This window comes from Chamaea fasciata, unplaced genomic scaffold (genome assembly GCF_029207755.1).
Source record: "Chamaea fasciata isolate MVZ Bird 193981 ecotype frontalis unplaced genomic scaffold, bChaFas1.0.hap1 SCAF_3, whole genome shotgun sequence".
NCBI lineage: Eukaryota > Metazoa > Chordata > Aves > Passeriformes > Sylviidae > Chamaea > Chamaea fasciata.
The window spans coordinates 92812230-92956408 of NW_027094088.1; positions in this window are offsets into that span (position 1 = coordinate 92812230).

The window sequence follows — 144179 nt, forward strand, 5'->3', positions numbered from 1 at the left end:
ATTTATGCAGGTTTAAGGAGATCAGGTTTATATGTCCAGAAAAATTCAATTTTCTAGATTTTTTCCAAATATTTTTGCCTTGATTCCTCAGCACGGACTGCTTCTTGTTGTCTTTGACCTATTGTTCTCTACTTCATCCTCAATTCTATTGCCATCAAATATATTTTATGAAAGAAGCGAGATAAAAGTCTCATCAGTTTGTGTTTCTTCTACAGTACTAATACTTCCAACACCCTTGTCACTGAGCACTGTGCTCTGTAGCAATTTAGTTACACATTACAGAATTATAATTTTTTATGTATTTCATTCACTCCTCAAGTTAACAATGAAGTAGGGTAATGCTATTTCTGGCTTGTGCTTATAACTCAATAAATTGCTTACACTGCTTACATCATGTCAGTGCCAGTTCTTCTATGCCTTCATATGGTAATTCTATTTTTCTTGTGATACATTTTTACAGCAGTTACTTCAACTTTAAAATGATGAGATAGTTCCAGTTCCTAGTGCTGCAAACTACAGAGGAGGTTTAATAAAAGGGGTTTGTATATGGGTTTGCCTACCTTCTCTGGGTACTTTCTTCGATACAGGTTAGGCTTGAATTTGTTTTAGTCCCCTGATAATCCATTTTGCCTTCCCAATAATTTGTATGCTTTTCTGAAGGTACCTGACTGAAAAGGTTTCTGGCAGAGAAATTCAATCACAACCTTGGAATAACTTGAATTAAAGATCACACTTATAAATAGTATGACTACTCTGAGGCTGGAAGACTGGGCTAATTTGGGGAAGAATGCCTTTTCCATTTCTTGCTAATAAACACTTAAGAACTTACATGTAACCTTATCTTTTACCTGCTTAAAAGATTATGGGATATACAAAATTTTTGTGAATCATGTTCAAAATATTTTTGGGGCAATACATACATGTTCTGACTGTCATACAGTAGGACTGTTGCAGTTCTGGAGGAAAACTGGGAGTGTACAAACATTTGTAAGGATCTTAATGTCAGAGTACATATTTTTTGTTAATTTTATCCATTAAATGTTGACTTTTTTTTCTTTGTCATAATGTCTTGTTATAGCTGGCATTAATAAATCAGATGACCAGAGGAAAAAAAAAACCAAAAAACAAACCGAAACCAAAATAAGCCAACAAATAAACTGAAGCAGCTACTTAGGGCAACAACCAGCTTTGTAGCCATGTAAAAAATGTCAAGATGTTCAATATGTTCTTATGCCATTTACTAAAGTGGCTCATCACCATCTCTCTGCTGGGAGAAGGGTCTAAGGATTTGGCTCCTGTAACCCCTGGACCAGAGATAATGCTTTGTAGTTTGTGGGTCAAGAGAACCCTTCACCTGATCTCATCTCTAGGTTACCCCAAAATTTAATCTCACAATGTTTTATACTAGTGGGTCTTTCTGTTGGTGTTACCCAATCTAAGGAGCTTTGCAACCCACAGTCTCCTCAGGGAATTCCTTTGCTTCTTGCAACATCCTAGTAGCCAAATTCTTCTGTCCAAATCTATGAATATTTCTTTCAGACTATACCACAAGAAAAGACAACAATTGCTGTTTGATGTTGAAAGAAATTGCTAAAAATATGTCATTAAATGCAGGGAAAAAAAGGGAAGCATCACTGTTTGAAGGACTGAAGAGCAGCAATCAATAGGACCATACTGACACAATTATTTTGTTTTCAGGACATGATTTTTTTACCCAGTTAGTAACACAGGCATTAGTAAAGTAACCTCATATACTGTCCTGCTGTAAGCACAACAAGATGATCTGACAGTTTTGATTTGAACCTAGGCAAAGATGACCTTAGGGAGCTTGGCAACCCAAATCTATGCAGGGAGAACCTTGGAAAAACTCTTGGGAATTGTGAAGGGCTCAGAGTCATTGTAATGTAGAGAATATACAGATACTGGCATCCAGCCAGTCAAACAAGCCTCATTTTGATACAAGTTTTAAAATGTAAGCAAATGTCCCTTACAATTAAAATAATGATATATGAGGAATATTAATTATTCAGGAGTAGTAACTGATAAGGAGTATACATGTAATTTAGCAGAAGAGATTTGTTTAACTATAAAATCAATAGAAGCGTGTGTAAGACAGTTCAAAGATTTTAGCATTCCTTTTTGATTTGCCCTCTCTCCTTTTACTCCAGTTTTCTCTGGTGATTTTCAGTGATGCCACTGGGATATAAATGTAAAGAAAATTAATTTGTGAGCATTCAGTTTCAACCATTTTTTAAATAGTACATCCTGCTTGCTTTTATCTGGCAAATACATGCCAAATCTTATATTTGGATGGGGTGTGTGCCTTTTTTTTTTTCTTGATGTTCCTTATCTTCTCACAGGTCTGGGCTGCAAGGCCTTTATCCTAACAAATGCAAAGTTTGCAGGCATAAAAACCATGGTTTTAAGCCTTGAGCATGACATAATTTCTTTTAGATTTGCCAGGAATACAAACTTCTAATTCAAATCTGTTTGCAGTTTTCATTCCAGGGAATTCTTTGAGAACTTCAGGGAGATGAACAAAAACACATGTTTAGATAAGGATCAAAAGCTACCCTGAAGGTTAAGATAAACTTTAAGAGGTTCTAATTCTGTCACAGTTCCTGCTTTTTGGTAGCTTTTCTTAGTGCAATTTTCTGTTGCTATTTCTAAACTTTAAACCTGGAAATTCTTATTTATAAGAACTATGCATGTTGAAGTGTCTTCCAATTACTGTTGAATGTTGTTGAAGTAGCTGAGACGTTCTCTCTCTTCAAGTCTCTTTAGCAAATATGAAGAGAAGGTCAAGCAGGGGACAAAACAGATCTGGTCCTCAATAAAAATTGTTCACAGAACTCTGCTTTCTGAACAAAAATGTCCATCACAGGTTAATCAGTTCTGTAACAGAAAAAAGCACTTTGAAAAAATCACTAGCTAATTAAGTAGTTTTGTCCAGTTATTTTCAGCTACAAAGGAAACTGAAAAAGCTCATAGTACATAGTTATTCAGTAAACTTTTTAGTAGCAATACTTAATTCAGTCCTTTCCACTGTCTCCCTTTCACAATTTTCTTTAGAATTCCTTAGTATAGCAACTTCTTCCTAAAAATCTAGTTGAATTTTTATTAAATAGAGAAATGTATATAAAGAGTGATTTCTGGGATATTTTTCAGCTGCGACGGGGGAGCCTTGACTAGTATTCCCAGATTAAACAGTCAGATATGCATTATTCCTGTAGCACAGACTTTCCTGAGCAGCTCTTTGTTATGAGACAAAACACATAGACACAGAGATTTTGCTGAAAAAACTCTGAATTTTTCTTTGCCTTCTGGTACTGCATTTGTTTTACCTTTTCTCTTGGTTGTGAAAAATATCATCACTATAATGTTTTTCGCTGCTCAAAAGCTTTTCTCAATTCTCTCCTAAGGCAGTTGATGTAATCCTGTTGATCTTTGGCAAGGACACTCACATTTATGTTTGCAATGGTAAAAAAAGCAAATGCCTTAGCCTACAAAAAACAAAATGCAATGACCATCACATTACTGGAAAGTTGTCACTGCAACAATATTTCCAGTGATTGTTCATTCATATTCTAAGTATTTTCACTGTTACCTCAAAAAAAGTGTTTTTTAAAAGACATAGTAAAGAAAGCCTAAGAATATTGAAGATGTGACTGACCCAAAACAGCTGTCAAAAAAAGTAGATGCAGAAATCTAAACTAGTCGCAAGTGGGTTTTATGCAAGTGAGTATCTCTCTATTCTGTGGCTTTTGGTGCTTATTATAAAACATCATGAAGTGTCCAAAGGAAAGAGGTTGCTCCAGAGGTGATAAAGAAAGCACTGTAGACTATCCTAGAATAGCTGTCTAGCTAGGAATAACTGTGATTTTGTCAGATAAGTCTCAGACTTATGTTACTCATTAGCTGAATATCAAGAATTCTTTTATATTCTTTTATATTCCTGATATAACAATGTGAATGGGAATTCTGAGTCCACACAATACAGCAGACTGGATATTTTGGTGTTTCAGAAGATAATGATTTCACTTCAAGTGAATGAACTGTCTGAACTCAGACTGTTATATTGCTTTTAAATATAAAAATATTGTGCAATTTTATTAAATATTTTCAGATTTGCTTTTTACACAATGACAACTTGATAAACCCTTCTTTTTTTACCTTCTATCTTCTAGAACTAGACTGATCATGATTTTAAGTGTTCAAGAAAGTACAGACTATTTCTAAGGAAAATAGGATCCTTTAAGAAACATATCTGCATTCTACAAATTAATCACATTGGCCTTTAATTCAAATTCTTAAATATTAATAAAACTACAGTGTGTTTATCACTCAAGAATTTTTCTAAAAATTCCATTGTATAAAATTCTTGTATTTATGTGGATATCTATATGTGCCACTTAATATTTAAAGACAGAATTATGTAAAGAACTAGACTGGCTGTGTCCACTAGTATTTTTGAATACTTGGAGCATGTCAACCAATGGATTGAAAATCATTTTAAATTGAGTTGGATTTTCAACCAAATTCCACACTTTTTAAAAAGGCTATTAAAAATAATAACTTCAGAACTATCCTGTAAATAGAAACTAGACCTTTTAAAATGTAATAGATGTACTGTATAAAATGCGTGTATTAAAATTTGTGTGTGTAAAATTATACAGTGGAATGTAAAACCCCAGATTCCTGGAAGCAGTAGGAGGGCATCTCCAAACATTCCAGTCTTTTTTTAGCTTGAAGGTGTTACCTCAACATCTGCAGAAGAGATAACGGGGAAACGGCCCATTAATCACAGGCTGACCACATCTTCACCGTTAATCAGAAGATCTGATACCGATCTGGGTGGAGATCAGCAGAAGCCTCCCAACAGAAGATTCAGAGACTCTTCTTTCAGACTTTCATTCAATTCCTCAGGAAGCCCTTTCAAACATCCCTCACGGGGTGTGGGACATTTCAATGATTGTATTATTTGCATGATGTCATGTTCTTTGGGCGAATCCACGTTCTTTGTAATAGTCTTGCTTTCGCCTCAGGGCAGAAAAATGGTATAAAACACCTACCCTGAGACCCCAATTTTGTGGACAGTACTCCGGAGAAGCACCCTTTGCTGCTCCCGGATTGTCCACCCAACATTCGATCGATGTTGTCCTGATTTATCATGGCGTTTTCCGAAATTGATTTTTGAAATTGTTAAATAAATCTTTGGATTTTTGAATTGGCTCTGATCATTTATAACAAAAACAAGGGACAGAAAATAGGTGGCCAGCTTTTTATATTTTCTATTGCCAGAGAGAGAAAGAGAGAGAGTAAAAATGGTCTAGTAAGTGGAGTACTCATAATTAAACAGTAAGTACTCATATATGGTTTTACAGCTAAGATGTATTTTCTCTTAATTTTTTAATTATACATGGATCTTAATTTTCCCAATAACACAAAATTTTGCTTTGTTTTGCAGCAGAATTTAAAATACAATTTTTTCACTAAGCACTTTTTACATTTTTTACTTTTTTTATATTTCTAAAAGATTACTTACTATTGTTCTGTGGCTTTCACTTTACTCTTAGAATTTTTTTGGAGTAATTCAATAGTGTCTGACATAGTCTGACATTTTATTTCAAATGACGCTCTGTCTGTTGCACTAAGCATTGTTAGGATGATATAAACATTATCCAGGAAGACTGAGGAGGAAAGAAATGATGAAGAAAGCAAGACAGTAAAGCTACAGCAGTTGAAAGGTTTTCAAGGACTGATATTAACAGCACTTAGTTTTGGTTTATTGTTGGAGTATTTTTCTGTAAAATATCTTTCTTCATAAGCAAAAGTGAAGATAGGTGAGAAATGAGACTTTACCTATATAGTCCCTAAACTCCATGTCATTCAAGAAGCATATTTTCTCTTACTGCCTTTTTCTTGTCTTGGACTATCTTCATCTTGGGAGCTCAACAGACTGTGAACTGCACTGCCTCTAGAGCTGTGACTAGCTTTTCTCTCAGCAACCCATAGAAGGATTGATTGTATCCTTGTGTTTGGGGTTTCAATCTATTCTTCTACATTTTTTAAATTTTTTTTAATTAAATCACTTCTTCGGAGGTATCCTAAAGAATGTAGATGTGTTTTCCATGTTTTATGCTGTCCTTGCTCAAAGTTCCCTTAATATGATTACCCTGTCCTCTCTTCCAAGATCTCAGGTGGTCATAATTGTAATATTCAGACTTTAGGGATTTCTTACAGATTTTTCAGTAAAGAACTATTTGAGAGCACATAGAAATGGTACTGATGCCCCTGTAGTGATGTGACTTATTTTAGCTTTCATCCTCCCAGCAATGTTTGAGTCTTTGTAGAAATGTCTGTTATTTCTAGCTCCTCTATGTGCAGAGCTGTGAATATTTCTGCTCTGCATGTCTCATCTCATTTTAAATGCATTCCCCAACAGTACAAGAGGAGATGTTTGAAGGATGTATTTATGAAAACAGCATTTAGAGTTTAAAAAAACTATTTACTTTCATATATATTTTCACTCTTGGAGTTTACATGATTTTTAAAATCAGGAGAAATAGAAAAAAAGATATCTCACAAATAAAACATAAGAAAATACAGGAGGAGAGAAAGGAAATTGTTAATAATCATTTGGAGGTCAAGTGGCTGAATAAAAACTAATCCTTTTTCAGTGCCTGCTCCCTAAGTTCCCTTGAAATTGTTCAAATTATCAAGAGTTTAGAAATTTCAGAGCTCTCCTAAAGCAAAAAAGTTTTACCTTCTCTAAAGATCTCTCCTTACCTGTTTTGTACAAAACCTACTCTGCCTTGTGAGACTTTTCTCATTTACTTTAATAGATTTTGAGCATTCATGCTCATTGCCTATATATCTCCTACAGAGCACCCCAGAGATGATCATCATTTCTTAAAGATGAGATTCTGCCACCTGTTATCACTTAGAGGAGATGAGCTTTGGGAATCTTTAGATGAGACCTATCCATGCTTTTAAACTGAGTATATCCACTAATACCTGATGTTAATATGAAGTTTATTTTTTAGTATTGGAAAAAATTACTTAGCCTGTTGCCAGGAGTACTGGGAAAGTAAAAAATCCTAAACCAAGAGAACCCCAATAGCTCACAGCCTTAAAGCCCTAAAAGCCCTTCAGGTATTTTCACATCTAAATTGTTACTGCCCTTTAAGAAAGGGTCAGATATTACTGGAGCTTTCCATTGTCTGATACTTTATATGGACCAGATCTGAAGCTGTCATCTCTCCCCTGTTAAAGTTAACAGACAGTAGTACAAACAGGTTTCAACAGCTCTGCAGAATGCTTGCAAGTGGGCCAATTTAAGAATTTTCCAGAAACACAATTATCGTAAGTAGTACCAGTATATTTCTGGATAAGAAGAGGTTTTTAAGATGAGCTTTCTGTGAAGAAAAAAAAGAGGAAAAAAGGAAAAAAAAAAAAAAAACACACAAAAAAACCCCAAAACCCAAACCAAACAAAACAAAAAACCCCGAAACAAAACAACAACAAACAAACCCCAACAAACATACAAATTAAAAAACCCAAACCATTAAACTCTTTAAGCTTTGGGTAACCAGGAAATAAATTAAAAGCTAGGTCATTTGGTTATAGTGACATCAGAATGAAAAAGAATTCCTACAAATATGCTTGGAAATGTGAAATAGCTAAATGGAAGAACAATCTCTGAGCTAAAGCTTGTGTGGGTACAGACAACTAAAGTAATTTATTTCTATCTTTTGGCAAAAATGCTCTGTCAATCTCAGTAAGATCTTAAAAATTATATTTGAAGATAGTGTTTTCATCACAATTTTTCTTTAGTGTATCATTTTAGTGACTGAAATAAATTAGAAAGTTATTTGTATATTCTTCTTGAATATATAATATATATTTGCACCTTCAAATGTAAATGCCGAATCAAGTTTTATGTGACTTGACGCCTGCCTTCTTTATGTCTGTTCTTCAGGGCAGCACAAAGTCTTTCTAAGAAATAGAATCCCTCAGGTAGATTTAACTGAAAATTATCAAGTTTTTCTTTCTTAGATAAATCAGATATTTATTAAGTGAGAATAAATTAAAATATTTGCATCAATTTAAATACCTGTGTTCCACTAACAGACAGATCTGAATTACTAATGATTCACCAAGGGGAAATTTATTATTAGCGATAAGAGGATCACTTTTCAATAATCATTTAAATTATTCAGACAAACAATACTCTGAGCATTTTAATATACAACATGGATTTGCAAAAGCATTTATCTAAACTGTTTTTTTCAAGTGAATATAAAATATCGTAAGCAACAAGCAGAAAAGCATTATAAGATGCACATATAAATAAAAGTATAATCAAACACAAAGCTAGATTCATAAACTTATGATTTTACACAAGAGGAATTTTTCTTTTCAGAAAATTCATCTTCAACATCTGATGGAAATAAACATGCATTTTTCCACATTTTGCAGTCACCTCATTATAATGAATAGTAAGTGCAGAGACTTTATATCATAAAACTTTTTATTATCACACTTCAATAGGACTTATTTTCCCTCATTAAACCTGGTTTCAAAGCAGATGAAAGAGTATGATAGCTATAAAAACTAAAAAAACCCCAAACTTAATATGCCTATCAGGTGAAAAATATTACTTGGGGAATGTCATGCATAAATACAGACGTTTCTAGAAGAAGGCAAAATTATATTTTCATTCTGTGAAAAAGTGTCAAATATTCAGATGTAATCATTCTCCATAGCAAATTGGGGGCTTATAATGAATCTGAAGCTGAGTTTAAAATAAAAAGCTACATTCTAGTCACAACTGAATAAGTGCAAATGTAAAATTTTTTCACATTGATGTTAAGAGGGCATCCATTTTCTCCCTTCTCCCCTGAAGTTTTGAGTTTTAAAACCTCAGAAGAAATAATTTAAGTTTTATAAGAATGTTGTGATATGTAAAGTAAAAGCAGAACAAATCCTTTTTGTGCTTCAACTAGAACTGAAAAGAAAACAAAATATCCAGACAGAAGAAAATGTGTACTCTTCTATTGTGTCATGACCAGAGCCATGATAAGTCTAGAGCAAATTAATCATAGTTATATAGTTGTGTATCTCTATATATTTGATTGGAATTAATTCTGGTTTTACTTTTTTCTTATTTGCTTGATGACTTACAAGATCTTCTTTGCTAGATGACTTAAAAGATCTTCTGCAGTGAAAATTACATTTGCTGCGCTACACACCAGGAGTTACAACAAGGTTTTATTAACAAGGGTGACCCCATTGTAGGTCATACAGAGAAAGATCAAACGATTGAGCAGTTTGCACAATTAATTCTGAGCAGAAGAAATAGGACCTAGATAAGCTGATTACTAACCTAAGCCACTATCAAACATGCAAATGTTCCTTTTCAGCCTATGTTCCTGTGAAATTAGACTTTTGAGATGGTAAATGTTTGTAAGTACACCATCAGCCTTTTCCTCTGTGTCCTCTCCTCCTCAGATCATCCTGCCTTTGAATATCATTGCAGTCAGAAGACCAAGTGGGTCAAAAGCAGGAGATGCATGATGCTCCCACTGGGCTTTAGTTCCACATCCCATCACCCCAGCCCACAGGCTGTTGAAAGCCCCAGTGTCCTTTCTGCTCCTCCTTTCCCTCACTAGGAAGGAAAGACTTTGTCACAATTTTAGAGATACCAAGGACGAGTACCTTGAGTTACCTAAACAGATTTCCCCCAAATGTTGTCTGCTCTGGCCTACCACTTGAAGTTAGACCAAAGAACAGGCTGAAACTCGTTTTATTTGGAAAAGTTGGTGAAATAGAGCTGTGCACAGGTTTGGATTCCTTAGGGGGTCTGCGTAAGGAGTCTGAAAACCAGCTGTTCAGTAGAAGTAGAAACTAAAAATTGTAGAGACTTAACACACTTTTGCTAACATTTAATTTGCAGTATATTATAAGGATCACTTTCTTTAATTGGAAGCTTAACAAAAGACTTTGTAAAAACTTGCTGCTGCCAAATAACATCCAGATTGCTGGTCAAGTAAGTGGAACTCTGGAAAATTATGAGATGACTTTAGAGCATTCTTTAGATTCTTCATGTGCTTGTGTTCATAAATTCTGGGCTACTGATGATCACAAATACTGCAGTTCAATTGAACTACATTATTTTATTTTCATAAAGAAGGATGGATTGGCTACAAGCCAAAGGATAATTCACACAGCTAAAACTATTGAAAAGGATATAAATGCTTTGAATAATCTCCAAAAACAAGACAGTGGAAAATAAGGTTAAAATCTTTTACACTCAGTGGATTACAGTGAAATTACAGTGTCTAATGGGATGGTATTTTTAATGTATGATATTTTTATCTTATATTTTCAATTTTAATCTGTGTTGATATCCTATTGTTTTAGAATATGATTCTTAATTTGTATAAGAAATACTCTATAGATCTTTAGTAATGGTAATGTCATCCTTTCCCTGGAGGATATGCTGTAAGGGAGAGCATGTTTTCCAGGGCTCATGGCTTTCTTAAGAGTGTCTGGTTTGTTTTTGAGTTCTTAGCAGATATGTTTTCTCTAAGTTTCAAAATATCACCTTCTCTCTGACTTCAGGACACTTAGGGAGAATCATCCCTTTCAAATAAATAAATATTTCTGCTGTGCATATCTATCATAAGCTTCTTCCTCTTTTTTCTTTTTTTTTTTTTTGTATAAAATGGAAGTAAATATGAAAGAATAAGAAACTATCTAAGTTGTTTAGAAGTATTTTGATGTATCCAGTCCTTGTTGCTGTTGTTATTGTAGCGTTTAATGCAAATATTTGTTAAATGGACTGGAAAACAACTTTTCCTACAATTTTGACGATTGAACTTCTTCTGATATCAGTCTCATTAATAACTAGACATGTATATAAAATTAGAATCAGTTTTCCCTGTTTTCTTAAGCTTGTACTTTTTGACTGAAGTTGTTAGCTAGAACAGATTCCCATTTGGTAGATAAATAAGTAATAAAATTTGTGTATCTGAGTCATTTGTGTTTATTGACAGTGAATTGATATTCTTTCCTTCGGTACTCTAACATCCCTCTCTCTCTGCTATTGGCAGTTTGCTCTTCCCTCCAGGATTCCATTTCATGTATTCCGTCAGCTGGTCGATATAAAGCTACAGTTGATTCAGAGGAATACATTCACTTTTAGGATCTGATGGATTGACCCTGGTGAGTGAAACTCCCAATCTCTCTTTAGCTCACTTCCCTCTTACTGATGATGGAGAGAAAAATATAAGAAAGTTGAAATTCATGGATCAAGCCAATAAAAAATTCATAGTAAAAGCAAAAGCTGTGCTCGCAGGCAAAGCAGAAAGAGAAATTATTTCAGTTCTGCCCATCAGCAGGCAGAAATACAACCACTGGAAAGTGGGGCTTTCAAATGCATAGCAGTTGCTTGGTAAGATAAATGTCATAACTGTGAACATCCCCCCTTCAATCTTCTTTCCCTGAGATTTTATTGCTGAGTGCAGAATCATATGATATTGTACATCCCTTTTGTCAGTTTGGGCCAGCTGTCATGACTTTGTTCACTTCCAGTCTCTCAGCTTCCTCCACTTTACTGCCTTTGGGAGCCAGAGGGTGGGAGGGAAGAGAAGGTCTTGATAACTGTGCAAGCACTGCTCATCAGTAGCCAAAATATTGCTGTGTGTTATCAGCCCTGGTTTAGCCACACTTTGAAAGCACAGCATCATAGAGGCTAACCTGAAGAAATTTAACTCAAAACTTTATCCCATCCAAACTCAGGACATAGAAATGCAATGAGCAATTCATACTGAAAACATTGAGGCTGTCTAATGAAATAGGTTAGAGGTTGAGTTACAAGTGACTTTCTAACTGAAGACACTGGTTTGGATTTTTATCTCATGTTCTATCATATCTGGTTTTCCTAATATTCATAGAAATTTCAAATCTTCAGACATTTTGTCCCTTGTCTGAAATTACTGAAGGGACAAAGTAGTTACTAGATAGAGAACATAAGAATGAAGTCAAGTCAGACCAATAGGGCAAGTCTCGCTTTCTATGATGCCAGGCAGCCATTCTATATCTTATACCTTCCTCAGGATTATACTACATAACCAATTAAAAGGACTGTGAAAACAAGAAATAAATTACTAAAAAATTAAGCTTTGTGATAGTACAAAATCAAAAAATATGAGCGGTATACAGCAGAGTTCTACAGACATTCCAATGTTCTACTTTTCTGCTTCTATTAGAACACCAGAGACTTGCCCAATGTTGTCCATCTCCACACTCTCTTACATCATGCTATGTGAGCTAATACTCAAGTTCTTTCTCACTTCTGAAACAGCAGGACTGTTCTATTGCTTAGGAATGCAGCACAATAGCTGTAGAAAGAATCTTCTGGATTCTTCAGCCCTATTCTTCTGATATTTCAAGCACAACATAATAAAAGAAACAACTCTTTGCTCAAATTGTGGCTATGATAAATTAAATCATATAAAACATTGTCTGGAGTTTCCTGTTTCTTTCTACAGACTAAAAGACAGTTAAGATTTCAAGATTTAGTTGCTCAGGCATATCGATACTTAAAATTAGGTAAAACTAATATATCTTAGATGCTGAGTGTGGAAGGGCCCAAAAAACAATTACACCATAAAGCAACACCACCACTACTCCAATGCCTCAATACCTTAAATAAATACAAAATGTCTATAGTAGAAAACCACAAAATCCTACATCTCCAATGAGCTACAGAAAGGGGAAAGATCAAGGCTAAACTAGGTCAATTCAAGTATTTATGAAGATAATTCATAATAGTTTTACTTAAACTATTACTTAAACCTAATCTTCCTCAACAATCAAGAATAAACAAAGGATACCTTACCAGTCATTGACTATCCAATCTTGGAAAAAAAAGCATAGTGACTGCAGGTTAGAGAATCAATTTAATCCACAGTGTAAACAGGTAGCTGTAGACTACAGACAGTGAACTCTACTGAATGCAATAAAATACATATGACATGAAAAAAATCCTCAGAAACAACAACAAAAAATCCCAACAACATTCCATTGGATTTTCAAACTGCACAGGGGCTATAAACTACAGTTTTACAAAGCATTCTTGTCTGTGGGAATTCTTATACAATGCTTCTACAGGCTTAAAAAAACGCACTTTTAAGCAATTTTGATTCTGTGTCTTATCCAGAGATTCAGGTGATCATTTCAGAAGTTCACTTGCCAAATGATCTGAAACCTTATATAATACACAGTCTAAACTTATTCATAGCCATTTATCATGTACTAATATTCTTCTTAAACTGAAAGGATTTTTCTTTCCTTGATATATCCTCTCTCACTGTAGTTATTAAAAGTCATTATATCCCCTCTTAACCTTCCTCGGTTAGGCTAGGCAAACAAAGCTCTTCTTAATCTTTTTTTATGTAAGGTAAATATTCCATTACTTTATTCATATCTCTTCTCTAAATCTGATCCAATTTAAATTAATCACTCTTGAGAGAAATGATTAGAGATGTACACAATGTTCCAGATGAGGCCTTGCTGATACCTCGTGTAGTGTTATTTACATTCCACTTTCACTTAGAAGAATGCTTCATTCTATGCATTTTACAACAGCAGCAGCCTTGTTTCAAGGCTACATCATTCTAGCAATTCATACTCAACTCCAACAAATATCACTAGATATTTTACCCATTTCCTCACACCAGATTGACAACGTTCCTTTTGTAGCAAGCTTTTATTATTAATTCTTGAAAATATATGTTTGAACTTTGTGGTGTTAAATTGCATTACATTTGTGTGATTCCTTTCCTTGGAATGGACAGATCCTCTTGATGCCAACTCAAAACCTTGTAGTTTGTTTCTCAACTGTATAACTAGTTTTCATTTCAATGTCATTGTCCTAGGGTTAGTCTGATAAAAAAATACATTTTATCTGTTCAGTTTGAACACTGATGCTTGAGAGGTGTGTGTGCTGATTTTCCTTCAGCCTGTCTTGCTATTTGAGTGTAGCTAGGGATAGTGTCCTTTCTACAAACTTTTCACACCCTGTGTTAATCACTGCAATCACAATGTTGAGTACTAATTTTCCTTCAATAAATCTTATGAAAGGTTTTTCTTAAGTCTGAGGAGAGTAGTTTTACTTTATAAGCCTCTCTAGGAAGCCAGTCATCTAAAAAGATGTTGTTAGTCTGACACAATCTATATGAGATAAAATCATGTTGTACTGTAAGTTCAATTTACCTCTATGACCCAAATTAGTTCTTGTTCAGAATCTGCTCTAATGCTTTGCATAGCATTATCATCAAATAATCTCCTTGGATCATGAGCTTTCCCCAGTGTTTTTTATCTTTATACTACATTTGTTCTCCAAAGTTACTACCAGCAGATTTACAGCGTACTTTTAAATGGCTTCTGCTAGATTTGCAAAACCGTATCCCAATTAATTCAGTAGACTTGAACACATTATCAAAGCCTAAACTTTTCACACTTAGAAATAAAAATTTTGCTTCAAACTTCCACACTAGAATTTGTGTCACGGTCTTCACATTTGAAGCAGATAATAAATCTTGTCATAACAATGTTGCTCAAATTAAAATAAAAAATCAACGAAACAAAAAAAACCAACAAAAGCAAAACTAACAACAAAAAGCCAAAACCCAAACAACACAAACCCAAAACAAAGTCCATCCACTATAGTATTAATTAAAAATTGTGGCCATTTCTAGATTTTCTTTGTAGGTTTCTAATTCCAAGTATTGAGAAGCCTCCTTATTTCTCCTTGTTTCTCCTCTTTTCCTATGAAAAGAATAATGGATAAAGATTAGTATGTAAAGAAACGGTTTATATTTTTTTCTGATACTAGGGTCAGGCCTTTAAAATATTTACTCTTAGTGTCTTCAAACTCTGAAATATTTTCATCCTCCTAATGAATCCCTTTTTCCTATTCTTTTTTCTCTGTTCTTCTTAATGAATCCCTTTTACACTGCTTTTTAATCTCTTATTAATCTTTTTAATCTTCTTATTAAATCCCTCTTCACACGATTATTCCTACTGAAAAGCCCTTTTTTGCAAGTATTTAGTTTTCCTCTTTGAATATATGCTCTGATCGTGTTGACACATTTTACTTAAAAGAAGAGTTCTTCCAGATCCAGTGAAAATATTCATTCTGAGGACAGGGTGACACTGGAAAAGGTTTCCCAGTGAAATTGTGGATATTCATTCCCTTGCAGAGTTCAAGGCTGGGTTGGATAGGGTCTGCACAACCTGGTCTAGTGGAAGGTGTCCCTCCCCATAGAAGGGGTCTGGAACCAGATGATCTCTAAGGTCCCTTCCAACCCAAACCATTCTCTGAATTCAAATCTTTAATTTTGCCAACTAAGCAGCCTAATTAATTTATTTCCTAATAATGTAAAACCTTGACTTTTTAAAATCCCAAGGATTATTTGTAGATTTATTTTTTTCTCTCTTGTAGATTGGCTGCAATTGAGCTCCCTCCACTTCACACAAGAAAGCCACCACTATCCTGACATTCTGTGAACTCACTCTAGTTCATTCAAATCCTCATCCTTCCACTAATGGAAGTCCAAAAATGGATGCAATAGTCCAGGTGTGATCAAACAAATGAAACCATTCAATGTGATTAATGAATTTAACTTTGCTAAGTATTAATTTTTGTACCCAAATAAAATATCCTTATTTGTTTTTCTTGAAGGTATTGTTGAGTCTTCAAATAGTGACAAACACAGAGTTATAATTTTTTTTATAACTATACTTTTCATATACTTTTGATTTGTGGTTCTTCCATTTTCAAAGGGGGGAAAAAATTAAAACAACTTCCTAATAACTATACACAGGAAATCAAACTCTTCAATGAAAAATCAGGCATGGCTAAAAACCCCCACACCAAAAACAGTGAAGATGACACCAAATAGGAAAACAAATTTTTCTGAAGCTTTTCATAAGGGTGTATACTGATGCATCCAAAATTTTAGCATTCATTTGGCAGAAAAATCAGTTTGGTCTCTGTAATAAATATTTGCTTCAAAAATAAAAATTTTGGTGACCTTATGCAGAATATTGAAAAACTATTTTTCTCTTTGTAAACTGAGAATAGAAGTTCAAATGAATTTGAATTATTTTGAGGAAGAATGATGCAGTATTTGGAAAACAGATATTATGCACAGGACTTGAATCAGATGTAAGACAAAATTCCATATATAAAATTAGCTTCTCAAAAATTCAAGAAAAGAATGGATTAATCTCTTTTCATTGTACACAATTCAGACTTAGTTGTTTGGAATCACAAGCAGCAAATTTTATGTGAATGCAACTGTACTTCATTGGGGTGGTATCTCTATTGATTTGGCACTTGCTTGCAGATTAAGACTATTCTGTGCACATTGATTTGTTTAGAAATAGGTAGGATATTTAAAATGAACAATAAACTATAGATTTTTATTTAATATCTAGCCTGGAGGTTATTGCTATTTTTTTGAATTGTAGAATATAATTGGTTTGCATAACCACCTAGGATACCTGGAAAAAACCTCCAAAATATGTGGTCCTTCCTCAGTTAAAAAATAAACTGTTTATAGGGAGAATTTGTATCAAATGGAAGGGCTACCACTGCAAAAATTCAGAAAAGCATAAAACTTGTAATTCAGCAATATAGATATAATAGGTTAAATACCCAGTCTATCATTTTTAGGACAGTCCATTGCCTCTGTTTCCAGAGATCTTAGCATTGCCATCCTTGAAAAAATGTTTTTGAACCTTATTATACCTTTCCCTTCTGTTTATGATCCAGTTTACATTCCAAAGTCAAAAAAAAATTCCTAGAATAACAAGTGGATGCCCATCACCTTTTTTCCTTTCACACTACCATAAGCCTCCATTTACTACCAAGATTCTTTATGCAACACTATTTTCGTGTAAAGGAAACATGGTTAACATTCATGGTTTTCCTGGATCAATAAGCTTGCTCTTGATTTTGATGACCATTGCCATCCCTGGTCTCTCCAGTTCCACTGTGTTTTGTGTTGTAATGTGTCATGTAAAACCTTCATTACAGTTCATTCACTTTTTTGGTGATAGTCTAAATTTTCAGTGGCAAACTTCCACAAGTTCCATCAAACAGTTCAGATCTGAAATTTTACTTTGATCATTTAATGCCGTACACATGACAAGAACATATTATTTCTGAAATATAAGCATACATTTTTACCCAGAATTGTTTGCATATAATCTGGCTACACAAGCAGAGAGTTTTCTGAACAGGCCACTCAGGGGACATTAATTATATCTTTAGTTGTTCATAGTTGCACAATTATTTTATAATCTCAAATTCTGCATAAACTTTAAAAAGAATGACTGAAAAAGCTCCAAAGCCCTAAACTGTGCAATTTCTGTAATACCAGTAGCTGCTCATAATGTTTTTTCTACCAGTTTGTTAGGACAGAATAGGAGATTTTTCTTACCTTAGTCCCCAAACCGTTTTGGAAAGTCCCTTCAATGCCATTATAAAACACAAAGGAATTTTAAGTGACTTTATGTTTCAGGTAGTATTCATAGAATCACAATCATGTATATGTATATGTATATGTATATGTATATGTATATGTATATGTATATGTATATGTATATGTATATATGTATATATGTATACGTATATGTGTATATGTGTATATATATGTGTATATGTATATATGTATATGTATATATGTATACGTATATGTGTATATGTATATATATGTGTGTATATGTATATATGTATATGTATAAACATGTACATGTACATATGCATATACATATACATAAAATATATATTGATCTGCTTTCTTTTCCAGTTAAAACCACCATTTAAAAGCAGTGTAATTTTCTGAGATGTAGAATATGATTTAATTAAAGTATTTTAAACACTCAGTATTCGAGAAAGGCTTTTGTTTTGCATGATGACTTTTCTCATTTTACCTTAGCTGCTAAGAGTGTTTTGAAAGAAATCTTCTTGTTTGAAAGTCTTTCAGATGGCAATAAAGATGGTAATAAATTCTTTTTTGTGAAAATTTTAAAATGTTATAGTAGAAAAGGTCTGGAAAGGTCATCTGGTTCCTGCCCTGAGGCAGAATCAGTTATATCTGATGGTTAACTGAGAAGGTCAAGAGTAGATTTTACTGCTGTCCTTGTTGAAGTCAGATCTTCCCTTCACTCAGGATTGAACAAGCCAAATTACACAAAAGGCTAGGGAAGAAAACAGCTTTCACAACAGGCAGTCTTGGCTGCTCCTTTAAGACCCTGCAAACTTGCAGAGAGGGTTGGGTGATTTAAGAGATTGCTTTTAGCTGTTCTTTCCCTGTGGCTCACAGCAGCACTGTGGTTAAGATAGTCTTCATTTGCTAAACTGACTTTCTTTATCAAAAGACAATAGCAAAAAAGGCAGAGATAAAGAAAATTAAGGTAGAAAAAGAATGTGGGTAAATATATTTGTAACATTATGCAAGCAATTTTTATACTATAGATTATGTCCAAGATCTTGCCAAAGACAGTGAAGACAGAAATATAGTATAAGTAGTGTACCTTTGCTTTCATTCAGAATGCTTGATGCTAAAGATCAAACAACTGAGATGGCTTAGTGAAATGAGATTGAAAAGACAGGTTTGTTGCCAGGTTTCCCCACGAAGACACTTCTAATACTTCATAAAAGAGGAATAGATGAAAAACCTCAGCTGTTCAGTATTTTATTGAAAGTGCATTCTGGGGAAATCATTTTAACATATTACTTTAGGTGCATTGATTTTGGTTCCCTCATTCTCTCATTTATGATACTTTTTCTTCACTTAGCCCTATTTTATTTGATGAGTTTTTAAATTATTCTTATTGACATTAATTCAGTCTTTTCCTTTGACTCTTATAATTTTTTTTTTTCAAAATGCAAAACTAAGTTTCTGTTACTGTGGGTTTTGTAAATTTCATATGTAACATACCTATGTGAAAAGGATAGTCACCTCTTTTGACCAGCTGGTTGTATGCATCGTGTTTGATGCATCTCAGGACAGAGTTTACCCTCTTGGCTGCCAGGGCACGCTACTGGTTCATACTGTTCCTGATGTTATCCAGCATCCCCAGATTCCTTTCTGTAGGGCTGGTCTCCAGCCAGTCCTCTCCCTGTGTATACTTGTGCCTGCATAATTACAACCCAGGTCCAGGGTCGAGCATTTGGACTTGTTAAATTTCATCCCATTTATCATAGCCCAAAACCCCAGTCTATCTAGACCTCTTAGCAAGGCATCATATCCCTTCAGAGAGTCAACAATGCTCCCAGTTTGGTATCATCAGCAGATTTACTAACAGTGCATTCAACTACTGCATCTAGATCATTGATAAATATATTAAACAGAATTGGTCACAGAGCAGATCCCTGAGGAACATCACTGGTGACTAGTCAAAAGTCAGATGTAACTCCATTCTCTATAACACTTTGAGCTCTGCCATTTGGCCAGTTCCTCACCCACTACACTATGTACCTGCTCATTTCATGGTTGGTCAACTTGTCCTGAAGGATATAGTAAGGAACAATATCTAAACCTTACTAAAATTCAGAAAAATTATATCCACTTCCTTCACTTTACCACTAGGCAGATAACCTTATTGTAGGACAGCAAATTACTTATACAGGATTTTCCCTTAGTGAGCACATGTTGACTGTGCCTGATGTTTGCATTGTTCTTTAAATGCCTTTCAATAGCAGTTCTCAAAGCCAAGTCAAATTACAAGAAAAATTTGGTGGAAGGAAAAATGCAGCTAGAAAAACATTTGAATGTAAATGGGTAGCACTTGAAAAAGAAAGACAATTACAGGATTCAGGAGTACAGTTCATCTAAACATTCATTTAGGTTCATTGTGAGATAAATGCAGCAACTAAAAGTTCAAATCAAATGGTCTAAAGGGAAATAACTATCAGTCATTTTTTGTAAACAAAAAATGTTGACAATCATAAGAATCCCATTACCTCTTTAAATACAATAGGTATAAAATATTTTACTCCTGGTAGTAGTAAATGTTATAGTAGTAGCATGTTAGTAGTAGTAGCATGTTATTTCTATCCTTTTCCATGCCCTCTTAAAACAGGAAAAAACATAGAAAAAACAGTGCATGCACTGTGATGATGTCAGAGCTATGGAAAAATCTCAGATGTGATGGAGGTGAAATCTTAGCCTGCTTAGAACAACACTAGAAATATTTTTTGTCATTTTTACTCATTTTAAATGGTAACATAATTGCATGTCTTCCTTTCTCAAGTTACAGATCTGAGATTCTACCCACCCAGAGTCCCACAGCATGACACACATTAGGTGGGTGTTTTGCACTTCTCCATCGTGTAGTCTAATGCAAGAATTTCTCATTAGTGTATGATCAGAGGTATAAGGCAATACCCTGATTTTGCACAAAAAAACCCCCAAAAAATCCTCCCACAAGTTGAAAATCATTCACTAAGTCAGTGAAAAAGATAAAAAGATTCACTAATGATTTTTAAATTAGTTGTCTCAAAAAAAATAATCATAAAATCCCTAAGAAAACTCTGGCCCACTGGTGCTAGCAGAAGGCAGAAAACTCTGACAGCACTCAGAAAAGGTAAAGAAGGATGACTAGGTAGAAGCTGACTTATTTGACTTAAGTCCTGAGGGAAACACAGGAAAATTCTTAGAGGATTAGATTATTTAAAAAATTGAAAGATGGGTGCAATTTGAATGGTATTTTTTATGGTTCTTGTAAAACACAACTGATTGTAATATATAAGAAGGTTAAAAATTTGTAACTGAAAAGATACAATACACTAAAACTTTTGAAGTACACTCAGTATTATATCTACATTTTATTCTGATTAAGAATTAATGTAAATATTAATTAATAATATTTTCAAAGAGTTTGAAAATCTGTTAGTGGACAGTTCACATAATACCCTACCAGTACATAAGGCCTTACTAATACTGATATTGTACCTGATAATGTTCAGTGGTTGTGTCAATTATCTAGACATCAGAGCACTATCGGATGATGTTTTCAGACAAAGTAAATTTTATTGGAAAGCTAAATATTAGCAAAGGACAGTCAAAAGACATCCTGCATCAGAAAGATCAGAAAAACTTTCTGACTGCCCAGTGGCTCAAAAATGCACCATGGGGATACAATTAACCTTTCAAATTCTCAGTGAATTAGCACATTTTAAATATAGAAAGAAGTTGACAGAATTAAACAGAATTCATATGCTTTACACAGACATCATTCCCAAACTCTTATGTATAGAAGAAAATGTCTTTGAAAATATAGCAAAATTAAAATTATATTTCCAAGGAAAAGTGAGTGATGATCCATGGCAAAACATTAGCAGTGATCACATAGTTTAAGTAACCTTTGTAATTAAAAGTCATCTAGCACAGTCACTGGATCAGGGAAACAGATATATAGCAAGTAAGACTATTGAGGTGATTTCCTCTTCACAAGTTGTAATGAAACTGATCCTGGAACAGACATGCAAAACCAGTGCCTGAATTTCTGGCCTTCATTTATTATAGCTGAAATATCAGACAATGTTTAGAAAACACTGAAGCCACAGCACTACTGTAATACTATAAGGTATGAGAAAAAGCCTCTCCTAAGTATACTGATGATGCTTATAATATGTTTATACATATCCACATAAATACTGCAAGTTTTCATGTTGCCTTGTTGCATGACTGCTGATCCTAGTGGGCTGCCATTGATGCCCAGAGAGGCTGATCTGGAAGAGACTAGATAGAGTTAAAGGAATAAAGAAGCTATTTATTAAAAGACCTTAAAAGGATACACCTTGGGTAGTACAAGAACCAGGGTGGAGCTCTGCCCAAGATGGACCCAAAATAGATGCAAGATGGCTGCTGCATGAGTTATTTTCCAAGAGAAAGGAGTGTTGCAGACAGTCACAGGCAATCCAATATTAGCATCCTTACCACATGATGTTACACATGAGGAGACAACAGTCCAGCTGGAAGGCATTAGAGCACATGCAAAAGTAGAGTCAAGTCACAATATCACTTCAAACTAATTGTATCTAAATTACTAAATATCATGTTAACAAAATTGGATATATATGAAGTAAAAAAGAAAGGATGAAGTATTACCATATTATCAGGGATAAAACTGCAATGTATAGCACTATTTTGAATGATAAAACACAAAATTACCATTTGACACTTTATAATTTATTTGGTAATGCTGAGCAACAGAAAAAATATTCAGATAATGGATTAACTAAAAGATAGCATCTTCTACCTAGTATGCTATCGGATTATTTATAAATGAATAAAATAAATCTTATTCTTGAAGTCGTATCTATTGATAACATAAAAATGTCTTATTGCATGCTTTTGGAAATAATGATGTTGTGGCAACTTAAAAAAGAAAATATTTGTCCATGTTAATTACAGTTAAAAGACATTCATAACATAAAGCCATAGGAGAACAGGGGTCAGCCATTCTGCAACATCAGATAGAGTCTTTCAAGTAACCTCTGCTACGTTGATATATTTGTCCTTTACATGAGATCAAACAGCCTCATACTTTTAAACTATTGTCTTTATCCCAGAATTTTAGGTGAGCAAGGGCTCTCTCTTTGAAATGCCAGCTGCCTCAGTATGAAAATGAGTCTATGGCCTAGAGAATTAAGAGTTTAAAATGATGAGGCTAAGGTGCTTTCCTATAGTGCTGCATTCAGGTGCTCAGCTCTACCAGGTAGGCAAAATGTTTTGTCATATTCTGTACACGCTGAGCAGACACAAAGGAAACAACTCAAAGAATGGTGCTACATAAAGTCCTTTAAGCCTTTTCTCAGAAAGCAGTTCCCACTTCTTCAGTGTTGGCTGTCACATACCAGCTGGAAAACAAAGTGTCTGGTTTGTCAGAGTGGGGAATATGGAACTTCTTTTTCTTTACTAACCTGAGTACTCATATAATAAGAAGTCTGTGGAACAATAGTGTGTCAGTAGTTAAAAGTTTAGCCACAGTACTTGAGCAGACTCAGAATATATATTCCTGAGTGTATATATATATATATATGTATATATATATATATATATATATATGTATGTATATATATATATATATATATATATACACACACATTAGCTGAGAATGGAAGCTGCATTTGTTATGGAATACAGACATCATTAAAATTCATACTTTAAAAGTATTCATTCAGACCAGGTCAGAAACTCAACCTTTATCACTAGGAATATTTCAGGTATACAGAGAGTGCTTCTATCAATCTAAGCAGCTGAAAGAGCTAAGGGAAGAGTGTAATAATAAGGCCAAGAGTATAACAGACCATCCCACAATGCTTTTATCCCAGGGTAGGTTCTTTAGCCTGTTGGAGACGTGCTGAACTACAACCGGGCTCAAAGCACATCATGAGCAGAAAACATGTAGCCCATGAAATGTGATACCTGTTCCTAGTCCCACTGTCTCTTATGTCATAATATGCCATAATATAGTACCATCAAGATCTTCCTAACCATTAACAAACATGTCTTGCCTCACAAAGGAAAAAGCTATTTGCATGCTACAAGAAACAAAAATCTCACTAACCATTAGTTTTCTTGCCCAAATATGAGCTAGTCCTCTCACTCAAGACATAATTGCTTGAGTTGCAGGAGCAATCTGATTGTGAAGTACACACTGTTTACAGAAGGTAGAACAAATGAAGAGTGAAGATTAATAATGAATGAATGAAGATGAATAATAAGAAGGAAAAAGAGAAAAAGGAAAACAAAAAGAGAGAATTAAAATACCATGGTTTTCCCAACAATAAGGTAATTCCAATTTGTCGTTCAGAATTTGATGGTGATATAAGGTGCCAACTCAGACATTACTGTTCTGGAGTGGAAGGAATTAACACAGAGCTGATGGACACACTCTTCAGGCTGGATGGAAGCACAGAGCAAACAAAAGGCAAATTAACTGTACTTTCTATTAAATCTCATAGAGGACAGGAGTAAACATCATTTTTATCATCATGTGTATTGAGAAAAAGGAATACAAATTTACAGTGAGATGAACGTAGTTCCAGTAATTATACCCTCTTATTTTCTGGAGATTTTTTTTTCCCAAAGTGTCCTGTAGGAAGAATTTCTGGTTTAAATACTGAATTCTACAATGGAAATAAAGTGTTTTAAGATCGTGTCTGTTGTACTGATTTCCATTACAATTTGTAGTACAATTTAGGCTGTATCTTATTTAAAGGAGTTAATATAGTTTAACAGGTTCATAGTTCTGACAGAATTAAAAATTAAAAATATATTGAAAATGACTTTTGCAAATCATTTACACTTTTTTGAGGACTCCTTATCTGCATTTTGACTGTTATGTAATCTATGCCTCTTGGCATGGAAATTGAAAGACTTTTTCATTTTTGGATAAAGCATTTTCCATGCAAAAAATAATTGGTTGATTTATAAAGGGACAGGGGAAGAGAAAGATACTGCAGGTTAAATAATTTGAAAAACAAGCTAAATTAATAAATCAAAAGAAAAAAATGCTTACAAATTTCAAAGAAAGAAAAAAATCAAAGGCAATGTAATTTCCCTAATTTCCCAGCAAATCATTGTTTCACATATAAAATAACATTTGCAAAGAACTGCTGACTTGATGATAGTCACAGTGGATTAAAATCTGTAGTTTATGCAGTACAGGACATACTGGATTTCATAAGTATCTCTCTCTAACCAAAAATCTGTGTGTAGAAAGATAGATTGTAAACTGAACATATTAATACTTCCAGACAGAACAATAGACATGTGGCCATGGTTATTGTATCAGACAATGCCAGATCACCTTTATTATTTACTTTGTGAAATGGGATTTTAAGAAAATCCCTTTTTCAAACATTGTAATGTGGAAATGTGTGCTGTAAAATGCAAGTCCAAAAGTTTCAAAGACCGTGAATATGCGCATGAACAAATCTAGGGGTGTTGGAGAGGAAAATTTTTCAAATTTACAATTTGTCAAATTTAGACTACATAAAACTGCAAGTCTTGTGCTTTTACAGTTGAAATACTGAATTAGGTCTTTGTATTAAAAATGATCAAATAACAACAGCATTTTTATTAAGGAAGTGCTAATTTATCACGCAAGGCTAAAAAAGCTCTCTAGAGACAGCAGTTAGAGACAGATAATCCAATATGGCAAAGGAAGAATTTCTGTAATTTCTGTAATTTATTTCTGTAATTTCTGTAATTTCTGTAATAGGATATTTCCTAGTTTCCTTGTTGCAAGTTTTGAGATTCTGTACCAGTAGAGAAGACAGAGGGAAAGACTTCCACAAGTTTAAAATAAACATAACAGCTTCTTTTCTGTTTGGAGAGGGATTTACAATCTGTATAAAACCAGCTAACATGACCCTGATTCAGAAAAGTATTCTCAATACTTTTCTTTATAATCTCAAGCTTTGTGGTACCCAAGGCAGGAATACATCACAGCTATGTGACAACTAAATGAACCACATATTTTTGGACTACTGAAAGTTTTGTTTCTATGGGTTTTGGGGGGTTTTTTTGTGTTTTTTTTTTTTTTTTTTGTTTGTTTGTTTGTTTTTTGAGGGGGTAGTTATTTGTAAAAGCACATAATTTATTTCTTAAATGGTATTTCTAGGAAGTACTAAATTCACATGAAGAAAATGGGGGGAAAGTGAGCAAAAATTGAATAAGGGGGGGGGGAATAAAGCAAATAGTAGAAAATATTGTTTATAAGAACTAACATTTTGGAAGGGAGGCAAGAACCAAAATATATCGTTCATGATCAAAATACATAAAACACCCTGCATGTGGTGAAAACAGAGAGGATAACAAGAAAACATAAAGATGTCTAAAGATCCTACTTGAATGGGATTAGGAAAAATCCCATTCCATATTGCTTCTCTTGGTTAAGGATGTTGGGCTGATAAAAGTTCTTACTTAAAAGCTAGCAGTTGCATCATGACCTTTGCAGTGTTCCCTATCACCTTTCCTAGAGAAGAGAAAGCACCTTTCATGCTTTTTTGTTTGCCATTCACTGTATTTTGCTTCTATAATTTAGCCATTACATGTAAAGTATTGTCTTTTACTCTGCTATTGAGCTGAAGGAATTACAGTTTTAAAGAGCTATATTTGAGATTGGCAAGTAAGTGGTAGGTATGTGTATTTTTTTGTGTTCTTCTACTCTAACCTTCTCAGATGACAGTGATGGATAGCAGGGTGCTGGCACACAATAAAATTGAATGAAACACTGAAGCCTTGCAATCTCTACAACTAGATTTTATCAGAGTAAAAAAAAAAAATTAGAGCATGATCTACAAATACTGAAAATTGAAATATTTTCCATTAGACTTGCAAAGAAATATTTACAAATAAATCTAGAACTATTCTGCTCTCTGTTGCAGAGAGAGTCTCTAGAATGATTGAACCTGCTCAGGTCAGACTCCCTGAAGCCTGCTGTTACCTTTCTGCTCCCTTTGCTCCATGCCCATGGGACCCTGACTGAATACATAATCTCAGCAAACAACCATGAGCCTTGCCCCTCTGGCAGAAGACCCCATCTGATTCACAATTCAGCTGCCACAGATATATAAACAAGATAGCCATCTGCTCTGATACCCAACCACATTCTCTTAAAAAATACATGCAATCCATTGTCTTTTCAATAAGTGTGAACATGTGAATTACACCAATTTTCACAGCAGGCAAAACTGATTCTTCTCTCTGTTGCTTATAGAACTTGACATATTCCTACTAAACTAGAGAAAACTTGTAGTTGGTGTCCTGTGATTGTCTAGAATGACAATTATATCACAAACTGTAAGGCACCTGATATTAGGCTAATCCTTAGAATGCATGGAGTCAGAATTATTGCTAATAGCAAAGAACTGGCTATGTTCATTTATGATGCACTTTCTGCAGTTCTTGAATTCCCAAGCTGGTTAATTCTGGTTACAGAGCTTATTGCATGGTACTTTTGGTGGCAATAATCAGGCCCTTATAATCAGCAGCTTCAAAATGCATACATTTTCTCATTTTTTTTCTTTTTAAGTCTTGTGTATTTCCAAAAGACAAATATATGTTTCATATGTGAGCTGATTTTAAGTTAAATCTATTTTCAACACTTCACAAAGCAGTTTAAGAAGATGAAAATCTACAGAATTTAACTAAAGGACCATGTTAAACCTGCAGTTAAAACAATAACTTCTATTTCCCAGGGCATTTGCAAGTGTCACAGGTATACTAAATTCTGTAATTTGCAGAAGCTAAGGCCACTACTTCCACTTAAAGTAAAAATGACCATAAGCAATATATGAAAAGAGCATCTATAGTACTACGAAACTTTTCAGGAGTCTTAAATATAACTATGTATATATGAATATTTTTTTCCAGAACATTATTTTTGATGATCCTGTAGTTATATAGGTGTCGTTTATATTTAAAAATAGAGTGTAATACAAAATATGAGGCATTATCTTCTGCTGTATAGTCTCTGGAAGACTATTAGAGTTTAGAAGACTCATGATTTGTGAAAAAATATTTAGCATTAATAGGACTGAACATGTATACAACTGAGTTGGGAACTGCTATTAAAAAAAACAATCTTTGCAAATGTCCTTAGACCTTAAAACCTTGATGGCTTTCCCCCAACAGACTCCATTTGTCATCTAAGTTCTTTTTTCCAGAAAAGGTACATTGGACTAGTGCTTTCAAATTTCAGCATCAATCCAAGTTCTCCTTTATCTGCCACAGCTGCCACCTTTGCCAGTCCAAAATCTGTTCTAAGATAAAGAAAGCTTGTTTCTTTAATCATAACTACTTTGGAAACTTTAAAATTTGGTAAGTGCTACAAATAGTTATACAGACAGACAGACAAACCCCAAGACAGGCAGAAAAATTTGTACTCTTTGCTTTCAGCACTTGTCAGACTATCAAATAGCAAAATCATAGAATTAGAGAATGGTTTGGGTTGAAAGGGTTTCACTAGACCAGGTTGCCTGAAGCCCCATCCAATCTGCTCTTGAACACCTCCAGGGAAATGATACCCCAGGCAACCTATTCTAGTACTTTACCACCCCCACAGTAGCATCTAATCTACACCTCTTTCCCTTTGAAGCCATTTCCCTTTGTCCTGTCACTACATAGCCTTGTGAAAAGTTTTTCTCCATCTTTCTCATAGGCTCCCTTCAGTTACTGGAAGGCTGCAATGAGGTCACCCCAAAGCCTTCTCTATTCCAGGCTGAAAAATCCCAGTTCTTCCAGCCTTTCCTCATATGAGAAGTACTTCACCCCTCTGATCAACTCGGTGGCCTCCTCTAGACTCACTCCAACAGGTCCATGTCCTTCCTATTCTGGGGACCCCAGAGCCAGATGTCGTGTGCAAGGTGGGATCTCACCAGAAGGGAGTAGAGAGGCAGAATCACTTCCCTTGCACTTCTGGCTATGCCTCTTTGGATGCAGCCCAGGATACCATTGGTTTTCTGGGCCATGAGAACACATTCCTGAGGCATGTTCAGCATCTCATCCACAAGCACACCCAGGTCCTTCTTGTCAGGGCTTGGCAGAGACTGGATTGATATAATTCATGGCTTAAACACCTTCATGAAGGACTTTTGCCTATTATAGCGGAACTGTATAACAAAAGGTGCATGGAATACCACCATGCACTGACTGAGGCCCTGCACTGCACGTTGGAAATAAAATAAAGTGACTCAGGTCTGGGCTGGAGAAAAAGAATACTATCACAGGATTAAGCCCAAGCCTTCAGGGTGGAGACCACAGTCCCAGGGCTATTGGCTGTCAGGCTGCCACAGACCCTCCCACCAAAGGGTGGGGGTAGGAGGGGTGTTGGGTGCTGGTGACAAAGCCTCTGCTCCGAGGCAGCTAATGCCAACCCTCCACTGTGCAGACCAGCTCAGCTGGGGGGCCCTCCATCCCAGGAAAAGCTGCATCTACATGAAGAATAGCAGAGGGGGTGTCATGGCCCATGAAAAGTACCCCAGAAGGGTCCCCAGACCCAGCACCAGAGCACTGCAGCATGACACAACAGATCCAGAGTCTCGCAAGGAACAGTGTAACACTTGCCCATCCCAAGGAAGGCACCTGGGCATTCCCACTTTGCCCAAACATATATTAATCCATTGGATTCTATAATTTTTGGTGGCTCAGGGCTATGGGGAGCCCTCCTCACCAAGAAGACCAGATGAATCGGAGCACCGAGATGTCATTGGTACCCTCAGAAAGGTGATATGCTTCTACTTAACCCTGGTCACACTCCCTGTCCCATCCTCCTCACCTCTTTTTCTATTTCTTCCTTCCTTTCTTCTTTCCTCTTAGCCTTTCTTACTATTAAATAAAATATTTTTTTTTTTTGGCACCAACATCTAACCTCGTTTTGTTTTAATTAAGTTTTAGGGTATATTTTAAACTTTTCTGGGTTTGATCCATTTTGTTCAGAGAGACTTTGTTTTCTTTGCTCTTAAGAATGGATCATAACAGGGCTGCTCTTGATCTGTTCATTCCCCTATCCTTGACTGATACTGGGAGTACCCCAACCCATGGTGATGACCATGGTAAAGCAGCTATCCCCCTGAAGCTCATGCAGGTCCACAGTGAAGCAGAGATCCACCTGCAACCCATTGCAACCACACTGGAGCAGGCGGAAGCTTGAAAGAAGGCATGACCTGTGGGAAGCTGGCACTGGAGCAGACTCATGGCAAGACCTGTGGACATGCCTTAGGATGTGGACATGGTTTGGTGATAGACTTTGCAGTTCTGCATTAACAGTTGGACTCAATGATCTTAAAGGTGTTTTCCAATCTAAATGATTCTATGATTCTCTACAGGAGAAGCAGAGCCATACCATCTGTTCCACTTTTCTAAATACAGTAGCTCAAGGGAACTGTACAGCTGCTCATTTATCAAATTTTACAAGTACCTGTAAAGAAAAATGTTTTGTTTGGATGAAATCCATTTCCAGCTCTCAATTTTTTTTTTTTTTTTCTCCAATAGCATTGACTAGTGTAAATAGCTGATCTCAGCAAGTCACACTCAAGCCATTGAGACTTTAGGGACTTATTAGTGAAAGTAGAATTAATAAACTAACAAATTCCTAGTGTGTACACTCAAGCCAAGAACAGTACTAGGTATCCCCATGACATATTTATTTTTCAGCTGGAAAATATACTCAGCAACTCCCCAGCCTGCAAAAAATACTTACAATTTTCTTTTTTGATAGAAGCAGTATTCCCTCATTTTGTCTCATCATCTCTCTCTCAGACTGCAAAGTGCATGAGGATAATGAATGACATTATTTGCACTGCAATGATTTGACTCAAGTAATGGAAGCACCGATCTTCTGAAGAAAGCTGACAGCAGTGAATCTCAGATGTTGCTGGGAAAACAAACAGGCAATTACTGGCATTTGACAGCTGAACTTCCCAGCTGAACAGGAAATATGAAAGAAGACTCCCTGAATCAGTCTCCAAATGATTTCTTTAGAAACCCCAAACCACCACAAAAACAACAAAACCCAACACAACAAAAATGTATATTGAACATTTACATTTATAGTGTAGGAGGGAAAATATAGATATCAAAAGAAGAAAATCAAATTTGATACATTTGTAAATATAGTTTGCACTGGGAACTCACAATGAGGGGGTCCCCAGAACAAAGATATCAACCTGATGGAGTGAGTCCAGAGGAGGTCACCAATTGGATGAGAGGGATGGAGCACCTCTGCTATGAGGGAAGGGAGAGAAAATTAGAATTGTTAAGCCTGGAAATGAAAAGTCCTTGGGGTGACCTAATTGCAGCCTTCCAGTACCTGAAGGGATAAGGTACAGGAACAACAGGGCAAGATTTTTACCAGGGCGTGTAGTGACAGGACAAGAGGGAATGGCTCTAAACTAAAAGAGAATAGGTTTAGATTGGATATTAGGAAAAAGTAAGGGTGGTGAGGTACTAAAACATTTTGCCTGAGGAAGCTGTGGATGTCCCATCCATGTCCCATCCTGGTTCAAGACCAGGTTCAATGGGGCTCTGAGAAACATGGTCTAGTGGAAGGTGTCCTTCTCCACAGCAGGGGGTTGGAAGTGGACTTCCAGGTCCCTACCAACCCAAACCATTCTATGATTTTATACTCCCATGAGCTACAGGCAAACCTGTGCTCCCATGCCTGGAGCAAGTCCTCCCTCCTTCTTCACTGACCTTGGTGCACAGCTGTTCCTTTCACATATTCTCATTCCTCTCCCTGTCCGCAATTACTTCTCAGCAATAGCGCTTTTGTTGTTTTGTGGGGTTTTTTTGGCTTCTAAAATACATTATCACAGAGGTGCTACTACTGCCTCTTCTGTGCTCAGCCTTCACCACCAGCAGGTCTATCTTGGACCCAGGTGCCATTGGCTTTGTTGGACATAAGGGAAGATTACAGCAGCTTCTCAGAGAAGCCAGCCTTGTACCCACCACCCCCCTGCTATTACCCAGACATTGCCGTGAAAACCCAATATAGCTTATTCCCAGGAGTTATCCTTGCATTTTGAGCAATACAGGAGGTTAGCACAAGGTATATTTCTGATGTGTCAGGCAGTAAATTTCAAGAGCTGTCCTTGATCCTGGAGTAAATTAGGATATAGTGCTAGCACATAGGAGACTTTACACATTGGTTGTTCTATTCAGAGCATTCTTACTGACACGTCCTTATCTCTGTTTTCTTCCTTTAGCTTCAAGAACTAAAAGCTATTGGGAAAATGTAAATATCTTGAGGAAAGTGGGTCAGTGGGATCACTTGACTGTGGAATCCTGAATCTCATAAAAAACTTGGCAATCTAAAGACTCATATGAAGAAAAAAAGTTGGCCATTTAGAAGAAATGTTTCTGGCCTCTCAAATTTCTTTTGGGGATTTAAATGAGGGTATTATGTTATGCCTGTTTAATTGGATCTTTCCAAATACACAGTGCTCTATAATGGAACCCAGATATATATTTCCTTATAATGTTAAATGAAAAAAAAAGGAAGTGTTGATCCCACAAAAGGGTAATGGTTTTTCAGACATCAAATGACAGTTCATAGTGATGATTTTATATTGGTTAAAAATACCACATAAAATGCAGATTTAAATGTAAACACTGAAATGTATACAGAAAATTAAACAAAGTCCCTGTTATCTCTCTTGCTGTCACTTTTCTTAGCAGACAATCATAACCGTTCTCCTATCATTTTTAAAGCTGAAAAATCCACTGCAGTGTCATTTCCATTTTATAAAAATATTTTTTCTGTTCCTATTAGTATTTAGGGATAAATTTATATGGTAGACTCCAGAGCTATTTTGGGTCCTGATAGCAGTATATCTGTGAAAAGCCAGACTAGCAAATAGAACACATGGCAGAAAATTTATTTGTTGTTCTACACAGACATAATCCAAACTTCACTCTTCTCTCTGAAATAGAAGCCAGCTGAAAACCCAAAGAAAATTTTGTGAGAAAAAATTCTAACAGCAATGAAGCCTCCACACTGATGAATTTTTTATAGATTTTAGTATGTAGCTATGATTTTTAAGTTTGTGCAGAAGTGAAGCCAAATTCCTCCCCCAAGAATTTCAGATTCCTTGATAGGAATTTTTTCTTCCCCTTTTAAGTTTCAATTTTGTACGAAGGTCCAAAATGAGCAGTCGTAGTACATGGGATATGGTAATTATAACTTTCTAGATTTTGCTTTTTTCTGGTTCTAATGTGTATATGTGCATTTGTTAAACATGAACACAGTTTGTGGGATTTTAAATAGTAGACCTGAACTGCACAGTTCAAATACTTCTCTGTGCTCTGTATGGCAGGTTGTAACTTTGTGTTTGTACAGTAAAAATTCAAATAAGTTTTAATACTCATGAAGGGTTACAAAACACTTAACTAATTAATATATTAAACTGCTAGTATTTTCAGTATCAATGTTATGTAAATAAAAGACCTAAAAAATATTTTCACTAGTACGTGGAAAAAATATTACCTCCATTTCATCTGTGTTCAGCTCAGTGGATAAAAATGATCCATATTCCGTTTATAAAGTTAAGCTTATTTGAGCTGTCAGGTGAAAAGAGAGAGAATGAGGAAAGTAAGAGAATGCTGAATTGTCCACATATTGAATGTGGGCATTTTGTTTAGGAAAAAAATATAACAGAAAGGGAATAGTTGAAAATGGGAAAAGAACTCCTGAATAGCAGGTGATAAAGCAGAAAGAACAGAATCTGGTGTACCACAAGTACAGCTAATCTCATCAATGATTTGTATACTACCCTGGCTGCAAAAGTTTGTAATACTGAAGATTTCTTCCATAAGAACTAGACATGAAATATGTCTCTTTGATTCAAAACCGAAAGAAAACTGAAGAAACACTGCTTTTTCCTTTATTCAAAATCCAGTGTATTTTTTTAATTTGGGTCATGCCCCAGTTTTCAGCTGAATGCCGTGACTCTACAAGAATTCTAAAAGCACAGGGAAAAACTGAGATATTGCTACATGTGCCTTGCTTCTTATTTATTAATATTTTAGTACTGAGGGATTGCATACTTTATATTTCAGAGCACTGTCAAGAGCAGAACAAATTATTTGTAAAATAATTAATTAAATAGTTTATTTGATGAATCCAATCTTATTCTTTCCATGTAGAAAACACACACATGGTCTTAATTTGCCCAAATATTGCTTTACTTAAAATAAATGCAAAGATTTTTCAAATATTTTTCTTTATTTCCTAGTTCTGAGATATTTCCTGCATTTCTCTGAAAATGTGTGAGAGGGATACTTGAGATTTCTATGGTTTTATTTCCACACACTGGCTAATTTTTCTTCCCATCTCTAATCCAATAACATAATCAAATTATACTTCTGAAGAAATCAGGAAACAGACATAAGAGACTGAAAATAGCTATGTAACAACCAGAACAACATTTCTTCTAATAATGTGAAGTTTAAGTTATATGTGGAACACGAGGGAGATCAATGATGTTACTGCAATGCCACTGTCAATCAATTACATTTAAAAGGTAACTGGGATTGGGAGAAGTTTCCAATAAGTGGGAGAGAGAAAATATCAGACATATTTTCAAGAAGGACAGAAGATCTGTGTAACTGTGGGCTACTCAACCATACCTCAGTCCTTGTGTAGATGATGGAGCAATTATTCGTCAAAAATATTTCTAGACACATAAAGGACAAGAAAGTGATTAGGAGTAATTAGCATGGAAGGGAAATCGTTTAACCAATATGACAGCCTTCTACAATGATGTGGCTAGTGGTAGGTGATGGAAGAGCAGTGGATGTGTTTACCTCAACTTTAATAATGCTTTGGACACATTATCCCATAACATCCTCACAGACAAACTGACAAAGTACAGATTAGGTGAGCACACTGTGAGGTGAATCAAATGAGCTACCAGACCCAGAAGGTTTTCAGTGGTACAGAATTCAGTTGGTGGCAAGTAAAAACTAGTAAGTTTTGCTCCTGAGGCCAGTAGTCTATAACATTTTCATCATGAACCTGTACTCTAGGAGAGAGTGCATCTTCAGCAAGTTGACAGATGATACAAAACTGTGGAGTGACTGATACACCAGACAGGTGTGTTGCCACTCTGGGAGACCTCAACAGACTGGAGGATCAAGCCAATATGGATCTCATAAAGTTCAACAAGGAAAAATGTGAAGACCTGCATCTGAGGACGAGTAAACCCAAGTATCTCTGCCCACAGGGAACCAACTGGCTAGCAAGCTATACCTCAGAGAATAACCTTTGGAGTCCTCATGGGCAGCAAGGTGTATCACCCAGCAGCGCATCCTGGTGGCAGAGAAGGCCTGTGGCATACTGGTCTGCATTAGGAAGAGCATCACCATGGCCAGCAAGTGAAGTAAGTCAATGTTGTACTCAGTTCTGGACCCAATGGTCTCAAGACATTTTTGTAACCTCAGCTACCCTTGTATTCTGTGATTACAGATATCTGCTGTGTGTGTGCTTTGGCTGTATAGAGCTGATTGGGAGTTTGTATTCATTATTTCTATAAAACCTGCAAAATATTTTGATAAGCTTTCTTTTGCTCTCTCATTGGAAGTTTTGAGCTGCAAGATCTTGAATGAAAAAAAATACAAGGCCTTCCACAAAATTGACTGAAGGAATAAATGCTCACAAAATCAACCAATCAAAAGCAATTCACTATGAAAATATTCTCCAAAATTTTCACACTCTGTGCACCCACACAGAAAACAGCAAAGTGCGTTACTTGGTTTAATTCTGAAGATTTTACAGGGAAAAAACCACAAACCACATATATTACCACCTTTTGCATCTCACAGCTGAAAAAACACCTGCCAGCTAACATTTCATTGGCATTATAAATTTTAAAAAGGAATAAAAATTTCATTATGCATCAATTTTCTCTGTAATTTAATGCTTTAAGGAATGTTTTTCTCACCTTCTAATCTTATGTCCCCCATCCAAATATTTTAATGACATTACTGTGGAATATGGCTTCTGTAAAAAGTAAAAAACCAAAATTAAAACCAAACCAATCAACAAATAACAAAATGACCTTAAGTACTCATAAGAAGAGGATGGAAAAGAATAACTCTTGCAATTCACAGTGTAAACTTCTTGGGACAGGAAAAGTCTCTGCAGTCTTTCTTTCTCATTTTTTCTCATTTTCCCATGCAGTGATCTGGAGAAAGGAGACCCCTATTATTCTGTATCCTTCTCTGTCTTCTCCAAGAGTTGCTATGGTTACAAACTATTCAAGCAGACTGGCATTTCTGTGCACACAATCGCTGTGCTTTGCAAAAAAGAACTGAGGTCTCCCATACGTTCTATTCCTCTGTAGTCGTTTGAAAGCAAAACAAATGAGAGGCTCCAAGTCAGAGATACAATTTAATAGGAAGAAAGGAAAGAAAGTAAAATAAAATAGATGCAATAATACAAAAGACCACTGACAGAGTCAGAATACAACCGGAGCCTAGTGATGGAAGCAGTCCAGATGAGGTGGTCTTCCTGACGCAGTGATCCTGTAGAAAGGTCTGGTAGCTCGGGTCCTCTGGGAATCCACTGGATAAGGGCCCCTCTGGTGTCCAGAGTCTCAGTTTATATCTAGGCTGGAATGCTTGGTTCCTCCCTCTGGGCGGAGCATCTCACAATGGGATGGTGAGTCATGTGATAAGGCCTGATGGGCCCATTAACAGGAGGTAGTCCAGGAGGGGGTTATCTGTGAAGCAAAGGTGCTGAAGGGCCCATTAACAGAAGATAAGCCAGAGTGGGGGAGGCAGGGAGCACTGCCTCACCTGGTTTCAACAGTTCATGAAGATGGTGATAGAATATACTTCAACCCAGGACATCCTCTCATCTTCCGTACCGCCTACCCTCTACTTCTTTCAGAACTTTACCCTTTGAAAACTCTTAGAGAGGTTTGTTTAATTAGGGATGTGGAACATTTTCCAGTACCAGGTTAACAATAATGACATTTCTCTCATGTCTAAATGAGAGGATTTTGTAACTGCAAATATGTGCACATAATTACATATGAATATCAGTCCTCTGGAGTTCAAAAGACTTACATAAGGAAAGTTATGTGTGAATTTTTATTTGTCATTTACATTATATTCTCATCTCCAGTAAAGATCACTAAAAGATGATTCTCAGAGTGTATCTAGGGAATTGTTTAATGTGGAAATTCTAGGCTTCGTTTTAGTACCATACTAATTCTTAGAAGATAAATGCAAATCTGTTTACGCATTTAAAAATGTATTTGTTCATATAAAAGAAAAGGACTAGCATTATATTTTTAATATATGTATATATTTTTTAATATTTTTTGCTTCAACAAACAAAATCCACTTTTAATGCAATCAAACACTTTAAACTACAACAGTCAAAACTGGAAAATCATTGTGAAATATATAACTGGTTTCAGTATCTCTTTAGGCCTAAAAACCTATGTGCACACCACTGGTTAAAGTTACAAATTCCTGTGCAATTTATTTGCAGTAAGTGCAAGATTTAAAATAGTTTCTATGCCTCAATGGCTTCCAATGTTTTTTAAATAATTATGATCTGAATCTCATAGTTCATGCCATTTGGATACTGCTGAGCTGGGCAATCTTTATAAAAAGTCATTGCAATACCATGTCTTATGCCATGGTTGATTTTGGAATTAATTTATAATTTTTGCTGCTTCAGATTTTCTTTTTCTCAGTGGCATTTTCCATCTTTTCAGAGCAGCAGCTTCACAGCTTCTGTCATTGATAATCTGTTACCACTTCTGATCAGTTGTGGGAGATGCATTACTTTGACACAACTCCTGTGATTCATTTGATTGAGTTTTTCATTACCCACCTTTAGAGGGAACTTATTTGAACAGTTCTACAATAACTTTTATATCTTTCAATACTTTTCTGGTATCAATATAACCTTCTTCCACATTAAAAAAAGTCATCTGTAGACTACACGAGCAATTGCATGTTACATCTACCCTCAGTGGACATTGCTATCCCATGGAAAGCAAACAAAAACTACATATTGATTTCTTTTACTTATCTATAATTGTTCTTTCCTACTATGTCATTCTGAGCTTTGGGTCTTACAGTCATCATGCAATAAAAGAAGGTTTATTTTTCTCCCCAAGCTGTTACTGAAGAAATGAGGGATTTTCAAAAGAGAAGTTTAATGAAACTTTCCAGACCAAATTTTCTGTTGAGTAAATTTTACTGGTGTTTCTCAAGTTGGAGATGTTCCCAATTACTTGTTGATTTTTTGCCTTGTTTTCAGAAAATCTTTTGTGTATTACTGTGCAACAAAAAGCACAGAAGAGATAAGAATTTTGGTCAGAACTAGATAATTGTGAGTCAATGAAAAACACATGAATGCATCCATATGGTATCAGTAAGAGGGATTTTTCTGATTTTTTTTCTGTCAAGAGTATGGTATCTCTGTATGTGTGTATGCGTCTTATATACATTTAAGAACAGAAAGAATCCCCATCTGTTCAAGGTCTAATTTAGAGGAGGCATTTGAAGATTGAAATGCAAAATCTTGTCGACAGAATCAGATCCTTGTTTCATAAGCCACTTTTCTTTTACCTTTCCTGGAAATATGAGTTCAAGAATCTGATAACTGTCTAACATCTGTTGACTAAAAATTCAATTTAGGCAACAAGGCTGCTGATATGTGAAAATCTGAGAATTAATGAGACAACAAAAATTTGACAAGTCCCTTTAGACACTTACATTGGTTTGGGAAATAAAAGATGTTCTTTTGCATGGAAAAAGGTCTTAATAGTTCTTTTTAAAACAAGAAGGACTAAATATTTGAAAAGTGCTATCAGCCAGAAGAGGAAGTTATAGACAGCTAGACCCATACATGCATATCTTAAAGTTTTTATATTCATGTGTTTTAGTTTAGGACAATTCTGTGTGACAGACTCCAAAATGAGTTACGTCCCCTTTAGTTTTAACCAATCTCTTTTCACCAATAAGGAGAGACAAATGTGAGATTATATCAGTGAAAAGATTACAGTTACTAAAAAGAAAAGCAGTAACAACCAAGGTAACAGCAATAAGCACTACATACAAAGGTGCTGACTCACATCTTCCCCCCCCCCCCCCAAAGAAAACAAAATGGCAGAGAAGCCCCTCCTCTGAAGATGGTGGAGAAGCCCCTCTATTCGATTATACATTTTTCTGACCCAGAGATGGGGCAACTGAGAGGCATTTTAATTTTTTTTTCCATTTTCAGTCTTGTGTGAACGGTGAGACAGTACAGGTGTTATAATTCATGCCATCACAATCAGAAGCCAAACTATTTCCTAATTACAATACATTATAAGCGTTTCTTGGCCTATCAGTTTTTGTTACACAGTATTGTTAATGCCTTAAAGCCAATCATCTAAAATTACCCCTCGTGTGTCCTACTAGAATGCATCTTTCATAGTTCTATTTCTCCAAAGTATCTAGTCTTATTTGCAAGGCCATCATCTGAAACTTGTTTCTAGTCTCATTCTCTCTCAACGTCTGTCCTATTCCATGGCATTTCTAAGTCAGCATTATTTATCTCAAAGCTTGCATACAGATGTATCCTATGTGGAGCCTTCTGTCAGGCTTTGAGAATTCTCTACAAATCCATTGCCCACACCCCTCCTCCTAAGATGGTGGAGAAGCCCCTCCTCCCAAGATTGCAGCCACCATAGCAGACCACATGTATCAGAAGATAAAGCAAATAAGATGGAGAAGCCATGTTCTCCAATGCTCAGGGATGAAAAAAGAGAGCTTTTTCCTTACACTGCTTCAGCTTTTTGCGCTGCAACTCAAAGACATTCCCCAGGCAACCCTCTTTGGAGCCTGGAGAGAAACAAAAGAGAGCTCTGTGTGTCCATTTCCAGTTTAAAAGGGACCCCACACTCCCTCCTTTCTCTGAACATGGTGTAAAACACACAAACTCTGTTTTTAGGGTTGCTGAGTCTTCAGGTGACAGTAAAGCAGACTGTGTGGATTAATGGAGTAATATGAAATACACAGGTTCAGGTTTGGGGTTTTTTGAGGGGTGATGGGGAACACCTAGGACACCATGAACTTCAGATTTTCTATGTCATGTGAATTTCTGAGTTGTTCTAGGGCATCTCAAAGTTTCCCATTACTAAGCAGTTGAAATCTTGCCTAAAACAGAATAAAAAATGGTTGGAAAGGTATTTTGGGCCTAACTGACCTCTCAATCAATTTTTGAATGCCATTAAATTAGGAACTTGTGGTTTTAGAAATGACTGGGTATGATACATGTCAGCAATTGAGGAGTGCTAGGGATTAGTTTGGATGAGTCTGAAAATCTGGCAATAATAAATATGTTTAGTGGAGCAAATGAAAAGTATAAAATCATGGAATCATAGAATAAAATCATCAAGGTAGAAAAAGTTCCCAGGTCATTGAGTCACACCTTTCACTCTTTCACTGAACACCACCATGCCAACTAAAATGTAGCACTTAGTGACACATCCAGTTGTTTCTTGAAGACTTCTGAGGATGGTGACTCTACTACCTCTCTGGACAACCTGTTCCAATGTTTAACCAATCTCTGAGTGAAGAAACTCTTCCTGAACCTCCCCTGGTGCAGCTTGAGGCTATTTCCTCTTGTCATGTCACTGGTTGCCTGGGAGAAGAGGCCAATCAGCACCTTGTCACAACCACTTTTCAGATAGTTGTAGAGAGTGATAAGTTTTATCCTACACATCCTCTTCCCCAGAATAAACAATCACAGCTACTTAAGCTGCTCCTCATAGGATTTGTGTTTCAGATCCCTAGTCAGCTTCACATGCTTCTTTGGACACAATCCAGGGCCTCAATGTCATTCTTGAATTGAGAGGCCCAGAACTGAATACAGCATCAATTTACAGAATCACAAAATGACTAGGTTGGAAGAGATCTTTAAGATCATCGAGTCCAACCCAGCCCTAACGCCTCAACTAAACCATGGCACCGAGTGCCACATCCAGTCTTTTTTGAAACATATCCAAGGATGGTGACTCCACCACCTCCCCAGGCAGACCATTTCAGTACTTTATCACTCTTTCTGAAAAATATTCTTTTTCCTAATATCCAACCTATATTTCCCTTGGTGCAGCTTAAGACTATGTCCTCTTTTACTAAAAGAAAAATGGTTTAGATTTATCTTCACTTCGTAAAGAATTCAACAGTAGAAGATGAATAAAAGATTTCTGGGAGTCATTACAGAAACAAAATACCTGATAAGGTGAGTAATGCATATTGAACCCAATGAAAAAGCTAAAAATTCTTAATTTGGTGTTATCAATACCTTGGTCCATCCAGATTTGATTTTAGCACTACATCTATATATATATATATCTCACTATAATATCATCAGGCTCTTCAGATTTCCATTTATATAAATTAAAATTTGCTTTCCGAAGATATGAACTCCTACTGACTTCAGTGTATCTAATACTGCTTCTTTGAGGATCTGAGGCAAAGCATAAAACTAACTGTAGCTTGGCATGGGGTGGTGAGGCACAGAGTTCTTCCAGATAATTGTTTCTCTGTATAGCTAAATAGAAAAATTAAAATGGTATTTTTTTAGGCTTACAAACCTGTTAAGATTATCTCTGTAAAACTTGAAAATTTATTTATATTTTTTGCCTTTGGTCCATATATTCTATGTATCATAAGATTTTTAAAAAGCTAAGGTATTGGTGCACTAGGATCAATAACTTAATGTTAGCATAAAGAAACCCAGTTAGGCCTGGATTCATCCTGCCAGTCGTAGTCATCAAAGCATCTAACTCACAGTTTTTCTATAGTCATCAGAGATATTACGAGTCATCAGATGTTTTTGAAAAGTGATTAACATCTTTAGCTACTCCAGTTACCTGCCCTTTACTCCAGACCTGCCCTTTGAAGACCTTGTCCCCCTTCCCCCGTTTCCTCCTCTCCTTCTAATTGATTAGGAAAATACCTAAGAATGGGCTGATATCTTAACTGAGCATCTAAAATCAGGACAAAATTCTACTGTGTGTTTAACTGTGGTTAAAGAAGTAAATGGAGACTGAGTGCAATGGCCAGGAGTCCTTCTTTTTTCTACTGCAGTTTGTACAATGAGCGGTTCTTAGATACTTCTAAGTACAAACCACAGCATTCCCATGTCAAGGGACATACACACAAAGGCACACATATAAAAGACAAACCCACTGTCTTCCATGGCAGCCATCATAAGAGCTGTTTTTGTTATTCACCCTAGGCAGCCTTTTACTTTGTCTTGGCTGAAGTAAAGTCAGGCCAGTGCTTTTCATCTTACAATTAATTTTTATGTGTGCGTGACCAGCTTGACGATTCTGAGTCTTTGCCAACTCCCATGCAGGGGATAATCCTTCTCCCTAATTGGAACTGTTCAGTGTGACCAGCAGAGTAAGAAACTATTGCCGCTGCAAGATCACCTGCTGGCTGAAGAGGCATTTCAGACAGCCATAGGGAGCTGGGATTTAGCCTGTTTCACTTACTAAATCTTTACTCCTGCAGTAAATGATTATCTTGTCATGAACTCGACATACAGAGTCTACTGAAGACCTGCAGAAAGAAATTTTGTCCCTTTCAGACTTTTAGCTCTCAGATAGAATGGTGCAGAAAGAATATATTTTAATGTAAAAGAAAAAGAATCCCTTTCTACATTAACCTTGGTAAAATTATTAGGTAGTAGGTCAGTTTCTAGGTTGTTCCTATTATGTAGTCAAGGTTATGGGATGTATTGTAGAGAGTTTACACTGAGCCTGAAATAAAAACAGTAGAAAAATTATTTCATTTTGATCAAAACCAAAACCAAATACTTGAAATAAATAATGCCCCATTAAGTTTAACTATGAAGGAATAAAGATATATAAATAGATTTACACGAATGACCAAGGAGAATCAGACATAAAACAGTTAAAAATTGAAGCCAACATGCATCAAAATCATTTTCTCATCTTCAGAAGACACATCTGTAAAAAACCTGCATGAATGTGTAGTGGAGAATTACAAGAATTAAGAGCACAGTTCTGCTGAGGAAAAGATCTGCATAATGATCTCATTAATAACAATCTTGTTGGTTAAAACTCCACTTTCCTATCCTGTCTAGCCTTGACCTGCATATATTATGCATATGCAGGTTTTAAACAGCTGTTTAGCTGTTTTGTTGAATAGATCAGCCTGCAGCACAGCTAAAACACACGACCTTCGGATGCTATTTTAGTACATCATCAGTCTGTCAGACTGCCAGAAAAAAAAAAAAAGCAAACACCCCACACAACAATAGAACTTTTTTCCATTTCAGTGGGAATCTTGTTGTTGCTGTTTCCAGAGCTGAAGTGAACCTGATCCGTAAAGCAACTTTCTAAACAGAACAGAAAATAAGGCAAGATGAAGATTTTCACTTGTCGTGGTAAAATATAATGGTTTTGATTACCATTTCCTCCCGAAGCTATGTGTTCTTGGCTTACTGTAGTATTTAAAGAACTTTTTTCTCACCACCTCTTAGGAAAAATTGCTAAACTTTCATAAATGTTACCTTAGAACTTTTATGATCCATTTTAGTTATAATCCATATATGGAGATAACACCCTGGAAGAGCTGGAGACTAAGAACGATTCCTGCACCCATTTAACAATAAATCTAAAGAGAAATATCATTATTTGATAATACTTCTGTGTTTTGTGTTTATTGCAGACTACCCTGGCTTGTACTCAGACAGGCACTTTAAAAGTAAACTTTCCTCAAGAATTCAACAATCTTTATCCTACTGCACCATATTAGACTAAATTATATTGGCTACCAGTGTGACCCAGTGTCATGTGTTTATCTTATAATCTAGTATACCCAGTCTTAAATAAAGATCTTATTACCTGTAAAAGTGTGGAATGGAAAAGACTTCCCTTACTCCAAAAAAATACACAGCTTGATGTAAGATATTGATATGAGATTTGCCCATGGTTTAGCATCTAGTAGAATTAGAATGTACAACTGGAAGAATGATGGACATACCAAATGCTTTATTTTCTGCTATTAATATAGTCTAGATTCCTGCCAAAAATTATGGCTAGAAATTGACCATTTCATTCCCAAAAAAAAGATCGGTGCTGGCTTACAATTCTCACATACTCACATTGACCTGATACTGATGGTTCCCTTATGAACCTGAACTTGTGTCAAATTCTGGTTTACTGGAACCCAAAACAAGGGAGTCTTCTAAGTGCAGTGCAAATTCTGCTTACAGAACTGCCATGATTTTACCATGCATATTATTCTAAAGTCAGGTATTCACCAGACCATGCTGAATCAGGTGTCACAGTCCAGCTTCATGAAGTTCTAGTTTGGTTTCTGATAGCAGTTCAACTCTCTGATACATTACCATGGAATCATATGCAGTCTAATTAGCTGGGTCAGCAGAATGTGTAAGGTAGCCACATAGTTTCCAGTCCTAAAGCTCAGTAGCTCAGGTTTAAAGTGTAGTTCCAGGTGTGCATGCTGTGCATCCCATAAATAAGCAGAGATGCTATGGATAGTTTTGTCCTGTTTTTCAGTTAATGGGCATAGAAGCTTCTTGAACTATGGAAGTTTGTCAACAACCAAGACAAAACCTCCTAAAATGCACAGATCACGGACAAAAGGAATTCAACACTGGAGCTGAAAATTATTTCCACTAGACCAGATGTGTTTATTTCTTCTTTATGCTAATAATCGTGGTAGAGTATCACTTTGAATACAGATGCCACTTAGCAATTTTCAAATCCTAAAAGTGGGTAGCTTAAACTGTTGTGCTGCCTTGCATTCCTAGTTAAAAACTATTTCAGATATTCCACAAGCATTCTTCCTATGTGAAAATGTCTTTTTTCTGAACGTATGGAGAAAGTATTTGCTGTTAAATTTATCCTTCACAGTGTTGGCAGATTCTGCAAATTATTTAAAAAGCCATCAAAGCTATGTATTTTTTTCTCATGTTGGAAAGCGGCAGAAGCAAAGACAAGACTTTCCTTCAAAAACAAAAACAAAACAAGGTATCTGGTACCTCTGACACTTAGAAAAGTATACTCCTCTACTGGTGTTTTTCATATTTTCTTTAAAGGAACATTTTATGTTTAACAGCCCTATTTTTCTGAATTGCTTTCATTTGGAGTTAAGTGTGCTGTTTCCCAGTGTCTCAGGATGTTGGCCTGGTTTCTCTTGAGTTCAAAGACATAGTTTGTGTTACTCTTTTTGTATACAGCCATTTGCTGTAAAAACTAAGCTGTGTGAAAATAACAAACAAAACAATCCCTACTAAAATATTTGGTGGTATGGTCTATCAATCACTTTGGCAGGAAAATATCTTATGAACATACATTTTTAATTTTTCTTTTGAAGAGATAGCAAACTGAATTCTGGCTTACGATACAGCAATGTGAGTAGGAAGGGACTCAACTAAAGCAATTCGACTAAAAGAAAATCAAAACTGCATTAGTGGAAAATTAAGCAAATCCACTTTATTTCTTTGATTTTTTTTATAGAGATTTTGCTGGAACACACTGGAGACAGTTTGCTTTAGTCAAAGCTAAGTAGACCTGAATTGTGAAAGTGCTTAATGACTGCAGTATCTCAAAATTTACTTTTTAAAAATATCAGTCTTTTTCCATAGTGACTTCAAGGCTGAATTATTATCACAGAGATTTTAATGATTCCTGCTTCCATTAATATTTAGAATATTTAGAACACACAATATAGTCTAGTTAACTATTTCTGAAAATAGCTGACACTGTAAACATAGGCCACGTAAAACTCAGAGACCTCAATTACTTTAAAAAGTATACTGGAAAGACTTTGTGTTTTAGGTATGGTGGATAAATAGTTAGTTAGTACACCAAAGAGTACCAGATGAGTATCCATAAAATGGAAGGATTCTCAAAGACAAATCATTAAAATTAAAAGCTCATGGAATATATCTTTAATAAAACACTAGTCTATTGGGGTCTTCAGGTTGCCTTTTACACACAGTTTTATACAACACATTGGATTGCATGAATGGTCCATAATAGATAACAACATAGGTCCTTACTGCCCAATCTCATGACTCAGACAGCCACCACTGGGCCAAGAAATAAATGCATCACAGTGTGGTTAAAAACTGAAAGAGGCTGTCTCATCTCTGCATCCCTTCCTGTTTGTTCTGCCTTCTGTTCTTACTCCTAAACACGTGTACCAGAATGCATATTCACAGAACTGCACAATAGCATGTAACAGAGAAATAAATCAAGTTTGATTTAGTCCAGATCAGTGCCCTGTGAATAAATATGACTAATTGTTGAACTGTAATTCATAGAAATACTTTACTTTCTGCAATATTAAAGGTGTTTGAAAAAAATTGTTGGGGGATGATTTGGTTGGAAGATTCTAATTTCTTATAATATTGAAATGTACCTATGGAAAAATTATTAATCAATCCCCATCCATTTTTTTTTTCTGCCACACATGGTCTTACCACAATTTCTGCTTGTGTAAATGTAATTGTCCTAAGAGCTCAACTACTTTAGTCATGTATATTTTATACTTAATTGATTTTCCAAAGAAGGAAGAAAGTGGACATAGAAGAGTAGCCATTGGATACTGACTCTGCTTATGAGTTTGGAGAAAATACACATTTTAATAAAGTCTCTATCAAGTAATTAGAACTTGAAGAGACCTAAAGATCATATAGTTGCAACCTACTTGTCATGGGCAAGGATGCTTTCCACTAGACCATGTTGCTCAAAGTCCCATCCAGCCCAGCCTTGAACATTTCCGGCAAAGAGATATCCATAATTTCTCTGGGTAACCTGTTCCAGGGCCTCACCACCCTCACAGTAAAGAATTCCTTCCTGATATCTAATCTAAACCTGATCAATTTCAATTTTAAGACATTTCCCCTTGTCCTACCATGCCCTTATGAAAAGTCCCTTTTCCAGCTCTCATGTAAGCCCCTTTTAGGTACTGAAGGTGCTGTAATGTCTCCTCAGACTCTTCTCTTCTCCAGGCTAAACAACCCCAGATGTCTCAGCCTGTCCTCACAGGAGAGGAGCTCCAGTCCTCTGATTATCTTTTTAGCCTTCCTCTGGTCTGTCTCCAATAGGTAATTAAAGCAGAGTCTTAGTAACACATCTGTGTGTTCTAGTGTTTCTGTATACTTGTCATGAATACTTCTGTCTAAATCATTTACATTCATGAGTTTAGTTTAAGTTATTTCAGTTCCCTAATTGAGATAATGTTCAAGGGCAGCACAAAATTCATTTCTGACATGTCAAATTGAGTGGAAATAAGAACTAGATCCAGAAAGACAGAAATATTAACCAACACAGAAGTTAATTGTGTATTCTAGTCGTTGAGACATTAAAGGGGGTAGAAATACTTGTAGTGTTACTTGAATTTCAGGATGGGATGCCTTTTTCAAACGTGGGAATGATTTTTTTTTTTGTGTGTGACCCTCACTGTTACACATGCTTTAATGTGATAACAATGGGGATTAACTGTTAGATAATTGATTTTCAGTATGTGCTGTTATACATTTTGAGTAAATGCATCCAGAACTAATTAACCCAGAATGGATTTTCTCCAAGTTTTTCAGGTTAGTTGATTAAGAATTAAAAGAGAGTAGTCGGAACAAATTCCCATCCCGGGTATAATGGAACTAAATGTATTTTCCGTATTGAAAAAAAAAAAAAAAAAAAAAAAGAAAAAAAAAAAAGTCTACAGTATCTTTCCTGAGTAAAACAGAGAGTTTAATTACTTAGAATAGGAAAAATGTGACAAAAATTTGCAAACTTAATTTCCCTCAGAGAAATGCAGGGACAGTCACTGCCTTAATGTTGGTCAGATCCAAAGATTTGAGTAGACCTGAATGAAGTTTGTGAGACTTCTAAATATATTTCAACCACCAGTAATGCAATTGATTTTTCAGGTTATAAATTGTGAACTGTTTGCAGCAATTCAATTTTTTATTTATCTGCTCATGCCTTTAAACATATGGCAGTTTAATTCAAACGACACTCCTATCGATAAAATTTTAGGCGCTTTATAGTCATGATGAGATAGGAGATCTTTATCACTTGATACCATCTACTTACATTCTGAGTAAATGAAATATCTAAGGGGAATAAAAACTTGAAAACAAGTTGGAAGGAAAATGGGAGAAGCTCTGAAAATAAGTTGAGATTGTAGCTCTTTTTTCCCCCCTCTTTGTTTCCCCCTCCAGAACACATGCATGTTTGACTTGTCTTTGGTGTCCTTATTCAATTATAGGAATAGTTGTGTGTGCTTTTTTAGCTGTAGGTTTTTGTTGGTTGTTTTAAAATAATTTCATAATTTTGAGTGCCATCTACTTTTTTTCCAAACAATAGCTTAAAAATCTCTGTGTAGTCCTCGTAACAAAAGCTGAGGTCAGTGATAGGAGAATCAAAGACATGGACTGACATTGTGTGAACAAAAATAGTAGCAGATAAAATTCATAGGCTTCATAAAATATATTGCAGTAATGGCCAAAATGTATGTTTGTGATAGTGCTCTGGGCCTGAAAGTGAATTTTAATATAACCCAAACAATTGTTAAGTCTTTCAGAAGAAACATCTGAATGAAAAATAATTATTGGTATTGTTTTAAATAAGCATGTTCACCATTATATATTTCTTCTGAATTTTATTGTGGTGGTCCTTATATTATCATCAGAGTGTTTTGGACATTTTAACTAAATTTAACTAAATTCTGACAACAAGGTGAAATATTTATGAGAGAAATTATGATGATTAATACAGTTAATGAATGAAGACAGTTGAATGAAAGTAAGGTTAAGAATGTCTGAGAGATTTAGGGATTCAGTGTGATACAACAAAGATCTGAGGTTTGTTTTGTGTTTTGATGTGGCATTTATTGTTTGTTTTCAGTGTTGTTTTGTTTGTTTATGTGGGGTTTTTTCCCCTCCAAAGGATGCAAATACAATCACCTTAAACTCACATCTTATTTTTAAAGTATTAGTTTTAGCTATTTTTAGCAGCAGTGGGCACATAGCATGCAACCTTCAAATTTCTGGTCTGGCACTTTTTAGCTTTGGAGTTTGCTATTCTCTTCTAAGCGAACACACTTAAACATCATGTTCTGCGGTTTCCTAAAGTGCACCAACCACAACATAATTTGCTGTTTGGAACTGACGCATTACTGTTCTCAGCAACTCTATGTTTGCCAGCAAAAATTATTTTCAATAAACTCAGTTAATTACTAGTGAGCACAAATCAAATTGCAGATGTTTCTGAGTGCAAGCACATGTCAAATTCAAATTAGAAAAGGCAGAATTTTAAAAGGAAATAAAAATATTTCCTTTTAAAAAGGAGAGTTTTCTTTTGCAACCTTCTAGTAGATGTGCATGTACATCTAAGAATCACATCATGAACCATCAACTGCCAAAAGGATGTAATTAGCATGAATGAAAAGCAATTCTGCAAATCTCTTTACTGGACTTAGTGGCTTTTCCCCACAAAAGAGCAGGTATTTTTTTAATGTAACTCAACAACATCATAGAATTAAAGTAAAATTTACATATCTTTACCTTCAGTGAAATAGAATGACATTTTTCAGCCTCTCAGAGTATTATAGCATACATTTGCAAAATTTGAGACTTCTGAGAAATAAGAAAGAATGTTTTTACTTATTGCAAAGTTTTAAAATATTCAGTTTTTTAGAGAAAATTTGCAATGTGCATAATCCAAACATTTCACAATAAATTCTTTTCTTGAGCCATTCTTCATGATGTTGCGGGCAGTATAAAATTTACATTTGGATGAAAAATAGAGTAGCCATTTGTTGCGTTCTTGTCTTGATCACAGGAATGGTACTACAAGCTACATAATAAAGCAATAAAGAATACAGGATTCCTCATAAATTAAATAAAGCTTTGTCTGTATATTTGTTACCTTCACTGAAAAAATGTTGATAATAATACTTAAAACTCTCTCACTGATTGTTGGTAGGATTAATTACTGATGTAAGATGAAAAATGATACACACTGGCTAAGAACCATAATTGCTCTCTTAAAGGATGGAAATTAGATTGATCTGAACTTCTGAAATGCTGAAATGGAAACTAAAGCTTGTTTAAAGGATCAGATTTACATTTAACATTTAATTTCACAAATACTGCTCTTAGAATACATTTCAGTTAGCCCTTTTTTATATAATAAATAACAGCCTGCAACAAAGAATATTTCCTTTAATAAATCATGTTTCTGTAATAAAAATGACATTCTTAATACTGTATTTAATTTTAGATTTATCAGCATATGAAAATCAGCAGTTGTCTCTTACACAACAAACTGCAACCAAATTTTTCAGCAAGTTATTCTCCTACAATTTTTCCAAAGCTTCTTTGAACTACCTTGTTTACTTTGTTCTTCAGTGAGTGCCTAAATGAAAATCATGTATTTTACTCAACAGATTTACTGCACAAGGAGTGGGGAGGAAAACAGATTTATTAGCTGTCTCATTACAAAAATTTAAATCCCTTTGTTTGCTTCACCTTCTGTTTTATCTTAATTGTACTCGCTCACATGAAACCAAGGTTACAAATTCATCCTTTGGGAGTGATCCTGTTTATAAACTTGGTGGTGTTAAAGCTTTTCTTTGTATTGTGTAGTTATTTGACAGATGAAGCTATACAGTTCACAAACTGTGAAATGTCTTACGAAATGAAGACTGTATTAAAACCATGACAGTATTTCTCTCACATTAAACATTAAGATGGAGGTAGGAATTCTTGTCACAAGATCATAGGCACACATTATTAAATTATTGAGTATTCATGTGTTTATGTAGTGCATTGACTTTTGCTGGCCATCAGGCGAGGCTCTATCATGCCTCACTCGTGTGTGGCAGTTCTGTTTCCGTGTGAGTGGCACTGACAGTGGCATCTGCAGCACTGAAAGCCGTGGAGGGGTAATGGAGGTGCAGTGGTAGCAGTTGGGTGAGGTTGCTGTTTTTCTTTCTGCCTTTGTGGAAGAATGCAGAGGTAAGGGAAAACAGTTGAGAAATATAAGTCACTTGACTGGAGCCCACACACCATGAAGAGCAGAAAGCAAGGAGGGTTCTCATTCTCTGCTGGCCAGCATTGGAGTTAATCAGTGAGGGGAAAAACTTTTGGTTTGATTCACTCTTAGAGTGTATTGTAGTAAGCTGCATTATCAATGCAATTTGAAAATGTTGGAGGAACTATCTGTAACATTGCAAGAATGTTTAATGCAAAGAACACAATTAATATATTTCAATTTTTAAAAATTCTAGTTAAATTATCGCTATAAAGCCCTTGTTTGGTGTGTTCAAAAGAGGAGATGTGAGACAGTAGAGAGCTTTTCAGCTGCTTATTTTGAGTTTTGCCAGCATGAAGATATTTCTTTCTCTGTTTTCCGAATATTAAGCAAGGATCTTGCTCTATATTTTGAGTCTTTATCACAGGTGAACAGAGACCAAATTGTGAAACTGAGATAACAACACCAAAAGGGAATCACAATGCATGTAATACTAGAGAACTGTGTGAGTGGAGAAAGACAAAAAAGCACCAGGGCAACAGGGAAAATGAGAGGGGAGAGGAGAAAAAGCATGAGTAAACAGAGGACCCTGGAGGAGCCTGCAAAGAAAGATGCATTTTGAGGAAACAGATTAACAGAATGAAAACTTTTAAATCTGAAGAAACAGAAATGCACAGCAGAGAAGACTTGAAACATAATAACTCAGCTTCAAGAGGAAAAGCAGAAAGAAGGAAATATGGAAGAGAAGTAAACAAAGTGTGGAAGAGCTTCTGTTCTGGTCATTTGTTTACCCAAAGTATATGGAATTTAATCTTTCTAAAGTCTCCCATTTGTATTTCTGGCCTACAGGAAAAACTACTCTGAAAAATCAAGTCTCAGTTACTTTCAGTTATTTTCATCTTCTTGCTCTGCCATTCTTATTGCTCACTCAATGGGAGTCACACTGTAAAAAAAAACCAAAAAAACCCGAAGTCATCAGCTTCACCGCATTTTGTATTGATCCACAAACACCAGTGTGATAAGCAGTTTTTGCCAGGATAAAAAAAATCAGCAGAAATTGGAAAGGAAGGTGGCTACCTGGGGATACAATTGCTGAAATATTACTTTGAACTGAGAAAATGTGCTCTACCTGTAAAGAAAACATGGCTAAAGTCTAGATAAAGAGTTTTCAATTCTTATGTTGCTCCATTTTTAGGAGTTGTTTTTGCTTTTCAAAATTTGAGCATCAACAGTGCAACAGAATTACACTTGAAATAAATGGAAAATTTAAAAAATAATAACAACAAAGTATTTTATTATTGACATTCAGAATGTAAATAAAACATAAAATATAGTATTTATCACCATGTGTTCAGGCAATAAATTCTGCAACTTTGTATTATTGTGGAAGCAATTTCTGTGGGAAAAATGCAATTATTTTCCTTAATGAAATATGAGAACGTGAATATGTAGAGTCAGGTATAGATTGAAATTTCATTTTTGCACAAAATTCAGATGCACTATTTCTGATTGGTGTTTTCTGTGCAGCAGCCGCCACATATTTGCTGCTTAAAATGCTTAACCTAAATTGTATTTTTCTATAAAGTTCCAAGTTACACAGTTCTTTCACTGATGCCACTCTGGAAGTGAATTCAGCCATTTTCAGCTCTTTCACTCATACCTTGAAAAGTTTTCAAACCACTAAAACATTGGTTAGGTTATTTTCAAAATACGTTTTTCAAGAGTTTCCTAATCAACATATTTTACAGGTAACCTTTGCTTGACATTTGACATTCAGCATGCAGATCTTTCAATGGAAACAAAAAAAAAACTTTGAATATTTCCTCCAAAAGGGACAGAACTAAGTTCTGCAAATCTTAAATAAGTTGAGGTTTTCTTGCTTAAATTTTGAAAATACTCAAATTTAAGGAATCTTAATAAAGTGAAATATTAATTTAGTGTTTCATTTTATTTCTGGGTGCATAATATTTTCCTCATTTATATCTTCCTGATGTAATCTGATAAAAACCTCACAGATAAGGGGCAATTGTTTTTCTCCCTTTACAGCCTCCTTGTTCTTGCTTATATCAAATATGGATGCTGAGTGGCTCTTTCCTGCTCTTTAGGAAGTAAGGACACCCAGAGAGTAGTTGCCGTAACTGGGTCTCAGAGTAAACCACTGGCATACTGGCATTTCTTCACATTGGTAAGACATTGTAAAAGAGATCATCCACAAAATTAGGACTACAGCCCTCGAGTGCTACATAAATAATTTAAAAGTACAGAGAAGTAATGTATCAGTGTTTTAATTAAGGATGGACTTGAACTGTAAATTCCTGAATCTAATGCATTGTAAAAAGCTTGTGAATTTCAGAAAGTAAGTTATTTTAATCTTAGAGTCTTATTTTTCAATACATATTGCTGAGTTGTCCATGAACTCCTGCAAAATCAAGTTCTTAATATTAAACTTATGACATTTTAAATTAATTTAAGATATGTCATGACCAAGTATTAAAAGACTAATTACATAGAAGTGAAAAGTGCTAATGCTTCTTTCAATTTTTATCTCAGTGTTTTGTGTTATTTTTTATCTATACAATAGTAGTATCTGGATAGTTGTGTCCAGAAACTGTTGAAAGGGATAATATGTTAATCATAGCAATAGAAGACTTTTGTTCCAGTGAATATCCAGAATTATAACAAAAGTTTAAATTAAAAGGAAATGAGAAAATTATGGAGGAACTTATGCTTTAAGATCATTGGTTTCACTGGACATACAGATAGCCCTCCAGGTCAGTTACAGTAATTTAAGTCCTCGATTTGAGAACCAGACATTAGAAAAGTGCAATCTGTGTGTAGAATAGATCAGGGGGGAGAAGGTCACTGAGAAAAGCAGTTCTTTTTCTACTTGGGTTATTATTTGATTGTGATTATGTGATTATGGTTATGGTAGATATGTTTAATAGCAGTATGTCCTAGTAGATTAAGCAATCTGAGAATAAAAGGCAAAAAGCTAGAAAGTTCATTTATACACTGTGCTCTGCTTCTCAGTCTTGTCACTCAGACACGTTTTCCCTTGATTTTCTCTCCAGACTCTGCAATGTAAGCATCATTGCCTCTTCCAACATAATAGAATAAATATTCCCTTATGCTGTCCACTCTCAAAAAGATGGGCACCATTTAAAACAGTGGTTTCCAACAGCAGGAAAACTATGATGAAGACGCTAAGTCATACCATAAGCACTAACCTGAAATCCTAAATATGTGCAGATAAACATTCAGTTTCAGGTGAATGCATTCCATACCCACAATGGCTGTAGTGGAGATTACATGTCTGTTGTCAGTACAGGTAACCCTAGGTTTTGACTAAAGTTTTTACCACACTTGAGTTAAAACTGCATTAAAGTAGCTCATATTTTCAAAATAGTAATAAAAATATTTGGGTTTTATTTTTTAATTATAGGATAAGTATTTTAAATAAAGTCTGCAAGATAGCCGATATTTCTCTTTTAATATTTTTAGAGGGTTATTACTACTAAAGGAGATTATTAAAGGAAGAATTTTTTTTGAGAGATTATCTGTTGAAAATACATCTTTGCATTGATTTCAAATTACACCTTGGTTTTTACTCTTCACTTATATAAATTTCTGAGAACTGGATTAGGCTATATCTGATATAAGTGCTTTGGTGATAGCTGTCATTTGAACATTCACCTAGAAGGGTTTTAATCTCAGTTCTGATATTATATTAGAGAAGGTGCCCAGCAGTCACTGTAATATCCATGTTTTCAATTGTGTGACTATTAGAGCTCCTCATTCATTACATTTTATTGTACTATTTTTCTAGTCCATGTCTAGATTTTATTTGAATTGACTTTTTTGTACAACTCCTTCAGGTACAATGGTTTTTTTCCCTTTTTTGATATCAGATAATGGCTACAGATGTAGATATGAACAAGTGAAGTGATTTCTCTGACTTTAACAAATGTGGCAGTATATTATTTCTTCATGAGCATGGTAGAGGAAAGTACCCTTTAAAGAGAGTCAGTAACAGTTCCAGTTAAAAATTAAAGAACATTTTTTAGAAAATCAGTGGAAGAGCTAAAGTGAAAAGAGGAAACAGTACATTAGCATTAGAATAATTGTACAGTCAATTCATTTGCACAAAGACATGTGAATTTCAAAGTAAATCAAATTAATATGGAAGATTTGTATTTTGAGTAACTAGGTCAAAATTTTATTTAAGCAAAATATAACAAATTTGCCTTTCCCCAATTTTAATCATGAGTATGAGGTTAAGAAGAACTATTAGAAATATCTGTATAATGATGCTTAACTGTAAGAAGAAAAGGAAAGGAAAGTGAGATATCGAGAGAAATGTTCAAATTTTTGTATTAAAAACAGTTAAAACCTAGTTGGACAGATAGTCAAGTTTCCTGTAGACTGCTTATAGACAGTAGCTTGACATAAATTAGCAGAATCATTTCATAATTTTTCAGCTGATCCAGAGGGTTGCATTCAAAAAACAAACAAACAAAAAATTCTCAGGAAGCTGTTAGACCTTGTGCTTCCTTTACTTCGAAAAGCTCTAGGCTACATTGAACTGTAAAGCTTCGCTTGGTGAAATTTCTGGTGCAGACTAATGCAGATCAGTGATGAAGACACAGACTGTTGTGAGTTAAACTTGTCTGGCTGCCAGGTGCCCACCAAGCCATATTTTACAAAAATACATTACTTTAAATATATTTTTGCAGCTGAAAAATTGCAAACAGATATATATGCTCTGTCAATCTGAGCCAATCATACTGCACTGCATCATTTACTGGAAGAAAAGCTTTAAAAAATAGAAAAGGTTAATTGCAGTATCTAGAAAAACAATGTGGTATGAAAATTAATAGCCATTTTTTACTGCAGAGTATAGGGCTAGCTAAATATTTGCTCCCCAAACACAAGCAAAACTTATAGGATATCATACTGTAGTACATGGTTTCAGACTGCATCCAACCAGGATTTTGGCATAGTTTTTGTGTTATTCTGCCTGTGTTAGTATCTCATAATGAATACAAATATTTGAATATTTGTTTACAGTCTTGCAAATCCTACTTTAAGATCCTTTAGTTAGCATTTTGATCCAAAACCAATCCTGGATTGGTTAAAATTATGTCTATTTACATTTCCATGTAGATAATTTTAAAATTGATATTCACTTAAAATTTCAAGATGTTAATATAAAACTTCAATTTTGGCATTTGGTGGAAGTTCAGTTATTCAGCTCCTATACCCAGACATTTACCTGGAATGTTGCAGGCAGCTCTAATCCACAATTAGAACTTCCCTATACCTTCTCTATAATCAGGTAAAAAAGGATAAACATTTCAGTCCTTTAAATAAGTATGAAGTATGTCTCCTTTAACCCTATTTAAAAGAAACCATCTGTTTTCTGGACTGTGGGAATCCACATCTATGATCATATGAAATACTTCACTTTCACCTGTTCTAATAGAAAAAAAAATATTTAAGTCCCACCTAGTATAATTCTAGAATTCTTTGCTTACTTTTGGGCCATTAATCTGTTGTGGATTCATTGGTCTTTATTAATATTCTTGTTCCCTATTGTGTGAATTTGCATTTATCTGGATATTTTAAAAAGATGCTGTTTTCTTGCTATATACAGGCCTTTATCAGTGTCCTTCTTTAGTTACCCCTACTTCAACACGAGGGTACCTGATGTTTTAATGAGAAATATGTGTGTTGCCTTCTGAGGTACTTTTTTAGATGATAGGACCATATTGATGAGAATATGCTTTATTATTTTTATACTGATTGTGTTCTGTATCAATGTTATGGGACTGGTTGGAATAGAGATCATTTTCTTCACAGAAGCCAGCTTGGTGATGGTTATTAGATCTGTGCTTATAACAGTGCTGTTGCTAAACAGTGCTTGCACAGCATCAAGACCTTTGTTATTTCTCACTCTGCCTCTGCGCATGAAAAGGCTGGGAGGAGACAAAAGATTTGGAGAGTCTACAGACAGGAAGACAGCTGATCTGAAATGACTAAAGACATATTCCATGCAATATGATATCATTCTCAGCTATAGAACCAGGCAGGCTTGTAATTTTCCTAAAGTAGTCTGTGTTTGGGGATCAGGTGGAAACCAGCCTGCTAGCAGGAAATGGTGAGGGGTGACTTTTGCAGCAATATTAAATTGTATCTTGATCCAGAAAGGTTTCTTCCTTTTGCCCTTACGATCCTCTCCACCATCCTGTTGGGCAAGACTAAGCGAGTAGTTGGTGTTGATGTGGTTGCTAGATGTGGTTCACCCAGTGCTATCAGTCATCATATTAATGTGGCTCTGATCACTATCACTATTGTGCTAACATAATTTTAACTATCTTCCTGTTCCTTAGAAATTCTGAAATATAACAAAACCCTTCACATGAGCATTAAAATTCTGAGGAAGTATTTAATTATCTATTTTTTGTGGCAGGTGACTGTTAAAAGCTCAGTCTTGATGGCTATCATTTATGAAAAACTCAGTACATTTGTGAAGAAAGATTGTTTATTTTATGCATCACTTTAACACTAAGTGGAAGAATACAGTGACTCTGACTTTGATTCCCTTTGTGTCTGAAGCCATGCTCCCACTGAAAAATTTCACTTGAAATATTCAATAGCAATATGTTAAATCTAAATTGTTCCAAATATAATTTGGTCATTCAAATAAGCATTTGAAATAAAATATAAAACAGTAATCACAGGAGCTATCAAAATTTTAACAATTTTATTGTGGAAATGCATTCTCCTACAGAAGAACCTTTTCAATTATTCCAAAAGTTTTTCAGTCACTTACTGTTTGTCCTCTTTTCAATGTGTTTACTTCTTGGCCAAAACCAATTTTGCATTCATTACAAGAAGAGGCATACCACGCACAGAATGATAAAGAAGTTTATAAAGAACATAATTTTGTGACTGATGGGCCCAAAGGGTTACACCTGCCAAAATGCATTAACTACTGTAATGTGATATAACAAACTGTGGTGTGACTTGCTTGATATAATACGTCACTAAGGAATTAAATGAACAAATGAAAGAGGAAAACTAGAAAAAGTCTAGTAGGGAAAGAGCTGCAATTTTAATTTCTAGTTTTATTAAAAAAGATTAAATTGTATTCACTGTATAACAGATTGGTATCAGGTGAAGTGTTTAGAAGTTCAAGATAATTGGTATTCTGGGAACTCCCGGAGTGCTGAATCACCCTAAAGGTGGGAAGAGGGACCACCATCTCATAGGAACTATGGCCAGAACAACAAATATTCAAGGTATTAATGCAACATACTATGAAAATAATAAAGAAGTGAATAATACATAACGCATTCACAATGCAATTAAAAATCCTATACAGTGAAGTATTCTGAGATATTTATCCCTGCTCCCTGAATACAAAGTAGATAATTAAATATGTGAGTTTAAATGATGGGGCCTAACTCTAGATGAAAGAGACCTTTTTTTATTCTTTGATCAACCTTGAATAGAAAAAACAATTCAGACAGGTAACACTTTTCCAGGTACTGAATATTGCTAATTCTCTATTGTACTAATATGGTAGACAGTAAAATAACTGTTAGAAACTGATCTCTGCTGCATTTAGGCAAGAATCCAAACCACACTCCTGCCTATCAAAATTGGACAAAAAAATTATATGGGAAAAGGTAGATCAAAATATTCTCTGAAGTCCTGAGCAGAAATGCTTTGCACTAATTTGTGTGCTTGGTTGTAAGACCTCTGAAACTTGAAACAGCATCTTGTAATTGCATGTTTCTTCTTTCTATTGTGATTATGACTGTTCTTATTATTTTATGCTGTGAGGGGTTCTTCAGATAATTTGGAAATCATGGAAAATTTAGGATTGGTCCATGAAAACTCATACATTTTCCATTAGTTGAAAGAGTTTCTCCATTACCTCTCCTGATTTTTAAAATGCAACCTTATGCTAAGGATGGGATTTGTTTTGGTGCTTAATCATGACAATGTACAATGTCATTGTATTTTGTACAATGTCATTGTATTTTGTACAATGGGCGGCTTCCATGTTCATCAAAACAAATTATTGAAACACATTTATTACTGGTTTCTGAGATGCAAATAGCATTTGTCAACTTGCATTACATACATCAGTCTTGTATTCTGACATAATTTAAAAAATGCTTCAGACAACACCATTACTGTTAAAATGCAAAGAAAACCCCATATATCATATGATGTAGAATTTCTGATGTACCTTCTAACAGTGATTAAAAATAATGATTTTTTTAAAAAATGCAAAATATAATTAAAACACATCTTTGAACAGGAGATGTAAAACAACATGTCAACATGCAGTAGTCTGACTTTCTGTGTATGAATGACTTTATGGCAGAGTGAATTGAAATATAAGTTTCACAAACACTTTGAAAACATGCTTAAATTTATCAATGTAATGTATACCTTACTGAGTGCATTCTTTCTGGCCTTATGTCTGTGTGTATATATGTACATATATAGACATATATATGTACATGTGTATATTTGATAATGAACCCATTTCTGCTTTTTTCTTTTAGGAAATTTAAAATATCCTTCAGAATTCCTAAATTAAGTACCCCAGTGCAGAGATGTGTGAGGATTCCTGGCAACGTTTCTACATTGTAAACTAGTGACTATTAAATGAATGATTTCAGATAAAAGAATGAAACATGTTTCTTGATTCTGCTGCTCACATAGTCCAGAGAACTTCATACCTGGAGAAGCATCTTTGCTTTAGTGCTCTGAGTGAGCCAGTGAAGCCTTACAAAGGAACAACAAAGCAGTTGCTTTTTGTACGATTGTCCCATTTGTGTGAGCTCCCAAGGAAGAGTGTGTCTGACCAGGGGAAACGTTCAAAGAGGTAAGAACTGCTCTATGGCATTCTACTTCTTTCTTACTGCGTTGTGAACCTTAGCAGAGGAGAAACTCTCACCCCAGTTAGGACACTGTAACCAAGTTATTTTAAAATACAGTATTAACATAGATAAAAAGATAATGCTGTGGAGATATATGTAGGAACTGCAATTCTTGTGGAAACTACTCCTACACTCATGGTCCTCTGAGGGTTATAAGGGAGAAAATGATTGCCTGATGTGCAAGGGAATATAAAAGATAAATACAGAGGGGATTGTGCAACACAGGCTTAAAGAAATAGGCCAAGAATTTATTATTATTATTATTTTTAATGGATAAATATAAGAATTGAGTGTGAACTGTGAATACTTAATGCACAGTTAATTCTGGAGGAATTTAAATAATTGAGATCTGAATTCAACTACATTGTCTGGTTGGCCTATACACTTTTGTTTTACTAACAAAACAAACACTGACATTAAAGCAAAGATCAGATTATTAATTTCAAGGGATGGAAAATTCAGAAGATTGAGCTGATTAGCACATTTCTATAACAACAACTGAGAAACAGTAATTTGTCCTTGTTGAAGAAAGAAAAGGAAGACATGCCTCTGCTGTTTCCTCATGAAGAAATGAGTATACTTTGACTCATTTGAACTGCTTTTGAACTGGAGGCACATGAGCTCCCTAGAAACCATGGTGGGAGGTACCACTTGTCCTTGAGCAGCAGCAGCCATCAGAATGGTAGAGTGATTTGGTATTAAGGTTGAGAGGAGATGTGAGCTCTAGTTGATAGGGTCTCTGGGGTCATGGGAACTCTAGTCTGCCTTATAACCATGGGAAAAAAGATAATGTTACACAGTGCTCACCCCCAAGTGCCAGCTGAAGTCCCAGAAGTAGCTCCACAAGGATATGCCTCTGTCCAGGTCCTGAGCCACTGGGTGATGGAACAATGATGGTAAGCAAGCAGACACTGTAACTTATGAAAGAGAAATCAGAAAATGAAAATATTCTTTGGAGTGGGCCTTGGAGAGGAAAAAAACCCAGTGAAAACCATATTGCATGCAAGAAAGAATAGTTAGAGGCTGCACTTGGACAGGTCTTTGGGATGCATGGTGCCAAAATTGGCATGAGAAGGAAGGCTCCTTCTTCACTTCCCAGTATGCATTAACAAAGTAGGTCTGGGGTGCTGGGAACAGCTAAAAAGGAATAAAATTTCCTCAGGAAAAATCAGAGCTACTTCAGCCTGATCCACCTGTCATCATACATAGAAAACAATTGAAGATAGTGGACTGAGATATCCATTTTATCTGTCTTAGGAGGTTTATTATGTGCCAGGAACTCAGGCGCAAAATGCTGGCAGAGGCATTGCCAAGATTTATCTGTTTTTTAAACTGATACTGTTTATTTTCTATGTGACATTAACAATTTTTTGACACCAAGAAAGACCATGAGCACATCACAAGAGACTTTAGAATTCTGACAAAATACCCTTAGAGTGTCTTATGGTGTGATATAGAGAAGATGGATCCAAATTTTTCTTAGTTCACAATGAAAGTCCATGAGACAACGACTATAAGTTGGAAAAGGGAAAACTCCAATCAGATATTAAAAATAATAATTCTAGTATAAGGATGATTCAATATTTATATGAGTTGCTAAGTGATTTTATGTAATCCTTATCCATGGAGATATTAACAGTTGACCTTATATGATCCTGAACTATATTATCTGTCTTTGAAATTTGGTGTAATTTCAAAGTCGTCCCTTGCTCTGAGCAGGGTATGGGGTAGGACCAGTGGATGCCTGGAGCTTCTTTTCAAACTAAACTTTTGTGGCTTGCGAGACAATGATTGAGACAGAGAACTTCAAATTTTTCAGTATTTTTTTTTTTTAATGCTGAAGTAGCTTAGAACTGAATATAGCATCTGATAAACATACAATACTGATTATGCTCTTTAAGTGTTTTGATAACTAACAGCTACTGCTATAAGCAAGAATTTCTAGTCAATGCCCTCTGTTATCATTAACCAGATCTAAGTTAGATGTAAATAAGGTGGCCAAAGCTCAGAGAGCAAACTAGTCTGTTAACCCACTGCTTGTTTCTTCCAACTGTTACATTCTCAACCTAAATGACTTAACCTTAAGGCACTTAATTGTGCTTTACAAGGCACAAGGAATCATTGTGAGGAAAAACTGCACATTTAAATTGGAAGTGATAGAAGGATAGGGCATGTAAGAAAGAAAGGAAGAAAGATAGATAAAAGGAAAGAAAGGTTAGTTTCATAGGCTAACAACCTTTCTAATTCTAAATGCCTCATACATGGTCCTAGAGTTCAACGATGCAGAAAGAGAAGTGAGAAGGAATTACAGAGTGAGATGAAGCAACATAATGTTCTCATGGTCACCCAATCCTACACAAAATGGTTTATTGGGTTCAGAAAATCAAGTAATGCCTTCACTGGAGGATGAAAACTCTGAGAAGTCAGAATTAAGTGTCTGTGGTAATACTAGCACAGTGGGGGTGATGAAAATCAATGTGTTCACTGTTTTTCTTAAAAATTAGGATCCATCAGATATAAAAGACCAAGGGTACTTCCAAAATTTAGGGTCTTGCGTACAGTGTTCTGAGAAATGCATTGGTTTGGTATTAGTTTGGGGGGTTTTTGTTGTTTGTTTTTGTTTTTTTTTGGGGGGGGGTTGTTTGTTTGTTTGTTTGTTTTTTGATTTTTGTTTTTTTTTGTTGTTGTTGTTGTTTTTTGATTTTTGGTTTTTTGGGTTTTTTTGGGGGGGCAGGGTGGGTTGTAGGATTTTGCAATAAAATAAATGCAAAAGAGTTGCAAAGATTCAGTTCATAAATTGCAAAGGATTGTTTAGCATTTCTTCTCTTTGTTCTTGTTTCTATCTTTCTTTTTTGTTTTCTTCCTTACTTTCTTACTTCTTTCTTTGTTAAGTAACAAACATTGATTTCTTACTCCTTTCTTCCTTCCTTCTTACTTCCTTCATCCCTTCTTCCTTCCTTCTTTATTACTTTTTTACTTCTTTCTTTCTTCCTCCTTTTTTCTTAGTTCCTTCTTTCATCTTTTCTTCTTTCTTTTTCCTTTCTTTTTCTTTTCCTTCTCTTTCTACTGTTTCTTACTTCTTTCTTTTTCTTTCTCTCCTTTCTTTCTTTCTTTCTTTCTTTCTTTCTTTCTTTCTTTCTTTCTTTTTTCTCTGTCTTCCTTTATACTCTCCTCTTTTATTCTTTCTTCTTTCTTATTTTTTTATCTTTCTTCTTCCTTTTTTCTTTTTTATTTCTTTTATTTTCTTTTTCCCTCTGAAGGCATTATGGTTTTTCTTAAAAAAGAGAAATAAATGGTTATAAATGTTGGAAGTTGAAGAATGAATGCATAAATGACAAGTAAATGTCTAAAAGCTTTCAATCTTTGTATGCATTTTGATGTAGATTGTGTTCTATCCAACACTGTCTCCTAGAGTTCTCATATTACAAAACAGTAATTTATCCAATTTGATGTTTTTTAAGGTTATAAGTAAGCAGCTGTTCTAAAAAATAGCAGCTCTGCCATTTTTCTCCTATTTGAAGGAAATATTCCAAGGTTTCCAAATATCCAAATTTTCCAAGCAGACTCTCAATCTATATTTATGTGATTACAGTGCTATAAGACAGCATTTCTTTTCAATTTCTTCCCAGATGACATTAAAAAAAAATGTAGTTGTTAGACAAAGAGGAAATTTTCCACTGTGAGACCTGTGAAGCTACTCTTAGCAAAACAATTTTAATATTTTTCATTTTCACTGCAATATAAATTATAAATTGAGATTTTTCTAAACAGTCTTCATCACATTTTAATTATTTTAAATGCTCACTACATGATTTGCCAAGTGTCCCATTTACACTTCTTACTGCCTGTGGCACCAACAAGCATGTGAGGTTTCCTGGAAATTCTATTTCTGCTCTGCAAAGCTTAAACTGATCTTAAAGATTGTCGCTGTTACTGCTTGAAGCAAAATAAACAAGCATTCTGTGATTTTGCCAAGGATCTTTCATCTAGGAACCAGGATGAACACTTGCACCCCATTAAAAAACCCCTAATCCTGACAGCTATGATGACAAGCAGTGGCATTAGTTCAGATCTAGATTAAATCTGTACTTCAATATGAAATGAAATCTGCACCTTAATGATGAAAAAAGGGGAATCTAATTTAGACACAGAAGTAGGGTAAATGCATAATAATGTATTTACAAGTAGAGTTCAGATTTATAATTTTTTGATAGACAATACTATTGATACTCTTAGCATCAGCAAGAGCAACAAGGAGTGGAGCTAGTAACTTAAAGCAGAACATCTCTAACACAGGTAAAACTTGTTTTCACTACTTCTTTTGGGAAAATATGCAGTCAGAATTGGGATGAAAAATATTAGACACTCCTCCAAACTGACAAGAGCAAAAAAGGCTTTTTTATTTTACTTTAATCATACATGCTTGAGAATGACATTCCAAAAGAAGCAAATGTCTAACATGGACAATGGTTTCTCTATGAAAAGGAACAGACAAGAGTGATAAAGCACAAATGTATTGAATGCTGCATAGCAGAAAGAGATCTTTGGCAATAGAAGTTTCTTCTCAGAGGGTCAGAAAGGAAGACATTTTATTCCTCATCATTGCAACAGTATGACAGTTTGGACAACTCACTGTATTGCCAATAAAGTCAAATATGAAGTCTCAAAAGATGACACAGAATTTTGCTTTTGTGAAAAATGTCCTGATGTAAAATTGAACTGTAAGGTGGAAGGAAAAGAAAACCACAAGACATCAAAAGGGAACAGTAAAGAAATTTTGACATCCCAACAAATAAAACTTAGTGTAAAATACAAATTTTAAGAAAGATTTAGGGTAACTCATTTCAATATAGAAATATATCAGCGTGCTTTCAAGTGAATGTCATTATTTACATTGAAATATGTACATTATAATTCCACATGTCAGGAGAATTTAAACTTACTAAGATATTCTTTTAACTTTTAAATTTCCTTACCATAATCCTTTTCTTAAACAAGCATGCTTCTCTGGAAACAGAGAAGAAAAATAAAAAAGAGAAAATAGTAAAAAGGAAAATATATAAAATGACTGATATTTTATAATCCTTTTCTGAAATAAAATATCAGATCGTCTGAATTCTAGTGAGATAACTGAGTGACAAAAGAAAAGCTGAAGTAATATCAGTAGTTTTGAGTTGTGTAGAGTTAAAATGCAATGGTGAGATCAATAACACACTTGATCAAAAACTTAGTCACTGCATGTTCACGAGTGACTTACCTATATTCACATTAAGGGTGATTAATGGACAGATGAGACCCCTATTGGGAAACCTTTTTCCAGTTAAACCTTATCAGGTTTGCTTGTCTCAGCAGTAAATTTAATAGCTCTTATAAAGTAGCTTGAAACAGAACACTGGTCTCTGTCTCACTTCTGTTTTAGTAGATTCTTGAGCAGGAATAACTTTGAAAAGATATCTCTTTCCCAATTCATGCTTTTTTCTAGGCATATTTACTTCTAAAGTCTTGGTCTTGAACAGATGCTGGTCAGCAATTTTAAGTTCCTATCAGATTACTACTCTTAAAATAGTGCCATGGATATCTACACAAAGGCTGACTCCATAATTAAATAGAGAACATAACTTTCCTAATTTTTATATACCTCTGAGGTTCTTCAAGTATTTTACATGTAATAAATGCAAAGCATGATATTCTCAACTCAGCATATGAGGCACGTAAAAATTGTTCTCTGATTCTCACTTTCTGAAATCCATCTAGTCTCCCTTTCTTAGGCTCTGGCTTTTAGACAAAAGGCACTAGATTCTGATCTGTTAGAAACTACTGCATTTCCACAATAATTGGTTTCTCTTTTTCTGTTTTGTTCTCTTTGGACTTTTTTCATGGTGTGTTACTGCTGAAGATTTCTGCCTTAAAAGTAATTTTTCTTATTTCTAAAATACGAAAATGTTGCATTTAGAAAAATAATTTAATCCAGAAACTTTCTGCAGAAAGCAGGTGTCAGAGTAGTGCATTTCTGTGTTCTGAAAGCTGCTATGTCACAAATTACTGAGCAAACTGAATCTTTAAAGAAAAACTTAAAAATGAAATTTCCAAGAGGTCTTTTTCCCCTGTTTTGAAATGCTGTTGTTCACCCATAGGTTGTGTTCAAAAGTTCAGATTTACGTGATTGTCTACAACTTTCATATATTTGGGGTGGGTTACCAAAAGGAAAATAAAAGCATCATGAGCATGATGGCCTGGGGAATGTGTATGTCTAGGTTTGGCAAGGCAGGTATCTGCCAGGGAAAGCTGGAGTTTTCCTTGGAATGGAGAATGTCAACACCCCTTCCCCCCCCCCCTTTTCTAAATTGTTATAATTTTGAAATTAAAGGCTTTTCAGGCAAAGATTTAGGAATAGGAATAACAGTTTCTTTACTGGAAATACTAAGATTACAAATGTAGTAGTACAAAAAAGCAGGCAAACAAAACAAACAGAAAATCCTAGAAACCCAGACAGTCAGAAATATAACCTGACACCCTGCTGGTCAGGGTGCTGGAAGCAGTCCAAAGTAAGCCCTCCTGGAGTGCCAGATATAGTTCTGTTGGAGAAGAGATGGTCCTGTAGAAAAGGGTCCAGTAATGGTAAAATGGGTCCAGTCTTCCTTCAGGAATCCAATGAAAAGACTGGAATAGCTGATGTTCCCATCTGTCAGTTTTTATCTAGGCAGGAATGGTTTGGCTCCCCCCACTGGGTGGAGCATCTTACAATTGGATGATGTAATGTGTCATGTCCTCGGTGATCCTTAATGATCCATTACCAGAAGAAATCCCCCTGGAGAGTGGCAAGAGATAAGGAACAATGTCCCACCCAGTTTTAACAGCTGGTCCATTATCAGAAGGCACCCGCACCCTTCCCCCTGGAGTTAGAAGAGATAAAGAAAAAAAATCTCCCCAACTGCTTTCAACAGATTAAATAGAATGCACTTTTTTTGGTTACATAACCCAGAGAGTGTAGGCCTGTAGATTCCTTTTAGTTTTATGAACTATCCTTTATGATGGAACCCTCAGTATGGATCAGGATCTGAACTTTGTAATAAGAATGGGTGATGCGTTGTAAAATTAAAAAAGTGATCCAGGGGTCATCAAAACAGAATAATACTTTTCTGCCGAGACAATGTGGTTAGTGTCACAGAAAGCAGTGACTCTTAATGCCTCTGTGACAAACAGCTGCTGACCACCTCCAGGGCTGGGCATAGCAGGACAATTAATAACTTCATACAAGAATGGGCAGCAGGTATGTAGGGCAGGGTGACAGACTGCCTTCCATGGCAGTCCTTTTCAACAAAGAAGACTACAAGAAACACACAGTTTAGCTGGCAGAAGAAGGTCAAAAGACTTTGTCTTAAAAGTAGTGAAACTTGCTGAAACTTAGACTTCCTCACATGCCGAAGGCATTGATTGTTGTGCGTAGCAACCCAGCTACTTTGTAATAAATACAAACTGCATAAATTCCAAAGGCTTTGTTTAGCTTTGATTTCTCTTGAAAGCATTACAGTGTGAGTCAGAGCAACAAAAAAAATGGAGGCTGTGGATGATTATTTATCCGCTGATTGATTTAAATGGTTTGTTTGGAGTAGAGTTTTGACTTGCTGACCTCCAGAGGTCCCTTCCAGCCTAGATTTCTCTACAGTTGTGTAAAAAGTACAGAAATGTCTTACTGAATTGATATTGGGCCAAATATTCTGCAGAGGGAAGCGCTTAATCCTAAAGAAGATTAACACTGAATTAAGACTGTGATTTTCAAGTATCAATATTCTGTAAGTGTCCAGAGTCTAGACCTGGACCCCTACAGTCTAGACTTTCTTAAAACCCCAAGGATTTGAATGGATATAGGTTTGGTCTGAAAGCCAAAGTATAGAGATTACATGAGAAATGGATTTAGACAGAGGCTGAATGGTAGCAAATAGTTGAAGCTGTATTGATGAAAGTTTTTCCATTGAGTTTAAATGTAATATTTAGCTTTGTTCAAATATTGAATCCATCTTACCAAATTTATCTATTTTTAGTCTATGACGATTATGCAAATCTTCTGTGCAATTTTTTTTACTTTTTTTTAGAGTAAGGGGCATATCAAGATGAGACTTAATCTCTCATAGAACAAATGGCTGAAACATGGATTAACTGACCAATGCATGGCTTTGAGCAGCCCAGAACAGACATAGCCATATTTGTACAGTTGCATGAGGATATCCACCCTTCATACCCAACAAATACTGTATGTAAAGAAAAGGACTTGTTTGAGTAAAAAGGTTCCATAATTTTTACAATGCACTTATTGCAGAGCTGAAGATTTGAAAGATGAGAAGATCCTGAATATAAGTAAAGCTATGAAGACTTTGAATCAAATTAATCTGCTTCACTGTTATAACTAAGAAGAATTTTTATTTCCAAGTGTCATGGTTCCAGCCAGGACAGGGTTAATTTTTGCAGTAACCAGAGGATGACATGTCTAGGACCTGGATATTAGTCTGTAACACCTCTCATCATTGCCAGGGGAAGAGGCAAAGGAGTCTCTTCTAGTCAGGGTAGCAGGACTGCTCTGTGGTGTGCACTGTACACATGAATCACTGTTCGTGTTCTTTTCTTGCTGTTTCCAGTAAATTGTTCCCATCTCAACCCCGTGATGTTTGTCTCTTGTGCCTCCAGTTGTCCTCTCCATCCTACCACAGGGAAGGAAGAGGAGGGGAGGGAGTCAGCAGCACATGGTTTGGAGAATCTCTGTGGGAGTACTAAATTGAGGAATACCATTCCTAAACCATGACATCAAGATTATTTTCTGACCATTATATTAACCAAACTACTTATGATGATTCTATAATTCAAAAATATTATTAGCAACTTTTCTCTGATACAAAGCTAGAAAAATAAAAGGATCCTCTACTTTCAGAAGACCTAAAAATTGTACAGCTGTGTGAAACATGAAATTGATAATCTCACAAGCAAAATAACTGGCCTGAAGACAAAAATGACGCAATATACTGCTGCAAACCTGTAGTTCATTAGACTGTCTCCCTAAGTAATCAGAAAATATGTAGTTTTTTACAAGAATCAACAAAATCTATCAAAGATATTCATGCTGCAAAGATGAGTGTGATTTACTAAGAGTTCTTATTACATTACCTCTCAACATTTAGCTTAGGTTGGAAGGAAGCACTTCATAAGTGAATAAAATAAACTAGTGTGGTCTAAGGGATTACATCTATGAGTCCTGGGCCACAGAAAAAGGATTAAAATTAAAAATGAAGAAGAAAACAATGGCCCATTCTACTGAAAATTTATATTCCTATATGGCAAAATGAAACAAAATAAAACAAAACGTCAAACACTGAAATAGAGGGAAAAAGCAAAACTAAATTATAAGTTTAGTGCCTAATCAAGCCGAAATAATTTTTACTACTAATATCAATTTTTAGAATAAACTAGAATAATGGTATACAAGTATCCAAAATTCTCTATCAGAAAGATTGATGAAGAAAAAGAATAAAGGAGTATTTCACCAAAATTGCTTATTTGCAGTGAAATCAAGGGAGAAATGGAAAACAATAAGCAGATGTTTTGAAGGAAATAGTCAAACCCTTGTCAATATCAGTGTAAAGTTGATTAACTGTTCACAAAGAGGAGCTTTTCTCTCTCTGGGCAAGATAGGTTACTTCCAAGTAGTGAAAATTTATAGTTACATATAATAATTGCAAAACTATTGTGGATTCATGTGATTTAAGAATTATAATGCTGTGCCAAAAAAATGGTTCCAGAATGCCAGAACATTTTAAAATTGTGTTTATCTCATTTTAAATAAATGTTGATATATTAGAGATAACTTAGTATGTTTGTATTCCTTTGATTATTTTCCGAAAAATTATTCTCCACACCAAGTGAAAAAATATTTAATTATAATATCAAAATTTACTTTGACAACAATATATTAAAACTTCAGCTGTATGCAATAATTTCTGGAAATCAACATGATAATATATATCTACCTGAAATATCTTCTCACATTATCAGTATTAGATGGAAGTGTTTTACCCAGATTTCCTGGACTATTTTTTTCAATTACTTTAATTGATTAATAGATTTAAGAGACACAGCAAAACTTCCTTATTTATGTTTTTGGTCATACCTTTTTGCCTATATTAATTTACATAAAAATATGCTAGAGAGTCACTACTGGGATGCAAAGTTGTATATTTGTTGCTTCTTTTCTATTCAATGATGTATATATTAATAAGAATAACCTTTCCTGAAATATTCTGTCCCCTACTGCCCACATTAAGAGTGGCTCTTGTGGTTTTCTGGGTACTATTATTCATTTTTTATCAAAACACAGTCAATCTCAATGCAGGAATTACAAGACATTTTCTGTTCTCATTCCAGACACTTATCCACATGTGCAGAGGCAGCTGTTTTGATCTTAGTAAATCCCTGTCATCAGACTTCTATTTATATATATGTATGGACATATTTAAAATATTTTAAATTACAACATACTACTTATATTAATGTTTCTTTGGAATTTTCTTGGGACATATGAATTATAGCGATCACTCTAGTTTAGTGGTCTATGCATCTCTGGAAGCAAAAACAGAGAGGAATGGCTAAACTTGTAACACTAGTGTTACTCTATTCTTCTGCTCTATCAGCATCAATCTAGATTGAAGATATCCAATTTCATGTTAACTCATAGGCAAAATATTTGGTCTCAGAGAACAAAAAATATCCTGTAGCTTTTAATCAAATTTTTCTCAATACTGGTGGCAAAGGCTGTCTTGATGTATTGATTTTTTCCTGTTTCATATTTTCACAAAAATTAAGATGAAAACTGTGTTTTGTTGCTGTGCTTAAATCAGAGATAATTAAAATAACTGTTTTTCAATGGGACTAAAAGCAAGAACAAGATACGTCTAAAATCATATCGCATGTCCTATGTTCTAAATAAGGTACTTATTTGGATTTAAGAACTGAACTTCTTTCATGCTCATTAATACAAAATTATTGTTGGACAAAAGCCCTGAATGATTGCAATCCCTGTGTCATCACTATGGCACTAGCAGAGTGTAATGAACTTATGAAAGTTCTGGAGATAGGGGAAAATAAGATCAGAAATCTTAGAAGCTGTAGAGAACTAATCTAGTAATCAAAGTATTGCATATGCTCAGAATGACACATACTTAGGCCCTTCTGTGCCTCTTCTTCTTTCAGGAAGAAATTGTATTACTCACTTCATACTTAAATAGTCAAGACTTAAGGCTCCTCTTATAAATTTAGTATAGCTGATGTATATGATTTCTTATACCTTAGAATCACTAGTGAGTAATACTTTCAGCAACAACTATGATATTACTATGCACTTTTAAAGTACAGTGCAAGACTTTCATTTGTCATTCCTCATACCAGGTTTTGAATATTTTATGGCTACAATCAGGAACTGGATGGCTGCTTTAGAATGAATAATTAAAACTCATTTTAAAATAACTGTCTTTGGGGAATGGGTGCCTCAATGAACTAAACAATTCCTATTCTCAGCATTATTTCCCTGTAATTTCCTGACCTGATTTGCAGTACATTCTTATATATTTTGGGTAAGAAATATATGTCAAGGTATCATGAAGGGAAATAAAAACCCTAATAATTTAAGATTGCCACAGAGAATTTAGATGACTAAGCAGAAAAAAAAAACAACCCTCTTTCCACAAGAGCTATCTCCTTAAATGTTCATCACGTCTGAGTGTAGTTTTAATCCCTCCTTTAAAAAGCTTGTCTGGTCTAGACAGACAATAAATCACTGCATTCTAGAATTTGCCAGAGACTTGTTTGGAGATGATTTTCCTGGCTAAAACTGTTAAATGAATGGAAGTGTTTTGTGGAAATATGCCAACCTCAAACAAAGTTCAAGGGGTGATGTAAGAGAGCTTTTTTCTCTATTAAGAACTGATTATTTAATATTACAAGCCAGAAGGAAAAAGTCTAATTCAGAATGAATTTTTACCAGCAATAATTAATTATATATTTTATTTTTAAATCTATTTGGAAATTATAGATATTAACTGGTATAATGACATTTACTATGCAAAGAAATGACCTAGTCCTAATACTTGTTTCTATAGCATTCCCTAGAAGGCTTGGGCAAGCATTTTTCTGAAGAATATAAGACAGCAGCTCAGGAAAAGCTGTGATGGATTTCAGTTCACTTCAAAGACTGTTTTTCTATTGCTTGAACAAATATTGAAAATGAAGATAGTATTCTGTGACAAATATATACACCACTATATATAGAGAATATAAATGACATAAAGTTTCTAAGCACATATTTTGCGCAGCCTTAAAATAAGACCCATGACAAAATATGTCTGGGTTAAATTTTGTTCTGGCATAAAAAAATATGACACACTAGAAAGAGAGACAGGAAACTAACATATGTGGCGAAGTAATTTTTTAGGTTCAAATCCCAAGAAGATTCCAAATTTTCCAGGAATTTATTGCAAATTGCAATTTTATATCCTGGGTCAGACTCTCTGAATGTGCTCCAAAAAAAAATCCTAATTGCATGAACTGTGAGGTTACTGCAAGATTTCAGGCAAGTGCCAGACACTGCAATTTTTAGCCTGCTATCTTTGCTGCAGATCGTTTATTTTAACAGTGACGCAAGAAGAAAAAAGACACAGAGGCAAAGAAAAATGTGGGTTTGGAAAAAAAAAATTATATGTCTGGCCAGAAGCCCCATTGTATAAAGAGAAGTCATAAATTGTTTTCTTTGTTTTTATTTCTATCATGTCAATCTCAGCAACAGTGAAGTCCCCAAAAACTTGAGCGTACGTCTTTTTACGTCAGCACCCAAGCAAAACATAAAATATATCCATGCACTCATTTTTTATATTAAGCGGTATTTTAGAATGCTGCAGGTAGGAATAGGAGTTCTGGATTTTATTTCTGTTCATGATGTTTTGAATGCCCTGTTTTCAAATTTCACATTTCAGTGAAGGTCAGGGGCTTTCTAAATGTTCTTTCTTACAAATTATGAGTGATTTGATCATAGCCATATTTTTAACGTGCATGTGATGAAAAGCAGACCAAACCAAAGAGGTGTTGGCTGTATCATTTTGGATTTTATTTAAGGTATGAAATTAAAAAGAATACCTAGGAAATCAAACAAAAAAACCTATTAGGTATTTGAAACATGTTTGCCTAAACTGTTAAAACTCATTCAAGTTTTACAGAACTGTGAAGGAAATAAAGGTGTGCTTCTCTCTTGCTTTTACTTTGACTGCAGTATCCAGTCAATGAAATGAACAGTCAGGTAAGAAGTCCATATGTAGGATCATGAAATATAATAAAAATTATTATAACTTCATTACAGATTTGGTTATTCACACACAGTAAAAGGAATAGATGATATAAGAATAGATAATACGTAGGAATAGGTAATACATATGTAGTGGTTTGAAAGCAAACCAAATGAGAGGCTCCAAATCAGAGATACAATTTAATAGGAAGAAAGGAAAGAAAGTAAATTAAAATAGATGCAATAATACAAAAGACCACTGACAGAGTCAGAACACAACCTGAGCAGGGTGATGGAAGCAGTCCAGATGAGGTGGTCTTCCTGAAGCAGTGATCCTGTAGAAAGGTCTGGTAGCTCTTGTCCTCTGGGAATCCAGTGGGTAAGGGCAGCCTGTACTGTCCCAAACCCCAGATTATATCCAGGTGAGAATGCTTGGTTCCTCCCCCTGGGCAGAGCATCTCACAAGGGGATGATGAGTCATGCAGAGGGTTCTTGATGGCCCATTAAACAGAGATAACTCCCGGAGGGAGTTATCTATGAGTCATGGGCAAGGCATCAGATGGGCCATTAACAGAAGATAATGGCCCAGAGGGAGGGGGTCTGGGAAAACACTGCCCCACCTGGATTCAACAGTTCATGAAGATGGTGATAGAATACTTTGTGCACATCCTATACTACAACCCAGGACAACATAATATTATTTAAATCTAGACTAATAGATCTACTTGCCACTTTGTAGATTTCCAAGACACTTTCATAATTCCAAGTGGTATCAAATGCCAGTAAGGATATTTTTTTCACACAACCATTAATTTTGGTGTATACTTAGAATTAAAATTGGAATGGTGTAAATTTATAATTAGAAGTTTTTTCTGTTTAGATGTGTTATTTCTAAAAAGAGGTGAGGTATTCTGAACATTATGTTGAATTCTTAATCTAATCCTAATTTTTTTAATCCCACGTTGTTATGAAAAACTGGAGTTATATCTGTTATCTTTCCTTGCCTTCATGTCTAATTACTTCCTAAGTAGATTAACAAGACAAAAATTGTGGCTGGTTTTGACTCCATTGTGACTCCATCATTGGAATTGTATAAGTCTTTTTAAAACAGTCTATATTTTCCAAATGTTATGACAAATTCTATGTGCAATTTTAAGTAAGGAAACAAATTACCTTCTGGTTGGTTGGTTGGTTCATGGTTTTTTGGGGGTTTTGGGGGGGTTTTTTTGGAGGGGTTTGTTGATGTTGTTGTTGTTTGTCATAAATGCATTTCTGTTTTCTTTACTTTTCTAACAATTCAAGCCATAGAACAGCCTTGATTTTAAGTTTTTTATACTAAAAAAAAGTAGTATATCGATTGTATCTATGTCTAATACACATACACTTTTAGAAAAGTGTACAGAGAGGTGCATAGAGAGAATTTATGGGACACATTAGTTACACAGGTGACATAACATATTAAAAAACCCAAAATACTTGAACTGTGATTATAAAATCACTATGGAATAATGGAAGAAGGACTGAAGCATAAAAATTTAAGGAAAAAATTTTAAACATCGTATCTTTCCACTTGAACATGTAAATGCTTAAAATAAGATTGCAAAAATATCTGTATGGAATGTTTTCATCTTGCTTAATAAAATACAGAGTATATACTATGATACTGAGCAAAACTATATTAAATTAAATCTGATTAAATAATGAGAAAAACTTGCTGGATAATACTCCTGAATGTAGAAAACTAGAGAAAAAGCTTAGGATATTTTTTCTTTTTCCACAACATCCAGAAGACATCAGGAATGATAATAATTACTTTGAGTTGCTTTGTTATACTAATAGTATATATATATAACTTTGTTATACTAACGTTGTTATACTAACATGGCTAAGTCCTTTTTCATGTTTATATTTTTTGCCATAACTTAAATTTTAAAAAATCAAAATACTTTAAGTCAATCTCTGTACCAAAGCTTCATAAAAAATTTATAGCCTTCCTTGATGCCCATTGACTTAAGTTTTAAAACCATGGGTATATAGAGAAAGAATGATCCCTCTTAATTTAAATTAATTCTTGAATACTTATGATTTCCTTGTTTGCAAAATTATTTTTTACATGTGTCTCATTATTCTAAAGTTTCAAACTTAATAAAATGTCTTACATAAGAAATGCCCAACTTTAATTAACATATTTAAATGTAAATCATTTGCCAACATATTGTATCTTAGACATAATGAGCATTTTTTTTCAATTGTAACCTCAATGGTTTTGTAAGAAAGCTGCAAAAAATGAATGGCCCACACCTTTTATGACAGTTTTACAGAGGCATAATGAATGCAGGATATAATTTATGAGAAAGTACCAAGTCAGTTGGTGCCATAAACCTTTAGTTATTACATTGTGTGTGTACAGCAATGCTGATTTACCTTCAGAGCTCAAACAGACAACTCCAGCTAATTATTCCATTTTACTATGTAGTATTTTTCCTTGGAAAAATAAAGTTTTACTTTTTTGTTTGATTTTTGCTTTTTTTCCTGTTTCTTTGAAGTTCTTCAGGAAAGTAACTTATAGGGTCTTTTTGATTCAATTTCTATGGCTATTTTTTGATATCTAGTATCTTTCCATTTATTTGAAATGAAATTTCAATAATGACATTTTACAATATCTCTAAATATATGCAGTCCATGGTAATAATGGAACACAGGCCAAAGTACAAAATGAATTGATTTCTGTAAATTCATTAATACAGTTTTGAGTTGGGGCAATAGAGATGACCAAGTATTCTTTACCGGGTACATTAATTTTCAAATTTAACATTCATAGTATTATTTCTTGATCTTTTTATCATGTTCTCAGGCTTTAGCCAGGAAAGTTGTGTCTCTCTCTCTCTTTTTTTTTTTTTTTTCTTCTTCCCTTTAAGTGTCAGATACACTTACTTCTTTCATTTACAGTTTACAATACTGGTCTAAGAATATAGTTTGTCAGTTTTCATTCACTTCACATATCTGTGCCATCCTGGACTGAAGTAATCAGACAGATTTCTGGCATTTTAGAGCACATTTTAGATACTGTATATCCATCAACAAAACATGAAAGACTCTCAAAGTAAGTGAAAAATATTGATTGTTTTAAGCAAATAAAACTGACAGTAGTGGAAAACTGATGCAACCATCACTAGTCAATTGTGCAAGGAAAACTTTAAGAGATCAAGGACAAAAGTTGTTTGATTCAGAATACTGAGAGCAGGAGTATTTGAAGTGTCACAGTGATTTTTGGCATGCCTTGACATGTCATAGAGTCTGCTGTAAATGTGCATCATCCAAAGGGAGATTCATGTGCTGGAAGTTTGACTGGTGACAGATGCAAGTTCTCACTTCTTTAGTTTGACATTTGAATTCAGTATCATTAGCTTCTCCAGAAGTTTCTCCTTCACACATTGCAAATAATTTGGCACTTTGAACAAACAAAGACACACTTAGATGGTAACTGATCTAATTTGCAACTTTAGAGGTTATTTATGGAAAGGTGAAAGTGTACTGACATAAAACCCAGAGGAGATTTAGCAATTATTTAAATTGGCCATACAGAATATATATATTATAGGACAGTACACTGCTGATACAGGGGTTAGCACTTTCCTTTCAGGAGATGGTGCCTCTTTGTTCCTATTCTTGTATTAAATACATACTTACTTACTTACTTACTTTAGCACAGAAAAAAGCACTCAAGATTTGTAGATGTGCCTGGTTGAAAAAGAATGACAAAAGCCAAAAGAGTCAAAAAAAACCCTCAGAAATTTTTTAGCAGACTGCACACTAGGCATGGAAAGTGGTATATATTTTGCCCTTATAATTACAAAAATAAAAGAAATAGAAGATGAAAGGGAGAGGAAAGGGGATCATCAGTTCTGGATCCAGCCTGGGTCCAGCCAATAGCGTGTCCAAGGTCCTGGTGGTACCACTCAGGTTTTGTGGGATTACCTTCCTATAGGTAAATTTTCCTCGATCTGGGATTAGCATTCTCACTCTCCATGTAAATAAGTGAGCCGTCCAGTCTTCTGGACCTTCCTGGAAATAGGTTGGGTTTCTCTGAGGGTTTTTTGGTGGTCTTGATCCCCCTCTATTGGTCTCGACCATTCTTTGACTCAATTTCTGCCCTTGAGCTGTTTGTTGTGTGGTCACCATGGAACTGAACTGGAAAATTTGTTTCAGAAAGGTGCTGCTATACTTTCTGCAGCCCTCCTTTCCCAGCAGGTCCTGATCTAACTTGCCCACTTGAATGGCCAGCAATGTGTGAGGTGTAGCAATGCATTAACTCCTTACTGCCCCTATATAGACTCCTATATCTACCCAGAAATTCAATCAACCCTCTTTCTTAACAAAGGGCTAGTCTCACCAACAAATGATATGGTGGTTGGAAAAAAGCTTTTGCTATGTTTTCATAAAAAATAACCAGAAAATTTTAAAATACTAATAAAATTGAGAAATCCATTTGTATTAAAATATGATAGATACCTGAATTCTAGACAGCCTAAAGTTCAATCACTTCTAACTAGACAGTCTCTTGATTTTACTTTATTTCTTCTGTTTGCCTGTCTGGCTCCTGATCTTTCTTGCCCTGTCTTCCAAACTCTTTCTGATGCAAAAATTCTTATTCTACTCTACTCAGTTCTGTGAGCTAAATATTATGGAATTTATTATTCTCTGAAACTTTACTGACATCTGGTTATATTTTTGCCTCAAAACCTGAGCTGTCATATCTGGGGTTTTTGTTTTGTTTTGTTTTGTTTTGTTTTGTTTTGTTTTTTCTTGATTCCTCATTTCAGGTTAAAATGGAGATGGTATCTGATATACCCACTATGAATTTTCACCATAAATCAAGATATTCTTTAGGTCTCATTGCTTCCTTCCTGGTCTCTGCAGCATGCATAGAACCACTGATGCTGAATGTACTTGGGTAGTTTTACTGATTTCCTGCAACACAGCATTTCCCTCTTGCAGGTTGTTGGCAGTCACAAGATTAGACTTTAGCTCAGCACCACGAAGAAAGGCAAACTAGCACAGGTAACAGAGGAGGCTGTGTCAAAGTGCATCATGTCATCACAGTGCCAGGACTGTGAGTGAAGAGATGAGGTGGATTGAAAACTGGCTGGGCTACCTGATTCAGAGGGTGCTGATCAGCAGAAACATGGAATCAATCTGGAAACCTGTCACTAGTGGTGTACACCAGAGTCCATCTGGACCCCACTTCTATTTGCACATCTACAATAATGACATTTACAATGGGGTATGAGGAATGCACCCTCAGCAAGTTTGCAGACAAGACAAAACTGGGAGTATTTGATACACCAGATGGGTTTGCTGCCAGCTAGACTAGAGTGACCTCAAAAGGTTGGAGAAATGGGTAAACAGAAATCTCAGAAATCTGAGCAAAGGTAGGAAATGTAGAGAATCAGCAGTGTCAGCTTGTTTTGCACCTCTTCTGTCTTACATTTTTCTTATGGCTGGCAAAGTAAATTAGCCAATTTGATGCTTTTCTGTATTACCCCATCACAATTCAGAGGGTTCTGGCTTTGAGTTCAAAGGAGCATAAATCAGAGTACATGTTTTTGTGAAATTTATTCTGACTTAGGAGACAGCAAAATTATAATGTTTTCTGGGTTTTCTTCCCATTTTTATTTGCTTCAACTTCAGTGTTTCTCCCCCGTGCATTTTTATTATGTTTTCTGAATAAAAACTGAAGTGGTGACTTCTGAAATACCCATCTGATTACCTTTTAAAATTTTTACTTATAATGGTGTGTCCTTGATGTCTTTTATAATGCAAATAGGAAAGGATGACAAAACCTCAAAAAGATGTCTTGTGAAAAAAGTATAATTAATAAATCTCAGTAGGTTGTCTTCATTTTGATAGGTTCGTTGATTTCATGCTACATTTTGCAGTGAAACATAGACTGTCCAAACATAAAAGGAATGATTTCCCAAAAGAATAAAGTAGAAAATATCTTAAAGAAGTATCAACATCTTGCAACTGGGACAGAATCACCATCCACCAGCTCCTTCTTTAAGGTAACAAAGTAAGGATGTGACAGCTAACATGATGAATCAATGTATGACCTTGCAGTCTTGTCAGCTAGAAAGCAAAAGGAAGCCAGAAGAGTTATTTGTTCTCTATAAACATATTCTGGAAGGAAAAAAAAAATCAATATCTTAAAATCACAAATGCTACTGAGTAACCCAAAAATGCAAATATAGATCAAATCACATTTTCTCTAATAAAAACCTCTTACAAGGACAAGACTGAATTTTTTTTCAATGCAATTGGTTTCTTTTACAAATAGCATTTTAGAAATTTTATTTTTATGTAATTGCACAGTATCCTAGTTGCAGCCACAGCTTACCAAAATATATAATGAATGAAGAAGTTAAATACTGTAAAACATTACAACTGCATTTTTAGAACTCAGCAATAATAGATTTTAGCCATGATTTGGAAAAATATCTTTGAAAGGTGACCAAAATGCTTCCTCTATCTGTGATATCTGTCCAAGATCTCGTCTACTAACAGGAGTAGCTGAATGAAAACACTAAGCTCAAGGAAAGGAATTTAAGTTCTCACATGTCTCTGAGCTCAGGTTTTCGAATGAGAACAAAGGGTCTGATGCTTCCAGTCATCTGAGACACACAGCATAGAAAATTCTGAAATTTTCTACAAAAAAGAGCTTAATATTTTAAGTCATGTTGGAAAGACCACTGTTTTCCTTGTAGCTAGCAATTAAGTCAATAGAACACTTTCCTTGAGTGCAAGAGAATTTTATTTGAATTGTGACAGCTTGAAGGTGGAGTTGAACCATATTTGTCTCTGTTTCTTGATTAAATATCATTCTTTATGCAGATCTTCTTCTGCTTATTTTTATATCAGTTTGTGTTGACCACAACAGCTGAGTCTGCATTACTCTTTGCAACTCCAAAGCCAAGTAGTCTATGGAATGAAACCTTGAGTTTTACCCCAGAGCTGTATTCATCATCTCTCCTCAGCTATATCAAGGAGCTCTTGGAATCAGCTAGGGATCTAACTGAAAACAATTATTTTGAAATATTCCATAATAACATTATATTTTGCCATAATATGTTTATCACTGATGATATAACTGTTTACATAACTAAGAGAGTCAATGACTTGACTTTATTACTTTTTATCACAATGCTTTTCTTAATAATCCTTTAGTGATGAAACTGTGATCAGATAAGCAGTTGCTGCTTCATAAGAGAATTCAAGCAAGTGACCATTTGGTCAGTGATCTCTCTTAGAATTTTTCTTGAGGCCTGAAGCTTTGAGAAGTGAGTTAGTTATGATAATTGCAAGGAATATTTTGATAAGCATGAAGATTTTTTTATATGTTTTTATACTGTTTTCTAAATGGTTGTTATTAGTAAAATGGCATTGCTCTCATCTTGCATGTGTTTTTCTTTCATATTTTCCTCAGAAAGAGGCCTTTGTGGCAGATATTATCCTAATAGGGAAATAATTTTTATGTATACTGTTACACAAATAGTTTAAGGTTGTTGCATATAGTGCATATACATATATGGTACTGTATATAATAATGAAAGCTCAAATCTATGTGTGTTTGGAGCTGAAATCCCTGTGGTGTCCTGAAGAAATTATTTATCTCATTTCTCTTTCAATCTCCAAGGAAATACCTTTCCTAGCAAAGGCAGAAGTAGACTTATACCTTTCTGTGAAAAACACTGTTACATGAATTGCTCATTCCAGCTGTTTCTCAGAGTTTCAGATTCTTTAGCTATTCTGCATTCTAGTTTTAAATGGAAGAACATGTTTTGAACTTGATAAAAATTTGGAGAGAGCAAAGCAAGGAGAGAGGAAAAAAAATCTAGGGCACTTACTCAATGGGAAACAAATAACTGGAATGCTGTCATGTCGAAAAAGACATGTAGTTGACTGATGGCAAAATGGTCTGAGGTTCCAGTACTATGTGAAGGATTAAGAGGCTACACACTGAATATAAAAGACCAAATGTTGCATTATATGGTACAGTTTTGAATGTAGCAAAAGGAATTGGGAGAAAAAGCCTGTGGGGCAAGAAAGCTTGCCTATAGAAGGGCAACTTCAGTGATCCAGTTATGGAGGAAAAGGTGTACAAAAAAAGGACTAAGGGCTGACTGATATAAACACTGATAAAATTATCAATGAAAGATCAGTAGCATATTATACATAATGTGCTCACCTACACACACCGGGCAACAGGGGGATTATTACTCTGAAATAGGATTAAATAAAACAATATTAATTTGAAAATAAATCAGATTAGGCCCTCTATCATACAATGATGCCTATCAAGTGGATAATCTGAAAGCTATAAAAGCATCTCTCTGGAGTTTTTTCTCCTCACCTATACCACATACTTCTATGAAACTTGTAAGAATTTAATTTTTTTCTACCTTTCACTCACTGTACAACTTTTCAAATGGAAAGAAGATAAACACAAGAAGAGTATGAAGTGTTGTTATGTCACTTTTATAGTACTGGTCATGATTCTTATGCCAAAGGCCATTTTCCTACAAGTATCCCAAATTACTTTTAAGGCATTTTTCCTTACTGTCAAGGGAATGTTTCCACTTTGGTTTTCATGTCATACCTAAAAGATATATCTAGCCAAATATTTAAATGTTCTTAGGACCTTAGTTCAATGACTATTCAAACTGTGCTGTTGGATGATTCAGTGGTATTTTCCTTTCATAAGAGTTTCTGACTTTCTTGAAAAATTTGTCACCAATTATCAACCAGAAACTCTTCAGTTAAAGAAAGGGAAAATAGTTTGTCTCATAATGTCAAATATCCTTCTGTCTTTGTATTGACTTATGAAGACTCTCTCTGGTTTAAACATAGTTGCAGCTGTAGCAGGGCTTCTGCCCCTGCCACAGGAAAGCTTTTCTATTGTTTGTTAGCTGGTGCAGTAACTCAGGGCATCTTTTTTTAATATGAGACCCACATAAGCCCTGTTGATAGACAGTTTGCCTTCTACTGAGTTATTTTGGCCCCATGGGATTGGTGCTTTCAGCTGGCAGTAAGCATCTTGCTGTGGAAGCAGATATGGGAAGATAAGATGGAATTTCTGACTGACAGACACTTCACTTTACAAACTATAAAAGCTACACTTTCACAAAGCAGAAATCTTCTGCACATTTCCTGGAATGTGTGGAGTCTTTTATGGTGACTTTCATGGTTACTCTTCCAGAGGTTAACTGTAAGGACTCTGTGTACACCATCATCAATTTAGTGGCAAGTTACATTGACTCCTAATCTGTACTATTTCTGTGCTAGCCATAAACAGGTACCTTTATGTTGTGCACTATTTAATGTAATCTACTAGTAGTTCTTTTGTTTCATACTGTGTAGTAAGTAACTGTGCTTAAGGCCTTTTGTCTGTTAATCTCCTGTCTATAAAGTAAAAACTCATTTTATAACAGACCTGATCAGCCATTCTTGAAAACTTGTGAACAAGAGCGATTTAGGTGCAGGTCACCTAAGTAGAGCTGCTGCCAAAATCTGGGCTTAAGGCAGGGCTTGTCTAAAGCTCTCACTTGATCCATAACAACAGCATAAGGTATTTGATTGCTATACTGGACCATCATACAAATACATTTTGACTGCTTCAATTATGTATGCAAAGTCACTTCATTTTTTTTTTTCAAATTCCATTACCGAGAGACAAACCCACTGACACCAGCAGGGATATACAATCCAGAACAGAATTTATTCTCTAATGTTAAAGCTATTAAACAGAAGAAAAATTCAAAATCATTTCTGTCAAACATTTGGGTCCTTCCTCCTATGGCCATTCTCCAACCTTATCATAGCAAAAGCACTCTTCACCCTGTTTAGGGAGCTAGTAATTATTCCTTGTCAATTATATTCTCAATCACTGAACTATAAACAGCTGGTGGTGCATAGCCATCATGCAGTTTAAAATTATAGTACACTTTCTTCTATTTTTTTTTTTAATTTCCACATGTTCACTAAATTTCTTGCCATAAAAATATCTTATCCCGCCTTTAAAGCTGCTAAATAAAACTAGGAGAAATGATACAACAGTCTGGAATTATAATGATGGTTATGCATCACCAGCTGCTTGTAGCTCAGTGATTTCTTGTCTAATCCACAAGGGATAATTGCCTCTCCATGTATAAGGTGAATTGTTTTCTCACTCTCTCAAAACCACTCCTGCCACTAAATATAAATATATATAATTTGATTTTAATAGTTTTCAGTACCTAATTTTTCCAAATGTATAAAAATAAGTTATTAGTTTGTTTTCAAAGAATATGTTATTAATAGTAACTACTAATGAGAATATTTACCAATTTTAAAGTGTGTGCTAACTATTACAAATTAAGACATGCATTTTTGTCTACATATTTTATTCTGACTTTACAACATAAAATAAAACTCCATGTTGATTACTTACAGATTTTATTTTGTAGAAAGCATGGTTTTACCTGACAAGATTGACAAATGAGTCATCTATAACACCTGTTAGTGCACAAGAAGGAAACTACTTAAAAGGGAGATTCATTAGACTGGAAACTCCCTAAAAAACAACACAAGTTCCCTCGTTTCTATCATACCACTCTCCCATGTCACTCACCCAAGGAGAGATGGGGGTAAGTTGGAACCCAGTGGGGTGCCCAAACTGTGAGACCTAAAATTTCACAAAATGCCAAATGAAAACTCAAAGCATAGGATAAAAACAAAGAATAGCACAAATTGTGAGTGTACTTCTAGAGGCAAAGACACAGATTCTCATATTGTTTACACCAAGTTCAGTGAAGCAATGTAACAAGTCTCTCAGAAGCTAATAGGGCTCAAAGTCAGATCAAGGTTTTCGTTATTTAAATAATGTGCTTTCAAAAAACTGGTAACTATAAGACAGAGATAAATGTAATTTATTAATGTGATAAGAAGTTGTTTCTCCAGAAAGTTCACTTCATGCATATTAGTGACCTTTGCACAAATATAATACTCTGCACTCATGTTCAAGCATTAGTAAGAGAACAAACAACTAGATCAGCTTCCCTGAAATTCTTATGCTCTTTCAGATCTTTGCTAGCTCTGAACAGGTTCATGTCAACTAAGTTGTCTAAAGACTTTGAATTCCAAGCTTTGAAGAAACAGTTTTCTCTTAAAATATTTAGCAATAAAATATTGTGTGGGGATTTCCTTATTTGGTTTTGTTTGCTTGTTTACTTTTTTTTATTTGTTTGCTTTGTTTTGGTTGTCTCCCATAGAGTTTTCCCATTTCAATACTAGTATGATTTTCCAGCAGCATTTTTCTCTTAGAAAACATGTAAGGACCACTGAGCATTTTCCTTAGTTCCTTCTTTTAAGATAGTTTCTTGTACCTAGAAAGTACCCTCAAGCCACTAACTATTTCAGAAGTTTTGCAAGCTGCATTCACAAGAGATCTTTTGTGAAGTGAAAAATCTGCTAGCCCAATGCAAATTACTGTAAAAGTTTTTGAAAAAGAAAGAAATAATATGTTGATTTTCTAGAGTCTTTAGCTGGCATTTTGTATATTGCCTTTGAAAATCCTTTTTCATTACCAAACCCTGTAATTAAATGGATCCACATACTTAGAAAATATCCAAATACTGCTAATACAAACTGAGGGTGTATGGCTGAGGAAACTGAAATGTATTACAGGTCTCTTATCATTAAAAACTTTATTCAGCCTTCATATGCAATAATCACAAAGTATTGTTTTAAAACAAAGAAAGGGTTAAACATCAACAAGCACATCAATGTTAATAAGGGAAAAAAAGTGTTTCCTGGACTTGATATTCGCTTTAAAATCTTCTTATGCGATTGTCTATGAATGCTGTATACTCATATTTCCATCAGAAGAATATAATTTTTTGCCTCCATCATTAAAATTTCCAGACATAAAAATCTATGCATACATTACTATGCTCTACACCTATACATATCCCTGTATGACACTTTTTTCTTGACTATATATATTTTAGGGGGTTTTCCACTCCTTCTGTGGCAAAATGAGTACATTGTTGTTGAAGACATCTCCTTATGCATAAATGCATATGGCTCACAATTCCTGATAACAACATCCTTCTAATGAGTTGTAGAATGGATATCATCACATTTTTACAAATCACATTTCTAGTTGCTTACATGAACTTTTTAACTAGTGCTGAATGATATGTAAACCCGATTCTCTCTGAACCATGTGCCCAAAATATTGTTTATATGTCTATTCCTTCTTGCCATGGAGGAACAGACACTGCAAAAATAGGAAACCATGTCAATTTTGAAGCAATGAGCATGTCACAAATGCAGTGCTTTTCTAATTTCAACATTGTGTAGTAATATGCTAGTAAGCTATTTGATTTTTTCCTAGTTTTATATGGTAAAACCATACAAGACATGTTACCATCAAGTGATTTAAGTACAGCATGTTGGAGATAGGGTTGGTGACACTGTAGAGGAAAAGTCAATCTGCAGGGCAGGAAACAAAGATGAGACCACAAAGAATAAGATATAAAAGGGATTTATTGTGTTTCAAATGGAGGTCAGTATGCTAGTCTAACTGAGCCCTGTGCTTGATCATCACAGTCTGTCCTGTCTTCTTGTTAAATTCTTCCTTGTTATCTTTGTGTCATCTCACGTTCTATCCCATGTATGTGCTGTTGCAAGAACAGAGTGGCAGTTCCTGGGACAACTGGCATGTGTGGCCTGGGTGCCAATTATTGGAGTCAGTTACAGGAGTAAGAGGGATACCTGTGCCAGTGACTGGAATGGGTGGGGTCTCTAACCTTCAGCCACAGTGGGGGAATGGTGTGTGTCCCAATAAACAGCTTTTGGGAGTGAGGCATGTGAGTGGCATGTGAGGAGCTTGGCACCAGTGGAGTGGGGCAATGTACTGGGTTTGCATGGTTGGTTTTGGTAATGGAGGAGGGGAAGCTACAGGTGTGCTTTCTGTGAACAGCTGCCAAAACCTTCCTCCATGTCCAGCAGAGCTACTGCCAGCTGACTCCAAGAAGGATGTGCTGATGGGCAAGGCTGGGCCAATTAGAAGTGGTGGTAATGACTCTGTGATAGCATAGCTAGAAGAAAGCGGGGGGGGGAGGGGAAATGATTGCACAGATGTAATTGCAGCCAGAGAAGAGGGAGAATATATGAAAGGAACAGCCCTGCAGACACCAAGGTCAGTGCAGAAGGAGGGGCAGGAGGTGCTCCAGGCACCAGAGCTGGGATTCCCCTGCAGCCCATAGTGCAGCCCATGGTGAGGCAACTCTGCCCCTGCAGCCCATGGAGACCCACAGGGATGCAGAGATCTACCTGCAGCCCATGGAGGAGACCCACACCGGAGCAGGTGGATGCCTGAGAGGAGGCTGTCACCCTGTGAGGGGCCTGTGCTGGAGCAGGGTCCTGGCAGGGACCTGCAGACCTATGGAAAGAGGAGGATACTCTGGAACAGATTTCCTGGTAGGACTTATGACCCTGTGGGGGACCCACCATCATGCAGCCTGTGCCTGAAGGACTGTGCCCTGTGATGGAGAACTGTTACCTGTGGAATGGAGTCATGTTGAAGTAGTTAGTGGAGAACTGTAGGAGGGTCCCCAGACTGGAGTAGGGGAAGGACTCCTCTCCCTGAGCAGCAGGAGAAAAAACCTGTGATGTTTTGTGACCATAACCCCCATTCCCTTCTCTCTTTGCTGGTGAGGGAGGAGGGAGAGGGGAGCTGGGAAGGAGGGAAGGCTGGGGGGAAGCTGTTTTATGGTCTTTTCTTGTTATTATCCTGCCCTGATTTTGTTAGAAATAAATTCAATTATTATATGTGAGTCTGTTTTACCCATGACAGTATTTGGTGGTTGATCTCTCTCTGTCCTTAACTCATGAACCCCTCCTTATATTTTCTCTGCCCTGTTCTCTGACTCCAGAGGCTGGGCAGGAAGCAGTACTGAGTCATGATCACTGGTGGCAGTGGCCACGATCTTAACATCCCTAACATCCTTAAGTAATAAGTAAACAATATCCCAGAGTAAATAGGGGAATTAATTAAATGCTTCCCCGTGGATATTTACAAGATAGCCATCTATATCTCAGCTAACATTGGCTGAGTGTCTGGTGCTGGCTCTTGAGGTGTCAAGTGTCTGCAACATCTCCAAGTGGGGTGTGCATAAGGGTGTAGTGTGCATTCACCAGCAAGCTCTTCATAATCTGCAAAATAAACAGTCACCTCAAAAAAACAATTCATCCCACCTTAATATGAATGGCTCAACTAGGTCAGATAAAATCCCTCAAAAGTGGCCATTTCTGTTTATTGACTATAAGGAGGGTGCAGAGAGTTCTGGTGTAACTGTCCTCATTGCAGATGTCTGCAGCTAAGTGAGATGCATTGCAGCGTTTAAGTCCATGCACATAATGCTCAAACACTACTCAAACATGCACTTCCAACAGTCTGCACTCTACAGGTGTCTAACTCATGGTTACATGCTTACTAGGCTGCAATAATCTGAGAACCTAAATAAAAGAACTGTTCTGTCACTTACATTCTCACAGAGTTCACATGATACAAGATAAATGAGAAGCCTTTATGAAGACTACATATTTCTATCAAATGTTTGAATTTGTTTAGATTAAATTTCACACAAATTTTCTCTGAGGACTTTTGTTCTACACTGCATGTACCTGTTTCTGCTCCAAATCCCCTGCTGCTTGCTGTCTGGAAGACATGGAATTCACATCATTTGCATCAGTAGGATCAAACAGAGATGGCATTTCACAAATATGAATGATCAAACATATTATGCAACATATCTGTAATTTCTGTTTTGTAATTTTAGTAATGTAAATCAGAAAGTCATAATTTTGGATTGCCAAAAGCAACAAGGAGTTTGTGAAGAGGTTTTTGGTTTTTTTAATTACGTCTAATAAATTTGGTTCCTTTAACTTGTATAAAACAATGTATTAGGGATTTTTTTTTCTGCAGAATGCATAGAGGCTCAGCCCTGCTAAACATTATTGGAGATACATATATATATATATATATATAAATATATATATTTGAATGTTAAAATGTTTTTAATGTTACTCTGGCTTAGCTAGAAGTCTTCAAATAATTCACTGCTGATGAAAGAATTTGCCAGGCCAGCTTATAAATGTGAAAGGATTTATTTGTTGGAGTAGCTCTTAATTTTTCTCTATTCAAAAATCTTTTCATTTTTAAGAAAAAAAAAAAAAACAAACAGTATAGACAGTGCTTTATTCTACCACCTAATTATTACCTATAAAGATGTGATACCAATTGTTATTTTTAAATGTTCTACAAACAAGCTTCATTAAAATTTATTTAACTGTTTTAATACAGATTCCTAACATCACTGGCTTTTCCATGTATGTTAGCCTTTATGATGTATTCCTGATTTTTGCAACCCTACTGTGTAGCTGTTTCTGAATAGTGATATATTTCTTCACACTCTAATTGGCTGAGAGGCTCAACTAAGTGACAAATTTGCAAGGATTTGCATTGTAATGACACAATTACTTTTTAAAAGCTGTGTAGTCTCTATATTTTGATCACTTTTTGATCACCTCAGAGCTTTGAATAGCCCATGTGCCCAGAATATTTGTCACTACCATGGAAGTTATCTTCACAATACTCCTTTGCCTGAAATAAAAATGTCTCACTATGCTCCTGAAATAGAAGACTAAAAAGTACTTTTTGGCTGGAAATTATCAGTAACGTAGAACCTTTTATATGATTTTTGCTTTATGCACTTTTCCCTGCTTATTCAACCTTTTTTTCTCTCCTTATAAATAAAAACTTATGTCCCAGAATAAGTATCAGATATTTTGGGTCTCACTAATTTCTGCATGGATCTCTTCTAAATATTGAAAGTCTTTTTTAAATTATAAATATATCAGTACCTCTGAAACATGGACAAAAGACATTAGGAGGGATAGTGCCTTTCAACTAAGGAAGGTAGAAAAAAAAGCAGTGATGTCATAAGCATTCCTGTGAAGGCAGAAGCTCTGCTATAACAACCTTTCTCCTTTACTGTGGATGTTTAATTTTCTCAAAGCATTTGGTGAGAGACTATTATTAGCCAGATCATTCATATCCAGGTATTTATTGAGCTCTTTAAAGAGCTTCAAGGATTTTCTAAAGAAGTTCACAGAAGCCATGTTGGCCTTTCCTAAATACAAATCAAAATTTCCCATGTGTCCACTAAACTTTAGAAGCTTCTAGTTACTTTGCTGTACACCTCAGGCTTTTCTTAAGATTTGTGTCACACTTGCTATCCTCTATTTTCAGACACATGGAATTTTAAGTGAGATGTTCAAAACGATCTTCAGGCCAAATGAATTCTTACTGTTTGTTCAGGCTTTTTTCTACAACACTTCCACAACAACTATGTCAGATAGATCCTCAGTTGAGCTGCACCTTAACCTCCCCACTTCCCAAAAATATCATGCTTGAGAACCTCAGCAATTTATTTACAATTAACAACTCACAGAATTCGTTTAGCAGTCTCTGCAATGGCTCTGCCTCCTGTGAGTGTCCCTGTAGGGTTCAGGAAACTTAATCACTGATCTCAGAGGACTCCAGAAAAGTGTTGGTCATGCCTATTCAGACAGTTTTCCTGACCTAGCATTTTCCACTGTGTCTGCTGCCTAGAATTAGAAACTAATCTTTCCTAGAAGGATTCTTCAGGAGAAGCAGGCAGCAAAGATTTTTTTATCGGAATTAAACTAAGATAGAAGAGGAGAAGGAAAGTGTGAAAAAGATATGGACATAATGAAACAAATCCAGCAGAGGACCACAAAGATGACTAAGGGACTAGGGCATTGGTCATATGAGAGGCTAAAGAGCTGGGACTGTTTAGCCTGGAGAAAAGAAGGCCTTAGGGAGTTTATCAATTTGTATAAATGGTCAGAGGAGCCAGATTCCTTTCAGTAGTCCCAACTGATGGGATAAGAGGTAATGGATACAAAATAAAACATGATATTCCACCTGAAAATAAAAAATAACAGTAGAATCAGGTTGCCCATAGAGGCCCCTTTTCTTGGAGAGTTTCAAAACATGACTGGACACAACTGTCAATAACCTACTCTAGGTGACCCTGTTTAATTAAGTCATTTGGACCAGAGTACACCTGAAGGTTCCTTCCAACATGAGCAGTTCTGTGATTCTCCAAAAAGATGAGTTTTTTAAAAAATATATTAATTTTATATTTGTTTTCTTACTGGTGCAGACTTTAAATTTTACCATGTAGCTCTCCTTTCAAGTTAATGGAGTGCCTCTGATCTCTTTGGCATGAGTAACAGAGGTATTTTAACAGTAGCACAGCATTAAATTCAGGATGCTTGGTGTGCTGAGTTATTTCCCTAGGTGATTGTAAGCTGAAGGAGACCTAACTGAACATTTGTGAGTTTGGTAGGTTCATCTATAACTAGTTGGTCTGAAATTATTACCACACAGGCATAGTTTTACTAAATAGAAATGGAGATATGAGCTAAGAACAGTGCTGCAGCTGTCTGCAGCAAAGACTGTAGTACCGATGAATAAAATGCTACCTTTTTCTTATATAATATGTGAAACACTCATTTACATTTATATCAGTTCTATATCACTACTTATATGGTTTTATTATTCTGGTTACTGTTATTGCTGTTTAACCTTGAACTTTGTTAGTCACTGAAAATAATGCTAGCAAATAGCTTAAAGGAATTCTACATTAGTAAATTTTCAACAGACTGAATAATAAAATATAAAATTATGGGAGTCATGCTAAATTTCTTGTATCAACAACACCTACAGTTCATTAACTTATGTCAAGTACATTCTAGTCTTGGGACCAAGTTTCTTCCTGCTACTTTTTATTAAACACTGAAGAAAAAAAGCCCAATACATTTTTATGCTTAACACTTTCAGAATTTAGCATATTCTCACTTGTCTGTCAGTTCTTTTACTTCCACACAGTATACAAGAGAAAGTGCTGTACTGATGACAGTAGTTGTCTAGTGACCCCACTCCTCTTTATCCCAAGAATCAGAAGTGTGATGAGTCCTTATAGATGACATATCTAAATTTTTCAATCAGTCTTTCAGTCCATAACATTGGTTTTATCTCCTATTTTAGAGGATTTTAGTATTTATCTATATATATATTGCATGACTTCCCTTAGCTAAAAGCAAGCTTACCTAAAAATAAAACCAGTAAAATAAGGAAAATGATGCAAATTAAGTACATTTTAAGACGACACCTCTCTGCTTTGTGTCATGTGCTATTTTTTCCCTATTTCTGAGGTTAAAATTGTATTCATATGTATGAATGAATGAGTTTGTTTAAAATCTTTTTTATTGTCAGTTTTATGGCAATTAAATAGCAGTATTTTTAAGCCATTCTTGTGACTCTAGATAAATGTTAAGCTTGTACTTAGAAAAATCAATCATTAGCAAGTATCTTAATCTTTCAGTGAAAATACTCTTTCCACTACTACACCAGAAGTAATAAATGCCACTATTATCAAGAACTCTGTTATGAAGGTAGAACTTTTTCTTTCTAGAAGACTGTGGAAACATGAATACATTGCCACGTTCACAGTATTCCTTATAAAAACACTTTATTGTGCATCTTTTTTCAGTTTCAAGAATTCACTTAATAATTAATACTTGAGTATTTTTTGGGGATTATTAATATTAGAGTATTTAAACCAACGATGTTTTCTTCAAAGTGACTGAATTATGTTACTGGGGTTTTTTTAACTGAAATAAAGATGAAATATGATACTTTTTTAAAAAAATCATAATACTTATTGAGATCACTTTTTAATTTTTTTTCTTCTTTCTTATGATATATTGAAAAAAAGAAGTATATTTCTTAGAAAATGTGGACAACAATTCATTATTCCAGTATACCCTTCAGGGAAATTATTTTAGAAAGTCCATTACATATGAAACTATTTGACTCTTCTGTATTCAACTTTTAATTATATACATATAAATTAAAATATAAAGAAAAACAGAAAAAAAGCTATTTTGAGTCTACTGAAAATGACTTTAAAATATTTGCAATGTTTGCAACATTTAGTCTTGTAGTTGTTGCTTCCATTTGATATTGCCAAAGAAATACAAAAATTTAGTTTTATATTCTTCATCAGATACTCAAAAACAATGCCTTACTGCTGAAAACCACATTTTTAGATGTTTTAAATGGAACATCCATCAGTACTGCTTTATATTAAAAGATAGAAAAATCAAATAATGCATAAATATAAACCCTTTAAGAAGATGGGGTTAATGATTTCTAAAATTTTTTACCCATCTCCAGGATAAAGTCTTGAACCATCAGCAGTGCTATTTACGATATAGACTATAAAAAGTTGCTAAGTTAGCTAGAGAAAAATCCCTACTAAGCACAAAATTATTTTCTGAAACTGACATTAGAAATAAATTTCATGTAATTTGGTTTTGAAACATTTTAACTTTCTCAGGTATCTCTACAACTTTTTTTGAAAACAAACAGGCAGACAATGGATTGTTCTTCTATGACTATGCAGTAATAAGTGACTTCAAAGCATTTTAAAAATTCTGTGTTTTCAGGTATTGGTGGCATAGAGAAAGCTATGCCCTTTTTCAGCTGAGACTTGTCTCTCCAGTTAAAAGAAGAGGTGATAAGTTGTTAGTGACACATGAAGATTTAGTGTTACCAAGAGGTTTCACTTCAGCTAAGACTGAATTCTGTTTCCTGGATTTGTTACTTGAATTGCTATTATAATCAAATGATCTGTGTGAATAACTATGGATAATGCAATTGTAGTCATTTGATGCTTCCAATGAAGTCTAGTTTTTTTTTTTTTTTTTTATGTTTCCAAATTTCTTATCTACATAGTATTTCCAAACCCTATAAATTACTTTCAAGCCTCATAAACCCTTGTGGTTAGTTCCCAGGCCTGTAATTTTGCACATATTTCTCTCATCTAGAAAGCTGATGTACGTTAGGTTGTTCTTACTTCATTCTGGGAACCTTAAGTGCCCATTCATACCTCTACACCTTCTTCTCTGTTTGGTAAAATTATTCATCCCATAGTGAATTAAAGTGGTGAACCAGTTAGAATTGACCACAATCATTGTTTACTCATGTAAAATGGGGAAATATGAAATTGGCTCCACAGAAAGTTGTCAGAGCCAAAGGTTATTTTTCTTCAGCAAGATATCATCGCCTAAAAAAATCTTTGCATTCATGCTATCAGCTTCAACCTTTCCTTTACTCTTGTAACACACAGCTGAAATATGAGATGTTCCTTAAAACAAAGGGAGTGAGAACAAAAATTCCTGTGCTCAAAAGGGAAATACCTCTATCATTCATCTGAGCACAAACTCTAGTACTAATTGGCTTTAATTTCTATATAGAAAATGCTTAATTTCATATTTAAAATCATATATGGTTTGTATTTAATGTCAGGTTTGATCCAGTGTGCACTGGATCAAAATTAATACTATGACAGAAAGATTATTAATTTTTAAGCTTTAACCTAATAATTGCAAATTAAATAAATACATTTTATTTATGTTACATAAGAACAAGTATTTTTTCTTAGTCTTTTTATGTGTCTTTTTATACAATACAATCAAGCATTTTTAATGCACCAAAGAAAAAAAAAAGGTTCTATTTTCCACGGTTTTTTTCTTAACTAAATAAAAACTAATTTCCTTCTCCAAACATTTCAAAATCTAAATCTGACTCATTTATTGATGCAAAGAGCTTTATTAAAGGAACTGTACTGAGAATTTCACTTGCACTGAGAGCAGGATTTTAGACATACAATGCTATTTTAAGAACTCTGTTACTAAATAGCAGAACGTTGTTGAATGAGGAAAGAACCCAACTACATTCATGGCCAGGTAATGGAGAAAATCAAAGGCATGGAATTTTTCATTCAAACATTATTACCGCAAAGGATACTGGTCTTTCTTGGAAACTAGAAAAACAGATATATTTTGTGGAAATGTGATAGAAAGTATATTTATGATATGCCAGTGAAAATATGAAAGGCATGGCAGAAGTGTATCAAATCATGAGTGAAATGAAGAGTGTTTCAGGACTGTTTGCTCATTCTTTTCATATGAGACTTATCAGGCCTCAGACAAAGATAGTGTGTGAACTGATATTTGCAAGTTACCAAGGCGACCACAACCCACAGCAAAAGAATGAAATTATTCCATCACCTCCCTGGCTGGAGGATTTCAAAAAGAAGTGGGGACACATTGCTAAGTTTGTTCCATCTTAGCGGAGGCAAAAAGCACCCGGGCTGTTCCCGGTCAGATCTCACATCTCAGTGCATCTGGCACATGTGCAATACTTCACAATGATGTGCTTTCTGTAACCTCCGAGTTCCTTATCTCTCTTTCTCCCAGTGTAAAGAATGCCTTTTAAGTCTTCAACAGCATTCTGTTGTCTTCCACAGAAATTCCGCTTCTAGAGGAAGACAGAGGACAATCAGCAGTAAATATGTGAGGTCGCCCACATGGATATTTTTAGCCTTCCCAGCTGCAAGCTCACTTTGAGTGAATCTATCATACTCCTCTTCAAATCGTCTATTTTTAACTCTTTCCTTCCAACAGGTAGCATGAATCAAGATCCAAAAGAGTCAAAGAGAGTATCTCGACTCTATCAAGTGACTGTGGAGTTCCATAACTGAAGGTTAAGTGGATGGTAAAAAAATCCCATGAAATACAGTGAAACAAGATGAGTGAAACAGAAATCTTCTGCATATTGCTTGTGAAATATGTGAAATACTTAACATCAATAAGTGCCTTCTATTGGCCACTTTTGGTGGCAAGATTCATTCAAAACATACTTTTCTGATAGATGTTGGTCATATAGACATTCTTATAACTTCTAGGATAAGAAGTTACATTATAAAATGTTCTGCAGATACAATCAAACTTCCACCTGCTAATATTCAGAGTTTTCTTTAAATCATGTCACAAAGCATTTTTTTCACATGCATCATAGCAAGTCGTTCTTAACTGGAATTTGGAGTTATTGTTTAAAATATGTCTGCTCATATTTGCAATGAAATGCTAAGTTTTGAAATAATTCCTGTTATGTACTGGCCCATCATCTCATATTTGCACCTGGAAACCACTCTTCCTCCTCCCATACTAGGTGCACAGCCACTGTCACAGTTCTTCTATGTTTTCAACATGATCTACAAGTTAAAGAGCTTTACTCTCATTTTTTACATGCTCTTGACCTGTTTAGAATGGATAACAGTGCTCAACTGTCAGCAAAATATAAATTATTTGGACAATTTTTGAGTGTTCTCATTGACTTATACCATGACTCTCACCTGAACCTGTGTCATCTCACCAACTTTCTTTGGATATGAACAAACACTGCATGTCTTCATAACCTTTGAAGAAAAATTACTTGTCAAGTTATGCTCTTACCTTTCATGCCTGCAAAGGAATCTTTCACTTTAAACATTACTTCATTTCTCAAGAAGCTTTAAAGAGCAGAAACTGTAGTTTTGGTATTGTTACTGTTATTTTTTGATACCTGATAATGACTCCCCCAGGGACACACTATTGTGAATGCTTTTCCTTTAGCACACTACTATCATATAAAAACCCTGCATCCTGCCTGTATATTATTATAATATGGTGCTTATTGAAGCTGCTTTACTGTTTCATATCCAAGACAGATTTTGTGACCTGGAGTTATTAGATTTTCTCTCGTTTATAAAAACGAAGCAGTGCAATTTTAGATGGAAACAGCAAATAGTCTGTTACTCATATTTACAGCAAGCAGTAACAGTGTGAAAGAAGATACTGCATCACCTAAGGCATGGTTACAATCCATGCTCTTCATCATTTGTACAATACTTGTATACAAAAGTGTACTGTTCTAAAACATGCTATGCTTTTAATCTTGTAGTCTGGAGGGTCACACTGGAAAAGGCTTGTCAGATCTACACAATCAGTATTTTAGTATTCATCACCTGAATAGCTTAGACTACCAGAATACTAATATGTTCTCTTCTAGGCCAAATTTGGTAGGCAGTCATAGACAATGTGACAAACATGAAAAGAGAAATCAGAACTGACAGTAATGAACACCATAGCAAACAGCTGCAGCTGCTAAGCAGTGAACAGCCAAATATAACAAATTTATGTTCCATATGCCACAAAACTCTTTCAAGAAAATTTGGGAACTTAGTATTGTCCCACTGAATCCAGTTCCAAAGAAGTCAAACCTGGATGGTGAATTGCTTAATTGCCCTCACTGGGAATACATGGAATTGGTCAGATTTGCTACAGATGACACCTTTTAAAATGAAGCAAAAAATCATAGGATTTCCACTGCACTGAGTGATTGCAGACTGTGTGGTGCTAATTCAGTTTATTTTGTCCCTATCTGTATTTTCATATATTTAAAGTAAAAGAGGTGGGGTTTTTTTTGTTTTGGTTTGGGGTTTTTTGGGTTTGTTTGTTTGTTGGTTTGGTTTGGTTTGTTGTTTTGGGGTTTTTGTTGTTGTTGTTTGTTTTTATTTTTTTTACCATGCTGTTTGCAAAGTTCTCTGAGACCAGGCAAACCTATTCCCATTACTTACAGCAAAGTGAAATTTTGTAAGTTACTCTGAGGTCTAGTTGACAGTGAATCTAACGTGATGGTGTTCTAGCTCCATTATCCTGTGGTATTTCATTCAGCAAGAAAACATTCATGTCATATTTCCTTTGAGCTATTTTTGTATGCCTTTCTTCTTCACTATCCTTTTCCATTCTTGAGAGAGAAAGATTTAAAAATCCCAACTATATTTAATCTTATTATATTCCTTCCTTACCATTTGAACATGGTCTCTGAGATCTCAAATATTTTAGTATTTAGGTGCCAATGCTGCTTATTCTATGCTCACCTGTTGCATTATTTTCAACACCACAATTGGGTGTGTTGTTAAATTTAAAAACCTATTTAAATTAGCTCATCTTCCCTACTATATTTGCAGTTCTACAGGAATGACCAGTTTTCATGCTGAGCATGACAATATCTAAATCTAAATGCCCATATGTTTTTTGCTCATACTGCTAGTCAAAATAAATTCAGGAAATTTATCTTCTAAGTGTGAAGCAAGACTCATCTCTATAGTACTTAAATATTGCTTGCAATAAAAGCTTATTTCAACTTATTTTTCTGGTAATATGGGAACAATTTTAAATGTATGTACCCAAGCTAATTTACATATATGTAAAGATATATACATACATATAAATACTTTGTTCTTTTGAAAAATTTTATGTCCATGTGAGAGAAGAAAAAAATGAAAGAGAATGGCCAGAAATGCTAAACTAGCTTACATAATTATTTACGTATTACAAAAAACTCCAAACCAAAACAAACAAAAAAAAACCAAACAAACCAAACCAGAACACACACACACACACAAAAAAATAACCCAACAAATTACGAACCGTTGACTGGCTCCACTGGAATTGAGGAAACTCTGGCATCACTCCTAGTTCTGTCAGTGATCCTGTGATCTTCAATGGCCCAGTGAATATCCATCCTGTAAGCTTGAAAAGTTTGCCTTAACTTTTATGCATTGCTGCATTCCTATCTTCAAAATAAAAATAATTTTATACAAAAAATAATGTTGACAACACCTTTTATTAACATGAAATATATCAACCTCTTCATAGTTAGTTGATAATCCTTTGTTATTTTCCCCAGCTATGTGAAAAGTAAAATGTTCTTTTTAGGTGCATGCATTAGAACCAAATCCATCAACTTGAAGTCAAACGAGAATTGCATTGCTTGTGGAACTTCTGTCCATTCTAAAACAGTTTCATCTTTAAATGACTGGGTTTTTTTCTCCTGAACTGTTCTAGAAGTAAAATTTAATTATCTCTTCCTCCACGGCATGTCTGAAGCTCCCAGAGCCGTGCCTTCATTGGTGGCTTAACCAATCCCAGTGTCTATGTGTACGTGGGCACAGCCAGGAGGATCTGTCTCTCTGTGCCTCCACCAGTGCCTATTGAGGACACTAATAAACTGTGGTGTCCTTTACCAACCTCTCTGGGGTTTCCATCTTTCCCTTGCCTGTGGGCTCTGGAGCCCCATTTCAGCTTGACCTTCATCTCTTGGTTTTGTGTGTGTACACTAGTATCATCCCCTGCTCTTCCTGGCTGGACATGATGCAAGGACCTTGACTTGTCTCCCTTTTTTGCACCATGTTTTCCTACTTAAAACTTTTGAATATTTCTTTACCAAATTTATTGAGATTTTTTGGAGTTGGTGCAGTGTTTTTTCTTGCTATGATACATGCATACTTTATAACCAAGACAGTGGGTCAGAACATGAAGAAGCAGAAAAGATTGACATCTTTAGCTGAATTAATAAATTGAAAGGAATGGGAACATAGTTTGCTGTTGTTTGTTCAATAATTTGGCTTATGTTGTCACAAACCAGGCATGAGATGGTAAAAGATCAGTTTTATAAGGAGTATATATGCTTTTTTTTCTTTTCAAACTCATGTATTTTCCTTCCTGCTTGCTACTTAAAATAGACAAGATGATAGGAAGTTAAATAGTGAATGGATGGTGAATCATTGAAGGTAGATTACAAGAAACAATAAAACATATCCTGGTTTTATCACAGTAAGAGAGAATAATTAACATATTAAATATACTGTATGAGGTCTACAGTGTATATAAATCAGTTTCTGATGTGACTTTTTTGTTATATTGCAGTCTTTAAAACTAACTTGTTTGGTGAAATGAAAATGGTCATTTAAAAGATAAAGAAAATACAAAATAGGGCAAAATTACCTAAGGTGTTATATCTTCAGCTCTCAAGCTTAAAACAGAAGGAAAATAAAGCTGCAGATTTTGTCCCAACAATGATAAATTACAAAGTAGGACTGTTTCTCATGTCTAAGTTATAAGCAGACATTATGTATGGATGATAGATACAGTACCCATGCAGATTAATTTGAATGTAAATTTGATTTCATACACAACTGAGAAGTGAAATTTTCCTAAACTATATCCCTCATCTGTCAAAGAAGACTGTCTTTAAGGAATCACCTTAAAAGACTTAATATGCCATATTAAGATATGATAGATTTCTTCTTTCTAAGATTCCTCACTCTATTATCCACAAAACCAATAGTGCCTTTCTGGGGTTATTTTTAAAAAAAAATTAGTTATTCTCAATATCATAAGTGATACAAATTTCTTTTTTGGTTTACTTTTCTGAAGGGTTTTTTTACCTTTGGAAAAGCTTTTGCCTTCTCAACTGGAAAGATTTTCCATAATAAAAAACAGAAGACAGAGAGAGAGATAATTTCTGGTTAGGTATCAGAATAAAGCAATTATCAGTTAATGCTTTGATCCTAAATAATTAAAACAATGCCTCTGGCAGAAATCCATCAGGCCACAACAAAAAGAACATGTCATTGAAAAGGAGAAAGAGTATCAACAGAAAATAAAGAATTCAAGTGCCAAAGAATGCTGAAGATCTTAATCAAGTTATAAATAGAACAATTCTGAAATAGCGTCTTGTACCTGGTATCCTAATGATTAAATCTCTTTATAAAGTTGCCGTGGTTACAGAAGTTTAGCACTATGTGACTGCTATTCTACTCCCCTCTCAGTAATGAAAAACTGTTAATTCCCAGTAGCTGCCCAGTGCACACACAACCCCTCAGGTTACAAGCTGGGTGTTAAATGAGAAGAGCTAAACCCAGGAGATGGGGAAGTTTCTTTACCTTCACCTTGGTAAGGTGAAGGTAAACTCTGCTAATGGACCATCATGAACCAAATGAATAGGCAACTCCAGTGACCGTCAAGGGCTCCAAAGATATCTTATGGTACATAGGACATCATTCCATCATGAAACTCCCTGCCCTGGGGGGAGTAGCACCTGAACCTAACCACGTATAATCCTGAGGTTTGTGAACTTGAGACACCACCACTGCTGGACTGACCCAGGGGAGGACCAGACCTTCCACAGGACCACTGTGTTAGACACAGCTGCAACCATCACTTCAACAGGACTGCAACACACTTAATTGGACTGTGACCACCACCATGACCAATAGCAGCCAGGTGGTACTCTGACTTCGTGGATGTAAGCCAGCTTTCCTGTGTCATTTCATTTATTGTAATTTTTCTATTAAATTGTAACTCTGGCCTGGAATCTCTCACAAAGTGTGTGGGTTTAATTTCTCCCAACTTTTTATACCTGCTAGGGTGTTTCTGACATTTACGGCTTAGGCAAGCAGAAACCACAAGACTTTAATTTAGTGGTAGAAAAATTAAAGTAGTTTCCTTTTTTTTTCCTTTCAACAAAAGTTTGTTCTACACAGAATTAAGTAGGCAAAATTATTTCTTTCTAAAGAAGCAAGAAAAAAAGAAATTGTGTGGCCAGCAGGACTAGGGAAGCAATCATCCCTCTGTATTCAGCACTGGTGAGGTCACACCTAAAGTGTTTGTATTCAGTTCTGGGTCCTTCACTATAAAAAAGTCATTGAGATACTGAAGTGATGCCAGAGAAGGGCAATGGAGATGGTGAATGTGCTGGAGTACAAGTCTTATGAGCAACAACTGAAGCAACTGAGGTTGTTTAGTCTGGGGGAAAAGAAGCTCAGGGGAGACCTTGTTGCTCCTGCATTTACATGAAAAGAGGCAGGCAACCAGCAACAGGACAAGAGGACATGGTCTCAAGCTGCGCCAAAGGAGGTTCAGGTCAAATATCAAGAAGAATTTCTTCACTGAAAAGATGGTAAAGCTTTGGAACAGGTTGTCCATGGTGGTGGAAATACCATCCCTAAAGTATTCAAGAAATGACTGGATATGATACTTACGACTATGGTTTAATTTGCATGATGGTGTTTCATTAAAGGTTGGATTGATCTCAGAGGCCTTTTCCAACCTTACTGATTTGATTCTATGATTCTATAAAAAAAAAAATATTTAGAAAGCTCAGAACTTCAGAATCATACCAGATAAAGGAACAAAATATCAGGTTGCTTAAGTTTTGTTTTACTTTGTTTTGTTTCAAAAGTACACCTTTTCACATACTGCAATACAGTGTTCAGATACACAAAGCAGTGAAAGGAATGAAAGAACCCTACATGACACACACAGGTAATAAATCATTCTGCTCTTTCAGTCAACTGAGCCTGTGTCACTTCTTCAATTTGCCTTGTGCATTCACTGCAACATGCCATTACTATTTCTTTCTATCTGGATGGTGTTTCAGGCAGATACCCTACTTTAAACTTCAGCTTTAGCTAATCACTAAAGACATCAAGCAGCTGCAACTCAATGGCAACTGAAACAGAGCCGTAGAGTCAAGTGCCATTAGTAAACATCTGGCACTAAAAGAAAAACAATTTCAGTATCGCTGCTAGTGAACATATAGACACATCTAATTTTTTCTCCCTTCATCCTACACTGTCACAGCAACTCTTCTCCAAGAACTCTATCCACACCTTGCACACTAAATATTTTGTTTCTCACAGCTACAAATACAGTATGAGATATTCAGCAATATGAAGCAATTCACTTTTCTTTACTGAGAGTACAATATTATTCTTCCCTATTAGACTGCTTTTCATTTATTCCTTTGGTCATTCTGATTTTTGGAGAGGGAGCTGGGGGTGGAGAGAAAAGAGGAATAAAAGATTTTTTTTCCTGATTGCTTTTTCTTTAATTTAGATGGTTTTCTTGATCACTATACATCAGGTTTGTCACAGTGAATATCAGTCTTCAACATCATACTGTTAGGCAACACTTTTGTTTGAGTTCCAATCTTTTCAGGTTTCCATAGTAACTGGTGCTTAGTACAGACCCCTTGATTAAACAAAGCCACAGCAGCTCTGAAAAACTGACAGAACTGGATTCTGTTTTATTATTAAAAGTGTTTAAAAAATAAATTTATGGATATACATATATAAAAATCTGTATATATACATGTAACATCGTGTTAATATGACAGCATATAATATACATATACATATGCATATACATAATATAAAATATTTACTGTATGCAGAACATTATGTGATATATATAACATATATTAGGACTAAAAGAATAAAAGTACAAAGTATACTAGGACTAAAAATAAAGAATAAAAGTACAAAGTATGCAAAAATATTCATTATAAAGACATTTCCACCATAAAAATCAAGACACAGTTTCAAGGGAAGTTCAATCATTTTCTCCTAGAAGTTCAACAGCTGCACTGTCACTTGTCACTGAGTCTGCTGTTACTCATAATACTTACTGGCAAAAGACTCCCAGCTATCTAATACTCACACTCAACTGTAAGAGAGCAACTGTGGACTTTATCCAACTAATTTATAGCATACATAAATTAAATTGGCAAATGTAGTTCAATTATTTGTCCTACACCAGGATACCTGTTGTATCAGACTGCCCTGTTGATCGCCTTAAAACACAGCTGTTGTAAGAGAGGCATTGAGATCAAAATACTTTCTTGACCTGGTCAGCAGAAAACATCATCAAAACAGTACATCAACCCTTAATGTACGCCCTCATTCAATATTTTGTGTAGACCGGTTTTCACCCTGCAAAAAGGAAAGACAAATTTAGGATCTAACAATGTCAGAAATGGTGCAGATGTAGAGTTAGTTAAGCCAGACTGGTAAAGATGTGAGGGGAAATATAACAGTTGCCAATAAAATCTATGGGTCATCCAGTGAAATGAGTGGGAAGCAAATTTAAACCCAAGTACTAAGTTCTCTGCTAACCACTTTCTGATACAGGCCAGGATGCCATCAGCCTTCTTGGCCACCTGGGCACATGCTGGCTCATGTTCAACTGCTTGACCAGCACTACCAGGTCCTTTTCTGCCGGGAGGATTTCCAGCCACTTTCCCCCAGTCTGTAGCTCTGCATGGGGTTGTTGTGATTCAACTGTAGGATCCAGCACTTGTCCTTTTTCAGCCTCATTCTGTTGTCCTCAGCCCATCAATCCAGCCTCTCCAGATCCCTCTGTAGAGCTTTCCTACCCTTCAGCATATCAACACTCATTCCTGATTTGGGGTCACCTGCAAATTGACCTGTGATGACCTCTTCTAGATCATGGAAAAATATACTAAACAGGACTGACCCCAGTACTCCTAGGGAATGCTGACTGGCTGCCAGCTGGTTTTAACTCCATCCATCAACATTCTGTGGTCTGACAAACCAGCCAGATTTCACCCAGAAAGGAAGAAATCCATCCAAGGCCTAAGCAGCATGTTTCTCCAGAAGGACACTGTGTGAAAAGGTGTCAAACTTCTTACAAAAGCCTGAATAGAAAGTATTTGTTGACAGCACAGTCTACGTGCAATCTCTGGTTCTGCCAAACCAGAGGAAGGTGTGCTCTGTTTGTGTTCTGCTCCTGTGTTCTTTCCCATATTTTAGTTATTTACTGAAGTATATGTTGAGACATACTTATTAACTGATATAGCCTATTAAGCTGAATAGAGTTTTAATTTCAACCAGAAAGGATATTTTGATGCTTTTGAGTAACTAAGTTCATGGTCACTCATATTCAACTTGCAAGACCCACAGGTCACTTTCTGTGGCACTGCTTTCTAGTATCCCGTTCCCCAGTGTGTCCATACATCCCAGGTTGCCCCATCCCAGGCTCAGAAACCAGCACTTTCCCTTGTATAACTTCATATGGTTGGTGATTGCCCAATCCTCTAAATTTTTGTGGTCTCTCCACAGGGCCTCTGTGCTTTTAGGGAATCGACAGCTCCTCCCAGTTTTGTATCTGTGAATTTGCTCAGTATCCCTTCCAGTCCTGTGTCCAAGTCATTTATGATGATGTGGGAGAAAACTGGACTAAGGATGGAGCCCTGTGGGACCCCACTAGTGACAGGTCACCAGTCTGATGTCACCCCAGTCAGTCACTATAACCTTTTGCACCTGACCTGTGAGCCGGTTGCTCACCCAACACAGGATGTGTTTATTCAGTTGAGTGTAGGACATTTTGTCTGGAAGGGTACTAAGAGAGACAATATTGGAAGTTTTGCAGAAATCCAAAAAAATCACATCAAGTGGCTTCCCTGTCATAAAAGGAAACCAGGTTTGATAAGTAGGACTTTCCTCTCATGAAGCTGTGCCAGCTATGACCAACAGCTTCATTGTCTTTCTGGTGTTTTTCAATAATTCTCAGAACAAGCTTCTCCATAAATTTACCAGGCACTGAAGTGAGATTGACGGACCTGTAGTTTCTGAGGTCCTGCTTCTTGCCCTTCTTTAAAAGCAAGGCAATATTCACCAGCTTCGAGTCATCTGGGACCTCTCCAGATTCCCAAGACTGCTCAAAAATTATCAAGAGAGGTTTTGCAATGACATCAACCAGCTCTTTGAGGATTCTTGGATGAATCCTATCAGGCCTCATAGATATGCTGAGATCCAGTGAAGCAGCAGATCCTGCAGAATTTTGGGGTTGACTGGGAGCTGATCATATTTAATTACATATCCTCTGCTAATTGCTTTTTTCTGTTGAGCAAATTCAACTCAAAACAAATAGGAAAACATCAAAAATAATCAGTGTCAACACACTAACCAAGTGAATAGAAAATAAATGTTCTGAAGCATTCTGCCATGGTATTCAATGTATTATTAATGGAAATTGCCCTAACATATTGTCATATTTTTCATATTTGCTAATATCAGCCAGTTATGAAATAGAAAACCACACTTTTGTCAGTCACATTGATCTTTCACATTGATTTAATACATGCAAGGAATTTGTTGAGCTGGATAAAAAAGCTGACAGTGAACATGTAATGTCATAAATGGCTTAACAGATCACATTTCCCTTTATTTGTTTTCTATGGGAAATCATTGAATCAGAATTCAAGCAATTTCACACTTGAAAGAAAATATTTTTATTTACAACAATAAACTGAACAAATTTAACAATTTCAGAAAAGTTCATAGTATAATCAGAATCTATCAGATCACAATACAAGTAATATAATCAGAACTGTAATATGCTGAACTTGCTGAAGATTAATTTGTGCATACTTTTTCTTCCATTTTGAATGAAGAGCAAAATGCTGCCTGCACCTTTTATTTCTTAAATATCTAACTATATTTTGAAAATTATGACCAGGTAAAATCAATCATAATTGTTTCATCCAACTTATAACTTCAACGGCAATGGATTTCATTAGAAAATGGAAACATGAGTGTCTCTCAGTATCTTTTCCTGACATGTTGGAAAACTTCCTGGAAAAAAAATTTAGGATGAATGAGGAAAAGAAGAGAATAAAAAAATGGGAAATTTGTTGAATCTATTTTTGGAACTTATAGAAATTAACAAACTTAACGACCTGTTAATGAGATTTGTTGCTACGGAATCTAGCAAAGGATTCTAAATACAATCCTGCCATGATTTTAGCCCATCTGAAAATTAAGCACCATGCAGCTGCTTGCTCAACCTCCCCTCTCTTTCCCTCCACCCCCAGGGAGTGGGGAGGTGAATCAATGAAAAACATGTATAAGAGATAGGAACAGTTTAAAAATTGAAAACAAAGTAAAATATAGTAATAATGGTAAATGGTAAAAATAATGGTAATAAAAAGGGAAAATCAAGTCATAAACAATGAAATTGCTCACCAACCACAGACATGTGCCAGATCCCACTTCCCAAACCCAAACCCAGACTGTCTGTGCTTCCAGGTAACTCCCCACAGTTTATATATTAGGCATGTCATTCTGTGGTATGTAAGAACTTGGCACTAGAGGATTTGTTATGGTGGGAAGGGCTTGTCTCCTATGGATCTTGCAGCAACATGTCAATATCTTCTAGGTTCTGTTACTTCATTGGTTTGTTAAGCTTATGTAAGCTTATGTCAACCTGTTTCCACCCGTTTTCCATGCATGTTCCCCAGAATGTTCTGCCTTCATTTGGTCCTCATTGGTTTCTGTATCTGTACATATGCACCCTGGTATTCCTTATTGGTTGTTACCCTTTGCCCCGCCTGCATTCCATCCCTATGCCCTCAGACCATTGGCTTCTCTGGATTCTCTGCTCCGCCCCCACTTCCCCTGTACTTAAACATATACTCTCCATTGTTCTTGGTTCTTCTGTCCCTGGTCCCCTTCAGTGCAACTTCAGTAAATTATAAAATAAAGGAATTAATTCTATCCCAGTTGAAACCAGGACAAATTTTGCCAGTTCTCTAACTTTGGAAGTAGTACTTCACATTGAAGAAACCCCTGAAACAAGCCTGGTATACCAATTATCTGGATTGTTCAGGGGTTTTTTGAGTTAAATTGATTTTCCAATGAGCTGTATTAAAGCACAGATTTTAAAATCAAGATGCAGGTCTTCAAAATGGCCCTGTCTGAAATGTGAAATAACCAAATTTCTGCAATCCTCTTATCTTTTATACTTAAAATTCCCCAGGAATTTGACATTTTAAATGTGTTTCTACCTGCATCACTTCAAGCCATGATATAATGATAGATAGGGCAGCAACAGCAAAACAACCTCAAAAAGTCCCATTCTCCTACCTCCTAAAGGATTAGTCACTTGTTTCTGCACATATATTTATATATAGAAATATGACCAGTTCTTTGAGTTGATTTTCAGTCTGGCTTTAGTATCCTATTGACACAGCTGAGAAAATGGTACGTTGCTTTACAGATATGAATGCCTGCCACTGATCAGGCAGTTTTGCTGTTGAATTCTCAAAAATATTTCTTGATTTTTTCAGCCTGTAAAATCTGTGGAGCTGTACATTTTATAGTCTCAACAATTCATCAGAAGTTCATTAATAAATCTGGATGGATTCACTCTGTCACTCTGTATCTGAGGGCTTTAGGGAGGAATGGATTTCATAATGGATTCTCTCCCCATGCCAAAAACTGGACATGTATTTTTCACAAAGCCTTATTCACACAAAATTTGTAATCAAGCTGTGGAACAAATATTGGACAGTCCTGTCCCCATATTTTAGAGGATTACTGTAGCTACTAGGCACTCATGTTCAGCCTTGTTCTCCTCTGGCCAAATTAGTTTTCAGCTTTTTTATACAAAGTAGAGCACTCAGTCAAAATCTATATCCTTTCCATAACATATAACTTAAAGATGAAAAAACTTTCAGGAAAATGAGACTGAACTGTGGAGTTTTTTTAGTCCCACTATAAGGTAGAATTATCAGCAGATCTTTTAAATCACAGATAAATCTTCTATCTACTAATTCATTACTTAAAAATTATCTTTGGAAAAAAAAAGTTTAAAGATAGCATAGCTATACAAAACAGATTTTGAGTGACGACTAAGAGAGTCTTCTGCAGTTTGAATTGCAGTGTTTCCAAAAATCATGATTGATTAAATGAATAATAAAGAGGCAAGATGTACACCTTTACCTGCACTGGCTCCCAGCACTGTAAACAGTTTTTAGGCAGCCAATTTCTCCCATGCACTTTGGGCATTTAATTAAGGTACTGGCTTCGGGGTGTCTGTCTTCATGACTGCAATGCTTTTTCTTTTGGATGTATGCAGAAGATGCTGAGGATTTATGAGCACTGAGCAAATATGTAGCTAAGTATCTTCTTAGGGTACTTGCTAATATCTAGTTATACACTACCCAAAAATTCCTACTAGCTATAGAAATATCTGTTTTCTCTTTTACAAAGCTCTTTTTTTCATTCTGCTACTTCCTGTAAAAATGCTTGATTCTTCAAAGTTTTGTAACAAATATAATTAAAAAGAACAAAAGAAGAAAACACCTGTGCAACTATCCATTGCAGCTGATTTCTAGTTCTCAAACTTTTCTTCACACTAGAAGCATTTTTGGAAATTATTACATAACAAAGTAATCTTTCACAAAGCCATGAGCCCAAGCTTTCTGTAAGCATTTTCTGCTAACTATTGCTTTGCACATCTATTCCCAGTAGTGTAAATCCTGATTACCATAGCTTGTGTTTTAGAAGATATCGTATATCATTCGGTTAATATTGTCAAGAGTTTCACTGCACTCAGTTTCATGTAGCTTACTGAAACTTCACATTAAGAAGATAAAATAATAGAATCATGCACAAACACATTTTATTTTCTTTCTTTAAACGATTTTTCAGTTCTGGAATTCATTGTGTGAGTACTGCTCTACAGCTAAACTAAGTGAAACATGTCTATGTCCTTCTTGTCACAGATAAAACTCAAACTGGGCAATGAAAAACAGAGTTGCATTAGCCTGGAGGGAAAGTGTTAGATAAAAAGATTTCAACAAAATAATGATGAAATGGTAGCAGGAGTGAAGAAACAAGGAGATGTTGAAATTTGTAACAGCAGAATAGAGAAATAAGACATCATACAGCAGAAATATAGGCATGGTAGTGTCAGGGTAGTGTCAGCAGCCAAGATAGACTTCTCAAAGGGAGCCAAGAGTCTCAATGAGTCAGGAAGGAGCAGTGATCTCACCACCAAAAGATGCAGTCCCACAGTGTTTGAGCAAAGATGATTTGTCTGAAGACAGGAATCTGTATCAGACATAGACCAGTAATAGTCAGGCAGGTTCACAGTGGCAAAGCAGGTCTAAGATCATGCTGTGAGTCACACCAGCAAGCCAAAATTAGGAAATCAGCAAGGTACATGCACTGGCATAGGGACACACAGACCACAGCTCAGAGAAAAAATAACGGTGACGGAGTTTAACTACACCGCCCAAGGGAGGTAAGGATACTCCAGACATGTTTTACCACAGTGTTCTCACACAGCTGTATCCACCACAGTTCAACCCCAGATTACATTGATATGTCTCATCAAGATGACCTTGAGCCCAGCACAAACTCCTGGGAAGTGAAGAATGAGGTGACAAAGACAATTGCTGAACTTAGAGCTCTGACAGCCAAACTTTCATGGTTTTGAAGGGAAATAATAGAAGGTAAGAGAAGGATAGTATGAGATAAACAGTGAAGGAATAGAAAGGCAGTTGTAGGGTTGGTGTTATTTTAAAGATAGAGTAGCTGAACTGAGAAAATAGTAATAAAAGCTGAAATCCTTATTCTCTAAAGACAGGAAAAAAGGAAATCTGATTTTTTTTATTTTTAGATCCTTTGGATCCTGTTTTATCTGCTTACATTACCAATGTGTGTTAACTTTTAGACAGCTGTCAGACCTGCTTTACAAGTGGAGAAAAAAATAATTTAAAAAAAATAATATATTCTAGGGTTTACCTATATGCTACATGAGGAAAGTGGTGTAGTTTTGAGATGTTCAAGTACTCCAGTTAGCTACAAGAAAGATAATGCTGATAATCTTACACAGACAAGAAGGAAAGACCAACATGGAAGGAGTTCAGGTAGACAGCAGCTGTAACACACCATTATTTCAGTTAAAAACTGAAGTTGTAAGTACACAGAGTATTAGAGAAGTTTATATACCTGAATGTCTGCATAGCCTATTCACATTCAGGCTTTCTGCAAATAAAATGATTGTCACCAAAGAGGTCAGCTTTATCTGGAGATGTAAATGTGGTCTGTACATAGGGTCTGTACACAGTTCAGAAACGCATGACTTTTTAGTCTTAATCTCCTACTCAAATTGGTAGTTCATATGTGATACAAATACATTAGTAATCATTTTTTTCATTTGTACAGGTAATTAATTAATGACAGTACTTAAAACTGAGTTTGTTCCTTCTTATCTTCTTCTTTTCTTCTCTTTCTCTTTTTCTCTTTCCTACTTACCTCTTTTTTTCCCCTTATGTTTATTTTAATTTTCCAGTTTCCCTAGATTTCTAGTTCTCTAAGACAGCAGAGGAACAGCAGTTCAATGTCATTTTTTTCCTCTGCATCAGGAAGAAATTTTTATGACTACTGATTATTGAAGTTTAACAAAATTCAGATACTCATTTAAAGAATTACTTCCTACTTTATTTTCCCTTACCTTTAGCCAATCACTGCTGCTCCCTAATTGCTTTTAAGATGACATTGATACATATTTTAAAATTAAAGACCTAAGTCTCTTACTGAGTTCATTTACAATTTAAGGAACTATTCAACACAAATAAGTACATTAGAACCAGACATTTTATTTCTTGATCAATTATGATCAATAAATAAAATGTAACTTGTGCTACATGTATAAATTTCTCATTTTATTTTGTCAACAAAAAAACCTAGTTCGTAGAAAGAAAACTAGCAAGAGCTTTCAAATGGCATTAGAGTGTGATTATTTACTGTGCAGTTTGCATTATTTTCTGTTAGCTTGTATTATTATTGACTAGACAACACTTTTAGACTAGCCTGTGAATCTAATTCATCCCACTAATGCTACCTTTAAAGTTGTGAATGCAGAACATGCATGACAATGAAAGGCTGTAAGTCACTGTAGGATAGACAGGGATGTAGGATTCTTTAAAACATGCTATGGGGAAATTTCACTTTAGTTGCTTTTAAAAGGGTGCCTACATTTCAGTTCTAGCAGAGATCAGAACCCAGTAGTCTTGTCTAAATTCTTGTTGAAGTAGTTACCATCTCAGTAATAAAGAAAGGTGACATAAAACAAATTTCACCAAAGAACATTTTTAGCAAAGGGAATCATAATATCTGGTATTGAGTTTTACCACTTGAAAACATGATACAGAAGTTAATTATGTTTTTAATATATAATTAATATAATAAATATCAATAGCATGATAGAAAACATTTCCAATCATTCTCTTCAGCTTATCCTGGGAAGAAACTTTACCGTGGTTTTAAGAACCGTGTGCTTTTCAGCCTCTGTGTTACCTGTTCTGCCACAAAAGTTGAGCTACTGAGTTTTGTGGAAAAAACTTCCCTGAGTAGATCTTCATGCAGTTTGTGAAACCCATTTTACCCCCATTTTCAGTTGTTAAGAACCAGTTTATATAATCCTCCAGAATGGCAGAGTGGAGTTTAACAAAATTCAGATAGTCATTTAAATAATTAATTTCTATTTTATTTTTCCTTGCCTGTTTTTAATCAATTGCTCTCCATTCTATAATAGAGACCAGACAAACTAACTTTCAGAAGCTACAATAAAAACTTCAGTTACACTTAAACAAATGTAAAATTAAAAAAAAAGATGCAGTTGAATAGTCACATTCTGATATGGAAATGAGTTCTTAGTGTTAACTAAATGCATTAACTTCAGCATTCATAGGTGATCAAATCTTGCTTGATAGTTAATATGATATGGAAACACAAATGAGCTGTATTAGAATAATATTTAATATCTAGGCATGCATATATATGTATGCTCTTTTGCACTAAAGTTATTGGTTATTTGGCCATGTTCTACAGCTTCTTTTTCATTAAATCTTTTCATTTCAGCTTAGAAACAAAGAAAACAAAGAAAATCTTGCATAATTTCTTTAATACTATAGAGCTAATGAAGCATTACTAAGAATTTTAATGAAAACTTTCTAAAAAAGAAATAAATGTAGATTACTTCCATATATGAGGGAAAATAAGTAAATTCCAATAATTGTTTGAATTTAAGATTTGAAAAATATTTTTTTCAACATTTTCTAATCCCTCTAAAATTGCTTTTAATCTTTTCTCTGTTTTCTAGTGAGTCAGAAACTACATTCTGAATTTAAAAGGTGTGATCTAAAAGCCACCTGCAAAAGTGTCAGCTTTATTAGCATTCTGACCTTTTCTTGCTTTAAAGAAATGCTCACACTGAAAATTTACATTATTTACTCTTTGTGGCAAGGGAAGAGGTATAAATTTGTGTACTTGTACATGTGCAGTAATTTTTGAGAGAGTAATAGGACAAAAATCCTGATTCTTAAAACTGAACACAGAAAACACAACTTACTGAGACCTTTTTCCCTTCTCCATCTATTCTCAACAAACTTAAATCCACCCTGTGTTGTTCAGCCTTCTGAGAAAGTTACTTGGGAAGAAAGACAGAATTCCACCCAGCTGCAGTCTCCTTTCAGATAGTTGCAGAGAGAGACAAGATCTGCCCTGAGCCTTCTTTTCTCCAGAATAAATAACTCCAGCTCCCTCAGCTGCTACTCATCAGATTTGTGTTCTAGACCCTTCACCTGCTCCTTTGTCCTTTTGTGGACATGCTACAGCATCTTAATTCTTTTTTGGATTTCCACTCCAAAATCCTCATTTTTTTCCTGGTCTCCACTAAAAATGTCAAGAAAAATAATGGCATACCTTTGCAAATTATTCTGTTACATTATTTAATGCCTGTATTTATCTAAGCCAACAAAAGAGAGATTTTTCTATTGCTAAAACATGGAATTATCTCTGCAAGAGATAAATACTAAAATTTAGCAACAACTTCATAAGATACTTTCTGAACTATTCAAGGCTTATGATATTAAAAATCAGTACACAACAGTTTCATTCTTGTAATTAAATTCACCAGAAATAATAATGTGATAACATTTTTTTAAGCTGAATTCTGTGGAGCATATTATAAAATCGTGTTTTCAGGTGTGGCTTTTGTGATCATAAATTTTGAAATGCAACAAATTGACAGTTTAATTTCAGCCAGCTAAAAATTAAAATAAAATGCTGTTTATCTTATTGCTGTTTTCTATTTAGTTCTGTCCTCGAGGTTGTATTGGTTGAAAAAGACAGGTGTCTGCCAGGGAAAAAGCCAGAGCCTCCCTTGGAGTGGAGAATGTAAACCCCTCCCTTCAAATTATACTTCTGAAATTAGGGGTTTTCAGGCAAAGATATGGAAATAGGAATAACAGTTCTTTACTAGGAATATTAAAAATACAAATGTAATTTTAAAAAAGCAAACAAACAAAAAAAAAAACAAAAAAAGAGAAAACACTGACAGAGTCAGAATACGACCTGAAACTCTGTTGGTCAGGATGTTGGTAGCAGTCCAATCAAGTCCTCCTGGTGTGACAGATGTGATTGTGTTGGTAGCAGCCCAATCAAGTCCTCCTGGTGTGACAGATGTGGTTCTGTTGGAACAGACATGATCCTGTAGAAGGGTGTAGTTTTCGTCTGAAGGTCCAGTGGTGGTGAAATGGGTCCAGTCTTCCTCTGAGAATCCAGTGGAAAAACAGGCTGTTCTGAAACTCAGGTTTTATTCAGGTAGGAATGTTTAGCTCCCCCCACTGGGTGGAGCATCTCACAGTGGGATGATATAATTTTATTAGTCATGTGGTGAGCCTTAATGGCCCATTAACAGAAGGTATCCCCAGAGGGAGGATGGGTTGTGGAAGAGATAAAGAACACTGCCCCACCTGGTTTTAACAGCTGGCCCATTAACAGATGACACTGCCCCCTCTCTCCTAGAGTCACAAGGAATGGGTCATAGAAGAGAAAAAACACTTCCTCAATCAGTTTCAGCAAATAATAATAGAATACATAATTATGGTCACATCTTGCATTGCAATGCAAGACAGAGGTGCAGTTCTATCAAATTCTTACTTCTGAGACTGAACAGTCTCTCAGGGGTCCTGCCGGAATTAAGTGATTCCGAAATGAGAAGGCTCACTCATACATTTATTTTACAAATCAACTGCAATTTTGAAATGTATCACTACAGTCTCGTGAAAAACTTCAGAGTCTCTCCTTCAGCGAGAGAAGGCTGGACAAGCTGTAGAAGTGGTCCATATGTTTTAGACATGTAGGCATAAGCAAAAATCAGAAATACACAGTTTTAGTGCAAGAATTAGGCAAAAGAATAAAATGTGGACTTATAGCTATTCAAATTAATAAAAGTATTTCCAATTTTAATTAATGTGCAAGAGGTCAAAAATTGTGTCTTTTGTGTGTAATGCATCTTATTTTATCAAAGCATTAATTTCATCAATGCTGTGTATGAATGTGTATATTATATGCTATCTCTGAACTGTGTGTAGTATAGTACAGCTGGTATTAAATATACTGATACAGTTTTTACTTCAAAATGTGTTGCTTAAACTTCATGAATCAAATAAAAAAAGGAATATTTTGAGGCGTGTGGAGCTTGCCAACTGTTAACTGTATTGTGTCTAAGAATTTTCATTATTTGATTGGAGAACACACATAATTTTTAAATCTAAAAGTTCAAATTGATTCACAAGAACACTTGAGATTTCTTCTCATTATTAGAGAAACAAATCAAAGCTTCTGTCATGGGTTTTGTAAAGAGCATATTATTCTATTCCATCTGGGTGGAGCAGAATTGGTTATCTTTGCCCAAATGGGTCAGTGTCACTTATCAAATAGTGGAGTGCTACTTATCTCTCTTCATTGTTTCACTACTTCCATGGGAATGTCTTCTGCTAATGGACCATTAAGAGCTCATCAATGACATGACACATTATACTGCACTATTGTAAGCTGCTCCACACAGGGAGGAGGAGCCAAACCATCTTAACCTAGATAAAAAGGAGCCACAGTCCCACTAGGTATCCAGGTTTTCCACCAGATCCCTGGAAGAAGACCGGACCCATCTCACCATTACTGGACCCTTTTTCTTCAACGGGACCATCTCTACTCCAACAGAACCACATCTGCCACTCCAGGAGAGCTTACTTTGGACTGCTTCCAACACCCTGACGAACAGGGTGTCTGGTTGTATTTCTGACTCTGTCAGGGTTTTCTAGGATTTCTTGTTTGTTTATTTGTTTGCTTATTCTTCTGTACTACAACATCCGTATTTTTATATCCCTAGTAAAGAACTGCTATACCTATTCCCAAAATCTTTGCCTGACAGCCTTTTAATTGCAAATTTATGATAATTTAGAAAAGGGGGGAGGGGCTTACATTTCAAGGGAGACTCCAACCCTCCCTGTCTATCTAAACCAAAACAGCTTGTCAAGTCCATGGACACCAGAATAACTTGAATAACTTCCAAGTATGAAGGAACAGAGAAAGTGAGAGAGGGAGAAAGGAAGGTAATGAACTCGAAGCAAATGTATGTCATACTGTAAACTAGTATCTGTGTATGGTCTCAAAATCTATAGGATAAAATATATTTGCTGTTGATATTATATCCTCTTGAGGCCGTAACACACTACATTCTGTGTTAATACTACTACTTGCACTACTACTGCCACAGAATAATTTATAAAAAGATAAGGCATTTGGCTTGCATTTTAAACAAATTTAAAATGAAATGTCTGAAATATATCAAAGAACTATGAGAGTAGTAACACCTCCCTTTTTAAGCGGCTTGGATTCCGTATCACACCATGCATTTGCACAGCCAGACAGCCTCCCTTTGTCTATTTGGACCCTAGTGTCATTCTGTAGCTAAATTTTTTTGGCAAGACAAATTCATATGGAAACTCCATGCAGCATAGCTGAATTTCATCTAGTTGTCATGTTTCTGCTTCAGAGAATAATTCTTCATCCTGTGGTGTAAGATTCTTTGATAGCTTTTGAACAGCTGTCAAGTAAAATTTTATTTCTAGATATTTCCTTCGCCTTCCAAATCAACTGTTGATTCCCACCTAGTGGGAGCAGAATATGAAATATCTCATACTCCCAGTTATGTAAAAATCAGCAAAGTCATCCACCCAGCTGGTCTACTGGTACATGTGGTCAGAAATTGGAACTCAGACTTAGACTTATATTATTGACAGCACATGTCAAATCATAGGGCAGAATCAAATTAGGCAATGAAAGAACAAACCATGCTGTGGTAGTAAACATACATATCAGTAAAGAAAAATTCAGCAGTAAGCAGTGGGATTCTGTCTAACCTGAGCAGAAACTTTTGAAGTTTAAATGCAGGAAAAAAAGAATACTGCTAATAATGATAATAACAATAACAACAACAACAATAATAGCTAAATGAAACTAAACAATCAGTGGCAGTGAATAAGAAATTACAACAGACAACAGTAAATCATAATATCAGCTAGCTGGCAGACTTAAGAGTTGATTGTAATGACGACCCAACAGCCAAATTAAGAAGTGTCCTGAAGTGGAAATGAATTCTAACTATGAATTTAAAATCTCTCAAAGAAGATTTTTCTCAAATATTTTTCACAAGGAAGTATTCACAAGGAAGCTTTAAATGCATGCCTTAACAAGAAAAACAAGTACAATTCTTCTAAGGTTAACAGATGAGAGGGCCTGGGAAGATGAGGAAAATTGAATCGAATTATTCTTACTGTCCTGTTCACTGTAAGTTGTTATCCATAGAGAAAAGCGTACTAAGACAAGAAATTTTTTTATCCTTTCTTGAAAAACAAATTATTAAAGTTATATATCAGAAGCAATCAATGCAAAAAAAAAAAAGCCCTACACATTTTACATGAAATTCATAGTTCCTTTTTTATTTTCTTCACAAGATCATGACTTGTATGCCTGAAATTTTATTAGGAATAAGCAAGAATTAAATGTATAAGAATATATGTAATATATATTAAAAAGCTGTTACTCTTTATCTAAAAGCTGTAAAACACTGTGAATAGCTTGTAATAACAGATTTGTACAACATGATCAGAATAAGAAACAGTGATGCCTAGACTCTTATAGGCAGGTAAATATGCATACGTATGTAAGAACATATGAGTATGCATATATTCTCACTGAAAGCAAACTTGAGTATTGTTCTGGTAATTTTGAACAGATTGTAATAATATAAAGTCACTATATAAATATAGTTTAATTGCCAGTCTCACTATATATTATGCAACTTTCTGTATATATGGAAAGAGAGAGAATATAGAGGAAAATACTTTAATTAGGTTTTAATAATAGCTTTGTTAACTTAGTAAATATTCCCTGATATCAGACCCTAACTACTTCTTTAACCAGGGATATTGGTTAAGGCCCATGCCCATGAAGAAAATTGTGTGGGCACATACTTACCTCAAACCTCTGTGGAACATGGCTGCATTTCATATAATTGTCATATTTTTTCTTTAAAAATTATGACTACATTGATAGCTTCTGAACAGTTATATAGAGTTTTGTTAGAAATTAGCTTTTTTTGCTAAATCATCTATTTTGTTCTCCTCTAGAATCAATATCTTCTGTCAGTCCTTTGGTCTGCCACAGCTGGGCCCAGCTGCTCCTGAAAAGTCACCGTTTTCTAGCCATTTATGAGGGAGGAAGCAAAAGACAGTATCCTGATGCCAGAGTTTTGGGGGTTTTCCCTGTATATTCTGTGATGAAGGTCTTACAAAATTGATTTATTTTAAATCAGCCCCGTATGAAATGAATACTTCTGTCAGATGTCTGCCAACTGATGGAAAAAAGGAAGGAAAAAAGCAGGAAAGCTTTTTGCTTCCTCTATTTCTTTCTCATTAACACTGGTCAAAAATACAGCAATAACTTAATAGGAGAGATATGTCATGAATAATTGAAGTAAATTACGTAAATAATATTTTTCTTGATGAGCATACAAACTGGATCCAATCAACTATGAACAAAATACTGTGCAACAAACACATCATATGCATTAAATTATATTATATACTGGAACAAGATGGTTTTCTTGATGTCTCACACTGTAAGAATTTAACCCTGGATTACAGATCCTTTGCCTCTGTAACTGGTTCTTTAACAGCTCTGATAGTTGCCAAGAATCTATTCTTCTTGGCAACCCATGTTTCTCATGAGCTGAAGAAAAAGGGCAACACAATTTTATCCTGTAACTTATACTGTAAGTTGTTTGTTGACCTATTACTATGGGTTTAATTTATCATAACAGATGAAGACTGCAAGTTAGCCATAAGGAATTGCGCTTGCTTATGCTTAAAGTCAAGCCAAGACTTCCCACTGTGTATTTAATTAATATTTTAATGGACGCTTTAATGCAGTAAAAAATCATCAAAGTAGGACCTAAACTTGTTTTGAATAAAAGCATGTATATGCAACTATAGCAGTAGAGTGAGACTCTCTCTTCAACTCATGTAATATTTTATAGCAATTTAGTATAATTATATAATTAGAAATAAAACATGTCCATAAAAAGTAATTCAAAGTGCATTGATGAAAACAGAATAGGCAAGAAATATTCCAACCACATACCATAAGAACCCCTTGCTTTTTCCAGCCATTAATGACTTCCTCTCACTAATCACCAATAAGTCAAACAAGGAAAACCAAACCTCCAGTAGAAATCCTTCAGTTCAAACACTCCCTTTGATTTAGACTTCACAAAGTAGCTCAGGAGATTTTGTTTGATTAATTGTGCTTACATCTTTAGTTCATTTAAAATGTATGTATTTTGTAGCTTATGATGTAAACCCTAAATTAAACAACCCATTCCCATACTTGCCCACCCTCAAGGGTTCAAATACAGTTTAAGCTGCTAGAATTAATGAAGAAAATAATACTGTCGAAGAAAAGATATGGCCATATAGGACATATCTGCCTGTGCTCATTCTGTCATTCTTTTCTCTCTTTTTCATAACCATAAAACAGAATAAGACATTACAGTGCAAAAGATTGTTTATGGAACATAGATTTTTAAACATAACCTGCCTAGTGTCAGGAAACTCAGAAATTAAATTTCTTTTCTGATTTGCTTCATGTTCTACCTTTTCCTTCATCTTTTCCTTCCAAAAATGATTTTACCCTTTGGTGAAGTTGATAATATAATAGAATTGATCTACTCTTGCTTATATGTTACAATTCACCATATGTTTCCTAAAGTTTTTATTAAGTGGTATAAATCCTAGTTATCGTGTAGATTCATACCTAGAAAACGTGGAAACACTAATTTGTATTAGTATTATTTGTATTACTAGTATTATTAGTTTTATAATAATATTAGTACTGGTTTCTGCAGAGAATATTACACATAATTTTTTTTGAGAGAGACAATAAAAGATGATGTAATGTTCAAAAAGTATGTATAAAAATCATCATTTATTTACAGTTTGGTTTACAAGCGTTAGAAGAAAAGTAAGAGAGAGTTTAGGAAGTAATATTTTCCTTTTAAAATCATGTACACTTTGACATAAAATATGAAGAAAACTGTACATTAATTATGAACATATGGAGGAATAGATACATGCTCTCCTAGGGAATTGATGTCATCATAAAATATAGGAGAACACAGGTTGGTTATAGAACATAAAATGAATTACAGAACACAGATGCTACATTGTAGTCTAAATATTTAAAATATTCCTTTTTCCAGTAATTTGCTCATTTAGATTACTGGGAACACAATTTTTTGCTTGTCAAGTAAATATAAAAGGTGACATTATTAATTAAAATAAATCAATGGTAAAATAATGGTTTAATACTCCTTTCTGTTGTTTTGCAATGCTGCAAATTGCAATTAGAATTTACCAAATTTCCCTGGTGTTTCAATTGACCAGGCCTTTCCCCTGAAATGCCTCTCTTGTATTTGCTACAAAGATTTGCTTGTGCAAAGTACAAAATATTCTTTAGTTAAAGACAAGTTATTGGTACTGTGACTGTAAATGTATTTGACTACAAGATACATGAGCAGGCACTCAGATGATCGAATTATCCTTCCAGTCCTATTAAATTTATGAGCTTTGTTTTTGCAGCTTATTGTCCATCAGGACCCTTTTCACAGGACTGCTGCTGAACAGAAGATGTCTCCCTGGATGGAAGATGGGTTGTGGAAGAGATAAAGAACACTGCCCCACCTGGTTTTACCAGATGGCGATAGAACACATAATTATGGTTACATCTTGCATGGTAACCTAAGACAACAAAATTCTATTTATTGCCTATTGTTATAAGACTAGGAAATGAAGAATGTAGCACTACAGAATAACATTAAAAAAGCTTGAGTTCCAGTTTGTTCTTTAAGAGAAAGAGGGGTAAAATTGCTGAAACCATTAAAAAGGTAAAAGAATTGGACAGAATGTGAAAGCATTATATCTGGTTTATTTATTAATAATTAGATTTTTCTTTTACTTTTTTTTGGCTGAACAATACCACATTTTTTTTTTATTTGAGGAGACCTATATTTTGCCTAACAGTGTGGTAATCTCACATACAAAAAGAAATACAGGTTTCGGTGGGTTTTGTGTGTGTCTGTAATTCTGCAATTTCCTTTTCTCAGCATTTCCAGTTTTTTTCAAGTCTTTAAGTTGCCAGAGTACAGAAAGGTTTACAGCTTATAATTGCAAGTAATCAGAAATAAAATCTTAATTAATTTGCATGCCTGTACCACTTCTGTTTTCTTTTGGGACAGTAATGAAAACTGCCACAATTCTATTAGCATCTCAAAGGAAGTATCAGCATTTGAACTAGTCTGTAGCAATTCTGGACAGTAGAATAATAAATTTGAGCAAATGCTTTATTATTCAGTTGACAAATAGAAAACTGTACCAACAAGACTTAAAACATCACAATCAAGCTGCAGATCCTCTGTCAAGCTATGTGTTAACTCAGCATGAGGGGCATTGTGGAGACATACGAAAAAAGCTGTCACTAGAAGCTAAAAGAACTTCAGGCTTCACTGCTTGCTTCTTACAGGGATATATGTAAAAGGTTGCTGTCAGCTCCTGCTTCAAATTAAATAAGGAATAAGATTCAGGCTTGTCTCGCACTTTTCCACTTAAACCACTACGTATCTGCAAGCATGAGTGCACCTCATAAGTGTAGTCAGAAGCCTTGGGAATTTAAGGAGATTTTTCAAGAGCTGTTATCATAAAAGCAGCCAAATAATGACTGTCTGCCAATATCTGTATTTAAACTTATTTTGTTAAGTGTAAGCTGACTCTTCGATAAATGCATTTATAATAACCTTTATGTAGTTCTAATGAAGGGTTTTGGAGAGCTGGTCAAACAGTACTTAGAAATAATATTTGTCTTTTTCCCTCAGATTTTCACCTTTTTTTTTTTTTTTTTTTTTCCCTCTGTGGAAAAGCATAATATACCCGATGCTGTAGAAAGCCAATTAATAGGAGTGTATTTTAATTGATTTTTAAAAAAAAAACATTTATTCAAAGTATAGCTTGTATGTCTTTCTTCACATGGTTTCAAACATACCTAAGATATTTACAAACTAAATTTTCGGCAGAAATCATTTTATAAACAGAGTATAAGACTTGAATTTGTTAAACTGAAATATGCTTACTTCATCTGATGCTCTCTTAAATATATGCATAAATCTTAGTAGGATGGCAATTAAACTTACATGACATTGCAGATACTCCACTAGAATTTTAGCATAAAAATAATTTCCTCTGCTTTACCATATTGCCACTATCTCTCATTTAAAGGTATCTCTAATAATTGCATATTGCCAAAAAAACTGCTACTGCTACTATAATATTTTTGTTATTTCTAACCACTCTCTTTCAAAATATGCTATGAACTCTACAAAACTTGTTGAACAAAACATTGATATGAGTTATCTAAATGACTCACTGGTATCTCCAGTGTTAACTGCTTTAGTGGGAATGGGGTAAGAAATTCCATCTAACTTTAGGGAATTATGAAACAATTTGGATATGTGCCTCTGTCGGGACGATCTCCTTTGTTGCATGGTACATTAGACTTTTATTCCCTTTAAATTATCACAGATAGTTTCTCACTTTTATGAGCCTGTTGTCAACTATCAATCCTGCCAGCAGCTCACCTGTTTTAAAATCCACAGTAAAAAAATTTCCTCCTTTGCATCTAGCTCTTAATTTCTCCTTCCCTCTGCATTCTTAATCTACTGTCTGTCTAATGTGATTTTGGTTTCTTGTTTAGAATGTAGAATTTGCTAAAGAACTTACACAGAATGCTGTATTTCACCAATCAAACATTTCATGAGGAGTATTTCTTTTTCCCATTCCTTTTTGTAAAAGCTTTGAATTAGGCACTTATTCACTTTTCATAACATCTGAGAGTCATTTGGCTGAGTGACTTCCTTTACAACAATCTTTTTATCTATTTTAGCCAGATAAGTGGTGTAAAATGAAAGTGTAACACTAAAATATATTACTATATTAGCTGAACCACATATATTTAAACTGATGAATATAGCACAATTATTCCAGTTTTTAGATTTAGTAAGTTGTAGACTTACTGGTGTAAGCAAGTTAGCTGATATAATTAATAGTTGGACAAATCACAGAATCACAAAATCACAGAATATGATCAGTTTGGAGGGACCTATAAAGATCATTAAGTCAAATTCCTGACCCTGCAAAGAGCCATCCTGAAGAGTCACACGACATGCCCGAGAGAATTCTCCAAACACTTCTTGTACTCTGTCAGGCTTGGTGCTGGGACCACTTCCCTAGGAAACATGTTTCATTGCTCAAGCACCCTTTCAATGAAGAACATCTTCCTGATACCCAACTTAAACCTCCCCTCATGTAACTTTGGGCCATTCGCTTGGGTCCGTAACTGGTCACCACAGAGAAGAGATCAATGTCTGTCCCTCCTTTTCTCCTCACAAGAAGTTGTAACTGCAGTGAGGTCTCCCCTCAGTCTCCTCCAGGCTGAACAGACCAAGTGACCTCAGCTGCTCCTCATACAGCTTCCCCTCAGTGTCTTCATCATCTTCGTTGCCCTACTTTGGATGCTCTCTAATAGTTTAACATCTTTCTTACATTGTGGCACCCAAACCTGGCCCCTAGAACTCGAGGTGAGGCTGCCCCAGTGCAGAGCAGAGGGGACAATCCCCTCCCTTGCCCAGTTGGTCATGCTGGGCCTGATGCCCCCAGGGTAGGGTTGGCCCTCCTAGCTGCCAGGGCACTGCTGGCTCATACTTGGAGGAGCTTCACTGATTTATACATCTTAGGATATAACGTAGTATATGTGATCTTTGAATAACATTCCTTTGTGTGGTAAATCTCAGTTTTAAAACACAACACAGGGAGCAGCACTATTTTGCAGTTCAAATGTAATGTGATATATAACCACAACTACACCCTTATCTATTTGTTTGCTCTTATTATCCTGTAAATGAACTAATTCACAAATTATACATCCTATACAAGAAACTATAAAGCACAGTGAAAGTGTGATGAGTGTTGTATGAATAATTTTGTTAATTCTCAGTTCTGCAAAAGATACTTTCTATAGAAACAAATAGCATTAATTTTTAATACTTCCTGGCTGTATGTTTTAGATAGATGTATACATACACACATATATATTGTGGATGTATGTATACATGTATTATGTACAATTATGTATATGCATTTATATACAAATAGAATGCAAATTTAATAAAGGAACTATAACCATTTCATTATCAACATATGAGGCAAAACAGAATGTGATGTAGATCAGACAAATGATACTTGTAAATGAACTGGCTAAATGAATCAACCATGCTTTATTTGATGAGGTGGTGTCAACATTGCAGAAAGACAACAAAACCAACAACCTAACTAGCAGTTTCTACAGAAAGATCCAAAGATTAACTGACTTAAAGAACAAACACACACCCATAAAGCTGGTCCTATGGAGAGAAAATTAACACTGTGCCTAGCTTATGCACAAAGAATTTGAATGTCAGTTCCCAACCTGAATTTTCTATAGCTGAAAAATAAATTGCAGATTTAATTTCACAGTTGTGTCAATCCTGCATCTTTTATAAATATATGGGATACTTAAAAAAGAAGGCTGTAGGGAAGACCTAGAAGAGTTAACTCCAGGCTATTTTGCACTGATTTGGCTTAGAAATTCACAGTATCATGTAAATTAAAATAAATCTATTCTAGGGATATATATTTACTCATAAAAAAGTTACTGGTTGGAATAAGTATTCCTGATATTATTTTTAACTTTAAATGGTATTAGAGAAGGAAATTAATAAGTTAAAAAATCTTTAGTTGGAAATTAATAAGTAGACAAATCTTTAACCAAGGTCACTGCTTGCAAATTATACTGACCGTATCTCAATGCTGTCCACATTTGTCATTAGATACTATGACACACTTGAATATAAACTGATTCTGACAGCAGAAGAGAGTTTTACCTAAAATCAACAAGGGAAATGTTGACTGGAATGACAATCAGCTTCACACTCTCCATCTTTCCTTTGTTAAACTGAAAATGTTTATCAAATCTTGGCCTTCTCAGCTTGGACTCTAAACATGCTCTGAACTTTTACTTTTCAGTTCATTCACATTTTTTCATTTCTTTGTATTAAATTTATTCATATCAGTGCTAATACTGAATATTATCTTAATATTAGCTTTCATGCTAAAATATATTCCTTATATGTGTGTATACTTTCAAGGCGTGTCATGCAAAAATATATTCCTTTTTGTAGTCAAGGTGCCACTACCATTTAATTCAACAAGAACAGCATACCTCGTTTAACTTTAGTAATTTAAATATGTATTGTAGCTGCATACTTTCTATATGTCTTACAAAAGGCTTGAGTCATAGTTGATAGCCCTGTCATTCATAACACTGGAATGAAACTCAGGTTCTGGTTCTGTTTGTCTGTTACTTTAGACAGACATATTTTGGCTTTGGTTTTTGTTGCCTTGTAACTATTTTTCTCCATTTTTACACCTGGACAGGATAATACAGTGCAAGTAAATTCTCATTAGGCTTGAGAATGTTACCTATCTATGAGATTTGAGTATATAAGAGACTCACAGTACAGAAATTCTTCATAGAGATGAAATCTGCTCAATGTCTAGTTCTCTGAGATATTGCCACGGGCTGAATGTAGTGAATTGTGTTTTTAAGCTAGACCATTTTAAGGAATCCCAGATGTTTTCTCAGACAGGGATTTTGAAAATTTAGGCACACATATCTCATTAAATTATATAGAATTTAGGTGTCTAATTCCTTTGGACTACTCTGAAACATCAAGGATTATTTATAGGTGAATTTAGATATATTTTGGTTACACAAGGCAGCTGTGAGGATGGTGATCCCCTTAAGAAATTACTATAACATATGAAGATTGAGAGGAAGACTTTATATTGATCCAAATAAGTTAAAAGTTATGTGACAAATTCATAGCATCAGAGAATCACAGAACATTTGAGCTGGAAGTGGACATCAGAGATTATCTAGTCCAATCCTTCTGCCATGAGAAGGGACATCTTCCATTAGAACAGATTGTCAAAGCCCCATCCAGCCAGACTTTGAATACCACCAGTGGTGGAGTATCCACAATTTCTTTGGGCAGCCTTCTTCAATGTCTCTCCATCCTTGTCATAATATATTTCTTCCCCAATTCAAACCTATTTACCCTCTTACAGCTTAAAAAATATTTTCCCTTCTCCATTACAGACGTCAGAAAGAGTATTTCTCTGTCTATCTCCTTCTTATAAGTCCCCTTTATATATTAAAAGGCCACAATAAGGTCTTCCTGATGTCTTTTCTTCCTCGGGACTGAACAACCCCAGCACTCTCTCAGCCTTTCTTCAGAGGACAGGTGTTCTGCTGATCACTTTCACGCCCCTCCTCTGGACCTGCTCTAATCAGTCCATTTCTGTTTTTACTGAGGAGCCCAGGCCAAGTGTTATGAGAATGATGTAGAGTGGGAGAAACACCTTCTCTGTAGCCTGCTGTACACCTTTTTTTTTTTGAAACCCAGGACACAATTGACTTTTTGGGCTGCAAATGCACAATAATGACTCATTTCCATTTTTTCTTCCACTAGGATCCCCAGGTCCTTCTACACGGGGATGTTCTCAGCAATTCAGCATCCAATCTATATTGATATTGGTGATTTCCCCAGTCCAGGTAATATGATGTAGCACTCAGCTTGGTAGAACTTCATGAACCCATTCCTCAACCTGTCAAGGTCCTCTGAATAGCATTGCTTCCCTCTAACACATCAACCTCACTCAGTTTGATGTCACCTGAAAACTTTCTGAGGATCCACTAGATGTGTCATCAATGACAATATTAGAGAGTATTGGTCTATTATGGATACCTGAAGGAGACCACTCTTTAAAGATTAACATTAATCTTAAAACACTGAGTTATTTTTGTAACCCTTTGGATGCTGCCATCGAGCCAATTCCCTCTCCATCTACCTGTTCACCTATCAATCCCATTTAGCAGCAAGAATGTTATGGTGTGCCATATCAAAGACCCCACTGAAGTCCTGATAGAACTCATGAAATACTGAATCCTCAATATAGCATCAAAAACAATGAAAATATCTAAAACAAAATTAGTTTCACAATAAGTAGTAACCTGATGCTGAATTGGAGTGGAGGAAATATAGTCACTGGAAAGCTGAAGAATGATGTAGTCCTCAAATTTGATAGTATATACATATACTATGGCTATACAGTTTGCTAAACACAGAACAAGTAGAGGTCAAAGTTCACCATGAGGCTCAGACATCAGTCCCTTAGTGACTGTATTTATCATCTAGGGGAAGCACATCACAATGTATAGACTTACTACTAGAGGTTCCTTGAGATCTATTTTGAGGCCTTATAATCAGCCTTCAAAGAACCATGGAATCATTAAGGTTGGAAGAGAGCAATAAGATCATCAAGTTCAACTATCAAACCAAGCACAGCCAAGTCCATGACTAGACCATGTCCTAGATATTACATCTCTTTGAACACTTCCAGGGTGAGTGGTTCTACCATTTCCCTGTGTCACATGAAAAGTGGTGATTTACTCAAGCCCTTAGTGTTTGATTATTCTGTCAGTACCTCAGGAAAGCTGAGGCTCTTGTGCGTGATCAGTCTGTCAGGGTCCCATTAGGGGGACCTTTCACTGAGCAGTTCACTAGATTGGAGGGTGGTTTGACTGACATGTTTAGGTTCACACACAAAAAAGAGAAACTCCCTCGAGGATCTCACACCTTTACCCACTGACAGCAACTACCAGTGCCCTTGAAGGACTCACATTAACAGTTTACAGAATAACACTCATTATATAATAAATATATAATAAATTGCAATAAGTTCAATAACTGCCAGTGATATTATCTAACTGCAAAAATAAATTAAAAGCAACATATTAATTCAAGGCAATATACTTACAAGCTTTAATCCCCAGTTAAAGCTAGTTCGAGGTAATCATTCAGCAGATATAGAGTATCTAGTATCTGACTCCAGTCAGCATCCCCACATGAAAGAAGACAAATTCAGCCCGTGGCTGATCTCACAGGTTCCAACAGATTCTTCCCTAACGTCCCCCCATTTTCAACTCATTTTTATACTGTTTCTTCGTGCTTAGGTGGAGCCTGAATGACTTCAGTCATGCATATTAGTGGGTGGTGGTTGTATGCTGAAAGCAGGTATTTCAGGATAGTACGTGAGATAACCTTGGGATGAGGACATGCATCAGTCCAAAGACAGTGATTTCATGGTTGCTGATTCAAGATCAAGGTGTTTTCCTTTATGTCCCTTGATGCCTTGGAGTGGCTACCTAGAACAGAGGCTAGACAAGTTCAATAGAATAAAATTGGGATTAATTAAAGGCCTTCAAGAAGTACACCATGGGCACTCAGAAACCTCCAAGAGGGGCTACACCCAAGATGGAAGATGGTCATGAATTTTTTAGACAGATTTAAATTTGGTCCATTTACATATCAGGGGCTTAATCCTCCAATTACAACTTCAGGTAATGAAGTAATATACCCCCAGTTTGCTCCTCCCCAGCTCACTTTTGTTTATGCTTTGGGGCCTGAGAGAGTAAGGTGTCCTTGAGCTTCAAGCCTAGAAGAATTGTTTTGTCTGACCAAAATGTGAAAACAGTTAACTAAAACTCTAATGCAGTTTTAGAGTTATATACTAACGCAGTACAGGATTTGAAAAATATAAAAGCTAAAATCCTAAGGCATCACTCTTGGTTTTCAGCTGCTGTGTGGCTTATCAGCTGGAAAGCACTACGAAGTTACTTCTCTGCAAGGGTTTTGACTGAGCCTGGCTGCAGTGTCTTCTGCCCACCTTCTGTTTAGTTCCCTTAGGTTGTATTGTGTGTGGGAGGTTGGATATGCTCACCACATTCCATTCAGGGAGTAGCAACTTTTTGTTTCCCTATGACCTGTGTACCATTATCTTTTTATCCTTAGTCATCTTCCCACTCCCTGGGCAGTCTGTTCCAATGCTTGACTGTACTTTCAGTGAAGAAATTTTCCTAATGTCCAATCTAAACCTCCCCAGGCAACACTTGAGGTCATTTCAGCTTGTCCTATCACTTGCCACCTGGGAGATAAGGCTGACTCCTACCTCACTACATCCTCTCTGCAGGGAGCTGTAGAAAGAGATACGGTCACCCTTGAGCCTCCTTTTCTACAGGCTAAACAACCCCGGCTGCCTCAGCCACTCCTCATCAGACCCTTCAACCCATTTGTTGCCCTTCTCAAAGATCAGCATCTATGCCACAGTATATATAGATATCAGTTTTATACTAATTATAAAAGTTGAGTTATTCATAGTAACTCATAGCCTCAAGAGTACAGTTTTATCAACAAGCACATCCTTGGTAAAAATTTAAGTTTTACTTATCAGACTTGAGTGAACATGGGAGTATCACAAAACACATATTCACTTAATTAATCTGATACTCTGTTATACTCTGTATATTCTGTATACAGTTTATCATTAGAATTCACAACACATCCTTTACAAGATATTCTCTTTCATGTTGGCAGATATTACTGAAAACATTGGGTGACATTTTAATAAGTGTTACCACATAAAGCTGAATATGATTCTCACCTGGAAGACCTAGGCATTCAAAAGCTTTATTTAAAAAAATATAATAAAAATCTCATGTTCCTACTTGACTTGCTCTTGAATTAGGAAATAACGCTTATGGGTATCTCCAGCTTTTAGACTAATTTTCCACTAGTATGTTAAACTCCATTTTTGGCCTTGGCATGTTCTAATTAGAAATAGAAATATTGCAGACTTTGTATATAGATCTTAATCAAAATGCTAGTCTCACTGCAACTTGCATTGAGGACTCTTGCTGCTTCTGTTGTATTTGTGTAAAGCATAAATAAATATTCCAAAATATCGAGTCTGATCCCACTTATTCTGTTGTGAATCTGAAATAATTGCAAAGGAATGAATGCAGTTTCATTAATGACATTGATATATATCTCCTAATCTGAAAATTGTATACCTGAATTATTGGGAAGAAAAGAAACAAAAAATGTGGTCTTCCCTCTTATGAAAATGATTATCCATAAAGTACATCAATACGTGAGCAGTCTGAATTTCTAAAGTTTAGCAAGTATCTATCATAGTTCGTGCCTTATACTAATCTGAAAGTGTACTGCTTATTTTTAAGAATGAGCACACAATTTTAAACAATTCTAAAAGGAACTTCTGAAATGACAAACGGTGTGCCTTTAATGGAGTCTAGATTTTAAGAGCTTGGATACGACCAACTTCACAGGTTTAGGTACACTGCTTCTGATTCATGCCAGAGTATAACAAATGCCATTAATGTTTGGCAAATGTCTTTCATTGAGTGATATCATTTCCTGCCTTTCCTGTCTGAAATCTCTATAGTAATGATACTATTTGAACATCCTCCTAAATTTAGTTCCTTCCATTACATTTTGATGTCCTTATTTTGTATTTTTGAAAAGCCTAATAGTGTATGGGAATATAAATAAGTAGGGAAAAATAGACTGATTTTCCTCATCCTCTAACAACCTAAAGACAGATTCTGATGTAATGTTCTTTACGCAGGTTTCTCATAGCTAAACAAATTGAACTTATTTTCTTTCCTTCAGTATAAAAGAAGACTTACTTTGTGTTTCTCATCAGAATATGAAAGGAAGTGAGTAAAAGAAGAGAATGTTCATATGCAAAAAACCCCACATATGTGCAGAAGAAGAAAAAAGATAATCCATGTTTAAAGATGATATCTGGGACTATCTGCTATTCTGGATAGGTGAATGTACCTTCATTTTCACCAGTGCTAATTGCTCTGAGTGGAAAGTTAATGCTATTACTGGAAGCTCAGCTGAATCATTCAAAGTTACTTCAGGTGTCTCTGCATGAGTGAATGGTATGTATCTTGTAGGCACAACCTGCAGAAGAGGGCTCCACCTGGGCTACATTCTCTTCTCTGCCACCTGCTCTGCACACACATTCAGGGCACCTGCTGGCCTTCAGGGAATGACTAGATGTTAAATGCAATTACTTTATTTAACTGGTTCAGTTATTTCACACTTTTTTTTGCTAAGAGCTCTGTACTCCTACTGGTTTATTTTCTTGACAATTAGTATCCTAGTTATCCTTTCCACTGCTTCTCACTTCCACTTGACTTGTTTGGTCAAGGTATACTGTTTTTTAAAAAAACCTGACAATTACTGTTCTTTTAAGACCTTTTGAATTTTTGGTTCTCATGTCACTTCAGTGAGCAGTGCTTGCACAGCATCAAGGCCTTTTCTGCCTCTCATCCCACCCCACCAGTGAGGCAGCTGTGAGTGTGCAAGGAATTGGAAGCAAAAAGTACTGGGAGAGTTACGCCCAACTGACCAAAGAGGTATCCCAGGTCATGTGATGTCATACTCAGCATATGGAGCTGAGGAAGATGCAGGAAGATGGGGGGATCCCTGTGTTTGGAGTGACATCATTTGGCTTCACAAGTCGTGTTACGTGTGATGGAGCCCTGCTTTCCCAAGGATGGCCAAACACCTGTCTGGCCATGTGAAGTGCTGAATGGATTCCTTATTTCTACTTGCTTGTACATGGCTTCTGCTTTACATATTAAATTTACCTATGGGATTTTGTTCATCTCAACCCATGAGTTTTCTCACTTTTGCCCTTCTGATTCTCTCTCCCATGCTGCTGGTGAGGGAGGGAGTGAGTGGCTGCCTGTGGCTTATTTACCAGCTGAGGTTAAACTATAACAGTTGTGGAAGAACAGGAACTCCAAATTATGTATGATTATTTTCTGTTCTTTTGATCCTTATAGCCTATGACTTTAACATCTGTCAAAAGGCTCTTTTTGCTTGATTACCCCCCTATTCTTTGTTCTCATAAAGTAAATGAAATTTCAGTAACAGAAATGCACCTGTATCAGTGAGTTAATATCTTTTGCACACCTTCTTGAAGAGGAAATATACAAGGAAAGAGAGAAGTGAGGAGGGGAAATGCAAGTGATAAAGAAAAGAAAAAAATATAGTAAGAAAAAAATCTTTGCAAAAGGCAAGTACAACAGGAAATTATGAGGTAGGTGTCCAAAATGGAAATGTCCCAGAAAACATAAGATGAGGAAACATAGTTTCTAAGTTTGAATTAATGAAAGGAAGCAAATCCACAAAAACATATTGACTTTTCCTTTAGACAGTTTCAAGGACTCTGGAATTATAAAAAATAAAGAAGAAAAAAACAGAAGGCAAAATTTTGTAGGATGAATATGCAAGTGATCTATAATTCTTTATTTTTTGATGATTATGGGTTTACTGTAGATACAATGCATTTTAACGAAGTCGTAGGGAAACCCCAAAATAATAAAAGGAAGTCGGCAGAGCAAACGCACATCCAATCAATATGATCACTGCTACATTTCTCCTTTATTCTGTGTAAGATGGCAGGTTTTATACACTCTCTATAGCTTACACTTCCAGATACATTCTCATTGGTACAAGGCACAGGGAAGAATGCAAACACTCATTGTTTAATAAACTGTGTAAGGTAGCTACTATGTTCACACCAATTACTATACTTGTTAACTACTATGAAACCCTTTGACCCTTGCAACACCTTAAGTGAAAATTTCTAATGCGACACACACTTGGCACTAATTTCTATCTGCGCCACAACCTCACAGGCCTCAGTGCCACGGCCTAGAGGCCTAGAATATTGCTCAGTCTGGATGATTCAAGTACAGCTCATCTCCTACATTTTAATATGATATTTGTAAGCCTATGTACAAAAAGTCCACTTCAAATCCATGTAAGTTATTACATATGGAGGCTTCAACAGTTCCTCCAGCTGTACTGATGAATATTTAAAGCACAAGAAAAATGTGAGAGGTATGAGATATAACTTTGGGAAAATGGATTTTAGACCTACTTTATAAAATTTATTCCCATATTTCATCACCAAAAGACAGATAACTTATTTTTTTGCACCAAACTCATAGGTAGTTCCATTACAAGTAGGACCTGTTCAGGAATTGGAAAAAGAACTTGAGGAGAAAAAAAAAAATTACAGGAATAAATAGACTACTCAGGGCTGTATCCATTCTGGTCTTGAACACCTTCAGGGATGGGGTATCCACAATGTCTCTATGCAATCTGTTCCAGTACCTCACCGCACTTATAGTAAAGGATTTCTTCCTATTATTTAGCTAAACCTAGATTTCTTCAGCTTAAAATACATTTATCCTTGTCCTATCTACTACAGACCTTTATGAAAAGTCCCTCTCCAGCTCTCTCACAGGACTTTTTTAAGCCCTAGAAGGTGGTCCAGGGTTTCTCTGGAGCTTTCTCTTCTCCAGGTTGAACAACCCTAAATCTCTCAGCCTGTCTTCATAGACCTGCTCCAGCCCTGTGATTAACTTAGTGGATTTCCACTGGACTCATTCCAGCAGGCAAATGTTCTTTTTGTTTTGGAGACCCCAAACCTGGACAGAGTATTCCAGGTGCAATCTCACAAGTGCAGAGTAGAGACACAATCACCTCCCTCTCAAAATCACTTGCTGCTCACACTTCATTTGATACAGCCCAGGATGAGGTTGGTTTTAAGACTACAATGACCCATTGTAGAGTCACGTTGATCTTTTCATCCACAAACTCTACCCAGGGCTAGTCTTCAGCCATTCTCTGCCCAGTCTGTACTTGTGCCTGGGATTGCCTCAGCTCAGGTGCAGGAAGTTTTCTTGGTGTTATTGACATTCATGAGATTTTCACAAATGTCAAGCCTGTCAGGGTCAACATCTTGTCCTTGGTGACAAAGAATAAGGAACTGGAGACTAGCACAAAAGGAAAGTCACTCTTTTCCCTCTTACTCCTAGATGAGAATGATTTCCTCCACACAGGGACGATTACAGGGCTATAGCAAGAATCTACAATGTCTATACTGAGACGAGAATGTGCATGAGCCAGAGAAGATCCAAAAGGTAAAGACAACAGGATATGGAACATAGGTTAAAATCCTATTATTATTATTATTGTTGTTGTTGTTGTTGTTGTTATTATTATTACTATTATTGTTATTGTTGTTGTTGTTAACATCCTTGTAGCATAGTTCAGAATTCGATAGAGCTCCCCAGTTGAACTCAAGGCAAAAAAGTTTCAGATAACAGCCTTTATGTAAGGAATTTAAAATTGTTCACAAAGGTCAGGTTTTGAGAGAGAAAGAGGTTCCTAAATCATATGACATAAACGAAACAAGCTTTTGATATCCCTTTCACATAGTGTTGACCATTCACTTAGTCACACAGAAAATAAAAAATCAGTAAAATGAAAATTAGAGTAGAAAAATTACAGAGTTAAAAGAAAGTGCTGTGAGCAGAAAGGCACAAAACACATGGAGTCTAAAATCAGGCTTTCAGCTGCATTTGCTCTGCAACTTCAGATTCCCTAGCAGTCGTATCCTCAGTTCTGCAGATTCATGGCTTCTGCATATGTGAATATTCTAGGTTTTTTGCACTTCCTTCTAATACACTTTTGCATTATTTATGTAACCCATCTTTAATCTAATTTTAGCATCTATTATTAATAGACTTAATTACATATCTAGGAGTCAATATACAACTAGTACTGTCATTTATTTTTTGTAAATCAATGGCAAACATACTTCTATTATTTATAGATGCATTTTCTATTTTGTACTAGGAATCCCTTTAAAGAATGTTCCGATTCAGTGAAAAAAAAACACTTACTGAAACTTCAAGGGGAATACAGAAAGACTAAAAAACATCCTTAGAGGTATTAATACTAGACAGAAATCAACAGCCCCATGGACAGTGAAAAACCAAGTATTTTATATAATCTATTAATATAAATGTGCAGTAGATAGAACACACAAATGAAAAATCTATGTTACATCACTGGGAAATTTAGGAATATTTGTATGCTACATTGGAAAAGGAAATAAAACCTGCTGATTGGCAATTGTACATATTGTCAAAACTAATATTCATCTGGAGTTGCACTACAGTTACCTGTTTTGAACTTGATCCTGCTTATTTTCACACAGGACTGAAAGTACCAGAAAAGCAATCAGATGGATCTGAGTTTAATACCAAAATATTTCAGATGTTTTCTGCATTAAAATGCATTCAATTGTCTGAAGGAAAATTTTATATTTTCATTTGAGTCTTTAAAATATTATTTCAAAGTAATTTTCTCGAGGAAAATAGACACACTTATCTTTTCTATGCTCAAGTCCTTGGAATGCTGCTTTTTGTCTTCAGAACTGTTTATCCTATCTGTCAAAGGAGATGTGAACTCTGTTTTATTAATTGAAATTTGGTTTTTAAATAATTATTAATATTGAATAATTTTAGGACTGTCTTCCAAACATCTGTTATATCCCAAATGGTTGACTTGCTTCCATTCCAGATTGACATTTCTTACATGAAAAGGAAAAAAAATAATGACAAGAATTAGATATACAATCCATTTATTAATGCGCATATATGCATTATTACTCCCAAAATTCAAATTTCCCAAATAACACAGGAATAAAAGAAACTAGAGAATTTTCTTGACAATCATGGTTTCTAATTTCTCTGTACAAACAGTTTATCTGGGGCATTTTATATCTTCTTTGTTTTGTTATGCTAAACAGCATGGGTGCTAGTAGCCCAGTGCTTGAATGCCTACTGTAACCCAATTTTATTTACTACAGATGTACAGATGAATTTTAAAAAAAATTAACTCTTGAATGATTATATATACTTAAAAATAAGCACTCTGCCTATCTCAAGTCTTGCTTCAGCCTGATCTTGAAGGCTAGTTATTCTTAAAATGCCTACTCTTAAGGAAAAGATCTACCATGTCTTCCAGCCTTGTCCATACTTAACAATATATTCTTGGGCCAGGATTCCTACTAAAAACACAAGCTGGATCAGTGAGTAATATGTACCAATGCAATTAATTAATAGGAGGTTAATCATAAGTGTGGTATTTGTGCCTAACAAAGTCTGAAATTTTGTAAGAGAAATCTAAGATATACTTTAAATACCATTTGCAAAGGTCAACTTGGTGATTGTGTGCTAGCACAAATACATCCTAAATGCCATGGAAATGGCAATAATACGGTATATGTGTTCCAGGGAAAGGGTTGAATGATCAGTCATTTTCCCAAATTAAATAGAGAAAAATGCAGGACTGTTTTATATCATCTGTATTACCCATGAAAAGAATTACTAACAAATATAAAACTTCAGCTTTTTTTGAGTAAGTAATGTGTCCTAGGTTTTAGTGTAGGATGTGCACAAAGTATTTATTCTATCACCATCTTCATGAACTGTTAAAACCAGGTGGGGCAGTGCTCTTCCCAGGCCCCCTCCCTCTGGCTATCTTTTGTTAATGGCCCATCAAAGTCTTGCCACATGACTTATTGATAACTCCCTCTGGGAGCTATCTCTGTTTAATGGGCCATCAAGGACCCACTGCATGACTCATAGAAAGATACCATCCCATTGTGACATGCTCTGCCCAGGGGGAGGAGCCAAGCATTCCCACCTGGATATAATCTGGGGTTCACAACAGTACAGGCTGCCCTTACCCATGGGATTCCCAGAGGACAAGAGCTTCCAGACCTTTTCTATGGCATCACTGCTTCAAGAAGACCACTTCAACTGCACCCCTACCACCATCCTGCTCAGGCTGTATTCTGACTTGGTCAGTGGTCTTTTGTATTGTTGCTTTTATTTTATTTTACTTTCTTTTTTTTTCTTCTTCCTATTAAATTGTATTTCTGACTGGAGTGTCTCACTGGTTTTGCTTTCAAACCACTACAGTAGTGGTATGTCAGCAGCCATACTAATACTGAAGTTTTTATAAACCATCTGGAATTTGCTGTGGTGATATCATAGCAATTATTTGATATTCTCATTTACTCTTTGGAAAAGTCTAATAGGCATAACTTAAGGAAGTTCTAAAACAGTCTCATTTCAGCTCCTTTATGTGCTTTCAATTGAATTAGTCATTCACATTTATTGAAGTAATTTTTTTTCCTAATTTCTTTGTCAGATCCTTATTACTGTTTTTTTGGCAAAACAAAGATTATCATGGTACTATAGAAAGTATGCATCCCTTCCTGGTGAAAAGCACCGTTTTTCATTCTACTCAAAATAAAAAGAAAAAAAAACAAAAACGACAATACACATTTCAAAACCTTTTCAGTTCATGGACTTTGGAAGTCAACATAATTAAACAAACTCTTTGTGACCAGAAGAGCTTGAAACAAAACCCCAGAACTCAGAAGAGCCATAGAAGAGATATCATCTCTAATTCATATGTGAAACTGTTCATGTATGTAAGACTGAGTCTGTGATAAGGTCTGGTAATGCAGACCTCCATCACTGTGCATTGATTATAAAGCAAACTCAGCAAAGATACACAACAGAAATTACTTTATTTTAGGTATTGCTGTTTAGTTTGGAGAATTTTAATATCTACAGTCAATAGACAAAATATAGCAAATAAAGTTGAAAACTAAAAATTATTTAGGAAGTCAAGAAAAATATCAAGATGATGCCACAGACAATAAAAAAAAAAGCATCTCTAAATGTTCATTTTGTGAAAATACTCAGTCTTCAAACACATATAATTCTAAAATATTTTTTAAATTATTTTGGTGCCACAGTCATTAGGGATGGTATGAACGATCATATAAATGTCACAGAGAAAAAAATATTAAAATAATAGGCTGTATCAACAATATTAGAACTATTCAAGATTTTGAATCCCTCACAAGAATTACAATTCACTAAATAAAAGAAACTCCAAACCTACAAAGCAATCATATATATTGCTTCATGCTTTGATGCTTCTGGCAACTTGATTATTTTCAGAGGAAATTAACCCTCTCTGTTTTTTAAGTTTGAAAAGCAAAGATTTTGTTTCCCTTTCTTGTTTTTCAGAATGATGGGTTGTCAATCTCCTGTGATGCTTGTGAGGCTATTGTACATGCCTATCATAGATACACTATGTGATATCTGCATCACCAATTGAAATCTGTTACAGATATGAATCAAAAAGATAAAATTTTATTTAGCTGAACAGAACAATCAGCCTTGAGTCAGGGGAGGTTAATCTTCAACTACTGCTATTCTGATTTTCACAGTAGTCACATATGTCAGATCTGAAAGCTCTGCTGCTATTTCATCAAATTTATTTTCCTTCCAAGAAATCCTCTGAGAGGAAAATAAATATTATAATGGAATTAAAAATAGGTCTTTAGTTCATAGTGTCTTGAGTCAAAAAAGAATAGTGCTTTGTGACATGATCTTCGTCAGTATGTGTACCTTGGCCTTCCTAACAGACTCCCAAAAATTAAAAAAAAGTTTTTTAGATTGTGAATTAGAAATGTTAAGTTTTAAAACAGACAAAAATAAAAGGATCATTCTGGAAATTAAAATTATTTTGAATCAATTTTTCTTTTGCCCACTAAATCTCCTTTGTCAATCTTCTCTTCCACTCAATTCAGTGACCTTCATTTAGTGCACATTGCTGCACATCTGTGCTGTGCCTGCCTCCTCTCTGCTCCCCTGCAGCCTCTGACATGCTTTCCCACTAAGCAGCCCAAGAGATGCCCAAGAGAGCTCATGTTCTCCTTCCTGTTTCCAGAAGGGTCCAACTTATCTATCGCTTCACTTGTTCACACAAGCTCAGAACAAACCTAAACGCTGTCAGTCAAATGCTGTAAAAAGCTCTAAGAAGTTTTCAAGAAGAGATTTGCACTAATATTATTGAACACCTAGGGGCTACTTAAATGAATTGCTGAGACTAATGATTTAATAGGTTTTTGAAAGACAAAATTAGGTTTTAAAAATTTTTACTATCAGAATAAAGGCATGAGATGCTCTCAGACAGTCCTTGTGATTGATTGACACATTAGATGAAAATTAAGTACTTTACTATGATAACAAATTTAGAGATGTGATTTTTTTTTCATTAAATTTGACACCTGTAATAATATATGCCATCACTGTAATAGAATCTGTGGCAGCAAGGACATAATTGTAAAGTTTCTTCAATTCTGATTAAAATGGAATGATTCAAAAAAATATGAAATAAGATGAAAACCAGACAAAATTCATAGTAAAAACTGATTTAACAGTTAAAGAAATAAGACCATCAGAAAAACACATTTTCGATTTAACTAATCTAAATCCAATTATCAATAAGTAACACACATTAATACGCAACAACTTTAACTCTTCCAATTGTTGATTTTATTATTTTTCATTAAAGGTCATTTTAAGGAAGTGAAGTATCACAGGCAATTTTCACCTTCAGTTAAAATCATGTAAGAATTTCATGCCACTCTTAAAATTAAGAGTCAATTCAGGACACTAGAACAGTAACAATAAGACAAATTATAAATAGATCAAAAAAAGACAGATTACCTGTGTTGGAAATTAGAAAAAATAAAAAAAAACAGAAGCATTAAGAGGATTGATTTGTCATATTGGATAATTGAAGGAGTTCCCTTTGGCCTGTCATAGACACAAATGTAATGTGTTGTACAGCAAACCAGAATTTCTCTAAATGATGCCTTCCTTCAGAAAAGGAAAAACATGGGAGTTTTGGTTTGTTTATTTCTAACACTTGTAAATGATAATGATAATGATGACTCTCATGGATCCCAAGAATTCCTTGAGAAAAATATGACAAAACTTTTTTAAACTCTGAATTATGACTATTTAGGTTTCTTAAGCCAGAAAAGAACATTTTAAAAGTCTTTTAAAAGGCCTTTTAAAATTTATGGACAGTAATTTACAATATTTTCTTTTTTAAAAAAACAATGTGCAATCAGAACAAAAAAAAATTGACTGTACTGTTGAAGTACTGTGAAGACTGGAAACGGAGCTAAAATACTATGTAAATAGGTGGTTATGTAATGCTGAGCAGCGGGGTTTAAAAAGTATTATCCTTGATGAATTCATCAACACAACCCATTAACTGTTGTAAAAGACCACAATCATGTTGTGCTCTTAAAGTTACCAGAAATCTAGACAGACATACTATCAATGAAAATATTTGGAATTGAAGAACAAAGAAGGGCAGTGCATGAAAAACACTGTTCAGGATGTGTAAAGAATCCCTTTAGCAGACCTTCCAAAACCACATTTAAAATGCTTCATACAGTAAGGTTTAATAATTATTAAAGATGAGGGGCTTGCCCATTAATAATGGGGTTTTTTACATATTCTTTTGAAATGTTGAGAAATTAATCTTCATTTTATATTGACTACTAAGCCTAAATTCTCTCAGAGAAGACTCCTCAAGATCACATACTCGTTTTCTTGAAGGATCCATCTGTAGCTAATGAAACATCTGATCTTTCAGAAAAATAAAAAAAACTCCCTTATGTTATTTGGGTCACACATATGATTGTAAATAAGTGAAGAATTAGGGAAGTCAGGTGTTATGGACCATTTTTAGATAAAAATTCCTAGCTGTGAAACTTAAACCTTAAGCTATAGAAATTCATTAAGATTTTAGATTACAGTGCATGTACAATTAAAATATCCTTTTGTTTGGTTTTCAGGGATATTTAGAGATTATTTTGTTCTTGTTGGCTCAGATACTTCCGCAGATGAAAATACCTGTTCTGCTGGCAGGTGTGCAAGGGGCAACTGGTGAAACCACAGTCAGAAACCAAGTCCCACACAGTCAGGCTCTGCTAGATGATCACTGAGGAAGACAAATGCCATCACTCCATTCTCCCACTTCCTTCCTCTTCCCCCTTCTTTATATACTGAGCATGATGCCATATGCTCAGAAAGGGAGTATGAAATATCTCTTGGATCAGATGGGGTCAGCTGTACCAGTTGTGTCACCTCCAAAATGCTTGTGTAGTCCCAGCCTGCTCACTATTCACCAGCAGGGTGGTGACAGGAGCAGAAAAAGCCCTGACTGTGCAAGCACTGCTCAGCAGCTGCTGTAACATCCCTGTGCTTTCAACACTGCTCTCAGCACAAATCCAAGATGCGGTCCCATACAAGCTACTGTGATTAAAATGGACGCTCCTGTAGCCAAAACCAGCCCAGGGCCCAAGATAATCAACACTGGACCAAAAAAAGGCAAATGTATACGTAGAAATAATGGACAGATATTTTTGGAAAGAAAAGAATACTTCCAAAGTCAGCTAGCCAATTCTTTAGTTTTACAGTAGGATTTACCATGCTTGCATAATTCTTTACAGATACTTGCCTAATTTGTTTTTAAGAGGCTCGAGCAACGGAAACTAAGAGTTTTGTTCTTTCTATTGATAATGAGTTAATTCATGCTCATCCTTTTCTTTCTGTTAGCAGTGTGCGTGATAATAGGCTGTTGCTCCCTATTTGTGGCTACCTTTCCTGTGACTGTGACCCAGACTTTCTTTCAGCACAATAAACTTTTATTCTTTCCCTGTAAATCATGTTTTCTAAAAACCTATTATTTCCACTGCTTTTCCTGGATTCTGTCCTGGTGCAGGGACTCAAATAAGAGCATTATGATTTGACTTCAATCAGTATGTCTATGTTGTGAAAATAGCATACTTGTGTATGCATTACTGTGAACATACTATGATATCATTGCAGCAGCATATTATTGTTCACTGTCCTACCAGAGTTCTCATACGGCCCCACTTGTTTTTAATGAAAAAAATTTCCTGCCAGTTTCAGTGTATTATGAGTATCTTCCTCAAGCCTGCTAGAACTACATCTCTTTCATCATGACTGAGCTTCCATAAGCTAATAGTCTTCCTAATCCCAAACTTGCACAGGCAGGAGAAAGACCTATGCCTCCTGAATGTACATCAGCATAATATGATCCAAATATCAAGTTTCCTCCTCTAGCAGAGTTAAGTTCACAGTGGTAGATGACACTGGGCTGAATTGCATGTCATTCTGTCCAAGACAGAGCTCCTCTTACACTCAGCACATCCAAGGAGTAAAAAAAAGAAAGAGTGGGTCCAGAGGAGACCATGAAGATGTTTAGAGGGCTGGAACACCTCACTTAACAAAGACAGGCTAAGAGAGTTCAGCCTGGAGAAGAGAAGGCTGCAGCCTTCCAGTACAAGAGGGACTTTTTACAAGGGCATGTAGTAATAGGACAAGGGGGAATGGCTTTAAGATTAAAAATGGCAGGATTAGATTAGATGTCAGGAAGAAATTCTTTATTTTGAATGTGGTGAGGAACTGGAACAGGTTGCCCAGAGAATCTGAGGATCCCAATCCCTGGAAATGTTCATTGCGAGGTTGGATGGAGCTTTGAGCAGCATGGTCTAGTGGAAGATATCCCGGCCCATGCCAGGGACATTGAACTAGATGATTTTTAAGGTCCTTTCCAACCCCAACCATTCTTTGATTCTGTGAATAAAATGTTCAATAAAGCATATAACTTTCAAAATGTCCTTCAATAAGTGTCTTATTTTAATTCATCTTAATGTAATTTTCTTTTTACCAGTATTGATCAAGATTACTTTTATTATATTTACAGACAGGGAAAATATCTTACTCTTCAGTAAGATTTTGTCACAAAAATGAAGAGAATTCAGAAGTTTTTGTTCCATTTTCCACCATATACTCATGCTATTTTAATCATTCTATTTCATGTATCTTTTATTTCCTTCAATGTAGAAAATGAAGTAAATTAAAACAAACTACAGTGTAAAGAAGTATGAATTTTCAAATTTCTTTTTTCTTGTACTCTTTTTTTACAGTTCAGGCGATGGAAACTAATCAGAAAACTCACTGCTACCGCATTTCAGATTATTTTTTTCATAGATTTAGGGTTCTCAGGGACCAAGAGAAGTAAAGGAGATATATAGCATTGATTATAAAGCTTTGGACCAAGAAACAACAGCCTCTTAGGAAATCCATTTCATTAAGGTTAAAGGCAGAAGATGTGGTAGAAAAATGAAGTATTACGTTATCTAGATTAAATGCACACATAAAAATAATATCAGGAACAACCATTCACTGGTGAAAATGTAGTTTAGATAGTTTAGATGATCTCATTTTCATCTGAACAAGATCATCATCATCATTATGAGTGTTTACTTTTCTTATTTGATATTTAATTGTCTCTGGTCAGATTTCTTTTGCTTAGTGCACAGAATAATGAAAATATCAGTATAATTTAAATCGGTGACATTGATTGAACCAAAGGTAAGACAAGGAGTCTTTGAGCCCATAAAAACTAGGTTTTATTGAAGTATAATCTAGAAAAATTTAAAATTGATTTTTTAAATTGATAATTTAAAGGGTTCAAAAAGTGGCTTAATAAGACCATGGAATATGCAAATAATAAAAGGTCAGGAAATTTCTTGACCTGTAAACAGATGGGAGAATATGGGGTGCAAGTGGATGAAATGTGTCATGTGTTCCAATTCATTTTCCTAAGTGTCTCTTGACTGAACACTCAAAACAGCTAGACAAAGACTAATCCAAATAGATAAAATACAATTGTCTTTCCTTTTTCTTTTTTCTTTCCCTCCCCTCCTTCTCCTCCTGGTGAGTTTTGGCATCTAACATTTGTTGTAGTCAGGTTAGCAACCTTTTCATTTGCAATAAACTTCCAAGTTCTTACCAGATTCTGAAACTTTGCATAAACCAAAGCATCTTGGAACATGTCTGTAAAATCCTCTGCCTCACCCTGCAGTATCTCTAATTTTCACTGGGTATATTATATTGCTTCTTCTCCTACAGGGATTTTCTCCTGGCCCAAGCTTCTTAAGAGGCATAGCAGAGATGGAAAGCAAACAGAGCAAATTTAGAGTCTGTATCACACTAGAAAGCTAAAAAACAATTTTTAGAGTAATGCTCTTATTTCAGAAGTATCTGGGATGGTATTTTGAACATATCACTAGTGTGACACTGCTTTTTCTCTGCCCTGATCTTTAGACCAACCTGTAATGTAGTATTATTTTGAACTTCTTCATTACATGAACAGGATAAACTTGAAGTGGCTCAGAGAGCTGTATAAGGTTGGATGTAGTCATGGTGGATGTGCATCATTGTTCTCATGTGGTGAGATAAGGATTAAGAAGATTGTCTGTCAGAAACAGAACATGCAAAAGTTGACTTTGAAAATACAAGGATAACTCTTTATGCCTTTTAGGCCTTAAGGTAATAATTTAACCACCACTCTCTGCTTTTAACTGCATCAACAGAAGAAAGTGGTGATTCCTGGCAATTAGTTTAGTATGCAGGAACTAGTTACAAGATGTGAATTAACATATTTATATTCATCATCTATTTATAAACCCTACTGATCTCTACAGTTGTTAATTACTGTTTATTGTGAATCTCATTCTGAAGAATGCATGACTCCAGGCCCAAATTGTTTGGAAAGTGGGCACTTAATGTACCATGGAAGATGCTGAAATCATAGTCATTAGACAATGCACATTATGTTGCTTAAAGACTCTACCGTAACTATATTTTGGCCCGTGCACCGTTTAGAGTTGCAAGTCTCCTTGGATGAATTAGTGATATATGCAATAAATATGTGTCAAAGAAAGTTCCTAGAATATGAATATGGTGCCTCTTTAAGATACACTAATTTGTCTACATTGAGAATTAAAAGTTTGACTTTTCCTCTAAAATGTTGTTTCTCTTAAGAGAAGAATTCTTGTCTTAAAATCAATATCAAATAAGAATTCATTTAAGTGTACTGTTGAGATTCATAGCAGATGGGTTAAAGATTATCTGTTTTTGCACTCTGCCTGCACACCTAAATAATCACCCAAGTGTCTTTTGGCTTTTCTTGTTTTTAATGCCTCCCTGTCAAATAAATGAGCATTGCAAGTCTTTTTTCAGAAATTTTGTCTCATTTGTCATGTGTTTAGTAGTTCTTATTATGTTTTTGTAATTCCTAAGGAAAAACTCTGACTACTAAAATTATTTTCTTATAAACAAAATGCTCTTCAAAATTTTCATGTTTCATAATGAACTGCTCAACACTGTATAGCACCACAGACAAGTAGGCATTAAAAATTACAGTTGTGATGCAGTGCTTTTTCTGACACATATAAAAATATTTGGTAAAACACAGTATATGGTAACTAATTTTCTAAAACCACATTCTTTCATGCTTCCTATTTTCTCTCTATCTACTACCAGTCTATATCCTACTCTCCTGCCTTGGATACTAATATTACATGATATTTTTTATTTTTATTAATATTTTAAAATCAATGTGCTAATTGTTTTTAGAAGAATTTAGAATGTTTGAGATTTTGAAGTTTTTT